This window comes from Stomoxys calcitrans, chromosome 3 (genome assembly GCF_963082655.1).
Source record: "Stomoxys calcitrans chromosome 3, idStoCalc2.1, whole genome shotgun sequence".
Classification (NCBI taxonomy): domain Eukaryota; kingdom Metazoa; phylum Arthropoda; class Insecta; order Diptera; family Muscidae; genus Stomoxys; species Stomoxys calcitrans.
In genome coordinates this window covers 91672054-91816232 of record NC_081554.1, presented here as the reverse complement: position 1 = coordinate 91816232, position 144179 = coordinate 91672054, and the positions used below count along the sequence as shown (strand labels likewise).

The 144179-nt window shown below is 37.6% G+C and overlaps 1 protein-coding gene across 1 annotated transcript; it reads left to right on the top strand.

Annotated features, from left to right (window-relative positions):
- Nucleotides 1–32302: 32302 nt before the first annotated feature.
- On the top strand, nucleotides 32303–139003 carry LOC106090852 (ATP-binding cassette sub-family G member 1). The gene is made up of 13 exons (XM_013257187.2): nucleotides 32303–33080; nucleotides 81314–81336; nucleotides 94082–94365; nucleotides 127348–127465; nucleotides 127532–127712; nucleotides 127784–127929; nucleotides 133000–133238; nucleotides 133308–133573; nucleotides 133644–133812; nucleotides 133878–133978; nucleotides 134042–134197; nucleotides 137647–137855; nucleotides 137916–139003. The coding sequence occupies exons 3-13, from the start codon at nucleotides 94257–94259 to the stop codon at nucleotides 138052–138054; spliced, it is 1833 nt and encodes a 610-aa protein (XP_013112641.1). The 5' UTR covers nucleotides 32303–33080; nucleotides 81314–81336; nucleotides 94082–94256; the 3' UTR covers nucleotides 138055–139003.
- The last annotated feature ends 5176 nt before the right edge of the window (nucleotides 139004–144179 follow it).

The window sequence follows — 144179 nt, the reverse complement described above, 5'->3', positions numbered from 1 at the left end:
TAAGTGCTATATATTAAAAGTTTTATGTAGACTCGGTGGTGTAGGATATTATATAGTCGGCTCCGCCCGACTTTTGCCTTTCCTTACTGGTTTAACATTGTAAATGAATTATTATAATAAAATCTAGACTAGTTTAGACCATACTTTTCAAAAATGTTGGAGTTCGTAAAAGAAATTATGCAACGTTTAGCCAAATCGGATGAGAATCACGCTCTCTAGAGGCCGAAGAAGTCGAGAAGTCGGGATATCGATTTATATAGGGGCTTTATTAAGATACAGTCCGATATAGATGGTGATAAAGAATATATATAATCGGAGCTGAATATTGCTTCATGTTGTAATCGTAAGGGCAAATATTATATATTACGATTACAAGCTGTTGAAAATAGGCAATTTAATTCTAAAGGAGCGGGAGCGGAGCGTAAAAATGTACTGCGGATCCCTGAACTTCCGAACTAGTGTTTGCCACGATTATCCATATTTTTTCATTTCAAAAGTAATTGGTGAAGAATCAGAGAAGATTATTAGTTTTCAGTCAATGGAATCCATAGTTATACGTCTTAAAAACTTCTACAATAGCATAAATAATTAAAAATTGCATCTATTAACGTAATGAATGTGTTGCAATCAACCTATCGTTGTCAAGATTTAGTGTACTCACAAAGTGTAATTGATGAGATACAGCATCTACAATTTGGTAATATGTACGAGTACAAATATTAAAAAAGTCGTTAAGGATTTTATAGTCCATTATTTTAGGTATTTATTGATGAATAATAATAAATGATGAATAATTTAAAATATTTCCAAAACGTGTAAAATAAAATTACTATGTATTTTAGTATTTCAAAAAAGTCCTCTATAGTATTGTTTGATTAACAAGGGTTTTATTGTGATGAACAATTAAAGTTTCACCGCTATGACGGTTTATGAAATAATTGTCCATTGATGTCGCAAATTAAATTGCAATTAAATAAAGTGATAATAATTTCGGTACAATTTAATGAAAAGTCCAACTCAGTCAAACCGTATTTTACATTTTAAAGTATTTGACTTTATTGAACTATTTTTTGTGGAGCCGTTAAGTATAATTGCTGAGTCAGCCAGGCGGAGTGGTATCAAGCCTGCATTAAAGAAATTAAAGTTGCCATTGCAGACATAGGGAATGATACAAACAACAAGTAAAAAGGTGTTAAGTTTGCCCGGCCGAACTTTGGATACCCACCACCTCGAGTATATATGTAAACCATATTTCATCAAAATCCGGTGTAAATTGCATACCTTATGACCCATAGCAGTTATATCGCAATATGTTCCGATTTGGACCAAATAGTAATCGGTGCAAGTCATTGTTCAATTGTGTATAACAAAATATTGGTCTTTTTAGTAGCTACGTCTAAAAATAAACCGATCTAAACCATATACGACACGGATGTCGAAAATCCTATTATAAGTCACTGTGTCAAATTTCAGTGAAATCGGATTATAAATGCGCCTTTTATGGGGCAAAGACTTTAAATCGAGATACCGGTCTACATGGCAGCCCTATCCAAATCTGGACCGATTTGGGCCAAATTGCAGAAAAATTTTGAAAAGCCTAACACAACGCACTGGCCCAAATCTCGGAGAAATCGGACAATAAATGCCCCTTTTATGGACCCAAAACCTTAAATCGAGAGATCGGTTTATAAAGCAGCTATATTCAAATCTGCACCAATCGGGGCCAAATTGAAGAAGGACGTCGAAGAGTCTAACACAACTCACTGTCTCAAATTTCGGCAAAATCGGATAATAAATGCGCCTTTTATGGCCCCAAAACCTAAAACCGAGAGATCGGTCTTTATGGCAGCTATTTCCAAATCTGGACCGATCTTGACCAAATTGACGAAGGATGTCGAAAGACCTAACCCAACTCACTGTCCCAAATTTCATCAAAATCGCATAATAAATGTAGCTTTTATGGGCCTAAGACCCTAAATCGGATGATCCGTCTATATAGCAGCTATAACCAAATCTGGACCGATCTGATCCATATTAACGAAGGATTTCGAGGGGCCTAACACAACTCACTCTCCCAAATTTCATCAAAATCACATAATAAATGTGGCTTTTATGGGCCTAAGACCCTAAATCGGAGGATCCGTCTATATGGCAGCTATAACCAAATCTGGACCGATCTGAGCCAAATTAACGAAGGAAGTCAAAAGGCCTAACACAAATCGCTGTCCCAAATTTCGGCAAATAATAAATGTGGCTTTTATGGGCCTAAGACCCTAAATCGGAGGATCGGTCTATATGGCAGCTATATCCAAATCTGAATCGATCTGAGCCAAATTGACGAAGGAAGTCGAAGGGCCTAAAAAAACTCAATGTCCATAATTTCAGCAAAATCGGATAATAAATGTGGCTTTTATGGGCCTAAGACCCTTAATCGGCCGATTGGACTATATGGGGGCTATATCAAGATATATATATAGACTGTAGACGTAGATTTCAATAGACAAACGGACGGACATGGCTAGATCGTCTTAGATTTTTACGCTGATCAAGAATATATATACTTTATGGGGTCAGAAATGGATATTTCGATGTGTTGCAAACGGAATGACAAAATGAATATACCCCCATCCTACGGTGGTGGGTATAAAAATGTGCTGACAAATCAGATCAGTGTAGTGTTCCATCAATTATCGAAATGGTGAGCTATACAAACAAATACAAATGTTGCCCATGAACATTCCACTAAGGAACAGGGGCAAACTTCTCACATATCACTGAGTGCAGTCGGATTCAAGTTTAAGCTCAATGATAAGGGGCCTCCTTTTTATAGCCGAGTTCGAACGGCATGCCGCAGTGCGACACCTCTTTGGAGAGAAGTTTTACATGGTATAGTACCTCACAAATGTTGCCAGCATTAGGAGGGGAAAACCACCGCTGAAAATTTTTTCTGATGGTCTCGCCAGGACTCGAACCCAGGCGTTCAGCGTCAAAGGCGGACATGCTAACCTCTGAGCTATGAATTGAAATAAATTCAAAATAATCTGGCAAACACTTTTCGAATGAAGGCAAAACGACTCGAATGAGAACATGGAATGTCTTGAAATCTAGAGCAACTCCGTCAAGGTGCCCTGTCGCTGAGTACTGATATTCCCAGCATCACCAAGGCACCATGGCCTTACTTTGGCGTATATCGGTTATTTTCTGGTCGTAATACAGAAACCGAACCCTATTGAGATGTAGGAAGAGTATGATTCTTCCGTAGCGAACATGCCTATAATGCCCTAGTCAATAGGAAGCCGCATTGCAAAATGTATAAAAGAATATTTTTGTAGCAAAAAAAAAAAAAAACAGATTTAAATATACGTTGGATATAAACTCATACGCCAACCTCAGTCTTAACATCGCCAGATATGGGGATATTTTGATATCAACGAAAAGGGTGAGGTGCTTAATGAATATATTATCAGCTGGAATCTACATAGCGATCTGTAACAGGCAAGATGTACTACACCCAGAGAAAAGTTGGATCCATTTCAGTACCATACGGTATTGATAGTAAAACAACACCGTATGGTAAAAAAACAATACCGGATGGTATAGATGAAACCTAAAAGGATTAGTAAAAGGATTAGTACTAGCCTTTTTATCGAACTGGTATTGGTTTTAATACCAATATGTTGTTGGCTTTAGCAATATACCGTTTTTGGTTTTAGTACCAAAACGTTATTGATCGGAGATTGCAAATGGAAAAGGAAAGCCAAAGATAACAACACACACCAATCACTATGGGACGCATTTCCTCTTTAATTAGAAGCCTTTTCAACCATATTAGGTGTGATGGCTTCAAGGGCCGTGCGTTGATATGTTGTATTTGAATCGTATTAATTCAGAAAACGCATCTATGATACAATTACTACATTAACCACGCTCGACAACCTAGTCTATTAGCTGTGATTTTTCTCAATGAATGTGTTTTTTGTAACTACACCCTTTTTTCTGTGGCAATTACAATACTTCGGTGGTAACATGATTCTGTGCATCTGTTGGAAGTTGTATTGATATCTTCGAACGCTAGACAACGGCAACGGCTCTCGCTGTTGCTCCGTGTGTCCAGGTTCGAATTCCGGCCAGGCTCATCCGAAATTTTTCATTTTTCAAGTTTTTTGCCTGTTAGGGCGAAGATCAGCGAGAGTCGTTTCCTTTTCCATTTGCTATCTTCAATCATTGAGCTTGTCTCGAAAGAGAAACAAACAAAAATAATTTTAATCTAATTTTTAATTTTAATCTAATTTTATTTGGACTATTTATATTAATAATAACAAAAAGTTATGTTACATCGTGACCACATTCAATTCTATGTATTTGCATTGATTTGAAGACACCAACACAGCATCGTTTTCCACACATGTGTTTGATGTAGAATTTTCTAAGAATTTGTACTATTTCCAATTTGACCGCTTTCCAGTATTTGAACGGACTTTTACGCACTCAATTTGTATTAAAACATTTTATTTATATGTTAAACAAATATTTTATAACGGCGTCAATATTTTGAGTACAAAGCTGTACAACACTTCTGGCACGATGACAGAAATGTGATTGATACCAACAGGCTTAAGGGTCAAGGGGATCATGAAAACCATGAATTACCCGATTATATTTGGATATAATAAAGTCAAACCAACACTGAAGAAAAGTTGCCCCAAAATTTAAGATTCTTACTATTTGTAGGATTTTAGCAAGAAAACGAGCCAAAGCTACAAAACTTTAAAAAAAATTTACTATCTTTAAATTTAATTTTTCGGCTTAATATGTACACGATCATTCGTTTCAAGTTTTAATTGCTGATTGATTCTTATTTTACTACACGGATGACTGTTCAATTATTATTATTATTTTTTTTAATGTCGTTGAGTTCGGCCGAGCCGAACTTTGGATACCCACCACCTCGGGTATATATGTAAACCTCCTTTCGTCATAATCCGGAAAAAATGCATAATTTATGCCATCATAGCAGCTTTATCGAAATATGGTTCGATTTGGATCGACACGGATATTGATAGGTCTAATAAGTAGAAGTCATTGTCAAATTTTGTAGAACAAAATATTGGTCTTTTTGGTAGCCATATCCAAATATAGACCGATCTGAACCATATACGATACGGATGTGGAAAAACCCTTACATAAGTAACTTTCCCAAATTTCGCCGAAATCGGACAATAAATGCGCCTTTTATGGGTCCAAACCTTCAATGGAGAGGTCGGTCTATATGGCAGCTATATCAAAATCTGGACCGATCTGAGCCAAATTGCAGAAAGTTGTTGAAGAGCCTAACGAAACTCACTGTCCCAAATTTCGGCGGAATCGGACAATAAATGCGCCTTTTAAGGGCCCAAAACCTTAAATCGCTATATCCAAATCTGGACCGATCTGGGCCAAATTGAAGAAGGATGTCGAAGGGATTAACACAACTCACTGTCCCAAATTTTGGCGACATCGAACAATAAATGCGCCTTTTATGGGCCCAAGACCTTTAATCGAGAAATCGGTCTATATGGCAGCTATATCCAAATCTTGACCGATCTGGGCCAAATTGAAGAAAGATTTCGACTGGCTAAAGACAACTCACTGTCCCAAATTTCAGCAAAATCCGGCTTTTATGGGCATAAGACCCTAAACCGGCGGATCGGTCTATATGGGGGTTATATCAAGTTATAGTCCGATATAGCCCATCTTCGAACTTAACCTGCTTATGGACAAAAAAAGAATCTGTGCAAAAGTTTCAGTTCAATATCTCTATTTTAAAAGATTGTAGCGTAATTAAAACATACAGACGGATCAGTAAACTCCAATGTTCTTGCGAAATTTCTTGGGTCTCCTCCACTTTGGGACGATGCAGGCTGGTATTGGGGACGATACAGACTAATTGCCTTCTGGGATCAACACTCAATTAAGATGTATCGTTGCGCCCTAAAAAAGATTGGTGAAACCTGGCCCGGAGCAGCAGTAATCCCAATCTTTCAACCACCGATTGGAAGATTGGTTGATGGGATGAGGCTGATGCTGACCGGAAACTCCGCCTGTCTCGCAGACCCCAACAAGTCTGGAGGAGTAGAATCCTATGGATTCAACAAGTTAAAACAGAGGGTCTATAAAAGCAGTGGGCTTGGGGAATCAGGAGACGACTTAGCAGTTGTTGGACGACTTAGCAGTTGGGATTGCAGGAGACTGGAAATCCTCCTTCCACTATCGAAACAGGAGGGGGTGGCACCGAAACGGGACACGACAAGCGCTGTGTGGGTGGGTAATCCGGTTGGACTGGACTCAAGGTGTGCGCCAGCTGGGAAGGGCGGATCACAAAAAGTACTTCGACAGCAGCAGCTAGTGAAGCATCTAGGGAGGAATCGCCCACACCGCAAGTATCCAGTGTTCTGAGGAAGAGTAGTTCCACTTCTTTCTCACCTGCCTTTGGATGCGTACGGAAGCTCATCATAAAAACATCTAATAAATCTTGTGAGGATGATTTGACGTGGTTCTTATTCAGGAACCATGGGTGTGTGGGGGAATGGTTCGTGGACAAAGAATTCCGGGATTTAGGCTGCTGTTTTCTTGCAAAAAGTAGTCTAAATGTTTTTCTTCTTCCGTCGCTGAGCAAGATTCAGTAGTAGCCAGTCTTAAAATAATTAAGTCTCATTACTGGATCGCTTCCCTATATATGGCTCACGATTCAGAGATATTCGGAGATGCCGCCTTTAAGACTTAAGTTGTTAATTGAAGCCGCTTCTGCGGGGAAAAAAGAACCTCATTGTAGGAAGTGGTGCCAATGCACACCACCAGATATGGGGAAGTTCGGATGTCAACGAAAAGGGTGAGCTGCTTATCGAATATATTGTAAGTTGCAATTTGGGGATTTATATTAAAGAGGATAAACCGACCTTTATTATCAGGAAGAGGCAGGAGGTACTACAATCAACCAAATTTGTTATTCAAATCAGCAAAAATGCTTGCTAAAACAGCAGTTTTTGTCTGGTCAAAAAGGGAAATCAGACATTACTGCTGTCTCAGCAAACATTTCGGTCAGCTAAATCGACATACAAAAAACTCAGGTTTTAGTTCAAAAATCTGCTGAAAAAATTTATGTTATTTTTTAAGTTTGTCTGTTAATTGTTTTGATTAGTTTAATACCTTTGTATCGGAAGATATAAGCGCAAGAATATGAAACTGGGAAATGTTGGGTGCATTTCCTCTGATCATCGTTATATTATTGTAGTTTCAGCCTTGGAGAAAATACTGCAGAAGTGGTCCCTCGACTAAACAGAAGAAAGGCGGATTGGAATAAATTTCGGCACAAATTTTGCACGTCTATCCCTTCTAGACCGGAAAAGGAAGTGGGAACTGCGGATCACGAAGGCCCTGAATGACTCGCTAGTGTCCTAGTGCCAAGCCAAGGGGCAAACAGCGACTGCCATGGTGGACCCCAGAGCTGGTTGGCTTAAGTAGGGACCTCAGAAAACTCTTCGACAGGGCGAAAGCCACAAGAGCACCACACGATTGGGACATCTATAAGGCTGAGCTAAGAAAATATAAGGGCTAGCTGAAAAAGGCTCAGAACTAATTCTGGGTGGAATTCTGAAGCTCCGTGGAGGATACATCTGAGGCATATAGGCTAAGGAAGATTCTGTCCTCGAGACCTATTACTGTGGGGTATATTCAAAAGCCAGAGAATGTATGGACAATGTCTGGTTAGGAAATACTTGAACTACTCGTTGATACACATTTCCCGGATAATTCTCCAACGGACAACGTGGCGCTAGAAGAGGTTGTCACTGGAATACACTCGTTGGAGGTTATTGGGGAATAGTGTCTGAACCGAAAATCTTCTGGGCGATAAGAAGTTTCGACTCCTTTTAGTCGTCATGCCATGGTGATGTATCACCGGCTGAATTACAAGCAGTGTCTGATAGATATACAGTGCTTGTATGAGCATGTCATTTATACCTGTGGGATGGAGGGACACAAATGTGTTTTTCATTCCAAAAGCGAAAGATTTTCGTCCTATAGTCTGCCACCCTTTATGCTGAAGACTATTGGGGGATTGAGAGAATAATATCTTAGGGCAAAGATCCCTGGAGATCTCCTGTCTCGGCAGTAGCATGCATATAGTAAAGACAAGTCAATTGAAACAGCTCCTCCCGACCAAGTCGGCCATATGACCGATATGCCGTTTAAGGGTCTGAGCCCATAAAAGCTTTAATTATTAACTGATTGCTCTGAAATGTGAATCATTGCGTTGTTTTAAGCCTCCCTTCATCTGTTCTAGATGTTGTAAAGATCGGACGATATTTAGATATAGCTTTATTTATTACCTGATTTCGTTGAAATTTGAAATAGTGAGTTGCTTTAAGCCACCCGACCAAATATGAGTTAGATCAGACTATACAGATATAGCTGTCATACAGACCGATCTTTTAATTTTGGCTCTTAATCCCATAAAAAACGGATTTCTTGACTCATTTCGCTGAAACTGTTACTTGTGTACGAGTTCTCGGGACCTGAATAAAATATGATCGAAACCAGCCCCTATTTAGGTATAACTATGGATGTAGTAGTGGAGTTATAATAAAAGAGGATGATTATTATATCCTTGGTGGTGGGTATCCAAAGTTCGGCACTGCCGAACTTAACACGTTTTTACTTGTTTTTTTTTATACCCTCCACCATAGGATTGGGGTATACTAATTTCGTCATTCTGCTTGTAACACCTCGAAATATGCGTTTGAGACCCCATAAAGTATATATATACTTGATCGCTTTGTCATTTTAAGTCGATCTAGCCATGTTCGTCCGTCCGTCTGTCTGTCGAAAGCACGCTAACTTTCGAAGGAGTAAAGCTATGTGCTTGAAATTTTGCACAAATACTTTTGATTAGTGTAGGTCGGTTTGGATTGTAAATGGGCCATATCAGTCCATATTTTGATATAGTTGCCATATAAACCGATTTTGGGTCTTGACTTCTTGACCCTCCAGAGGGCGCAATTCTTATCCGATTTGACTGAAATTTTGCACGTGGTATTTTGGTATCATTTTCAACAACCATATAAACCGATCTTGGGTCTTGACTTCTTAAGCCTCTAGAGGGCGCAATTCTTATCCGATTTGGCTGAAATTTAGCACGTGGTGGTTTGATATTAATTCCAACAACTGTGCTAAGTATGGTATCTAAGTATCGGTACATAACCTGATATAGCTGCCATATAAACTGATCTGGGATCTTGACTTCTTCAGCTTTTAGAGGGCGCAATTCTTATCCAATTTGACTGTAATTTTGCTCGTGGAGTTGTGGTATCACTTCCAACAACTGTGCTAAATATGATTCATATCGGTTCATAATCTGGTATAGCTGCCATATAAAACGATCTTGGCTGAAATTTTGCATGATGTGTTTTTTGTACAACGGCTTCTCTCATGACCTTCAACATACATGTCTAATATGGTCTGAATCGATCTATAGCTTGATACAGCTCCTATATAAACCGATCTCCCAATTTTCCTTTTTGAGCCCCTACAAAGTGCAATTATTATCCGAATGGACTGAAAAATTACTCAATGACTTCTACAATGTTCAGCATTCAATTCATTTATGGCCCGAACCTGATATAGCTCCAATAGCATAACAGTTCTAATTCAATATTCTTTGTTTACCTAAAAGAAGATACCGCGTGGAGGGTATATAAGATTCGGCCCGGTCGAACTTAGCACGCTCTTACTTGTTTGTTAATTAATACTGATTTTTTACTTTGGTTTTTGGGAGAATTCCGACTAATTCCAAATCATAGTATTGAGTTTTCCGACTTCCTTCTTTGAGAACCTGGCAAGCCTGGGACACCCAATCTGAATTTATTGTTGCGATGATACACCTAAACATAAGGTTGTATTCTTAGCCACTTAATTCAATGAAAATATTTTTAGTTGTTCATATGCGAAAATAGTACACCAATAACCCAAAATTTGTGGGTTATTGCAAAATTTGGTAGGCATGCTGATACATCTTAGGATAAGGTTATAAAAGTCAAATTCCTGAGCAACCCGATTTAGTTCGCGGTCAGTTTCTTTGCGAATCCAAAAATATCACATCAGTCAAATATTGTGCGTTCTATTGAGAATTAATATTTAAAGGCAAGTTTTAAAATGTAAAAACGCATCGAAGGATATTCAATAACAAGCTATACAACTGGGTTAATCCCTTGGACAATACATTCAGCAAACCAATAAACAAATTGCTTCCTATAATATTAAATCTAATTATGAGCAACGTAATGAGGACGATTGTGAAAATATTCTTTCTGATGTCCTTTAGTGTTGAAATTGAGCGTGTGGGTAAGTATTACATATGACTGGCCACATATTCCCATGCCTTGCGAAAGATGATGGCCTCAACACTTGGCAATAATGCATCAAATACGTCTTTATATGAAGACTCTTGTGGGGCGTAGCGAAGTAACATGGAGAGTATGACATCATCGCCGTCTAGTTCAATAAAAAATTTTCCACAATATTGCCAATATACAAATAAAGTACGATGAACACTCCCCGTTCCACACACCCACATTCAACGCACATACGCCAAGAAAGTGTGTAACGAATATCCCCAAAGCAGGAAGGACATTCGTATGCCATTTCAACATGTGGGTTAAGATGCAAAGGCGCTTATTTGCTGGATTTTTTTTTTTAATATTTTACAGCCTATGATGTTTGGGATGATCAGTGTGGGGCTCGTGGTTTTGATTTCGACCAGAGGTTTGGCCTGTCGCTAAATTGGACTCAAATAGTATAGGCCACAATAGATGGTCACTCTAACCTTGCATAACCTAGGACTAGGTGATCATAACCTTAATCATAAGTATATTCGAGATTGCCCAGCCGAATCCTTTATACACGTCCACCATAGATTGCATGTGTAAAAATACTACTACAACTACTTGACAAAACGGGCAATGATTTTTTTTTGAATTTTTTCCATTGTGAGCTAATGCGACCGCCTGCAACTTTAGTGGTGACTTGTCATAACGCTCAAATAACTGAAAATTGTTTAGCTTGCTGGTCGTCGCTTTTTAGTTGGTGTAATGTTATGAGTCGCTCCTGCCAAACTACAAATAAACAAGTAAAACCGTGCTAAGTTCGGGTCGAATCTTATATTCCCTCCACCATGGATCGTATCTATCTAGTTCTTTTCCCGCTATCTCTTTTTAGTCAAACATATGATAAAAGGAAAAAATTGCTATGATATTGGAGCAATTGGGTTGCCCAAAAAGTAATTGCGAATTTTTCATATAGTCGGCGTTGCCAAATTTTTTTACAGTTTGTGACTCTGTAATTGCATTCTTTCTTCTGTCAGTTATCAGCTGTTACTTTTGGCTTGCTTTAGAAAAAAAGTGTAAAAAAAGTATATTTGATTAAAGTTCATTCTAAGTTTTATTAAAAATGCATTTACTTTCTTTTAAAAAATCCAAAAAATTACTTTTTGGGCAACCCAATATATCAAGTAGAAGTCATTGTGTGAAATTCCAGCCAATTCGAAAAAGAATTGCGCCCTTTAGGGCTTAAGAAGTTAAATAGGGAGGTCGGTTTATATGGGAGCTGTATCAGGGTATAGACCGATTCAGACCATATTTGACACGTATATTGAAGGTCAAGGGAGAAGCCGTTGTATAAAATGTCAGCCAAATCAGATAATATTTACGGCCTCTAGACGCTCAAAAATCAAGATCCCAGATCGGTTTATATGACAGCTATATCAGGTTATGATCCGATTTGAACCATAGTTACCACAGTCTAGAGGCTCAAAAAGTCAAAATGCAAGATCGGTTCATATGACAGTTATATCAAAACATAGATCGATATGGCCCATTTACAATCCCAACCAACCTACACTAATAAGAGTTATTTGTGCAAAATTTCAAGCTTCCTTCTTCCAAAAGTTAGCGTGCTTTCGACAGACAGCCGGACGGACATGGCTAGTTCGATTTAAAATGTCATGACGATCAAGAATATATATATTTTATGGCGTCTTAGACGAATATTTGGAGGAGTTACAAACAAAATGATGAAATTGGTATACCTCCATCCTATGGTAGAGGGTATAAATATGTGTGTGTATATTAATCAGCCCCATGCCACTATGGACATACACCTAAGCCAGTAATCGGCTTGTAGTGCGCTCTAAATACTAACAAGTAAGAGGGAGCAAATTTCTACCGGGCCGAATCTTATATACCCTCCACCATGGAAAGCATTTGTCGAGTTCTTTGCGCGGTATCACTTTTTAGGCAAACAATGAATAATGAATAAGAACTGTTATGTTATTGAATCTATATCAAGTTATAGTCCGATTCGGATTGAATGCTGAACTTTGTAGAAGTCATTGTGTAATATTTCAGTCCATTTGGATAAGAATTGGGCCTCAAGAAGCAAAATCGGGAGATCGGTTTATATGGGAGCTGCATCAAACTATGTATCTATTCAGACCAAATTAGACACGTGTGTTGAAGGCCATGAGAGAAACCGTTGTACAAAATTTCTGCCAAATCGGATGAGAATTGCGCCCCCTAGATGCTCAAGAAATCAAGATCCCAGAGCGGTTTATAAGGCAGCTGTACCAGGTTATGTATCGATTTGCGCCATACTAAGCATAGTTGTTGGAAGTGATACCAAAACACAGCGTGTAAAATCTCCGTCAAATCGGTCGAGAATTGCGCCCTCTAAAGGCTCAAGAACTCAAGACCCAAGATCGATTTATATGGCAGCTATATCAAAACATGGATCGATTTGGCACATTTACAATCCCAACCGACCTACACCAATAAGAAGTATTTGTGCAAAATTTCAAGCGACTAGCTCTACTCCTTCAAAAGTTAGCGTGCTTTCGACAGACAAACGGACGGACATGGCTAGGTCGACCTAGAATGTCATGACGATCAAGAATATATATACTTTATGGGGTCTTAGACGCATATTTCGAGGTGTTACAAACAGAATGGCGAAATTTGTACACCCTCATCCTATGGTGGAGGGTATAAAAAAAGTAACCTCGAAAAAGATTATCTAAGTTAGGAATTCAGTGCTACCTAAAAAATCCTTAATTGTTTGGAATAGCAAGGAACTACATCTTTACCAAGGGTGTTTATTTAACGTACGATCGATTCGGGATCATATGATAGCAAGTTGTGCTTGTAGTAATGCATTCACCGAGTACATTCGATGTATGTTTACCGTAGGATAACATGTCCGCTTTTGACCTTAATATCCTTTTATTTTGCCCACTCCCTTTTAATTAGTTTTTGTTATTTGCTATGCTTTGAATTTTAACGGTGGGAATTTGTAAAAAAATATCCCTTGGAATGCGCGAAAACTGTGTTTCCATGGCCATACACAGTGCTATTAGGACTTCCCAAACAAGGCCATTGTGGTGGAACTTAAGGACCTTTTATAGTGTCATTACTTTGGCATTTGTATTTCAGTACTCATCTTGGTTAAATATCTCAATGAGAGTATCGTTGACCTCTTCAGTTCTGTTTAAGGAGCAAAGACAATAATTTTCTAAGGTTTCATTTGCCTGCGTGTTCGTTTGTCTATATGGAAATGGTCTCATTGTTTACACGACTGGATCATATAGTAACTGTTGAGTGTGCGAATGTGTCGTGCGGGTGTGAAGTAGCTTGCAAAGCCACAGATATCAATAAAAGAAAAAAATGCACTGATAAGATATACGCACATTTGTATCCGGCCGAATATTAGGTATACATGTTCGGCAAATGAATGATAGGAAATGGTAATTGGTTCTTCAATTGAACGGTATGGAATGGGAATTCAATCAATCGTAGCCCAAATATACAAATAAATAAGGAATTGTTTCCTTTTTTCAAGAACATAAGAAAAACAAGTAAAAGCGTGCTAAGTTCGGCCGGGCCGAATCTTATATACCCTCCACCATGGATCGCATTTGTCGAGTTCTTTTCCCGGCATCTCTTCTTAGGCAAAAAAGGATATAAGAAAAGAGTTGCTCTGCTATTAAAACGATATCAAGATATGGTCCGGTTCGGACCACAATTAAATTATATGTTGGAGACCTGTGTAAAATTTCAGCCAATTCGTATAAGAACTGCACCCTTTGGGGGCTCAAGAAAATAGAGAGATCGATTTATATGGGAGCTGTATTGGGCTATAGACCGATTCAGATCATAATAAACACGTATGTTGATGGTCATGAGAGGATCCGTCGTACACAATTTCAGGCATATCGGATAATAATTGCGACCTCTAGGGGTCAAGAAGTCAAGATCCCAGATCGGTTTATATGGCAGCTATATCAGGTTATGGACCGATTTAAACCATACTTGGCATAGTTGTTGGGTATCATAACAAAACACGTCGTGCGAAATTCCATTCCATTCGGATAAGAATTGCGCCCTCTAGAGGCTCAAGAAATTTAGACCCAAGATCGGTTTATATGGCAGCTATATCAGGTTATGGGCCGATTTGAACCATACTTGGCACAGTTGTTGGATATAATAACAAAACACGTCGTGCAAAATTTCATTTCAATCGGATAAGAATTGCGCACTCTAGAGGCTCAAGAAGTCAAGACCCAAGATCGGTTTATATGGCAGCTATATCAAAACATGGACCGATATGGCCCATTTACAATACCAACCGACCTACACTAACAAGAAGTATTTGTGCAAAATTTCAAGCGGCTAGCTTTACTCTTTCGGAAGTTAGCGTGCTTTTGACAGACAGACGGACGGACGGACGGACAGACGGACGGACATGGCTAGATCGACATAAAATGTCACGACGATCAAGAATATATATACTTTATGGGGTCTCAGACGAATATTTCGAGTAGTTACAAACAGAATGACGAAATTAGTATACCCCCATCTTATGGTGGAGGGTATAATAATTGAAAACGCATTAAGTTCGGTCGATCTGAATCATATATACCCACCACCATGAATGCAAAATTTCAGTCAAAACAAATACTAATACACATAGATCTTACTATGTAAGAACATAACAAAAAGTACCCATTTGTCCCTTTTAGGTATTGGAAATGATAATATCTATAGTTGGTATCATGACACTAATGTTCCGGAGGAAAGCTTTTATTTCCATTGTCAATTTCTCGCTATATATCAAAGTTGAAATACTGATATCTTTCTTCTTTCAGACATTAGAGAAAAGCTTGGAAAATGAGACCTTCATAATGTCATCGAAATGGTTCGAGAGGTGCATTGGGGGATCGCCGTAAATTTGAAGAAAATATACCTATGCGGCAGATCAAGTTAGGTTAGGTTTTAGAGGTCTCAAAACATGGAACCGTTCAAAATTTCATAGAAATCGGCTTATACACATTATGTCTACTCAAGTCTCTCAATCAGGAGATTACTTTGTATGGGAGCAATATAAAGATAAAATCTATCTATCCAAACTTACTGATATCTAATATCTATCCAAAAATCTATCCAAACTTACTGATATCTAATATCTAATAGGCCATTCGTCGACTTCTAACTCAAGTGATTGCTTGAGTGGCGCAAAAAAGGAAGTTATACATATAAAAAGATTGGTCAAAAGAGCATACAAGACATCGAAAATAAATACCAACATAGCCTATATAGACGAAACTGGATCAGTAAGACTTTCTTCCATTCGCTTGGAACTCTTTTTCGAGATCGATAAATAGGCTACATGTTAGTTTTAAACGGCTGTAGTGTGATTACACTTGACAGACATAAACACGGGCATTCTTAAATCATTTAAGCATTTCACGAAAATCAATATTTTATATAGAGTTAAACCTTGTTTATCCGGGTCTCTATTAACTGGTCAATAGTCAATACAGAGAGTTGTGTTCTGCTCTTTGACAACTTTCTGCATTTTGACCCAGATCGGTCCAGATTTGGATATAACTGCCATATAGACCGATCTCTCGATTTTATTTGGGAAATTAATTTAGGAAATTTGCGTAACATAAGTCACTGTGTCAAATTTCAGCGAAATAGAATTATAAATGTGCCTTTTATGGGGCCAAGACTTTAAATCTAGAGATCGGTCTATATGGCAGCTATATCCAAATCTGAACCGATCTGAGCCAAATTGAAGAGGGATATCGAATAGCCTAGCACAATGCATTGTCCCAAATTTCGGCGAAAGCGGACAAAATATGCGCCTTTTATGGGCCCAAAACCTTAAATCGTGAGATCGGTCTATATGGCAACTATATTTAAATCTGTACCGATCTGATCCAAATTGAGAAAGAATGTCGAAGGGCCCAACAGAACTCACTGTCCCAAATTTCGGCGACATCGGACGATAAATGCGCCTTTTGTGGGTCCAAGACCTCAAATCGAGAGATCGGTCTTTATGGCAGCTATATGCAAATCTTGATCGACTTAGGCCAAATTGCAAAAATATGTCGAGGGGCTAAACTTAACTCACAGTCCCGAAGTTCGGCGACATCGGACAATAAATGCCCCTTTTATGGGCCCAAAACACACAACTCACTGTCCCAAATTTCGGCGACATCGGACGATAAATGTGCCTTTTGTGGGTCCAAGACCTCAAATCGAGAGATCGGTCTATATGGCAGCTATATCCAAATCTGGACCAAATTGAAGAAGCATGTCGAAGGGCCTAACGTAACTCACTCTTCCAAATTTTGGCACAATCGGACAATAAATGCGCTTTTTATGGGTCCAAAACCTTAAATCGAGAGATTGGTCTGTATGGCAGCTATATCCAAATCTGAATCGATCTGGGCCAAATTGAAGACAGATGTCGAAGGGCCTAACACAACTGTTCCAAATCTCAGCAAAATTGGATAATAAATTTTGCTTTTATAGGTCTAAGACCCTAAATCGGCGGATCGGTCTATATGGGGGCTATATCAAAATATATATACCCGATGCTAATCGATCGGATACCCCAAAGCGATCGCACATAATTGCTAAGAGTGGTTTACTATATCGTGAAGTATACATTCTTCGCACGGTTGGTGTATGGATTTGCGAACCAGAAGGTTTTCCAATTCATGAACATCTGATGAGGTTGGTTGAAATATTGGATCAGATGATGTATTGAATGTAGAGATGGTAACACAGTGGATATATCTGTTTCGACTGGCAAATATTCAGGTATTGTAAGTCTGCGTTCTTTTTGCTGATCCAACATGAATTCACGGAGTCGGGCAGGAATTTTGCCACAATTACTTTAAATGCTTTGGCATTTACATTTTCCGAAGCCAAATATTTTTGTTGTGCTGTCAACAAATTCTCTGAATTTAGCATTTTTTTGATTGTCTCTTACAATCTTTCCGGTAATTGTTCAATCTGCCCGAGTTCTTAATAATATTTTTTTCCATAACCTCAATATTTAATTTGTTATAAATTTATATCAATTTGCCACAAAACGTGTGAGATGGATGTGCCGTATGAAAAAAATTTACTTTCGTTTTTGCAACGAGTGGCCAGTGTTTCAAAATGTTACTCGTACTTGGAAGCGAAATATCGTCTAATTCAGCCTCTAAACCGAATGCCAATACGTTTTGGGAAGACTTATGTTCTAGATTTGAAAAAAATGCTCTCCACCATGGATCGCATTTGTCAAGTTTTTGAATGGTTTTTTTTTCAAATATATATGAGCTATATCAAGTTATTGATCGATATTGACCGTACTTGTCATGCTGTACAAGTCATATAAAAATATCAAATCCAAAATTTCAGGCAAATGGAGGAATAACTGCGCCTTCAATAGGCTCAGAAAGTCAAATTGGGAGATCAGTTTATATGGCAGCTATGTCAGGTTTTAAACCGATTTAGACCATACTTTGCACAGTTGTTGGAAGTCAAACTTAAACGACTTGTGCAAAATTTCAGCCAAATTAGATAGCAATCACGCCCTCTAGGGGCTCTAGAAGTCTAATCGGGAGATCGGTTTATATGGCAACTATATCAGGATATGGACTGATTTAAACGATATGTGCAAAATTTTACCCATAAGAATTGCGCCCTGTAGAAGCTCAAGAAATTAAGACCCAAGATCGGTTTATATGGCAGCTATATCAGGTTATGGAGTGATTTAGACCATACTTGACACAGTTGTTGGATGTCATACCAAAACTATATGTGCAAAATTTCAGACAAATCGGATAAGAATTGCGCCCTCTAAAAGCTCAATTCCAAACGACTTACACTAATACGAAGTGTTTGTGTATACGCGCCTAGCTTTTCTCCTTCGAAAGTAAGCGTGCTTTCGACAGAGGGACGGACATGGCTAGATCGACTCAGAACATCGAGACGCTCAAGAATATATATACATTATGGGTTCTTCGACGAATATTTCAAGGTTTTACAAACTGAAAGACGAAAATAATGATTTTCACCATCCTACAGACCGTTTCGCTGTTCCACAATGTTGCATGCACATTCGTCGCCCACTCCCTTAACTCGATCTGCGTCGACCCGAAAGGCTTCGGGTTAACCAAGTTTATTGACGGCAGTTCTCTGGCCTTCATCGCCAAATCGTCTGCCCTTACATTTCCCCTTACCCCGTTATGGCCCGGCACCCAAACGATGCGGATTTTCCCATCCTCAGAGAAGGAGTTAATCTCCTTCGTACACTGCAAGACTATTCGTGACCTTACCGTCCTGGTTGTTATTGCCCTTATGGCAATTTTACTGCCGGTAAAGATGTTCACACTCGACGTAATCGCATTAGCACCACACCACTTCACGCATTTCGTGATCGCTCGGATCTCCCCCTGCAGGACCTTATTATGGCCAGGCAGTCTAAAACAGATCTCAGTCCCTGGGTTCTCAATGTAAACTCCCAAGCCCACTCTGTCCTCTAGCTTTGATCCATCCGTGTAACATGATCTTCCAGATGGCAATACTAGGGTTCCGTCAATCCAAGACTGTGCCGCTGGCAGCAGTGCCACGCACTCGACTTCAAGGTTTATCTCAGGTATCCGATCGGAAACCTCTTCCCTTCCTTCCAGGTTTCCCATCGTCGCCTCGATTAAACCGCGATGGTATGAGCTTCTCCCATCCTCAATCCATTCTACCATCGCCTTAAGTCTCATAGCCGCAGTGGCTGCCTTACATTTAATCTGTATGTCAATGGGTCGGATATCTAGAATAGTCTCCAGTGTTCTAATGGGCGTGGTCCTCATCGCTCCGCCTATGCCAAGACAACATGTTTTCTAAATCTGTTGTATGGTCCTTATGTTGCACTGTTTCTCCATAGCAGTCCACCAAACTACTGAGGTGTAAGTAGGTATTGGTCTAATCATGCTCCTGTAGAGCCAGTGGTCTATCCTCGGAATCAGGCCCCATTTCGAGCCTACGGCCCGTCTACATAGTGCCGAAATTCTGTGAGCCTTCTCAGTATGCTCCTGAATGTGACATTTCCAATTCAGTTTCCTGTCCAAGATCACACCTAACCTTATTAGATATCGATATCGTCTATTGAGGAAACGTGGTGCGTTAAATTGGCCCACCTTCGTCTTCCTCGTAATCAGGGATATATCAGTCTTCTCTGGGTTAACATTGAGACCTCTGGGTCTAGCCCACTCATATGCAAGACCCTGTCGGCCCTTCTGCATAGCTCGTTCGGGTCCAAATCCCTCCTCAATCAGCATCCGTAATAGGTCATTTATGGTGGTCACCCATAGGAGTGGCGATAAAATGCTCCCCTGTGGCGTACCCTGTGCCACTTTCTCCCTTACATTTATGGAAGGATTCCTCTATTTTATGCACAACCTCGTGCAGGGCACTCTCTACCAATCTTCCCTTGACCTAGGCATGCTGTTTGTATTTAAGCAGTTCGCTGGATATCCTACTCTTTATCATGGTGTCCACAATACGTTCAATAGTTTTGAGTAGAAAAGGCGCAAGGCTTATGGGTCTGTAGGCCTTTGGTGTCGCATAACTTGCCTTGCTGGGCTTGCCTCCTGCCAGGCTTTCGGAGTATATGCATGTCCTACTCACGCTTTGAAAATTTTGGCCACATGAGGCGCCAGATAGTCTGCCTCTTTCTGTAGTAACACCGGAAATATTCCATCAGGTCCGGGTGACTTAAATGGTTTGAAACTCCTCAAGGATTCCGTAATTATAAACCTTCGATCAGCGTCATTATTCCAAGATTCCGGTGTCTCCGTGAGTCCCTTCGTATACTGTGGAAAGTGGGTTTTCATCAAAAGCCTCAACATGTCCTCCGTTGTCTCTGCTCTCACTCTCATGTCGTCTACTAAAGTTCCAGTTTGGACATGGCTTTTTGAGAGAAACTTTTTTATCTTGGCGGCGTCATCATCCTATCGACCTGTTCGCAGAAAAGCTTCCAGGAGGCACGTTTTGCCGCTCTGGTAATCTTGTTGTATTCCTTGAGCCGTGTGTAATACACATCCCAATAAACTTTCGCTTTTTTACGACGTGCTCTGTTAAAAAGTCTGCGGAACTTTCCCAATATTGCGAATCTCCCCGGTCATTCAAGTTTCTTTTCCCGAAGAGGACAATTATCTTCGAAGAGAGAGAGAGTTTTTAACTATTGTCTTGGCTACAGTTTAATAAAAATCTCAATGGTTTTGCTGTTATAGGCCAAAATATCCAAAAAAACGTGTCAAAAGTCTGAGAAATAACTGCAAGTCAAAATATGGAAGCTCGATTTTCACAGTAGACGTATGGACTAGTGACCTTTTTTGCTCAGTAGAATCCCAAGAATCAGAAACGCGAATCGCCCAATAAAATTTTTTCCCTCCATAATAATCGCCCCACCTTAATGTACATACCTTTTTTTTTAACAACCAACTTTTAATAAAGCTGACGAACATATCAAATTATAACTACAAGGGCTGGAAGTTCAAGAATCCAATTGTGGAATTATTTTCTCATTTTCCCTACCGATGTCAAACAGCCACTGTAACTTAAACTTACACCAGATCATTAAAATCTAACCCGATTTTTGTTGTAAGGGTTGGTACTCTGTTCGTCTATTCACACATCAACTGTCAAACGCCATATAAAAAATAATAAGCAACGAAAAATTATTTGAAACAAGTAAAATCGGCATTCAGTTTGGGCTGCCCGAACTTTGGATATGCACCACCTCGAATATACGTATTGACCACTTTACGCATTGACCATTTATGAATCCATAGCAGCTATTTCTAAATATAGTCCGATATCCACCATATTCAACACGAATGTCGAAGAGTTTTATGCAGCCTACTATGTCAAATTTTAGAGCAATCGAGTAATAAACGTGCTTTAATGGTCCCAAAAACTTAAATGGAGAGAACGGTATATATGGCAGCTATATCTTATTTTAGCCGGATGTTAAATATACTATTTCGCACAATTGGGTTGTCGAGGCGCCTAACACAACCCAATTGTGCGAAATTGATTAATTCACTTTTTATGGGCTTAAAACCTTAAATTGGGAGATCGGTATATATAGCAGCTACATCCAAATCTAGAACGATCTCGGCCGTATTGAAATGGGATGTCGGGGGCCCAATACAGTTTACTGTCTCAAATTTCAGCGAAATCGAACAATAAATAAGACTATTAGGGGCTCAAGAACTTAAATCAAAAGATCGGTCTATATGGCAGCTATATCTAAATCTGGACCGATTCTGGCCGAATTGAACAAGGATGGCGAGGGACCTAGCACAACTCACTGTTCCAAACCTTAGCGAAATCGGATAATAATCCATAGACCTTTGATTCGGCAGCCATAGACCTTTGAATAGGCAGATCGGTCTGTATAGCGGTTATATCAAGATATAGTCCATTTTCGAACTTAAGCTGTCTGTGGACAAAAAAAAATCTCTGCAAAGTTTCAGTTGAATATCTCTATTTTTAAAGACTGTAGCGTGACTTCAACTGACGGACGGACGGACATGGCTAGATCGTCTTAGATTTTTACGATGTTCAAGAATATATATACTTTGTAGGGATGGAAATGGATACAATTTTCGATGTGTTGCAAACGAAATGACAAAATGAATATACACCCATTCCTCTGTGGTGGGTAAACGATTTTTCTACGCTTCAGAAAAAAATTTGCATTTGATAACAATTAATCCTAGTGTAATACAAAATTTGCTTAAATTTGATATGAAGAATTTCGATCAAAATCCGTACATATTGTATGAGCCATAGAGTACATCGTTGTGCAAATTTTTGAGAAGATCGATTGATAAATGGGTTAGCAAAGGCCTTAAAGGTGAAAATCGGAAATACATCAGTCATCAGAAGAGTTATAACAGAAACCTTTGTGCCAAATTTTGCAAAGATCGTTTAACGAATTACTAATTACGGACGAAAATACATAAATGGAGTTATGGGCGAAAATATATATGGAGCTTTATCAAATGTGAACCGGTTTCTATTAAATTTACTACCGGGAGTCATAAGTAAATCCTTTGTGCCAATTTTCGTTTGAATCGGTTAACAAATGACCAAATTATTGCAATTTTAGTTCAAATTTATGGGAGCTATATCTAAATCTGAACCGATTGCTATGGAATTCACCAATGATATCGACACTCATAAGATAAGCACTAGTCCAAAATTTCGTGAGAATCGGTTTACAAATGACGACATAATTGCAATTTTAGTCCATATCGGACAAACATATGTATGGTAGCTATATCGAAATTTAAACCGATTTTTATACCCTCCACCATAGAATGGGGGTATACCAATTTCGTTATTCTGTTTGTAACTACTCGAAAGTATATATATTCTTGATTGTCATGACATTTTATGTCCATCTAGCCATGTCCGTCCGTCCGTCTGTCCGTCGAAAGCACGCTAAATTTCGAAGGAATAAAGCTACTTGCTTTAAATTTTCCACAGATACTTCTTGTTAGTGTAGGTCGGTTGGGATTGTAAATGGGCCATATCGGTCCATGTTTTGATATAGCTGCCATATAAACCGATCTTGGATCTTGACTTCTTGGGCCACTAGAGGGAATGACGTGTTTTGTTATGATTTCCAACAACTGTGCCAAGTATGGTTCAAATCGGTCTATAACCTGATATAGCTGTCATATAAACGGATCTGGGGTCTTTACTTCTTAAGCTTCTAGAGGGCGCAATTTCTATCCGATTTGGCTGAAATTTTGGACGACATGTTTTGCTATGACTTCCAATAACTGTGTATGGGTGAAATCGGTCTATATCATGATATAGCTGCCATATAAACCGATCTTGAATCTTGACTTCTTGAGCCACTAGAGCGCGCAATTCTTATCCGATTTGGCTGAAATTTAGCATGACGTGCTTTGTCATGACTTTCAACAACTGTGCCAAGTATGGTTCAAATTAGTCTATAAACTGATATAGCTGCCATATAAACCGATCTGGGATCTTGACTTCTTGAGCCTCTAGAGGTCGCAATTAAAATACAATTTGTCTGAAATTTTGTACTATGGATCCTCTCATGACCATCAACATACATGTTTATTATGGACTAAATCGGTCTATAGCCTGATATAGCTCCCATATCAACCGATCTCTCTATTTTACTTCTTGAGCCCCTAAAGGACGCAATTCTTTTCGAATTGGCTGAAATTTTAAACAGGTCTCCAACATATAGCTTAATTATGGTCCGAATCGGACCATTACTTGATATCGCTCTAGTAGCAGATCAAATCGTTTCTTTTATCCTTTTTTGCCTAAGAAGAGATGCCCGAAAAAGAACTCGACAGATGCGATCCATGGTGGAGGGTATATAAGGCCGAACTTAGTACGCTTTTAGTTGTTTTCAATTTCAATAGGCTTCGTCTCTAGTCCCAAGAAAATGCTCGTGCGAAATCTGAAGACGATCGGATGAAAATTGCAACCTGTATTTTGTACACAGATTAACATGGACAGACAGACGACAAACGGACATAGCTAAATCGAATCAGAAATTGGTTCTGAGTCGATTGGTATGCTTATAAATGGGGCTATCTCTCTTTCTTCTGGGTATTACAAACAAATTCACTTGGTTATAATACCCTGTACTACAGTAGTGGTGTAGGGTATAAAAAATATTCGCTAAAGTTTTTTTACAACTATTCTGTAAACAGAACAGAGTACCCTGCTTAAGACCAATTATTTCCAAGTATTGTGGGATTTAAGACGATTGAAATTGTCCCTTGAGCTACCTTGATAAGTTTGTAATTTTAATGGCAATTTCGTATCATTAAACTGATCTATTATCCACATTTTGTTAGTTGATTTTTTTAATATGTATCACGTGGAATTTTTTTAATGTATTACATTAAGTTAGACGTACATACTAGTTAATTTGTAGCTCAAAGGTTATTTTTTATTAACACAATTTGCTTTTTTATCTGGCTTTTATATCTAAGGGTGTGGGCTTAGATTAGGGTGGGTCAATTTGCGTGGATCAAAGTCGTAGTCTAACATAAAATCTAAGAATTTGTATGCAAGGAAACTTGGTTTAGGTGTTTTAACGATACATTTTTCTTTTGATTTCATAGAAACTGATATTAGGATTTAACTTCTTGCGCAACTGAAGGTCACAAATCTTAACCGATTTTTCTGAGTACAGAGTTATATGTTTCGTTATGGCTTCCATTGCCACTGTCAACCATGGTCAAAATCGGTCGATAACATGATAAACTGATCTCCCGATCCGACTTCTTGAGCATCTGTATGATTTAAACGTTATCCGAATCGGCAAAGTCCGGATAAAATTTTTTTTATGACCTTAAACATCCACACCAATTATTGTCTGAATTTGTTCCGATTTTGCTCCTTGATTACCTGCAGTCGCCAAAACCAATCTCAAGATTTTAATTTTTGAGCATCTATAGGCCGCAACTCTTATCCGAAAAGGACAACATTTGCATGTTCGACATCATTCTGTTGAGGAAGAGTGGCACGTTTTGTTGGGCAACGTAGGCTCACCTTCGTCTTCCTCGTGATTTAGCAGAATTCAGACTTCTTTTACCCTTTAGAGGGTTCTCTCGCTGGGAAGGAACATACAATGGTAGCATTTCTGGACATTGAATATGCTTTTAATAATGTAAAGCCAACGTCAATCATGAAGGAATTGGAGTCTCTGGGCATCAACTCTACTGTAAGAATGTTTATTTGTAACATACTTACTAAACGATCTGTGGATCTAAAAAAATGGTATATATCCGTGCAAGACAGAAGTAGTTCTTTTCAGCAGGAGATACAAGTTGCCTACAGTGTACATTAAAGGTTTTATAATGCTCCACTTACAGACAGCGCAAAATACTTGGGTATTTTGCTGAACAGGAAATTGAACTTCAAATCCAACATTTTGGAAAGAGCAAGAAAGGCAACTCTTGCCCTATACACCTGTATGAGAACCGTTGGCAAAAGTTGAGGGTTAACACCGAGTGTCATGCATTGGGTATATACTGCAGTTGTCAGACCTATAATGCTATATGGTGTTGTGGTCTGGTGGACGGCACTTCAAAAGTCCACCTACTGTATAATAATTAACCGAATCTAAAGGCTGGCTTGTTTGTGCATCATAGCCGCACAGGACGACACCATCTGATGCACTGAATTTAATCCTACATTTTATGGCTCTGGACATTGTGGCTATACAAATTGCAATGAGGTTAAGGCAGCTTTCAGATTGGTTATGTGGCGGCTACGAACACTGTGTTATTCTTAATACAATATACGATGTTCCAGGCAGTGGGGGTTATACCCTACCTGGGCCGCTTTTGATAAAAAGGACAATGAATGATAGATGGTCACAAAGAGGGGGCTGTGACCATTCCAAAGCTATGTGGCCTAATCTAGATTTGAAGACGTCTACCGCTTTGCTGTCATTGGCTAGAACAGACGTCTCAGTCAATGTAACTGCCATGACAGGTCACTGTCTAATCGGAAAACATGCTGACAGACTGAAGGTTGCTAGCAACGACTTTTGCAGAAGCTGTGAGGACAACGCAAAAGAAGAGACTATAGAACACCTTCTGTGTGTGTCCCTCATTAGCAGTCAGAAGGAGTTCCAATAAGATTCTCATTTCTTTGAGAACCCGTCTGATTTAGCGGATGTGAACATTCGCAAGTTACTGGGCTTTTTAAAGCGATCTGGATAGTTCAACAAACTAGTAGGAATTAGAAGATATCTTCCTTCTTCTGTTCCTGTGGTATCACAATGGACGAAAACGTCTGAATGAGTCTGATCGCAGACTGCCGCTTAAATCTAACCTACCTTAAACCCTAAGAATAATTATAGGATCGCCCGCGTAGCAAACGGGCTTAAATCCCTCTTCAATCAGTATGTGTTTTGAGTAGAAAGGGCGTAAGGCTTATAGGTCTGTAGGCCTTTGGTGAATACAACTTTTACCTCCTGTCAGGCTTTCAGAGAATATACAAGTCTTAGACACGTTGTGAAAATAGTGGCCTAATGAGGTGCCAAGTAGTTCGCCTCGTTCAGTAATAACGCTGACAATAGTCCATCAGATCCGGGTAACTTAAATGATTTGGAACTATTGAAGGTTTTCTTTACCATTTAGTCTGTAATGAGAAGTCTTTAATCAACCTCATTGTTTCACGATTCCAGTATAACCGTGTGTTCGACGTATTAGAAGCCTCAATATGTGCCCCATTAGGTCTACTCTTACTCTCATATTGTCTACCAATATTTCAGTTTGGTCATTGGTATTTGGGAGAAATTGCACATCTAGGTGGCGTCGTTAACACTGTCGACCTGTTCGCAAAAAAGCTTTAGGACATTTTGCCGCTCTTATCATGTTAATGTATTCTCTGAGCCATGAATAATACACATTCTCATAAACTGCCGCTCTTTTACCACGTGCTCCGGTAGAAAATCAGCTTTTCTCTTTGCAATGATGCGAATCTCACCGGTCATCCAGAGTTTTTCTTGGGCTGATTTCCTTTGTCGAAGAGGACAACTATCTTCCAAAGAACCCATTGTAATTGTAGCCAATCTCTTCTATACTTGGGTTATCCAAAGTATCTTGCCCAATTAGTTTTCCGAATTTTGTAAAAAAGGCTTTCACCTTCGGCTTTTGAATTCGTCGCTCATCGTGCTATTGTAAACCAAATGTAGCGATGGTCCGAGAAGGAGTGCTCAATGGAGACTGTCCAATCCTGAACTTTATTGAATATACTGTCACACCTAAAACTTCTTCTCTAATCCTATTAGTCAAAGGTTTTACCTCTATTAAGTGTTAATAAGTCGCTGGTAATCAGTCGCTATTACCAGGGATATTGTAGTTCCAATGGGTTCTAAAGGGTGATTTAGCGCAAAAAAAGTTGAATATGATCTCACGGTAGCGCTAACCATTCACAGTTACGTTACGATTCGCATTATCTTTGAAGAAGTACGGTCTAATGATGCCACCAGCCCATAAACCGCACCAAACTGTTACTCAAGGATAGCACAGTGCCTGTTGCCCCCACATGATCAAAGAGAACTCCGAGTTCCTTGCTTTTGAAATAAAAATAACCAAAGGGTTTTCGACTCAGACACAGTTTCCCCAATAACCTCTGACAAATACATTTCAGTGCCAACCTCTTCTAGCGCCACATTATCAGTTGTAGAGTTTCCCGTGAAATATGCATCAACGCATAGTTCTAGTATTTTCTCACTAAACATTGTCATAAATTTTTCGACTTCTGAATGTATCGTACCGTATAAGGTTGCGAGGATAAGATCTTCCTTAGCCTAAAGGCCTCGTATGTATTCTCCACGGAACTGCAGAATTCTTCCCAGCATTTGTTCTGAGCCTTTTTTTAGCGCCCATTGTATTTTCTTAGCGCAGACGTGTGGTGCCCTTGTGGCTTTCGTCCTGTTGAAGAGTTTTCTGCAGCCCTTCCTTAGACCAACAAGTTCTGGGGTTCATCAGGGCGGTCGCTGTTTGGAGCTAGAACATGCTGACATAAGCGAGTCTTTCAGAGTCTTAATGATCCGCTTGACCATTATTCTCAGAAGTTTCCCCCTTTCTTTTTATACCCCCCGTTTGTAACACCTCAAAGCCACAATTTTCATCCGATTTGGCTGAAATTTGAACATAGGGTTCTGCTATGACTTTCAACAACTGTGCCAAATCGGTCTATAACCTGATATTGCTCCCATATAAACCGTTCCTCCGTTTGTCATTCCGTTTGTAACACCTCAAAGCCACAATTTTCATCCGATTTGGCTGAAATTTGTACATAGGGTTCTGCTATGACTTTCAACAACTGGTCCAAATCGGTCTATAACCTGATATTGCTCCCATATAAACCGTTCTTCCGATTTGACTTCTTGAGCCCCTTTTGTCCGATTAGGCTGAAATTTTGCGTGTAGTGTTCTGTTATGAATTTTAACAACTGTGCAAAGTACAGTTCTAATCGGTCAAGAACCTGATGTAGCTCCCATTTAAACCGATCTTCCGATTTGACTTTTTGAGTCCCTGGAAGCTGCAATTTTTGTCCGATTTGGATGAAATTTTGCACGTAATGTTCTGATATGACTTCTTATTTTGTATAAATATTTAACAGAATCCATGGTGGGTTCCCAAGATTCGGCCGGGCCGAACTTAGCACGCTTTTACTTGTTTGGTCTACAGGGTATGGTGGTACAGAATATGTGCCAAAATTTATTTCAATCCTGGGTTTCAACCATACTTAGCATAGTTCTTGGAAGTGATACCAAAACACCACGTGCAAAATGCAATTCGGACGAGAATTGCGCCCTCTAGAGGTTCAAGAAGTCAAGACCCAAGATAGGTTCATATGGCAGCTATATCAAAACAAGGACCGATTTAGCCCATTTACGATCCTAACAGATCTACACTAATAAAAAGTATTTGGGCAAAATTGCAAGGGGCTAGCTTTACTCTTTCGAAAGTTAGCGTGCTTTCGACAGACAGACGGGCGGACATGGCTAGATCGACTTAAAATGTCATGACGATCAAGATTATATATACTTTATGGGGTCTTAGACACATATTTCGAGGTGTTACAAACAGAATGACGAAATTAGTATACCCCCATCCCATTGCGGAGGGTATAAAAAGCAATTGGCAAAAATATCGCGAAAAGCGAATATTAAGGGTGATTTTTTTGAGGTTAGGATTTTCATGCATTAGTATTTGACAGATCACGTGGGATTTCAGACATGGTGTCAAAGAGAAAGATGCTCAGTATGCTTTGACATTTCATCATGAATAGACTTACTAACGAGCAACGCTTGCAAATCATTGAATTTTATTACCAAAATCAGTGTTCGGTTCGAAATGTGTTCATTCACCGTAACGTTGCGTCCAACAGCATCTTTGAAAAAATACGGTCCAATGATTCCACCAGCGTACAAACCACACCAAACAGTGCATTTTTCGGGATGCATGGGCAGTTCTTGAACGGCTTCTGGTTGCTCTTCACTCCAAATGCGGCAATTTTGCTTATTTACGTAGCCATTCAACCAGAAATGAGCCTCATCGCTGAACAAAATTTGTCAAAATTTGAACACATTTCGAACCGAACACTGATTTTGGTAATAAAATTCAATGATTTGCAAGCGTTGCTCGTTAGTAAGTCTATTCATGATGAAATGTCGAAGCATACTGAGCATCTTTCTCTTTGACACCATGTCTGAAATCCCACGTGATCTGTCAAATACTAATGCATGAAAATCCTAACCTCAAAAAAATCACCCTTTAGTACCAGCTTTAAGCCGGAAAAGTCTTTCAAGATTTTAAGATCTAAAAAAATGAGCGCGTTGAGGCGCTTCGCGTTGAAAAATGCAACTGCAAATGCAAAAGTTGAACTATTTTTAACTTTGACGAGTAAAAACACTACTTACTTGTGGCAGCACACAATGACGCTCGCTTTCAATCTTCAAATTTTTAACTTGTCAGCGTCGCCTTTGTAGGATTCGTGTGCAGAGTTGGATTTTAGCAACGTGACGCTCCAAAACAAAGCTCAACACTCAACGCTCATTCATCTGTTTCGGCCTTTAGAATCGGGCAAGAAGGGTATAGACGAATAACAAATGAGTATTTTGGACGATTTATAAAATACTCGCCTATAAGAGTTGCGCCTTTCTTACCTGGATGAGTAACAAATAAGTTGCTTGTAACATTTATTAAATATTATTCTTTCAGGGTTGCGCGTTTTTCACTTCGAAAAAGTAACAACTACGAAAAAACTTAACTACGAAAAAACTTAACTACGAAAAAACTTAAAAATTGATACTTCTCGTCATAATCGTGTCATACTATGTAAGTCAATCGCCATATAAACCAAAGAAGAATTCTGTTTGGTGTTGTGAAAGTTGTCCACATGCGCTAGGTATTAAAATAAAATTGATCGCGAAAAGTCAACTGAGGCTATTGATCATAGTACAATTTAGAGGTAGTATCATTAGCACAACAACAAAAACTACCCCCAACGAAACTACCTAGATTGGCTAATACTGTCAAAGCAAATGTCAAAGTGGGTTTAGAAATAAAAATTGTTTTACAATTTAACTTCTGCAAATATGTTTTATATTTGTATTTGTATCGATATAACATTGTTCTGTTGCTTATGTGTGAAACAATGGATCAAATAAAACATCGTATTAAGATCAAAAAAAAATCACATCTGTGTTAACAAGCATTTGACGTTTAGATTTATTGCAAAATCGAAACAAAAACAAGTAAAAGTGTGCTAAGTACGGCCGGGCCGAATCTCATATACCCTCCACCATGGAAAGCATTTGTCGGGTTCTTTTTCCTGAATCTCTTTTTAGGCCAATAAAAGAAAACAATTGCTATGTTATTGGTGCTATATCAGGTTATGGTCCGATTCGGACCATAAACCAATTGAATGTTAATGACCATATTAGAAGTCATTGTGTAAAATATATGGCAATTCGAATAAGAATTGCTTGCTTTAGGGTCTCCAGAAGTAAAATAGGGAGATCGGTTTATATGGGAGTGGTATAAGGCTATAAACCGATTCAGATCCTATTGAATACGTATGTTTTAGGTCATGGGAGAAGCCGTTGTACAAAATTTCAGCCAAATCGGATAAGAATTGCGCCGTTTAGAGGCTCAAGAAGTCAAGATTCAAGAACGGTTTGTATGGCATCTTTATCAGATTATAATCCGATTTGAACCATACTCAGCACAGTGGAAGTCATAACAAAACACCTTATGCAAAATTTCAGCCAAATTGGATAAGAATTGCGACCTCTATTGCCTCAAGAAGTCAAGATCCCAGATCGGTTTATATGGCAGGTATTGCAAAATATGGACCGATGTGGCCCATTTACAATCCCAACCAACCTACACTAATAATAAGTATTTGTGCAAAATTTCAAGCGGCTAGCTTTACTCCTTTGAAGGTTAGCGTGCTTTCGACAGACAGACGGACGGACTAGATTTAAGTATATATATATATATATATATATATATATATATATATATATATATATATATATATATATATATATATATATATATATATATATATATATATATACATTATGGCGTCTTAGGAGTTACAAACAGAATGACGAAATTAGTATACCCCCTTCCCATGACATATGTATTTACCAGGTAGTGTACCGTAAACAGCTGAGTACAATTTTTTCCCGCGAAGTGAAAAAATTGTTGTGTTTTGGTTGTGTGTGTTTTATAGTTAGGTCCACATCACTTAGCTCACCTTATAAGTGCATCCTGGCCATTGATAAACAAATATTCTGGGCGATTACAACGCAATAAGTTGGGTAATCGCGAAAAGTTGCTGAAACTTCCGCACGCGTTATGGATTCCCCAATGATATCTTGGAAGAGTGTTTCGCAACTCATACGAAAGAAAATTGGGTATAAATCTTGCAGAAGATTGTTTTATGCATCGCATTGTTTGCAGGGAAAATAGGTTCGCTAAAATCTAATAAGTATTAGTTATCAGGTGTGCGGTTTATTCGGCTTCGGTTGTTGCTATATGCTATACTTCGGTCGGTCAGTTGTTTCATTGCTCCTCAACAAGTGTGCTGTGTGTGTGAGTGTAAGGGTGTTCGCGAACTATGCTGATGGGTTTGAGTAACGGCTATTGCTTATATACTCATCATTGGCAACCCTTGGCGGGTTGTTGATTGGCGTCTGGGTATCATCATCGTCGACTGTTACGTTGCTCCACTGCTCTGCGCTGCTTGTTGTTAGTTTATCACTCACTCGGTCACTGTCTCGTTTGGCAGCTTGGCTCTGTTGCTTCTGTGGGTTGCGGGCTGTGTTGCAAAAACCAGAGTGAATTCGCGCCAGTTTAAAAACGGCTCTCTAATGAATAGCACGTCGGCGGTCGGCAAACGATAAAGAAAAGAAAAACCCATACTAATTTCCCTAAATCGTAAAATTAGCTTTATTGCCGTACATAGCTTTGTTCGTGGTTGTCATAGTCAGATCTGACTGTCTAACCTTCAGTGTGCGCGTCCTTTTGTATTTTTTGGTGATCAAGTCACCTCCTTCTACCCTACCACACATCGCTCCAGTGTTACGCAGTCTACCTATCGGAGATCCCTTTCCGCGTTTCATTATTGCATCTTTGCCATGATAGAGGCCTATCGTCAAACGAGTTGCGGTGCACACATTCAAACATAGGAAGGACGTGTTACAAACATGCGATTATCAGAAGTGCGAAGTGCATAGAAATAGGAATATTACTACGCATTGTTATCGCCAATACCATCGCCGTATCTGTCTACTTGTATCGTAGTCAATAGTGTTATAGTGTTTGTCATCGGTCGCAGTCGTCCGTTAATGTCGTCTCACACAAAGTAAAATAATTTCCAATCAGAAGAAGTGCACAATAGAATTTTTCGTGTCTGTGAGTTGCAAAAATTAGCATTTCAACGAAAAGTCGAAACGTGTCTCTGTAAATTACCTCCATTCAGCCATCCATACACCAAGCACACCATAGTGTTACTAATAAGACAAGGAATTAGGATTCCAAACGAAATTAAAGTTTTTGAACAAAGTTACCCCATATCCGTTGCCTTGAGTGGAGTAGAACAGAACAACAGGTGAGTAGAACCAAAACAAAAGACACTTTCAAAAGGTGCGATGTAACTTAAGATTTCTTTGTTTGGCGAGTAACGTGTTTATTGACAGTCCGTTGCCATAGCATCTGCGGGATTTCGCTGCATTTTGGCGAAGCTATGTGTTTTGCTAAAAATATTTCTTTTTGTATATTAATACCCTTTTGTCGGTTGGTTTGTTTTGCTTATTTCATTTTGTGCTTGGGTAAACAAATTCAGTGTTTAACAGAAAAAATGCAGTGCCATGAACTGTCATGGCCAAATATGCATTTGCGGCAAATAGACAGAAAGAAGAAAGACTGAAAGAAAAATAATGAATATAAGAAATTTACCTGTGAAATTTGATTTTATCGAAATTTGTTTGCTTGGGCATAAGGACTAAATGCTACATCACTACTGCGAGCCCAAGCATTTGCATGGCTTTATTTCCTACAGTCCTGGCCCGATCTTTAGAAAATTTAGCATAAAATGTTTAGGTGACATCTCTACATGTGTGGCAAATTTTAGACAGAGATATAGGTTCCAGGAACGGGAACCGAGCTCTCCCAAAATTATTTTGTTTAAACAAATTTAATAAAAATTACTCTAAGCCCAAAATTTTCTTTAATGACGAAATTTCATATTAATAACATTTTATAGAAACAAAATTTAGCTCAAGGCAGCCTCAAAATTATTTTTCTCGGGAACAAAATTGTAATGAAATTCGTTTTAAAAACAAAATTTTAATGAAATTTTTTTTAAATAAAATTGTTATAAAATTTTTCTAAATATGAAATTTTAGCGTAACATTCTCTAACGACAAAAATTCAGCCAGGGCTGGACTCCTCCCAAAATTATTATTTTTTAAAGACAAAATTTTATTCAAATTTTTTCTTAACACCGAATTACATTACAATCTATTTTAAAGACAAAAGTTTGTTAAAACTTTTTCTTAAGAGAAAGTTCTAATTGCTTTTTTTTCTGAATCAAAATTTTTGTAAATTTTTCTTAAGATAAAATTTTAAAAAATTTTTTTAAATAAAATAAAGACTAAATTTCGCGGAAAATTCACTAGAGACAAACTCTAGCCCAGTTTTGGACATACTTCGTTATTTTTAAAAGTCAAATTTTATTTTAAACACTGTATTTTAATAAAATTTTCTGCAGACTAAATTTTTATAATTTTTTTTCAAAATGTCAAAAACCTCTTTTCGAATAACAAAATTTCAGCATTATATTCTCTAACGACAAATCTCCAGCCAGGGCTGGACCCACCTCAAAATTAATTTTTAAAAACAAAATTTTGTTACAATTTTTTTCTAAAGACAAAACTTCATTACAATTTTCCTAAAGAGAAAATTCTAATTAATTTTTTTCTGTAGCAACATTTTTGTAATTTTTTTTCTATAGAGAAAGTTCTAATAGATTTTTTTCTAAAACAAAATTTTTATGAATTTTTTTCTAAAGAAAAAATTTAAATAAAATTTATTTTAAAGACTAAATTTTAATGATTTTTTTTTTCTAAAGACTTAAATTTAGTTAAAAATTCACTAGAGAGAAACTTAGCCTAGTTTTGGGCCTACCTCGTTATTTGTTTAAAGCTAAAATTTGTATACCCTTTACTTATTTAGTCATTCTGTTTGTAATTCCTAGAAATATTCGTCTAAGGCCCCATAAAGTATATATAGATTATTGATCGTCATGACATTTTAAGTCGATCTAGTCATGTCCGTCCGTCTGTCGAAAGCACCCCAACTTTCGAACGAGTTAAGCTAGCCGCTTGAAATTTTGAACAAATACTTCTTGTTAGCCACTAGAGGGCGCAATTTTTATCCGATTTGCCCGAAATTTTGCATGAGGTGTATTGTTATGATTTCCAATAACTGTGCTAAGTATGTCTGAAATCGGTCCATATCCTGATATAGCTGTCATATAAACCGGTCTGGGGTCTTGACTTCTTGAGCATCTAGAGGGCGCAATTCCTATGCCATTTGGCTGAAATTGACTTCTTTAGCCGATTTAGCTGAAATTTTTCATCACGTGTTTTGACTTACAACAACTGTGCCAAAAATGGTTTAAATCGATCCATAACCTGATATAGCTGCCATATATACCAATCTGGGATATTGACTTCTTGAGCCTCTAAAGGGCGCAATTATTATCTGATTTAGCAGAAAGTTTTTACAATGGCTTTTCCCATGACCTTCAATATACGTGTCAAATATGGTCTGAATCGGTATATAGCCTGATACAGCTCCCATGTAAACCGATCTTCCTATTTTACTTCTTGAGACCCTAAAGGGCGAAATTCTTACTTCAATTGGCTGAAATTTTACACAATGACTTCTGCTATGGTCTCCAACATTCGATTAAATTACGTTCCGAATTGGACCATAACTTCATATAGCTCTAATAGCGTGGCAGTTCTTTTAGTTATACCGCGAAAAGAACTCGCATTGGTCGAGTTCCATGGTGAAGGGTATATCGGATTCGGCCCGGCCGAACTTAGCACGCTTTTACTTGTTTTTTTCTAAAGACTAAGTTTTAATGAAGTTTTTTGCTGACAGAATTTTAATTAATTTTTTCAATAACAATTTTTCTAAAGACAAAACTTCAATGAAATATTGCCCAAAGACCTGGGCTTCTCGAAATTAAGTTTTCTAAAAGAAAGATTTCAATAAATTTCAATAACATCTTTTCAAACGACAACATTCTCTTAAAATGTTTTCTAACGACAAATTTTAATAAATATTTTTAAAGAATAAAGTTAAATGAAATGTTCTTTAAATACTGAATTGGAATGTAATACTTTCAAAAATAAAATTGTTATAAACAAAAAATTATTAAAATTTTTTTTAGCCAAATTATTAATGGAGTTTTGTTCCGGAAAACAAACAGTAAAAAAATTCTCTAAGACATTCACACAATCCACATGGTTCGGTTGCCGGGCTTTTACGGAGTAAGGGGGAACGAAAAGGCAGGCGATTTTGCAGTGAAGGCCGAAGCCTTTCGGGTCGACGCAGTTCGAGTTAAGGACGTGGGCGACTAACGCGCATGTAACACTGTGGAACTTCGAAACAGTCGTTAGGACGCCGAAAATCCTATGGGGTGATCCGGATCGTGAGAGAATGAAGCTTTTACTCAAAGGAAGTAAGAAGGAGGTCAGTGTAGCTTTTGATATCAAAACGGGACACTTATGCAAAATCGGTGCGGCAAGTGAGAGCATGTGTAGGACATGTGGGGAAGATGAGGGGACGTTGGAGCATTTCCTACGTCATTGCCCGGCTTTCGGGTCTAAAAGACCCCGGCTCTTACGTGGGGACACAATACCAGACATGAACCTACTTAGGGGCGTGGTATGAAAAACAATTAAGGATTTTGTAAGTAGCACGGAATGCCTAACTTTGATTTTCTTTTTCGATGTTAATTTTTTAGTATTTAGAGCACACAACAAGCCGATTACTGGCTTAGGTGTATATCCCAATTGGTATGGATTTTCAACCTATAGCGTGGGACGATTTAGCATACATAGATCGATTTCTAACAGTAAACAGGTCAATTCGGTTTATGTTTGGATTAGCTCCCATATACGTCGGGTATAGCTCCCATATAAACCCATCTTTACATTTGACTTCGGAAGGGTCAGTTTTTATCCGATTTACCTTAAATTAAAATAAATAAAACTAAGTTATGATCTAAAACGGTTAAATCAATATCCCGATTTCAATTTTCGAGAAACTAAAGCATAAAATTCTTATACCATTGGTTGGTCAAAGTGTTGTTTATATCATATAGCTGCCATAAAAGGGATCCTCCGTTTTGCCATATTGTGAATTTGGAAGGCCCAATTCTAAAATTTGTTTAAAAAGAGAAATCGTTCAAAGAACAAAGAACTTGAAAGGTATCTAAGATATGCCCCAGTCCAATTTAAAGCATCGTTTACTCTCTACCTTAAGTTGATAGGAATATTAATTTCGTCATTAAAACATTAGCCAGCCGCATGTCTCTTTGCTGAAATCAAAATCATTTCCATACGAATATACTCAAAATTTTGTACAAATCCTAGTAATTGGTATAATTATTGATTTGGATTTTTTAATCATCCAAACATTTCTTAAGGTGATGTAAACTTTGCCAGTTGCTGCAGTTTTATGTTGAAAACAAAGTATTTCTTCGTAGATTGTACACTCCAAAAAATAAAACGTTTGGAACACTTTTACGACAAACAAAATATTTTTATTATGAAGTTTTTCTTTTATTGTAACCTTGTAATGTTTATTGAAAGTACCAAACTTTGTTTTTGTTTTGAACCAAATTTTATTGGTTGTAAACTCTTTAGGAGCGGTAAAATAACCTTTCTTTAGTTGTGAAACCAAAACTCTTTAATAGCGAAAGTTTTTCGATAGCCTCAAATGATTATTCGTTTCCTGAACCCATAATTATTCTCTTGTATATCTCCTACTAGAGAAAAAGGGTGAATATAAGAGCGTGTAGAGCAGTGATAAGCAAACCTATTTACACTATTGCACATTACTGTGTACATAAGAAAATAATCGCAAACAAGCCCATGGGCTTGCAGTTAATTGCAATTGTGAGCTCTCCATTGGTATAGACACATTCTCACTCACATTTTTTTGACTGACCAAAGAGCATAAACTCGTAGAATGAATATTTTTAAAGTAAAGCCTTAGGAACAAAATTGCTGGTAAGTCTGTCCAATGACAAAAATCATTACAAAAACGAACAAATGACTGCTGGGTACAAGAAAACATATCAAGGATTTCTAAGGCACATACATTGTTCGGTAAATTTTACGCAATAATAAAATATCCATATCCAAAGTTGATATTTAAATGTGTTTATAGCATAGGGAATACAGCAGATCATAATACAAAACTATAATACAGTTGTGTCAAATTCGAAGACTTAATATAATTGTGTTTCCTAACATCGAAATAAATTACCAACTGGGATCTGTTTATAATTTGTAAAACATTCATTATACTTGTCACAAATTCTTGCAAGAATTTATCGCCAAAAAACACGTACTTTTATTGCAAACAAAGTTAAATGTTTTTCACAAAAGTATTTTACTTGACGAAAATTTCTTTTATGTGAAACGAATTATTTTTTGCGTGTACACATACAAAGATTGCTTTGCTAATCTTTAATTAAGAGATTATTCTATTATTTTCCTTTTGTTGATTCGTATATAGAGTTTGATGGATGAATATGTAAATTTAAAGCTCAATTATTCATATTATTGAAATCTTAATTAATATGTTATTTCCACTGCAAAACATCTGCATACGTTTTTAGTTTCTAAGGTAAATCGTTAATGTGCATTGAACTTTGCGGAACTTCTCTGATAACTGACAGCGCATTGGTTAGTTTATGGCACAACAAAAGGCATGGCGAAAGTGAATGTAGATTTAATAAAAACAGTATTGTAAATTTAGGTTAGATAAGGTAACAAATGTTTGATAAATTGCAATTCTTCTCCTTCCACTACCATTGCAATTGTGTTCATTTTGATAACAGTCGAGAGAATTTCATGTTTGTTTATCGAACGAAATGTGAATGTATTTTTAATTGAAACATGGCAGTAGGATACATTAATATTTTAACATCACATACAGTGCTGTGTTTGAATATTCGCTAACGAATCCACAATCCAAACGGTTAATATGAATGGCGTTGTTTTGATTTTAGAAATGCAAATTATTTGGTTTTTATACCCTTCACCATAGGATGGGGGTTAATTAACCCAGTCATTCCGTTTGTAAAACCTCGAAATATCGACCCCATAATCGTCGACCCCATTCTTGATCGTCTGGTCATTTTAAGTCGGTCTAGTCCAAATCACGAAAGCGATCGAACGAATAAAGATGTAGGTCGTTGGGGATTGCAAATGGGCCATATCGGGTAAGGTTTAGATATAGCTATCATATACACCGATCTTCCGATTTGAAATTTTAAGCCCTTACAAGCCGCAATTTTTGTCCGATTTGGCTGAAATGTTGCACCAGCAATGGTGCCAAGTATGGTCCAAATAGGAGAACATCCCGATTTTGCTCCCATACAAACCGATCTCCCGATTTGACTTCTTAAGCCCTTACAAGCCGCAATTTTTGTCCGATTTGACTGAAATTTTGCACGTAATGTTCTTTTATGACTTCCCACAACTGTGGCAAGTACGATCTAAATCGATCAAGAACTTGGTAAAGCTCCCCTATAAACCGAGCTCCCGACTTGACTTCTTTAGCGCTTGGAAGCCGCACTGTTATCCGATTAGTATGAAATTTCGCACGATATTATTATACTGTTATTATTTCAATTAACTATACTAAGAACGGCCTAAATTGGTCAATAACTAGATACAGTTCCCATATAAACCGATCCCTTAAAGCCCTTAAAGTTAAAATCCGGAGACATATATATGGAAGCTATATCTAAACTTGAACAGATTTTGATTAAATTCACTAGTGATCAAAAGAGTCATAAGAGGAACCCTTGTGCCAAATTTTGTGAGGTTCTGTTAAGAAATTACCAAATTAATGCAGTATTACTAAATGTCGAATGAAAATATATTTGGGAGTTATGTATGAATTTGAACCGATTTCTTTGAAACTGCAATAGAGGGAGTCATAAGGGAATCTTTTAGGCCAAATCGGGCGAAAAAATATATGGGAGCTATATCCAAATTTGAACCGATTTTGAGCGAAATCCACACGTTTTGCAGTTGTCGCAGAAAAGCGCGTAGTGTAAAGTTTTCAGATGATCAGGTGATAAATGTGCTACATTTACGAACCATATATGACAGCTATATCCAAATCTGGACCGATCTGGTCCAAATTGAAGAGGGATGTCGAAGGCCGCCAGCAACACATCGAAATATCAATTTCGGACCCTACAAAGTATATATACAATATTTCGGATCGTCGTAAAATTCTAAGACGACTTAACGATGTCCGTATGTCTGTCTGTCTGTATATCCGTCTGTTGTAATCACTGCACAGCCTTCAAAAATTAAAATTTTAAGCTGAAATTTGACACAGAGACGTCTTTTTGATGCACGTTGGTTAAGATTTTGAACGGGCCAAATCGGACCATATTTGGATATAGCTGCTATATAGACCGATCTGAGGATAAAGGGTCTGAAGGCATTAAAAGCTTTATTTTTTATCCAATATCGCTGAAATTTGAAACAGTGAGTAGGTTTAGGCCTCCCAACATTCGACCCAAATATGGTTCAGATCTGACTATATTAAGATATAACTGTCATATAGACCAATCTGTCAATAAAGTTTCTGAAGCCCATAAAAGCTTTATTGTTTATCCGATTTCGCTGAAATTTGAAAAAAGTGAGTTGTTTTAAGCCTCCCGACATCCGCCCCAAATATAGTCAAATCCTCCTTCTCTCCTTCTCTTTTTCTAATTTTCATCAACGATCTATTGGATCAGACATCGAATCCGACCTACTCATTTGCGGATGACAGTAATCTCTGTCATTCGTACTCATTCGACCATAGGCCAAGTCTCCGAGAGATTGAGGACAAGAGGCGGGTTATGGACAATACACTCTGCCAGGATTTGCTGGCCATTTCTGAGTGGGGTCGAATGAATCGAGTAGATTTTAATGCACGTAAGACTCAGTGCTGCTTGTTGTCACACAAACGATTCGCTGACCCATTACGATCATCTTTGTCTATCAACGGTGTAGATGTTGAGCAATCAGAAGCTCTTGATGTTCTGGACATGAAAATACAAAGTGATGTCCGTTGGGCTAAACATGCATTTGAAGTGTCGAAAGAAGCATTCAAATGTTTAGGCTTCCTTAAACGGTGTAAGAATTACTTCACTCCGTCTGATCTTCTTAACATCTACACAACTTTCATAAGGCCGAAAATAGAGTACAACTCACATGTATGAACTGGAGCTTCAAAATCATCCCTGGAGCTACTGGACCATGTACAGAGGAGAGCGATGGCGTTGATTGGGGACAGTGGGGTTTCCAACTCTATTGCCTCCCTTAATCATTGTCGCAATGTAAGTTATTTGGCGCTGTTCTATCGGTACTTTCATGGTGTGTGTTCGTCTGATATTCGTCTTCTTATTCGTGATGTAAGGATGTATGTCAGGGATAGTAGACATTCCAGGAACTCACACCCGTTTGTAATTGATTGGCCAGCGGACCGCACAATGCATTATAGAGAGAATTCTTATTTCGCCCGAACCCTTCGTATGTGGAATCGACTTCCGGCTAATGTTTTTCCCACCCACTTTGACATCCAAAGATTTAAGACAAATGTCAAAAAGCACTAGATCCTTTCCCCCCATTCAATTCCTAATTTCCTCTCGCCAACGCAAAGCACTGCATTCATAGGGGACATCCCCTGCGTGTTGGCTGACAGAAAAAAAAAACAGGTTATATAGATATAGCTATCATATTGACCGATCTTGCAATTTAGGGTCTTAATCCCATAAAAAGCTGACCTGAATAAAATATGATCGCGACCAGCCCCCATTAAGATATAACTATGTATATAGTATTGGAGTCATAATAAAATAGGTTAATTATTATATCCTTGTTTAATTTGGTCCACATAGGTCCAGATTTGGTTATAGGTGCCATATAGAAAGAACTCTTGAGAGCATTTATTATCCGATTTCGTTGAAATTTGACGCAGTAACTTATGTTAGGCTTTTCGACATCCGTGTTATTTATGGTTCAGATCGGTTTATATTTGGATATTGCTGCAAAAAGGACCAAAATTTTGCTCTACAAAATTGAACAGTGACTTATATTTATTAGACCACTCAATGTCTGTGCCGAATTTGGGTGCATAAGTTATCCAATATTCACCGGATTGTGACGAAAGGGGGTTTACATATATACCCGAGGTGGTGAGTATCCAAAGTTCGGCCCGGCCGAACTTACTGCCTCTTTACTTGTTTATTCTGCTAGCCTCACAACAACAAAAATTTATTGAAATATTAATTTTCACAGGGCCTAAAAATAGTTTTACCACACACAGACTGCTAATTAAAAACGTCTATTCTACTTTACTACACATATATTTGAACACGTTTACTAAGCAAATATTTTTAGTGAAGTTAAGACAAAAAACAAAATGTTTTTTAAACCATAACAACAAATTTATTATTGACATATATTTTATTTTTTTGTAGATATTGAAACCTAAAATTGAAATTGACCATACATATCTAATACCAAACCGAGTACTGACCGCTAAAAAGATGCAATCGATAGTTTTTGGCCATATCTACACTCTCTCCAAATTCTATAGCAACAAACCAAACCGTTATGATTTAATATTGCGTATATTTTGTGTTGTGTAAGGTCAGGTGCATTCAATAAAAGCCTTCTGAAGATCAGTAATTTCAAGTAATAAGAATTATCCGGTGTCGTATTGTGTCGTATTCAGAGTTGAGAAAACTTGCCTTGATTCCGTGCCGGACTTCGGTGTAAACATTACATACAACCAATTGTTGGAGGGTATATAAAAATGGGTTACGACCAAATCGGATGACAATTACGATTAATAAGGGCTCAAGAAGTCAAGCCGAAGGACCACTTTATGTAAGAGCTTTATCTAAATATGATATGATGTGGTCCATATCTAACCCCCAACGATATTAAAGAGAATCGTATCTGTGCAAAATTTTAAGTGGATATCCTTAGTTTTTTGACCGGTATCATGATTTTCGCAGATGGGTATACAGACCCATCCGTACGACAGTACGGAAGATGAACAAGAAATTATCTGGGGTGTTCTACGACTCACTTTGCCTTTCACCCCTTCATACAACTTTTTATTATCATGTGAATAAAGTGCTAAAATTTCATACATTTTCATCATAAGATAAATAAATAAATAAAACCAAAGAATTTTTAGTTTTGGCTTCCTGTTCACATGATATTTACATATGTTGTTTTTAAGGGAAAGGTGAAAATGAATTCCGGAATACATTCGTATGTACTTTATTGGGTCACATACTTGTATCAATATTTCGAAGTTGTAGATTAGTATAACCTTCGTGGTCGGCATAAAAATGTTAATGAAGACAGATTTTTTTAGGTTTAAATTTATGGTTTGTTATTAATTGATTTTAATGAAATTTAAAGCATTCTTTTATCGTTTGATAGTAGATGCTGAATTGTATATACAATTTACGCATTGGAATGGATAAATAGTTTAGGAGTCTACACAGTACAGCTTACCATATTTATTATAATATGTCAGCTTAGCCTGAAAAGTTTGTTCACATCCACAAGGCATTTCTTTGTTTGTTGACAAAAATCAATTGAATAATGTATGAAAAAACAAGTAAAAGTTTGCTAATTTCGGCTGGGCCGAATCTTATATACCCTCCACCATGGATCGCATTTGTCAAGTTCCTTGCCCGATATCCCTTTTCTAAGCAAACAAAGGATAATGGATTGTTGGCACTTATGTTGGAGGTCATAGGAGAAGTCATTGTGCAAAATTTCAGCTAAACCGGATAAGAAAAGCGGTCAATAGGGGTTCAAGAAGTACAATCGGGAAATCGGTTAATATGGGAGCTATATTAAAATATGCATCGATATGGACCATTTACAATCCCAACCGATCTACATTATTAAGAAGTAATTATGCATTTCAAGCGCCTATCTCTACTCCTTCGAAAGTTAGTGTGCTTTCGATAGACGGACGGACATAGCTAGGTCGACTTAAAATGTCATGACGATCAAGAATATATATATTTTATGGGGTCTTAGACAATTATTTCGAGGTGTTACAAACGAAATGACGAATTGGTATACCCCCATCCTGTGCTGGAGGGTATAATAATGTGAAATTAATATTAATATATTCTGTTTTTCTGAAAGCAAAACCTTTTTAAATTTTCTATAATAAGTTGTACTATTCGCATTTGCTTAGCGACAAAGCGTATATGTTTATACCCTCCACCATAGGATGGGGGTGTACTAATATCGTCATTCTGTTTGTAAGACCTTGAAATATGCCTCTAAGACCCCATAGAGTATATATATTCTTGATCGTCATAGCATTTTAAGTCGATCTAGCCATGTCCGTCCGTCCGTCTGTCTGTCGAAAGCACGCTAACTTTTGAAGCAGTAAAGCTAAGCGCTTGAAATTTTGCGCCAATACTTCTTATTAATGTAGGTCGGTTGGGATTGCAAATGGGCCAAATCGGTCCATAGCCTGATAAAGCTGCCATATAAACCGATCTCCCGACTTTGCTTCTTAAGCCCCGAATCGGACTATAACTTGATTTAACTCCTCCTCTGTCCTTATACATTATTCTTTGCGTAAAGAACTCGACAGATGCGATCCATAGTGGAGGGTATATAAGATTTGGCCCGTCCGAACTAAGCACGCTCTTACTTGTTTTCAATATAATTTTTTTTTTTTTGGTGTATTGCCAGCGGCAATAGTTCTTCTAAAATCTTTCTACAATAACGATATTTAGTTTTTTAACATAATAGGCAGTTGTCATATGTTTATTTTAATTAATTAAAGTTTCACAATGTATTGAAGAGTATTTAGTTAGCTGGTTTAAAATAAAAATTTCCAAGTCAACAAAAGACCGGCATTATATTATGTTGGGTCCAAATTTGAATGCGGTGTGCTGTCCATGAATATTTCATTGAGGAACAGCGGGAATATTTCTTTCATTTCAATGTGCGTTGTTAAAAACAGTTTAAGATCAATGATAAGCTTTTCTTTTTATTGCGGAGTTCAAATAGCGTGGCGCAGCGCGACTCCATTTAGTAGTGAAGTTTGGAAGATTAAATACCTTTCGGCAGGATTTGAGATCAGAACTTTAGCCTGATTAGGCGAACATGCTAACATCGCTATGGTGGCCAATTTACTGATGAATCGTTGAAATGTTTGCAAAAATTTAATAAAAAACTAAGGAGTTTTTGCAGAAAAAATTCCAATATCAGAGGTAAAGCTCTAGAACTCTCCTAAGGAATCAAAATCCAAAAATAAGGTGATTTAAAGACTGATTATCAAGACGTTTGAATGTTCGATGTCATGGTGATTTCTTCTTCTTTTCCTTTCACTCTACCAACTGATTTTTGTAGAAACTGAAAAGATGGCAAGAAGAACGAATCTATCAAACCTATGAAAAAATTTGAGAGCGTAGAAAGCGTTTTCATACCCCACACCACTTCTGTTGTATAGGGTTTATAACTGCACTTGTTAATACCCAAAAGAAAGAGAGATAGGTATGATAATAGACTTAAAATCACTTTCTGATTTTATTTAGATATGTCCGTCTTTCTGTCCATGTTAATTTGTTTCTTTAGGTTATGTTAGGTTGAAATGAGGATGCAGATATTAATTAATAATCGACTTGTTTTGTGCTCTAAATACTTAGAAGTAACATCGAAAGAGAAAGTCTAATTCGGGAATTCTTTGCTACTTGCAAGGTCCGCAATTGTTTCTTGTATTGTGTTCCCAACTTAGTGTCGTTGTTTGTTAGCCGCAATAGCCGGGCAATGAAGTAGGAAATCATTTTCCCCACATTTCCTATACATCCGACGTTGACAACTCTGGGAAAAATATATATCTTAAATTTTTATGACAAGTAACGAGTACCATAGAACAATTGGTAGTCGATATGGTTCATTCCAGAAACCTTGTTCCAGGTCGTCCATAACTCCTCAAGTAAGGCAATATGAATCTTGCCCTTGCTGATTTTCTTCACCAGAGCGTGAGTTAATCTGGGTGACCTCATTCATTGGTCCTCCTTTTCGTTAGGCTGCACTGAATTTCCTGTCACAGCACTGCATGATGTTTCAATTTTAAGATCTTCGCCTATCCTAGTCTTCCGAATCATGAGAAAGTCATTGATGTTTCCATCGTCGGCCCCGTGTTCGTTAGGCGGTATTGAGTTTTCTGTTATTTCACGGCCTGATGTCTCAACATGAGGATATTTGCCTATGCTAGTCTTCCCAATCTTGAAAAAGACAATCTTGGTCCCGTAGAACGCCAAGCCTATTGAAACTGGAAAAAAATCAGTTCAGATTTGGATATAGCTCTCGTATACATGTTCGTTCGCATTGGACTAATAGTGCAATAATGTTGCCATTTGTTATTGAGGTCTCATACAATTTGGTACAAAGCATCCTCTTAAGCCTCTCTACATTACTGGTGAAATTTATAGAAATCGGTTAAGATTTAGATGTAGCTCTCAAACATATGTATTGCCCGATGTTAACTTCTGGTGGTTTGCAAGCGCATTTATCAACCTAATCATTCTTTAATCATTCCATTTGTAACACCTCGAAATATTGATCTAGGACCCCATAAAGTATAAATATTCTTGATCGTCTCGAAATTTTGATTCGAACTAGCCATGTCCGTCTGTCGAAATTACGATAGCGGTCGAACGAGTAGAGCTAACCGCCTGAAATTTTGCACAGTTGGGGATTGCAAATGTGCCATATTGGTTCAGATTTGGATATAGCTCCCATATAAACCGATCTTCCGATTTGACTTCTTGAGCCCCTGGAAGTCTCGATTTTCAACCGATTTGGCTGAAATTTTGCACATAGCATTCTGTTATATCACCCAACAACGGAGTCAAATCAGTCTATAAACTGATTTACCTGCCATATAAACCGATGTCTCGACTTGACTTCCTGAGCGCTTAGAAGCCGCAATTTTTGTCGGCTGAAATTTTGCACATAGTGTTCTACTTTGACTTTCCACAACTGTGCCAATTACGGTTTAAATCTGGAAGCCGCAATTTACATCCCATTTGGCTGAAATTTTGTACATGGTGTTCTGTTATGACTCTCAACTACTGTGCCGAGTACGGTTCAAATCGGTCAAGAACATGATATAACCGATCTCCGAAACCGAAACCGATCTCCTTATTTCACTTCTTGAGCCCTTACAGCCGCTATTTTTATTTTATTTGGCTGAAATTTGCGTATAGTGTCTTGTTATGACGGGCGCCCCGGTAGCCGAGTTGGTAGCGTTCTTGGATTACCAGTGCAGGGGTCGTGGGTTCGATTCCCGCCAGAAGCCTTGGTCTGTCGATACTGTGGTATCACAATGGACTTAGAATTGTTTATAACTAGATATAGCTCCGGTATTTTAGCAGAATTCATGGTGGTGGGTTCCCAAGATTCGACCTGGCCGAACTTAGCTCGCTTTTTTTTCTGGATTTTAGTCAAATTGATTCAGATTTAGACATAACCCGATTTAAAAAAAATTGTGGCGTGTTTCCAACAGGCAGGCGGAATTATAATGTCCCTAATAAAAAGTTTAAAAATTCGGGACTAATTTGAGATCAAATTTTATCTTATGGCATCTAATTAGATATAATATGATCGAATTACATCTGATGGCAGATAGAAATGGATCTGCCAATAAAAATATTTTTAATCGGGATGTTTTAAATGACCTTTATAGTTAAAATACATCTCATTTTTAACTTATCTGTAACATACACTTGGTTTGTTCTGTTTGCCAATTTAACGGATTTGCTGGCTAATGGACAAATAAAACGCTCTTCCCGCTAAATGTATTTTAACGTTTATCAATACTAACACTCATCCAAAGAAATCCAATATCAACAAAACAACAAGAAAATAAGTATGCAATTTTATTTATAAATAAATGTTTCTCGGAATACATAATTATAATTTTTTTAAAAATTTTTTGCACTCCAGATCGTTTAATCATTCAAAAAATGTGTTGCGTTCTTCCTCTTTCAGTATTGTTATTCTGTTTGAATGATGACTCCATATGTTTTCTATTTTAAACGCTTTCCAACAATGTCATTAATAAACGGCCGCTTTGTAAGCATTTTTCTCCATACAATGTAAGCGAGAAAATCCGCTTAATTGCTAAATAAAACAAACCTACTGTTTGCTGATTTTCCTGAGCTTAGATTTACTATAGCCATTTCCTACAGTGCGTTGTCAAACTAGAACTTACCATTTCGTTTTGTAATCAACATTTCCAAACATGAACAGACAACGATGAATCTTCCCGTAGTATTTAAACACACAATCTCAGGCAACTTGTATTCACGTTTATTATAAAAATTTAACAACATAAATAAATACACTTACTATGTGGCATTGAAGTTGCTGTGATAAAATAAAAGCATTTTAAATTCAAGTTCATTCAGTTTTGGATTTTGGTCTTACAGTTTTCAGAGGCGGCAATGTCAAGCTCAATCAGTGAACCTTTTCTTGCGGCTTCTCGGAAGGAACGTGTCTAGAGAGTAACTACAAGATTCTGATGTTGCGGTTTGTTTTGGTTTATCATTTTTGTTGCTTTGGCTAGGCCGCACAACAGACCCCGCACTCTACAAACCCTCCTGTCAGACATGTACATCGTCGCCATCGGAACGCTGTGCACATTTCAGACAGTGATTTTTATTTTGTTTTTTTTTGCTTTGGTTTTTGTCTTGATTGCCTTTTTGGCGCAACAAGTTCAAGGAAATTACAATGCCTCAGCACTCAGCGATCACTCGAGGGGTGCCAAAGGTGCTCGAGCGGGGGTCAAGCAAAAACAAAACCTTAAATCTAGATTTTTTTCTTTTTTTGTTGGGGAAGAAAATGTATGGCCTGTAATGTGATCGTTGGAATGAATGTATCGTCCGCCATGTGCCTATACTTGTATATACTTTCATACATATGTAGATGCGATCGAAACATACGTAAATTTGAATAATATTGTATAATAGGCCGTATGGACCTAGTAAAAACCATGTTGTTGAAAGCAGCAAAGGTGTTTGCCACAACAACAGAAATTTACCGGAAAAAACATATGTATATGGGAGCTATATCTAATTTTGAACCGATTTCGACCAAACTTCTCAGATAATGTGGTAGTCGTCGAGGAAAGCGTTATTAGCAAGATTGGTCAAACAATGCGCTTGCAGTGGCTCAGCGGTAAAAATACGGCAATATGACAGCTATATCTAAATCTGGGACGATTGCTATGAAATTCACCAGTAATATCGAGAGTCATAAAAAAATCCTTCCTGCAAAATTTCGAAAGAATTGGTTAAAAAATTAGCACTTTCTTGGGATATTTCTCAAGACGAACATATATATGGGAGCTATATATATATATATATATATATATATATATATATATACAAATCTGAACCGATTACGTCCAATAAATGCGATTGCTGGGACTCTAAAAGTTAAAATCGGGCGATAGAGCTATATCTAAATCTGAACCGATTTCCTTGAAATTCATCGGTAATTTCGAGAGAAATGGGTTGCAAAAGACTATTTTATTGCAATATTACTGCAAATCGGACGGATATGGGAGCTATATCTAAATTTGAACCGATTTCGAGCAAACTTTATAGACATTGTGGAAGTCGTCGAGGAAATGGTTGTACAAAGTTTTGGGAAGATTGGTCAATAAATGCGATTGCCGTGGCTCTAGGTGTGAAAATCGGGCGATATATATATTCGGTTAACAAATGACCATTTTATTGCATTACTACTAAAAATCGGACGAACATGTATATATGGGACCTATATCCAAATCTGAACCGATCTTTTCCAATTCCAACAAGAAACCATTTTATTGTATTATTACTAAAAATCGGACGAACATGTATATATGGGAGCTATATCCACATCTGAACCGATTTTATCGCATTTCTATAAGCTTCGTATCTAGGCCGAAAAACATGCCTGTACCAAATTTGAAGACGATCGGATGAAAACTGCGAACTGTAGTTTGTACACAAATTAACATGGCAGAAAGTGATTCTGAGTCGATCGGTATACCTATCAATGGGTCTATCACTCTTCCTTCTGGGTGTTACAAACAAATAAGCTATAATACCATGTACCACAGTAGTGGTGTAGGGTATAAAGAGCTCTCACTTTCTGCTAACACACAGAGAGCTCAAAATGTCATCAATTAGCTATGCTATCTTTGAATTTAGCTGGACAAAACCTTGTTGACATATCAACAACTATTTGAAATAAAAATTGGCTCGCTTCCCTACAGGTTAGTTTGCTACTTTGATATCACAATGTACTGCAAACTGTCTAAGTATGCTACCCAACCTAACCTAATTGCAATACTCTCCAAAGTTTATCGTAATTTAAAAACAAATTTAGCAATCTGCTCTTATGTCCATGCATAGTCAAATATACACTCAGAGAAATTTGGTAGTAAATGCTAATTTTGCCCATGCACTAAGGAACAGGGGAAATTTGTTAGTAAAAACAGCAAAAATGTTTGCTGTAACAGCAGAAAGTCTGTTGAAGATGGGAAGGCAGGAATTTGATGCTAAAACAGCAAACATATTCGGCTGTTTTAAATGGCAGAAAGTTAAAAAAAAAACTCCAAAATCTCAAAAAAATTTTATATTCCATCTTTAAATTTTACAAGCATATAACGTAAATTTTTTTCCAATTTTCCACAATTTGTTAATTTTTTAACAAATTTTAATAACAGCAAACAAAATTAAAGAATTGACATTTTCTTATTTATACATAGCAAATGCCTCTATTATTGTTTAGAAGTTTGCCAATTTTTCAAGAATTCATTCAAAAGAGGCCACCGTAGCGCAGAGGTTAGCATGTCCGCCTATGACGCTGAACGCCTGGGTTCCAATCCTGGCGGGACCATGAGAAAAAATTTTCAGCGTTGGTTGTCCGCTCCTAATGCTGGCAACATGTGAGGTACTATGCCATGTAAAATTCCTCTCCAAAGAGGTGTCGCACTGCGGCACGCCGTTCGGATTCGGCTATAAAAAGGAGGCCCTTTATCATTGAGCCTAAAAACTTAAATCGGACTGCACTCATTGATATGAGAGCAGTTTTTCCCTGTTCCTTAGTGGAATGTTCATGGGCAAAATTTGAATTTTGCATTCAAAAGATTAAAATATTTAATCTACCAACAGTAGTCGGTGCTTGCGGATATCAGCAGACTAATTTCTCTGCGTGTAGTTCTTATCAACAAATGAGAATTTGAGGACTTGCTATTCTTCTCTAGACATTCTGTAAAATAAACATCACAATACAAATCTTGTATGTCACTCCATAAAGTGTAATAATTACGGTTTCAGCACGTTGTAAAATGTCCGCTTTACATAAAGGACAATGGATCAAAGTCACGATAGAATCATACATTTGTTTATTACACCAACTTCCTGACTACATATATATACACTTTATTACATGGATCAGGTTGTAATATTTTTTGATACTTACTATATAGGGTTATTGGACAATCGTAATACATTGCTCAGGTCAACTTGTAATTTTCTTAATTGATTATAGAAATAAGTTTTAAGTAATCCTGAAGAATGTTTACAAATAATTTATAATCCTACTCCAAAATAAAATGCAGACTACCTGGCATTTGAAAAAATTAAAGTAATTTTTACCTTAATGGATAATGTCATTGGAACCGGAAAATTTGAACAATCGGATTCTTAACTAACCCACTATAGGGCAAAGACATCATTAGATTGACTTTCGTTTCTGAGCTGGTGAGAAATTGGCATCAGTGGCATTGTCTGTCTGAGCGGCCTACAGTTCATAGTTAGGAGATTGTTATTGGAATCTTTCGTATAAATCGCCAACCTTCAGCTTGTCAGCATGTTTTCCGATTAGGCAGTGACCTGTCATGACGGACACAATGATTGAGACGCCTGTTCTAGCCAATGACAGCAAAGCAGTAGACCTCTTCAAGTCTAGATGAGGCCACATAGTTTTGGAATGCTCACACCCTCTCTTTGTGACCATCTATCATTCGTTTCCCTTCGGGCCTGGTCCTGAAAATTTAGCTTACTTGTCGCTAGAGGCATACCTACAGATTCCAGTGTTCCTGGAATGAGTAAGGAAGTTCCTAGTCTCGCAAGCTCGTCTGCTTTAGATTTCCCTGGGATATCTCTGCGACCCGGCACCCAGAACAGGTGAATTTTGAACTGTTCAGCCATATCGTTGAGAGATCTGCGACAGTCGAGGGCGGGTTTTGTGTTCAGAAATACGTTCTCCAAGGATTAAATGGCTGCTTGGCTGTCTGAGATGATATTTCTGCCAATCGTAGTAATTACATTATATCTTAGCCATTCCACCACTTCCTTAATTGCAAGGATCTCTGCTTAATACACACTGCAGTGGTCGGGTAACCTCTTCGATATGACCAGTTCTAGATCTTTAGAGTACACCCCAAAGCCCACATGGTCGATTAGTTTGGAACCATCCGTATAGAAGTCTATATAACGTCTGTTACCAGGGACATCGTAGCCACCAATCGATTCTAACAGGAATAGTGGTACAGTCATTTTTTATCAAAAAGCGGCTCAGAGCACACAACAAACCGATTACTGGCTTAGGTGTACGATCTCCCGATTTTAATTCTTGAGCCCCGCAATTCTACAATTCTTGAGCCGCGCAATTCTACACAATGACATCTACTAAGGCCTCCAACAATCAGTCCAATTATGGACCACAATATCATATACTATAGCTTCAATAGCATTGCAATTCTTATCCATTTCCGTTTGCTTGCTTAAAAAGAGATAGCGGGTAATGAATGACCTCAATGCGATCTATGGTGGAGGGTATATAAGATTCGGCCCGGCCGAACTTAGCATGGTTTTACTTGTTTTTGTTTTTTAAGTTTTATTCCCAAAATGTTGACGAATAATTCGAAAACTTCCGGTTTCGGTTACACCAATTGGTCAAAAGGCTAGTCCCAGCTAAATTTAGGACTTACAAAGACATGATGCTAAATATGAGCATATTGAGCAATAGGTAAGGTTGAAAAGAGGATGTGGACATTAATCCGACCCATGTCGCCATGGACACACACCTAAACCAGTAATCGGCTTGTTGTGCGCTCTAAATACTAAAAACTAACTTCGAAAAAATCTAAGTAAGGCAATTTTGTACTACTTACAGAATTCCTAATTGTTTTCCGTTCCACGACTCTAAGTCGATTTAAGCCGGGCATTGTGTCCACACCTAAGTGCCGATGACTACTAGCCACCAAAGCCGGGCAATGACATAGGAAATGCTTTTGCCAACCTTTTCACCGTTCTACTGTGCTATATATGCGCGTCTATCGCTCACTCTCTTAACTCAGACTACGTCGAACCCGAAAGGCTTCGGATTCACCAAGTTTACAGGTGGCAATCCTCTGGACTTCAAGGCCAAACCGGTATTTTATTCCCACTTACTCCGGTATGACCCGGCACTTAAACAATGCCGATCGTGCCATCCTCGGAGAAGGAATTAATCTTCTTACACTCCAAGACTATTTGCGACGTTATGTCTGTAAAGATGTTCACATTCGACGTTCTAACTCTAACACAATATTACTTCCAGCATTCCGAGATCGCCCGAATCTCCGCCTGCAGAACCGATCTCCAGGCCCACTCTGCCTTCTAGCTTTGATCCATCTATGCAGTTTGAAGTTCCACATGGCTGTTCCAGAGTTCCCATCAATCCAAGACCGCAGGGATCAGTTTTCCGCATTCGACCTCAATTGTCGTCTCAAGCATTCTAGCCGAAATCCATCCATTTGTTCCATATTTCCTATCGGTGCTTAGATTATACCACTATAGGGTGGTCTGCTATTAACCTCTATCCACTTTCCCATCGTCTTAATTCTCATAACCGCTGTGGCTGCCTCACACTTAATCTGGGTCTGATGTCTTAAATAGTCTCCAGTGCCTCAATGGGCGTGGTCCTCATCGCCCCGCCTATGCCTGTTGTATTATACTTACGATGCATTTTTCTCCATCGAAATCCACCAAAATACTGAGGAGTAAGTAAGTATTGGTCTAAACACGCTTCTGTCAATCCAATAGACTATTTCGAGCCTACGGCCCTTCTACATAGAGCTCAGCATCTAGGAGCCTTCTCGGTAGGCTCTCGAATGTGACACTCCCAGTTAAGTTACCTGTCCAAGGTCACTCCTAAGTAATTCTCAGATATCGAAACGTGGTGCGCCAAATTGGCCCACATTACCTTCCTCGTTAACAGGCAAATTTCAGTCTTCTGTGAGTTAACATTCAGAACCTAGTCTAGCCAAGTCGTATGACATTTCCAATACCCTTTCGTCTTTCTGCAAAGCTGATTTGGATCTTTGCCCCTTAGAAGTATTATAACATTGTCACCATTGTCTGTTCAAATCCCTCTTAAGTCAGCATCCGTAAAAGATTATTTTGGAGTGTCGATAAAATGTCCCTGTGGCATGCCCTGTGCCACTTTCTCCCCTATCTTTACAGTCGAAAGTTTCGACAAATTTGTTAAATGTGAAATTGCATATTTTCAAAGAAAATGCAAAAAAACTCTCAAATTCGGCCGAGCTGAGCTTTGAACTTCCACTATATTCCTGGTTCTCAACAGTTCTCGACCTATCGAGTCTTTTTTATACCCTCCACCATAGGATGGGGGTATACTAATTTCGTTATTCTGATTGTAACACCTCGAAATATGCGTCTAAGACCCCATAAAGTATATATATTCTTGATCGTCATGTCATTATAAGTCGATCTGGCTTTGTCCGTCCGTCTGGCTGTCGAAGGCACGCTAACTTTCGAAGGAGTAAAGCTAGCCGCTTGAAATTTTGCACAAATACTTTTCATTAGTGTAGGTCAGTTGGGATTGTAAATGAGCTATATCGGTTCATGTTTTGGTATAGCTGCCATATGAACCGATCTTGGGTCTTGATTTCTTGAGCCTCTAGAGGGCGCAATTCTCATCCGATTTGGCTGAAATTTTGCATGAGGTGTTTTGGTACCACTTCCAACAACTGTGATAAGTATGGTTAAAATCTATTCATAACCTGTTATAGCTGCCATATAAACCGATCTTGGATCTTGAGCTCTTGAGCCGCTAGAGGGCGCAGTTCTCATTCGATTTGGCTGAAATTTTGCATTAGGTGTTTTGTTATGACATCCAACTACTGTGTTAAGTATGCCGTAAATCTGTACATAACCTAATATAGCTGCCATATAAACCGATCTGGGATATTGACTTCTTGAGCCTATAGAGGGCGAAATTATAATCCGATTTGGCAGAAATTTTGTACAATGGCTTCTCCCATGCGTGTTCAATATGGTCTGAATCGATTTTTAGCTTGATACAGCTCCCACATAAACCGATCTCCTGATTTTGCTTCTTGAGCCCCTACAAAGCTCATTCTTATCCGAATGTACCGAAATATTACACATTGACAATTACAATGTTCAGCATTCAATTCATTTATGGAATAGCATAACAGTTTTTATTCATTATTCTTTGTTTGCCTAAAAAGAGATACCGCGCAAAGAAATCGATAAACGCATCCATGGTGGAGGGTACATAAGATTCGGCCCGTCCGACCTGAGCACGCTCTTACTACTATTTGGGTTATGAATTATGGAATTAGTGGTTAGCCCAATAATTTTTATCAAAAAAGGATACATTTCAACAAAAAAAAAAAAAAAAAATAAAAATTTTACCGATGGTATCGATAGTTTAAAAAATGATCGATATTGACGCAACAATTAAATGATCGATATTGTCGATAGTGCCATCCATTGATTGACGACTCTAGCAAGCCTATGTGAGTCAGTTGGGAACGATGTGAAAAAAGACTATATATTAGCATAAAGTCACCTGAAACGATGCTGACACGATAAAGTTCGAAATCCATTGATCGCATCTGCCAATCAGTTTCTTGGTACTTTTATCATAGATCTAGGTTGGAGGTTAACAGAATGCAATGGCATTGAAAATTAGTGGGTTTGATTTTTTCCGTCCAACTTAGAGCCTTCTCAATTTTAATTTTGTGGTTTTAAAACTTAATATACATCCCTCCTATCAGCTCCAATGCATGACACACATGATACGTACACTTTGATGTCTACACTCTCCATATTGTATCTTTCTGCTTGTACATATCATGCATTGAGTTTCTAATATTACATCAAATGTAGACTTGCTCTATTTATATCGCCCATCTCTTTGTTGGCTATTCAATCATTGAGAATATCGTTAAATTCAATTATGCGATTTTCTGCCTTCTGCGTTTTTTCTTCGTTATTCCCAAGTATTCACTAAGCAATTGGCTGGGAGTGGGGTTGTGGGTAGGAAGTTCGACTATGGCGGGAACTTATGCCGTCTCCTCTTCAGAGCTACGTGGACAATTGTTAATTACCTGGGGCAAAGGTGACATTTACTCAATGAAGACAATTATCAAGAAGTAAAAAAAAAAAAAACAAATATTCAAATTCGTAAATAATAAGAGAATTGGTATACCCTCCACCATAGGTTTGGGGTATACTAATTTCGTCATGCCGTTTGTAACACATTGAAATATTGATCTAAGGCCCAACAAAATGTATCTATCCTTGATCGTCTCGACATTCTGAGTCGATTAAGCCATGCTTGTACGTATGTCCGCCTGTCTGTTGATTGAAAGCACGCTAACGTTGGAAGGAGTAAAACTAGGCGCTTCACATTTTTCACAAATACACCCTAGTATAAGTTTTGGTCGTTTGGGATTACAAATGGGTCATATAGGCCAATGTTTTGATAATGCAGCTCCCATATAAACTAATTTCGGATCTTGAGTCTCCAGAGAGCACAATTCTCATCTGTGTTGACTTTCAACAGCCGTGCCAAATATGGTCAATGTCGGTCTATAGCCCGATATGGCTCCCATATAAACCGATCGCCCAATTCGACTTCTTGAGCCTCTAGAGGGCGCAATTCTTGCACCATAGGATGGGGATATACAAATTTCGTCATTCCGTTTGTAACACATCCTAATATTGATCTGAAACGCAACATAGTATACACATTCTCAATCGTCTTGGCATTCTAAGTCGATTTAGTCATGCCCGCCCGTCTGTCTGTCAAAAGCACGCTAACTTTCGAAGGAGTAATGGTAGGAGCTTGAAATTTTGCACAATTACTTCTTATTGGTGCAGATGGTTTGGGATTGCAACAATGGGCTAAATTGGTCCATGTTTTGATATAGCTGCCATATATATATATAAGCAGGCAATGCATGTCGCTTGGAATTGTAAAAATGGGCTAAATTGGTCCATGTTTTGATATAGCTGCCATATATATATATATATATATATATATATATATATATATATATATATATATATATATATATATATATATATATATATATATATATATATATATAACCGATCTTGGGTCTTGATTTCTTGAGCCTATAGAGAGTGCAATTCTTATCCAATTTGACAGAAAATTTGCACGTGGCGTTTTACTATTACTGCTATATATGGTTCAAATCGGTTCATAACCTGATATAGCTACCATACAAACCGATCTCCCGATAAGACTTCTTGAGCTTCTAGAGCGCGCTATTTTTATCCGTATACATAAATCGAGAGCGGAATTCTTATCCAATTTTACTGAAAATTTGCACATATCGTATGACTTCCAACAATTGTGCTAAGTATGGTTCAAATCGGTTCATAATCTGATATAGCTGCCATAGAAACCAATCTCCCGATTAGACTTCTTGAGGTTCTAGAGGGACCAATTCTTATCCGATTTGGCTGAACTTTTGCACATATCTTTTTGGCATGACTTCCAACAATTGTGCTAAGTATAGTTCAAATCGGTTCTTAACCTGATATAGCTGTCATATAAACCGATCTCTCGATTAGACTTCTTGAGCTTCTAGAGGGCGCAATTCTTATCCGATTTGGCTGAAATTTTGCACACATCATTTTGGTATGACTTCCAACAACTGTGCCAAGTATGGTCTAAATCGGTTGTTAACCTGGTATAGGTGCTACATAAACCGATCTCCCAATTTGACTTTCTGAGCGTCTGGGGGCGCAATTATTACTCGATGTATCTGATATTTTGGAGGTGGTGTTATTTGTTTGACTTCTAACAGCCATGACAAGTACAGTCCATATGGGGCAATAACTTGATATAACTTGATATAACTCATATATATTTGAAAAGTCATTCAAATAACTTGACAATTGCGATCCATGGTGGAGGGTATATAATATTCCACCCGGCCGAACTTATCGCGGTATTACTTGTTTTTAAACACTTGAACAAATATTTGCCCTCAATGCCAATGCTACCACGAGCAAAATATTTTCGTCTAAATAATTAAAAGAATTGGTCACCATGACCAATTGACTGAACGTTTTTTTTTGTTCTATTTTAATTTGAATGTATGTTCTATTGTCAGTAACGTTCTATTTGTCAGTAACGTTCAGCTAATAACTTGATGTAGCTCTCGTATAAACCGATCTCTCGATAAGTCTTCAGCAGCTCCTGACTTGGCAGAAATTTGGTGCGTAAAGTAAACATATGCCCTTCAACTAAGTCCATTTGTGGAAAGTTTTAGCGAAATCCAAGATGATGGTTTCTGAAGATTTGGCCGGGGCCATCTTAGCAGCTTTTTACTTGCCAGAAATTTCGTATACACTACACAGTTGTGAATTTTTTAGTATTCGGCGTACACCCAGAAAAATAAGTATTCTGATACAAGCAAAACACTGTCTGCTGATTTTAAATCAAAACTTTTCACTTTTGCCGTCATTCCGTTTGCAACACATCGAAACATCCATTTCCGACCCTATAAAGTATATATATTCTTGATCAGCGTAAAAATCTAAGACGATCTATACATGTCCGTCCGTCTGTCCGTCTGTTGAAATCACGCTACAGTCTTTAAAAATAGAGATATTGAGCTGAAATTTTACACAGATTCTTTTTTTGTCCATAAGCAGGTTAAGTTCGAAGATGGGCTATATCGAACTATATCTTGATATAGCCCCCATATTGACCGATCCACCGATTTAGGGTCTTAGGCCCATAAAATCCAAATTTATTATCCGATTTTGCTGAAATTTGGGACAGTGAGTTGTGTTAGGCCCTTCGATATTCCTCGTCAATTTGGCCCAGATCGGTCCAGATTTGGATATAGCTGCCATATAGACCGATCCTCAGATTTAGGGTCTTAGGCCCATTAAAGCTGAATTTATTATCCGATTTTGCTGAAATTTGGGACAGTGAGTTGCCTTAGACCCTTCGACATCTTTCTTCAATTTGGCCCTGATCGGTTCAGATTTGGATATAGCTGCCATATAGACCGAACCTTCGATTTAGGGTCTTAGGCCCATAAAAGCCACATATATTATCAGATTTTGCTGAAATTTGGGACAGTGGTCCAAATTCGGATATAACTGCCATATAGACCGATCCTTCGATTTAGGGCCTTAGGCCCAAAAAAGCCACATTTATTATCCGATTTTGCTGAAATTTGAGACAGTGAATTGCGTTGGGCCCTTCGACATCCTTCGTCAATTTGGCCCAGATCGGTCCAAATTTGGATATAGCTGCCATTTAGACCGATCCTCCGATTTAGGGTCTTAGGCCCATAAAAGCCACATTTATTGTCCGATTTTGCTGAAATTTGGGACAGTGAGTTGACTTAGACCCTCCGACATCTTTCTTCAATTTGGCCCTGATCGCTTCAGATTTGGATATAGCTGCCATATAGACCGATCTCTCGATTTAAGGTTTTGGGCCTATAAAAAGCGCATTTATTGTCCGATGTCGCCGAAATTTGGGACAGTGAGTTGTGTTGGGCCCTTCGATGTTTGTCTTCAATTTGACTCAGATCGGTCCAGATTTGGATATAGCTGCCATATAGACCGATCTCTCGATTGAACAATGACTTGTACTTTTAAGCATTTGGTCCAAATCGGATGATATGTCTATATAGCTGCTATGGGGCATAAGGTATGCATTTTTCACTGGATTTTGACGAAAGGTGGTTCACATATATACTTGAGGTGGTGGGTATCCAAAGTTCGGCCCGGCCGAACTTAACGGCTTTTTACTTGTTTTGTTTGATATCGTACATATGATTTTAGTAGAAATTTTATATGCTGTTACTTGATATCGATAAACAATTACGAAATTTTAGAAAATTAGAAAAAACTTTACACTATATGCTTACTTTTGAATGAATTTGTGGCTTGTAGGTTAGCCTGTCCAAAATCAGACACAATATTTGGCGGGTGAGAATTCTGAACGATGTCTGTACCTCGTTTCGTAGGAGTCTTTTTGAACTATTAAGAATTTGTCTTCTGTCATTTCGGAAAGAACTCTGCACGATGTCTGAACTCCGATCCTGTTGTTTTTTTCCTCGAGTTTGTTTTTATTGCAATGCGCAATATTTGTTGGACGGTTAGGGATTGTTGTTCCGATAGTTCGGAACGAATTCTGATCAATTTTTGGGCAGCATGTCAAAGTGCTTTTGTTTTCTTTTGTGTTTACTTTTTGTGCAGTCTGTAATATTTGTTGTACCGCTAATACAATAGTTTACGCGAAGGAAGAAAATTTTTATTGTGTTTTCTATATTTTGTGTTTGGCTTATGGCTTATTAATTTTAGCTTTAACTTTAAATGCCAATTATCTCAAATACTGTGGACTTTTTGGAAATTTTGCTTTTTGATTTAGATCTTAGGCATCAAGAGCTTCCCTCACTATTCGTGGGTACCCAGCACCCCTCTTAGTTTTTCCACTTTTCGCTTTGGAATTTTTGGTGTTGTAGATTTGTCCTTTATGCATTTTTTACTTTGTTAGATAATTTTTTACAAAATTGGTAATGTTTGAGGTCCTTTTAGTCCTCTTGTTGTCGTTTCTTCCGAATTTTTCATTATTTTACTTGATTTTATTTTTAGATTTTTTCTGTTGAATTGTTAGCATAGCTCGTAATAGGGTGCTGCTAATTGAAAGGGTTTGTGTCTCTGCTAGTTAAAGTTAACTTTATCTTCAAAACATGTGTTCTTAAAAAGGTAATTTCTATCATTTATTTTAATGTTAGAGCTCTGAAGATGCAGAAATATGTCTTTTTACAGCAATAGACACAGGTTTTAAACTCTTTTCCATGAAAAGTATTACAATGTGAGGGGTAAAAAATTCGGATAGAATTCGATACGACACTTCGGAAAATATATCCGAATTCATTTCAGAATTAGGTTAGAGTTCTGTATGACATCTCTTATTTCCCTTTAGATTTTGCTATGATTTAAGGAATTTAGGAAAATTCTGCCCTCGAGACATATTACGGTGGGGTATATTCAAAAGTCAGAGAATGTATGGACAATGTCTGGTGAGGAAACATTAGAACTACTCGTTGATACAAATTTCCCGTGAAATTCTCAAACGGATAACGGGCGCCAGAAGAGGTTGTCACTGTTATGCATTCTTCGGAGGCCATTAGGAAAACTGTGTCTGAGCCGAAAATCCTTTGAGCGATAAAAAGTTTCGACTACTTTAAGTCGCTAGTCCCTGATGATGTATCACCGGTTGAATTACAAGCTGCCTGATAGACTGGTTGCCTGGCTTAGGGAGATTTACTCTGCTTGTATCAGAATATCATATATACCTGTGGGATTGAGGTACACGAAGGTCATTTTCATTCCGAAAGGATGAAAACCCTACCACACGAAGGCGAAATATTTTCGTTCTATTAGTCTGTCATCCTGTATGCTGAATACTTTTGAGAGGTTGATAGAAACATATCTTAGGGCAAAGATCCTTTGAGATCGCCTGTCGCAGCAGCAGCATGCATATAGTAAAGGCAAATACACTGAAACCGCCCTTCACGACCTAGTCAGCTACATAGAGGGTTCTCTCGCTGTCAAGGAATATGCAATGGTAGCATTTCTTGACATTGAATGTGCTTTCAATAATGTAAAACCGACGTCGATCATGAATGAGTTGGAGTTTCTAGGCATCAACTCTACCGTAAAAAAGTGTATTTATAACTTACTTAATAAAAGATGCATTACGGCAGGCGTGGAAACTGTGGATCTAAAAAGATGGCTCAGCAGAGGAACACCTCAAGGAATATAGCCATTAACAATATATTAGTGTCTCCGGCAGAGAAAGGTGTAAAAGTGGTTGCGTATGCTGATGACGTGGCAATTGCGGTTAGGGGAAAGTTTGCCAGATATATTCTTCAGGAGCTATTCGTGCAACAGCAAAGTGGTCTAGGTATAAATCCGTGCAAGACAGAAGTAGTTCTTTTCAGTAGGAGATACTAGTGGCCTACAGTGGTACCTGTCTCCTTGGGAGGAGATAATGTTCCATTTATCTCCTAGCAAAACACCTGGGTGTTTTGCTAGACAAGAAATTGAACTTCAAATTCAACATTTTGGAATGGGCAACTCTTGCCCTACACACCTGCAAGAAAGCCATTGGCAAAAGTTGGGGGCTTAGAGCGTGTCATGCATTGTGTATATACTGCAGTTGTCAGACCTATAATGCTAAATGGTGTTGTGGACGGCGCTTCAAAAGTGCACCTACTGCTCAATACTTATCCGTATCCGAAGGATGGCTTGTTTGTGCATCACAGCCAAACTAAGGACGACACCATCTGATGCGATGAATTTAATACAACATCTTATGCCTCTGGACATTTTATGCCTCTGCCATAAGGTTAAGGGAGCTTTCTCATTGGTCATTTGGCAGCTACGGACACTGTGTTATACTTGATACAATATCCGATGTTCCAGGCAGTGTGGATTACATCCTACCTGAGCCGCTTTATGATAAAAATTACTGTACCACTATTCCTGATAGAACCGATTGGAACTACGATATCCCTGGTAACAGAAGTTAAATAGACTTCTATTCTATACTAAACAATCAGGTGGGCTTTGTGGTGTACTCTAAAGATCTAGAACTGGTTATATCGAAGAGGTTACCCGACCACTGCAGTGTGTATCAAGCAGAGATCCTTGCAATTAAGGAAGTAGTGGAATGGCTATGATAAAATGTCATTACGACGATTGGCATAAATATCTTCTCAGACAGCCAGGCAGCCATTAAATCCCTGGAGAATGTATTTCTGAACACAAAAACCGCCCTCGACTGTTGCAGATCTCCCAATGAGATGGCTGAACAGTTCAAAATTTAACTGTTCTGGCTGCCGGGCCGCAAAGATATGCCAGGGAATTCTAAAGCAGACGAGCTTGCGAGACTATGAACTACCTTTCACATTCCAGGGACACTGGAATCTGTGGGTATGCCTCTAGCGACATGTAAGTTAAGTTTTCAGGACCAGGCCCGAAGGGCAACGAATGATAGATGGTCACAAAGAGGGGGCTGTGAGCATTCCAAAACTATGTGGCCTAATCTAGACTTGAAGAGGTCTATTGCTTTGCTGTCATTGGCTAGAACAGACGTCTCAGTCTTTGTGTCCGTCATGACAGGTCACTGTCTAATCGGAAAACATGCTGACAGACTGAAGGTTGCCAGCAACGACTTTTGCAGAAGCTGTAGGGACATCGAGGAAGAAGAGACTATAGAACACCTTCTGTGTGTGTCCGGCACTAGCAGTTAGAAGGAGTTCCGCTTTAGTTTCTCATTTCATTGAGAACCTGTCTGATTTAGCGGATGTGAACATTCGCAAGTTATAGGGCTTTTTAAATTGGCGATCTGGATGGTTCAACGGTAGGAACTAGAAGGCATCTTCCTTCTTCTATTCCTGTGGTATCACAATGGACGAAAATGTCTAAGTGAGTCTGATGGCAGACTGCCACTTAAACCTAACCTAACCTAATCATGCAGCGTTTTCAGACTAATAAGTCTAATGAGTCATGCACTCAAGATATTTTTAAAAATTATTCACAAAGGGATATAAATCATATAGGAAGCCGCAATGGGAAAACCCAAGTTTGGGTTCAGGAAAATTTTATAGGCACAAGGCAGATATTATTTAATTCCGATTTATAGAGATACTCGAAAAGATGTTTTTTTTGCTTCATATTGTAATTTATGAGAAGTCCTTTAATACGGCCAAGCATGACAAACTAATGGAAGTTTGATACTGGGATACGATGAAAAGAACTACGAGCGGAGAGGAAATCGATGAAATCGGAATCCCAAGAGGAGTCTGGCGACGGTACATACTTTCCCCACTGCTATTCTATTGGGTTGCCCAAAAAGTAATTGCGGATTTTTTAAAAGAAAGTAAATGCATTTTTAATAAAACTTAGAATGAACTTTAATCAAATATACTCTTTTTACACATTTTTTCTAAAGCAAGCTAAAAGTAACAGCTGACAACCGACAGAAGAAAGAATGCAATTACAGATTCGCAAGCTGTGAAAAAATTTGTCAACGCCGACTATATGAAAAATCCGCAATTACTTTTTGGGCAACCCAATATATACGTATATTCGGAAAGAATTTTTCAAGAAACACACAGTCGAAAGTATTGGCATTGAAGAAAACGGCAAATTTATAAATATTGAAAGGTATGTAGACGATGCCGCACTACCAGTCTACAAAAGTTTGTAAGAAAACATGCACTCATAATTGAAACATATGGACTAAATATAAATTTGAAAAAAAAGCTTCAAATATTTGAAGAGGGGTCCTTCGAAGGAAATGAAATGCTGCATAGAAATGGCGATAAAACTATTTTTTATACCCTCCACCATAAGATGGGGGGTATACTAATTTCGTCATTCTGTTTGTAACTACCCGAAATATTCGTCTGAGACCCCATAAAGTATATATATTCTTGATCGTCGTGACATTTTATGTCGATCTAGCCATGTCCGTCCGTCTGTCCGTCCGTCCGTCCGTCCGTCCGTCCGTCCGTCCGTCCGTCTGTCTGTCGAAAGCACGCTAACTTCCGAAGGAGTAAAGCTAGCCGCTTGAAATTTTGCACAAATACTTCTTATTAGTGTAGGTCGGTTGGTATTGTAAATGGGCCATATCGGTCCATGTTTTGATATAGCTGCCATATAAACCGATCTTGGGTCTTGACTTCTTGAGCCTCTAGAGTGCGCAATTCTTATCCGATTGGAATGAAATTTTGCACGACGTGTTTTGTTATGATATCCAACAACTGTGCCAAGTATGGTTCAAATCGGTTCATAACCTGATATAGCTGCCATATAAACCGATCTTGGGTCTTGACTTCTTGAGCCTCTAGAGGGCGCAATTCTTATCCGATTGGAATGAAATTTTGCACGACGTGTTTTGTTATGATATCCAACAACTGTGCCAAGTATGGTTCAAATCGGTCCATAACCTGATATAGCTGCCATATAAACCGATCTTGGGTCTTGACTTCTTGAGCCTCTAGAGGGCACAATTCTTATCCGATTTGAATGAATTTTTGCACGAAGTATTTCGTTATGATATCCAACAACTGTGCCGAGTATGGTTGAAATCGGTCCATAACCTGATATAGCTGTCATATAAACAGATCTGGGGATTTGACTTCTTGAGCTTCTAGAGGGCGCAATTCCTATCCGATTTGGCTGAAATTTTGCATGACGTATTTTATTTTTACATTTTTACAACTGTGTCAAATAAGGTTCAAATCGGTTCATAACCTGATATAGCTGCCATATAAACCGATCTGGGATCTTGACTTCTTGACCCCTAGAGGTCGCAATTATTATCCGATATGCCTGAAATTTTGTACGATGAATCCTCTTATGACCATCAACAAACGTGTTTATTATGGTCTGAATCGGTCTATAGCCCGATACAGATCCCATATAAATCGTTCTCTCTATTTTACTTCGTGAGCCCCAATGGGCGCAATTCTTATACGAATTGGCTGAAATTTTACACAGGTCTCCAACATATAATTTAATTGTGGTCCGAACCGGACCATATATTGATATCGTTTTAATAGCAGAGCAACTCTTTTCTTATATCCTTTTTTGCCTAAGAAGAGATGCCGGGAAAAGAACTCGACAAATGCGATCCATGGTGGAGGGTATATAAGATTCGGCCCGGCCGAACTTAGCACGCTTTTACTTGTTAAATACAAAAAGTGTTAAAAAGCCACGACATAAATATAACATTAAAAGTAAAGTTGCTATGAATGGTCTGTACTATTATATGAATGGACAATGGACACTCAAAAACTGTATTATCAAGAAGTTCGAGGCCTTCGAAATGTGGATATACCGCCAAGTATTAACAAGTAAAAGAGTGGTAAGTTCGGCCGGGCCAAATCTTATATACCCTCCACCATAGATCGCGTTTGTCTAGTTCTTTTCCCGATATCTCTTTTTAGGCAAACAAATAATAAAAGAAAAGAATTGCAATGGTATTGGAGATATATCATGTCATGGTCTGATTCGGACTATAATTGAATTGAATATTGGATACTATAATAGAAGTCATTGTGTAAAATTTCAGCCAATTCGTGAAAGAATTGCGCCCTTTAGGGGCTTAAGAAGTAAGATAGAGAGATAGTCTTATAGGGGAGTTGCACCAGGCTATATAGGGGAGTTGCACCATATTTGACACGTATATCGAAGGTCATTGGAGAAGCTGTTGTGCAAAATTATGCCCTTTGGAGACTCAAGAAGTCAAGATCCCAGATCGGTTTAAATGGCAGCAATATCAGGTTATGGGTCGATTTGAACTATATTTGGCACAATTGCTGGAAGTCATAACAAAACACCTGATCAAAATTTCAGCCAAATCGGATAAGAATTGCACCCCCTAGTGGCTTAAGAAGTCAACATTCAAGATCGGTTTATATGGCAGCTATATCAGGTTATGAACCGATTTAAAACACACTAAGCACAGTTGTTGGAAGTCATAACATAACACGTCACACGTTTCAGCCAAATCGGATAGGAATTGCGCCCTCTGGACGCTCCAGAAGTCAAGACCCGAGATAGGTTTATATAACAGCTATACCAGGTTATGGACCGATTGCATTCAAACTCAGCACAGTTGTTGGAAGTCATAATAAAACACAAACAAGAATTGTGCCCTCTAGTGACTCAAGAAGTCAAGATCCAAGATCGGTTTATATGACAGCTATATCAAAACATGGTTCCATATAGCCCATTTACAATCCCAACCAACCTACACTTTACTCCCTCGAAAGTTAGCGTGCTTTCGACAGACAGACGGACGGACATGTCTAGATCAACTTAAAATGTCATGACGATCAAGACTATATATACTTTATGTGGTCTTAGACGAATATTTCGAGAAGTTGCACCATCCTATGGTGGAGGGGGTACAAATATCGTGAACTGCAAAAATTTCAAATGACGAAGTATTAAAGGTCTAGGCAGAATGAACGCGTTGAAATATGAAACTCTGCAAACAAATGTCAAAAAATCAACTCCCAAAAGTTAAAACATTTCTAACTTTGATGAGTAAAAATACTACTTCACATATGGCAGCGCAGAATGACGCTAGCTTTTTTTTTTACTTGAAGTTGTTCAACCTTTCCGCGTTCCTTTGGGATTTTTGTCCAGAGTTGCATTTTTGCATAGCGACGTTCCAAGACAATGTTCAACGCGCTCATTCTGTTTGAGCCTTAAGACTAGTATTGACTTCATTCGCAGCGAATATGCCTAAAAAATTATTGCGAAATCCGACGTACTCTATTTTTGGCCAGAACACAAACAAAAGTCAAACAACTACACACAACAAAGACAACATCGTTGAGACAGAGTGGATTGGTGCCCACTTCGTGGGTATTTAATTACATTAGCAATTAATTGAAGCAAAATTTGTAGTGGGGCAGCGACATGTCGCAACTATTTTGCTCTTAGAACTCAGTACCACTTCTGCGGAAAGGGTTCGCATTTTCTTCATCATCATTTTTATACCCTACACCACTACTGTGGTACAGGGTATTATAACTTAGTGCATTGATAAGTAAACCGATCGACTCAGAATCACTTTCTGATTCGATTTAGCTATGTTTGTCTGTCCATGTTAATTTGTGTACAAACTACTGGTCGCAGTTTTTATCTGATCGTCTTCAAATTTGGTACGATCACATTTTTTCGGCCTAGAGACGAAGCCTATTGAAATTGGAAAAAAATCGGTTCAGGTTTGGATATAGCTTCCATATATATGTTCGTCCGATTTGCAGTAATAATGCAATAAAATGGTCATTTGTTAACCGACTCTCTCCAAATTTGGCAGGAAGGATTTTATTATGACTCCCGACATTACAGCCGAATTTCATAGAAATCGGTCAGAGTTTGATACAGTTTCCATACATATGTTCGTCCGATTTGCAGTAATAATGCAATAAAATGGTCATTTGTTAACCGATTCTATTGAAATTTGTTAGGAATGATTTTCTCTTGACTCTCGACATTACTGGTGAATTTCTTAGAAATCGGTCCAGACCTAGATTTAGCCCTCATATTTATATATATCGCCCTATTTTCACTCCTAGAGCTACTGCAAGCGCATTTATTGACCAATCTTCCCAAAATTTTGTACAACGCTTTCCTCGACGACTTCCACAATGTCTATAAAATTTGTTCGAAATCGGTTCAGATTTAGACATAGCTCCCATATATATGTTCGTCTGATTTGCAGTAATATTGCAATCAAATGGTCATTTTTTAATCGATTCTCTCGAAATATTGCAGGAAGGATTTTCTCTTGACTCATAGAAATCGGTTCAGATTTAGATATAGCCGCAGATTTAGATATATATCGCCCGATTTTAACTTCTAGAGTTACATCAAGCATTTATTGACCCATCTTGCCAACATTTTGCACAACGCTTTCCTGGACGACTGCCACAGTACCTGAGAAGTTTGCCCGAAATCGGTTCATATTTAAATATAGCTTCCATATATATGTTCGTCCGATTTAGAGAAATACTGCAATAACGCGCTCATTTGTTACCCGATTCTCTCAAAATTTGGCAGGAAGAATTTTCTTATGACTCTCGACATTACTGGTGAATTTAATGGAAATGGGTCCATTCATGCCGCCGAGAATAGAGAGCTTACCATCACTGCCTTACCATCTAACAAGAGTTCATAAATTCTATTTTTTTCACCTGTATCCAAATAACGTATTAGTAAATTAAGAAAAAGAAGAAGGATCCATGCATTAAGACAACCATGGTGTACAGGTTGGCATATCTCATACTACCTCTACTACTTTTCTTTTTGAGAGAGGAAAAATTCTAGGCGAATGGAGGAATTTTGGGGAGTGACACACCTTGACACATATTGCCAAATTCTGATATCCTATTGTCATTATTTTCTTAAGTGCATCTGTAATAAAGATATGGACAATTTTCCTGAAAGCCCTCTTAACAAATGTCTAGAACATTTTGCACTAGTCAAATCAAGAATTCAAAAGTTGTGGACACATATTCACGTTTGTGACATCTGGACCACTGTGCGTTTTGTTTATTGTTAAATGCGATATATGATCTTAGCATAAAAACATTAAAATATATAAAAAATAATTAAAAATTTTTTTATTTATAAAGCCATTAAACATTTATGAACACTTTTCAATGTTTGAAAAGACCTTTAGCTTTAATAGCACAAAGGTCGATGTCAAGTTGAAGTCATAAAAGAGTTTCGGTTCTAACAACACAGCCCTCATAACCATCTGCACATAAAAACAAATATTTTTCTATTTGTAGTGTTTCAAAAAAGTAATCGTGAAAAACATAGATTTTCCACTATAATTCACGAACATAGTACCGGCCTTATATTTGTTATATTTTCGTGCTTGTGTATTGACTACAGAATTAAAACATGTCTAATATTTACTCGGAATTATAGAAAAACTACACATGTCGACTTGTCGAAGTGGACGGTAAGTCATGTTGAAGAACAATAATTGCTTATTTAAGGTCGTTTTGTAGAAACTGTTTAAAATATGAGCAAAAATATAAGAATGAAGCAAATAAACGATTGGGCGTTGCAAATCCATTGCTCACAGACATCATTTTACATTTGTGTAAGTAAATGTTTAGCCATAATAACAGTTGAATAGCTTTTGAGAATATAGTTACCCGGAATTACCAAGAACTACTTATTATAGCCTTCTTTTCAAAATCCTCCCACAATTTATAATGACGTAGACCCACCACAAGGTTAATGGCTGGAAAACAACAAAAAAAAAAAGCACAACAATATAAACAAAAACCAAATGAACGACTTTTTTTAATGCACATGTCCATGAATGCCATGCGTCTCTGGAGGAGATGGTTTTTTATTCAACGTCAAAGCTCGAATAGATTCCTGGATGCAAGAAAATCACTGCTAACTACAGGATTAGTAAGAGTTGCTGGTTACTGCAGTAAATCGTTATCTTTTTCCTTAAGACAAATTCAGGAAGGCTAAACGAAAATCGGCAAATTCATCCGAATTCGGTTCCGAAGTCTATCCGATTTCTTAACGAAAAATATATGGAATGGTTGGGTTAGGTTAGGTTTAAGTGGCAGTCTGCCATCAGACTTACTTAGAAGTTTTCGTCCATTGTGATACCACCGGAACAGAAGAAGGAAGATGCCTTCTAGTTCCTACCGTTGAACCATCCAGATCGCCGCTTTAAAAAGCCCAATAACTTGCGAATGTTCACATCCGCTAAATCAGACAGGTTCTCAAATAGTATCTTCTTTTTCGATGTCCTCACAGCTTCTGCAAACGTCGTTGCTGGCAACCTTCTGTCTGTCAGAATGTTTTCCGATTAGACAGTGACCTGTCATGACGGACACAGTGACTGAGACATCTGTTCTAGCTAATGACAACAAAGCGGTAGACCTCTTCGAGTTTAGATTAGGCCACATAGTTTTGGAATGCTCACAACCCCTTTTTGTGACCGTCTATCATTCGTTGTCCTTCGGGCCTGGTCCTGAAAACATAGCTTACGTGTCGCAAGAGTCATACCCGCAGATTCCTAGTTCCTATTCTCGCAAGCTCGTCCGATCTATCTGCGACAGTCGAGAGCGGTTTTTGTGTTCAGAAATACGTTCGCCAGGGATTTAATGGCTGCCTGGCTGTCTGAGAAGATATTTATGCCAATCGTCGTAATGACATTATATCATAGCCATTACACTACTTCCTTAATTGCAAGGATCTCTGCTTGATACACACTGCAGTGGTCTGGTAACCTCTTCGATATGACCAGTTCTAGATCTTTAGAGTACACCCCAAAGGCCACATGTTTGTTTAATTTGGAACCGTCCGTATAGAAGTCTATGTAACTTCTGTTACCAGATATCGTAGTTCCAATCGGTTCTATCAGGAATATTGGTACAGTAGTTTTTATCATAAAGCGGCTCAGGTAGGATGTAATCCACACTGCCTGAAACATCGGATATTGTATCAAGTATAACACAGTGTCCGTAGTCGCCACATGACCAATGAGAAAGCCTCCTTAACCTCACGGCAGTGGTCGCTGCAATTTGGGTAGCCACAATGTCCAGAGGCATAAGATGTTGCATTAAATTCATTGCTTCAGATGGTGTCGTCCTCAGTGTGGCTGTGATGCACAAACAAGCCATCGTTTGGATCCGGTTAATTAATGAGCAGTAGGTGGATTTTTAAAGCGCCGTCCACCATACTACTACACCATATAGCATAATAGGTCTGACAACTGCAGTATATACCCAAAACGCTGCATAGTTTTGTATTAATTTTTATCGGAATGGTGATCAAAGTGGATTTAAAGGAAATCGTCTGGATATTGGCCTGTTTCGTATATGTGATTGAAAAGTTTGATTAGGAGCTATTTTATAGTTTTTTCCATTTCATTCTTTGTAATTGATTTTTCTGTTCCAGATTACTTTCAAGTATCGACCGGGCATTATCTCTAAAAAGCTTTATAATATATTGTTTCCAAACCCATTTTCTGTCTGCCAAGTTCAACCCTGCTACATTTTATCATCTAATTAAGATACAATTTGATGTGTTTTAATAAATTTCCCCGGATTTCTTTAGTTTTTATCTTCCTTATTTCTAACATTCATGCAGATTTCTTGTCAGAATTATACAAGCCTATCTCCTCTATTGTTTCGTTGACCCAGTCCACATTTTCCAATTATATTCTTCACTTCATCGTTTCCGACTTTGGCAATAAAATCTTTTTATATTATTGTTATTACATGTTTGCTCGTCATATTCAAGAATTTTTCTATTTGGTTATAAAATTCTTCGATTTCGTTCGCGTTTGTATCGCACGTTTGGCCATATACTTGAATAATGTAACATTATTTTTATTAGCCTAGTCCTATCTGACATTAGAACAAATGCCGTGACACATGGAGCTATAAATTTTTAACAATGATAGATAGCCACAACTTTGCTGTGAATTCGGATCCATTTGAAGTCGCTTCATTTCACTGATAAAGTTGGTTAGTTTTCCAGTTTTGTAAAGAATCCGATCTTTACTCGTTCCCATGTAGGCATGTTTCGCCAATGCCTAAAATATTCATTTGAAGTCGCTTCAGTTCACTGATAACGTTAGTTAACTTTCCAGTTTCGTTAAAACTCTGTACATTCCTTGTTCCCATTGTACAAATGCAAATTTTGCCCATGAACATTCCACTAAGGAACAGGGGCAAACTTCTCACATATCAATGAGTGCAGTCCGATCCGATCTGAGGTTCTCGCCAGGATTCGAACCCAGCTGGTAGCGTCATGGGCGGACATGCTAACCTCTGCGCTACGGTGGCCTCCTCGTAGCACAGAGGAGACTGAGGGCCTATGTACTGTATTGTATTACTCATATTGTATGATTTCAAGGAATGTCTCTTCAGTGGTTTCCCGTTGAAGGGTTTCGAGTTTTTCTTCTTGATTTCGGCCGCTCCTCTGGAGCACAGATGCTGTTTGCAGTTGCTCAATCTGGGAACAGACACATCGGTTTCGTGGCCATTGGTTATTTGATGGCGGCGCCAATCTTTCGCCATGTCAACGAGAACTTCAAACGGTGCTCAGCATTTTTATGTAACACTATGCCTGTAGTGTTCCTCTGAGACCCTAGACTCTTATTCGCTGAGTTGCCCGCCTCTGTTTATTTCATTTACAGCTGCCATGTATACCACAGGGATTTCCGCTATACGCAACTCGTGGAGGCGCCTCGTATCACCCAGATGCGCTTCCGCACAGAATCTTACACTCCATCTCTCAATTGGATCTTTTGAAAGGTGGAATATAAGACCCCTGGACGGGGATGCATGGATTGCAAGCCTTAATTAATATAAAAAGGCATCCTGTTCCGGCTGTCGCTTATGATATACATAAATTTTATAAATGACGCGTGATACACTTTTGAAAAGACAATCGTGCTATATTTGCCAGAACTTGGGTTGAAGGTCGAGTATTTTCTTTATTTTAAACACCTATAATTACTTTTAATTGCTAACTTGAAGAAAAACTCAGTCGCATACCTCTCATCGATACATTCGATTGACTTGCATGAAATTAGTCGATAATTTCACTGTAATGAGTCGGAACCACAATCAAATATAATAAATTCCAGGGCAATTTTACATCGTGATTTATAAAAAAAAACTGGCAAACATATTAATTATATGAATTTTTCAGGAACACATGCCAATGTAGACGTCATGTTTATGTCCGACGCCAATGACGAGGGCTCAAATAAAGTTTTTTTAATCTATTTAAAATTTAAAATAGCCGTAGCTGTATACAAAAAATGTAAGAGAACAGAATTATTCCCTTTTGTTCTCAATCATTAACATTGTTAGCATTTTTTCAAACTACTGATAACCATAAAAATTTTTTTATATATCTATGAAAAAGAAGTATTTGATTTACCGTGTAGTACCACACACGAATGATTTTCACTTGACAATAATAGTATCGTTTTTCCCCATTTATATATATTAGTAGAATTACTTAGAATTATTTCATAATATTTAATATTGTTATAATATTTAATTTATCACATAAATTAAATATATATCCACAAGCAAGTAGAAATAGTGAACAGTTTAAAATATTGCGGGGTAGCTAGAACAGTTGAATTATAGAGCAGCCAAGTTTGTAAAAACTACAAACTGCCTTCAAAATTTCCAAGGAACTGGAATATGTGAGTATGCTCCTTCTCAAAACTTTGCACAGTGTCTTTTTTGCGACCTTTGCTTAACTAAGTACGGATTCTTTTCAAAATCGTTTTACAATTAGATATAGCTCCTTTGTTTATGTTCGTCCGATTCTGAGTTATACAATGCACTCGCGAAAGTAGGAACACCCCAAAATATGACCGTATTTTTCCTCCATTTACTACTTCAAAGTATGAACTCTATGCACAAAACCTTTAAAATATGAACAACTTATTTTTGTCATTAAAAAAACAAATTTTTCGCATAATAATCTTTTTTCAATAATTAATGAATTGTGTCTGAATTGAAATTCCTTTGGGGGATAAAAAATTTTGACTACTTTATATCGCCAGGCCTTGATTATGCATCCTGCTTGTATCAGCATGTCGTACATACCTGTGGGATGGAGAGGTCATTTTCATTTCAAAAGCAGGAAAACCGTACCACACGAAGGCGACAGATTTTCGTTCAGTTAGTCCGTTATCTTCAATTATATAAAAATTAAATTGTTGCGCTTTGTTTGTTTGTCTGTTCCGTATTGACTCAAAAACGACTGAACCGTTTTTCATGAAATTTTCACAGATGGTAGGAGTTTGATCCCCCGCTGAAAATCGGGTGCTGCATTGTTTGATATCCGAAGGCGGGCGGACCCTCACCCTTACCCGATTTAAGCGAATTTTTTTATGCCACCTTATGGTATCCCAAAAACACAAAATTGGTATAAAATTTTGAGATCAAAAACCAGGGGGAAAGCCCCATCCTAAAACCCAACCGAACTGACATATTTTCAGATTAGGACATATGGGTATCAAATGAAAGGTATTTAAGAGTAGAATACGTATATGGTATACAAATTTCACCCTAAGTGCTTGGGAGTCCCCCACCCCCATAAAAAACCCTCAGCAGGACACTTTCACCGCTTTGGGCAATATGGGTATCAAATGGAAGGTATTTAAAAATAGAGCGCCAATCTGACACAAAAATGTATGTCCCCCAGCAAGACATTTTTACCGATTGGGACAATATTCAACTCAAATGAAAGGTATTTGGAAGTTCAATATGAATATGGTATTAAAAATTGGGAGGCCGTCCAGGCTCAAAACCGCCAAGAGAAAATTTTAAAAAATGTCAATCATTTTTATTATTTTGTTAATTAAAAAATTAATTGAAAATTTAAAAAAATTTAAGCTATTTTTTTAGTTGTTTCTTAGTTGAATATGCAGTTTTTTAAAATGAAACTTGGTTCAATCACCTTTTTCAAAAACTATGATTGATATAATTATTTTTGTGATTGAAGAAGTTTTAATTAAACGATTAATTGGAATAATTAATTGGGTAATTGAAACTGATTTTTGTTGGTTGTTGTTCTGTTGAATGTCATAGACAACGTTATAGTACAATGTGTCAGCCAAATCATATAATAATTGCGCCCTCTAGAAGCTCGAGAAGTAAAATCAGGAGATTGGTTTAAATGGCAGCTACATCAAAACATGTACCGATGTGGCCCATCGGAACGACCTGCACTAATAAGTATTTTTGCAAAATTAAAGCACCTAGTGTTACTTTTTCGAAAGTTAGCGTGCTTTCGACAGACAGAAGTACTGATGGACATGGCTAAATAGACTTAAAATAGTCTTTTATGTTTGGAAAAAACAACTACCAAAATTTGAGGTCAGCCTAGTTTTCTACCTGCCAAACTTGATAGAACACTATGTTAAACATTCATATGGTTTTCCAGCAGCTCTAAACCAAATTTTTGTTATACTATAGACTGCCCTGTTTACCAGCACCCCCAAACAGATATTTAGTTATACTTTGGACTAGGTTATTAACTCAACAATTTCCGATATGTTGTTCAGGCCATTCACACTTAGTCAAAAGTCATTAACCATGCGTTGGAATACATTATGACCTCCATGCAATAGCTCGTATCAAGTGAAACGTGACAATAATCACTAAGCGCGAAGAGGGCCCGTTGTCTGAATGTGAACAGAACTTAGTTCATATCTTTAGCGGGCGCCAATCTAAGTTTGACGGTGAGGCATTGTTTTGTCAAAAATATTTCCAACGAATTTATTCTTATTAACGTTATGAGGCACAATTACGTTATGAGTTCCTAAAATGCCTTAGCTTACCAGCGCTCGCTCATTCATTGTTTTGGGCGTAAAATATGATCGTGTGTATATCTGCTGGCATTTATCTGTAATGAACCCTCCAATACCTTGTCTTCTGGCGACCTTAGAACCACCAAATCTATAACCACCCATCATAACCCATTCACATAAAGTGAGTCATTTGTTTCAAACTCCAGCTGTTTTTGTTAGGCTTACTGACTGGCCAACTTGCTTGCACGAGTGATTCTATGTATTCGAATTGAAAATAAAACGTCAATGTTCCTGCATGTCAACCATAACACAGCCGCAGCTGCTGCGTAAACTTGAAATTCTGCTTGTCTGTTGTTATTTTCAGTCTTTTTGTTGTTGTAGTTTCTTTTTCTATTAAATATATGAAGCTGGTGGCGGCAGGTCCAATTGCATGCCAGCTTTAGGTATTGTGTCTTTAAGTCATTCTTTTGTTTGGTATAGGTGCACGAGTGAATATTTTTGTTGATCATCATGGCCCATTCACACACTTGTAGTTGTGTCTTAACACGTTTTATATCGTCTAGCAGTATCACCCTACACCGGTCTACGACGGCATATTAAGATTGTGGGGAAGAATGCCATCTGGATTATAATATCAAAGTGTGGGAATGGTTTCAAACTTTGCACGCAAACCAAAAATTAGGTGCTAATAGTCGATTTCTGGTGAAAATAATATACATATATACGATTGTTTGAATTTTGGAGTGAACACCACATTTGTTGCACCTCAATTTTAGGATCTGTGATCATATGGGTGTATACATTAGTAGTCGTCTTAACAGGTTGATCTAACCATGTCTGTCCATGCGACCGTCAGTTAATATCACCATCCATTTGGAATTTTGCTGTAATAGCAAAACTACTGTTACAATAACAACAAAAGTATCTACTACCAAATTTGTTATTCAAAACAGTTAAAATGTTTGCTAAACAGCAGTTTTTGTCTGCTGAAAATGGAAAAGCAGACATTACTGCTGATTCAGCAAACATAGGGCTGCTGTTTTAGAAAACATTTATTACTGATATTTCAACTAACAAAATCTGCTGTTTTGAGTACAAAAACCTGATATAGCTGCCATATAAACCGATCTGGGGTCTTGAGTTCTTGAGCTACTAGAGGGCACAATTATTATCCGATTTAGCTGACATTTTGCATGATGTGTTTTGTTATGACTTTCAACTGATGTGCTAAATCGGTTCATATACTGGTATAGCTGCCATATAAACCAATCTGGGGTCTTGACTTCTTGAGCCTCTGCAGGGAGCAATTCCTATCCGATTTGGCTGAAATTTTGCATTACAGTTTTTGTTATGACTTTCAATAACTGTGCTAAGAATAATTGAAATCGGTCCATAACCCTATATAGCTGCCATATAAACCGATTATTATCCGATTTAGCTGAAATTTTGCATGAGTGGTTTTGTTATGACTTTCAACAGCTGTGTTAAGAATAGTTCAAATCGGTCCATAACCTGACATTATAGCTGCCATATAAACCTATATGGGATTTTGACTTCTTGAGCCTCTAAAGGGTGCAAGTATTATCCGATCTGGCTGAAATTGTGTACAAAGGCTTCTCTTATGACCTTTAACATACGTGTCGAATATGGTATAATTCGGTTTACACCCTAATACAGCTCCCCTATAAACCGATCTCCCTATTTTAATTCGTCAGCCCCTAAAGTGCGCAATTCTTACTAAATTTGGCTGAAGTTTTACACAATGACTTCTACGATGATATAGCTGCCATATAAACCGATCTTGAATCTTGGCTTCTTGAGCCACTAGAGGACGCAATTCTTATCCGATTTGGTTGAAATTTTGCACGAAGTGTTTTATTATGCTGTACCAATTATGGGTGAAATCGGTGCATAACCTCATATAGCTGTCATATAAACCGATCTGGGGTCTTGACTTCTTGAATCAATAGGGGGTGCAATACTTATCCAACTTGGCTGAAATTTTGTACAACGACTTCTCTCATGATTTTCAAAATTCGTGTCAATTATGGTCTGAATCGGTATATTGCCTGATACAGCTCCCATATAAAGCGATCTCTCTATATTACTTCTTGAGCCCCTAAAGCGTGCAATTTTTATTCGAATTAGGTGAAATTTTACACAACGACGTCTACTATGATCTTCAACATTCAGTTCAATTATGGTCCGGACCATAGGGCCATAAGTTGATATAGATCCAATATCATAGCAATTTTTTCTTTTATCATATGTTTGAATAAAAAGAGATACCAGAAAAAGAACTCGACAAATACGATCCATGTTGGAGGGTATATAAGATTCGGCCCGGCCGAACTTAGCACGCTTTTACTTGTTTTAGAATTTTTTTTAGAAATTTTGTTGGAAGAGATTATTTTAATTTGTGGCATATTACTGTAAAGAAGCTATCTGATCCATCCATCCATTGGCATACATTTCAAAATGTGCCAGAGCTAGCGCGCATTTTCTATTATTGCTCTACTAATGTGCACATGACTGGGATGGCATCTAAAAAAAAGGAGTATACATTCAGTAGTAATTATAAAAATCCACTTTCAGCAGTAAGCCTGCTACTCTGAAATTGCATTACTACTGCTGTAATAGCAGAACTACTGCTACAATAACAGCAAAATTAACTACTAATATTCAGCAGACAGTGTTTGCTATTTTCAGCAAACTTTTTGCTATGAGTGAAAATTTAAAAAGAATTCCTAAAATAACTACTTATCCTTTCAATCCCCACACGTTTTCACAGTTACTGACCCACAATTTGTATACCCTCCACCATAATTGATCTGAGACCCAACATAGTGTACATATTCTTAATCGTCTTGACATTCTTAGTCGATTTAGACATCTCCATACGTCTGTCTGTCGAAAGCACGTTAATTTTCGAAGGCTAGGTGGTTGAAATTTTGCACAAATGCATCGTGTTAGTGTAGGCCGGTTGGAATTGTAAATGGGCCATATCGACCCATGTTTTGATATAGCTACCCCATAAACCGATTTGGGATTTAGACTTCTTGAGCCTTTAGAGGGCGCAGTTCTTATCCCATTTGGCTGAATTTTGTACAATGACTTATCCCATGACCTCCAAATGTGTCCTGAATCGGTCTTTAATCTGATATAGTTCTTATACAACTCAATCTCCCGATGTTACTTCTTGAGCCCCTATAGGCCTAATTTTTATCCAATTTAGCTAAAATTTTGCACAATCACTTCTGCTACTTGCAACATTCAATCAACGTATGGAATCGTAGCTCCAATAGCAATATAGCTCCAATAGCCTAGCAATTCATACCCATTTTCTTTTGGTTTCCCATAAAAAAATACCAGGCAAAGAACGTGACAAATGCGATCCATGATGGAGGGTATATATGATTAGCACGCTTTTAATTGTTTTTTTATATAAAATAATATAATACACCATATGTTTGTTGTTGGTTGGTTGTATAACCAATGAGGTTTTAATCGCTTGCGAAAAATAACAACTGTTGCAACCCTTTCATCAATTATTGATGGGTGTTATCAGTAAAACAAATATTACAAACGTAAATTAATAATAATAATAATAATACTGGTCATCAGCCACAGCACATACAAAAAAAAAAACTGAACTTTAATTATATTTATTTATAAATGCGAAGGTAATTAAAGATCTAGGCTTTCCCCGTAATAGCTCAAAGATCTAGAACTCATTATTGTTGATTAAGGTTTGCGATGAGATGAAACCATTGCGTCTTCAAAAAAATAAGAAAAATTAAAATGTGGTTCGATGTTGACGCTTTTAAGGGTCCAAGACCTTAAATTGGGAGATCGGTCCATATGGGACTATATTCAAATATGTATCGATCTTGACCATACTCAGTACGAACTTCGAAGGGCCTAACACAAATCACAGTACCAAATTTCCGCGAAATCGGACAATAAATACGACTTTTATCGGCCCAAGACCTTAAAACGAGAGATCGGTATATACGGCAGCTATATGCAAATCTGGACGGATCGGAGCACAACGCGTTGTCCCAAATTTCAGCGAAATCGAATAATAAATGTGTCTTTAATGGACCTAAGACCCGAAATCGGCAGATCGGTCCATATGGGGGCTATATCTAGATATAGTCCAATATAGCCCATCTTCGAACTTAACCTGTATATCGAAACAGAATCTGCGCAAGGTTTCTGCTCAATGTCTCTTTTTTTAAGACTGAACCGTGATTTCAACATAAAGACGGCAAGGCTAGATCGTCTTCGATTTTTACGGCCACCCAGAATATACATATTTTAAAGGATCGGAAATGGATATTTCGATATGCTCAACACGGAATGATAAAATGAATACACCCCATTCCTTCAGTGGTGGGTATAAAAATGTTGGGAATGCGTTTCAAAAAAAATTAGTTTTTGTTTTTTGGACTATTTAATATACATTAGAGAGTTTTGAAAAAAATTCGACCCATTACAAACGTAATAACGAGGAAAATATACACCCCTTCCTATGGTGGAGGGTCTACAAAAAGTGTAAATCTTTCGACTTTACTGAAGTTAAATTTCAATCAAAACAAGTCTATGACTTGAATTGCTATTTTCGTCAATGTGTCACATAATAGTTCGCATACATATATGGCTGTTGTTTGTATTGTGAGCTTTATAGGCACATAAATTGGCAGAGGCAGAGAAGAAAATGTGGTGAATATTCGTTTTTATTTTTTTTTTTTTGAAAACATAATTGCTATTTTTGGGGAGGTATACCCCTTGGGCAATTATAAAACAGTAATGCATCTTTCCAAATTCGTTGATGGAATGCAAGCAATAAAACATTTTCAAACATATAGTATCGCTTTTATTGATAAACTTGTAAAGCCTCCACAATTGAATGGGGGTAATAATAATGTTTTCCCTATGACCCTACACGAAACACGACATTCTAAGTCGACCTAGCGATATCCGTCAGTTCATACTTCCGTCTCTTTAATACAAGCTAACTTTTAAACGAGTCAAGATAAATGCTTCTTATAAGTGTTAGTTAGTTGGGTTTGTAAAAAAGCCAAATCGCTAAATGTTTTGATAAAATTCCCATATAATACCAGTTTGCATTTAACATACTTGTTTTACTTATTGTTTTTGTATTTAGAATATACTTTTATTTTTGTACAATATTTTAAAGAGTATTTTTTGTTTTCATTTTCAGGATTACCACCAGGGATTTAAACAGTAAGTTAAGAAAGTATTACCAATATTTAATACGCTATTTTATCATACCCCTATCATGATTTCATACCCTACACCACTATTTTGGTACAGTGTATTTTAATCTGTTGAATTTATTTGTAACACCCAAAAGGAGAAACGATACGCGTCTTGATAACCTATAAACCGATCCACTCGGAATCACTCAATGATTCAATTTATCCATGTCCGTCTGTCTGTCTGTCCTTGTTAAATTGTGCAAAACACTGCAGCAAAAAAGTAGCAATTTTCATCCGACGATCTTAAATTTTGGCACAGACTTGTTTTTGGCCTTGATACGAAGGCTCTTAAGGTTGGAGCAAATCGGTTAAGATTTCGATATAGCTCACATCTATGTATACGTTATATGCATATTCGTCCGATTTGGACTAATATTGCTATATGTTGTCATTTGCCAACTAAACGAAATTTGGCACGAAGGATACTCTCATGACTCTTGAGATTACATATTAATTATACAGAAACCAGTTCATATTTGGATATTGCTCCCGTATACAAATAGTTTTTCGACCTTGAGCTTTGTTTAAAAATCTGTTCAGATTTTGTCAAAACTCCATAATTTTTATATCAAACTAGCAAACTGTTTATCTACCACCAAATATCTTTTATTGAACCCCATATAGGCATGATTGACAAATATTCTCATTTTGGGAGGTGTTTTGAGGGGTAGGCTATCTCTTATCACGTGAATCTCATTTTTACTACCATATTCGTAATCTACGCCCGAAAACCTTTCATTGGAGTCCCATATTGTCACGATCGTCAAATATGCCCACTGGGTACGGTTTGGTTTTGGGTCGGTCCTCTTGGTAATTATTCCAATTTTTAATATTTGATAATCATATTCGTATTCTACTCTGGAATACCTTTCATTGGAGTCCCATATTGTCCCTAACGGTCCACTTTTAATTTTGGATGGTACTTTTGGTGCGGTTTCAGGCTTGGAGTGGTGCCCTAGGTACTTGGAGTAAATTTTTGACATCATATTCGTATTCTACTCCCGAATACCTTTCATTGGAGTTCCATATTGTCCCGATCGGTTAGTATGTCCTGCTGGGAAACATACATTTTTGTGTTAGATTGGCACTCTACTTTTACAAATCGTTTATTTGCTACCCATATTGTCCAAAGCGGTAAAAGTGTCCTGTTGGGTGGTGTTTTTGGGGGTGGAAGACCCACCCCCCGACACTTAGGATGCCATTTTTATGCCAAATTTTCACTCTTAAATACCTTTCATCTGATACCCATTTTGTCCCAATTGGTAAACATGTCCGTTCGTGCGGGTTTTGGGATGGGCCCCTAGCTATTGACAACTAAATTTTATACTAATTTTGTGTTTTTGGGCTGCCATAAGATGGCATACAACATTTCGCTTAAGCCGGTGCCCCTATCTCCGAGATCTGGGGTTTTGAAAAACTCGCCCTTTGGATATCAACAAACGTTGTATCCTATTTTGACTCAAACTCTACCATCTATGAATATTTCATGAAAATCGGTTCAGCCCTTTTTGAGTCTATACGGAACAGACAAACAAACAAACAAAGCGCAATAATTTCGTTTTTATATAATAGATGATTTTCACTCATAGTATGGGAGTCCCAAAAATTGTGCATGGATTCGCCCGATAATTGCTACGAGATGTTTCTTACATATATGGTAGGTATAGTACAGTAGATCAAGTCGGCATCGCCCAACTTTTCCCTTTTCTTATATGTTATTACATTGTCTAAAAATAATAGGCAAAATCGGACAAAACTAGCGGCTTATAAGGACTTCAGAAGTTAAATCGGGAGATCGGTTTATATGGGAGCTATATCAGGTTATAGACCTATTCGGACCGTACTTGCCATAGTTGTTGAAAGTCATAACGGAACATCGCGTGCAAAATTTCAGCCAAATCGTAAAAAAATTATGGCTTCCAGGGGCTCAAAACGTCAAATCGGGAGATCGGTTTATATGGAAGCTATATCAGGTTATAGACCGATTCGGACCGTACTTGGCATATTTGTTGAAAGTCATAACGGAACATCGCGTGCAAAATTTCAGCCAAATCACACAAAAATTGCGACTTTAAGGGACTCAAAAAGTCCAATCGGGAGATCGCTTTATATGGGAGCTATATCAGGTTATAGACTGATTCAGTCCGTACTTGGCGCAGTTGTTGAAAGCCATCCCAGAACACTACATGTTCAATTTCAGCCAAATCACACAAAAATTGCGGCTTCTAGGGACTCAAGAAGTCAAATCGGGAGATCGGTTAATATGGGAGCTATATCAGGTTATAGACCGATTTGGGCCGTACTTGGCACATCTATTGGAAGAACACTATTTGCAAAACTTGAGCCAAATCACACAAAAATTGCGGCTTCCAGGGGCTCAAGAAGTCAAATCGGGAGATCGGTTTATATGGGAGCTATATCTAAATCCGAACCGATATGGCCCATTTGCAATTCCCAACTACATACATCGATATTAAGTATCTATGCAAAATTTTAAACGGCTAGCTTTATGCGTTCGACCTCTATCGGACGGACATGGATAGTTCGACTCAGAATTTTGAGACGATCAAGAATATAAATACTTTATGGGTCTTAGATTATTATTTCGAGATGTGACAAACGGAATGACTAGGTTAGTATATCCCCATCCTATGGTGGTGGGTATAAAAAAAAAAGAATTTGACCAAAAAAGCATTTCTGTCAACAGGCATGCCTTCCTATTGAGCTTGGCCATAATGGTCATATCATGTCTGCTTTGGGTCTAGGCCGGTTTCGGAGTAGAGTATCACTTTAGTGCTTCCGTAGTATTTAACGTAACACATTACGAAGCAACTGAGCTGGATGACAACTGCATTTGGTTTTGTAAATCTCGTAGATATTTGTTTACAAACAATTGGAAATGTTGAAGCTAGTACGATACACACTGATTAAATGTTGTAAATATTTGTAGATATAATTTAAGCGGCTCCCCACCAAAGACTTTTTTATGTTTCCACAGAACATCTATCAATGTGGCATCACAAAGGACTGTAAATTATCTGAGTGGATTACTGGCTGCCTAGCTAATAACCTTGACATTATTTTCATTCAAATTTATTGATAACTATCGATCTATAAAATATTTGCGGTTTATACAAATACAAATTGAAAACATGTTTCATTTAGAAAAAAACGAAGAGACCTACTTTATTATTAAAAAAAAAAAACATTCTTATTTCAAGATAAGACTAACTTTAGCAAATTTAAAGCAAATTTTATTTTATAATCGTTTGTTGGCAAAATATTCTAGCTTATATGTGTGACAAAAAGCAAGAGAGTATAATTACTCACTTGGAAATCCAAGTCGTTATACCAAATTTCAGTGAAATCGGACAATAAATATATCTGTTACCAAAAAAAAAGCTAAAAATACACCTTTTTTGATTTTCAAATTGTATACATTTTAACTGACTTATCAGATGTGGACACTTTTTGCGGCAAAGTCGTTGTAAAATCAAGCAGAAAGTGAAAATCGAACCACAAAAGTGTTCATAAATAGCAAAATACGAAGCAGGTCTCGGTCAAAAACAAAGATTTGGCAGCCCCAACAAATTTCCGAAATACCGAGGAGACCAACTATAGTGGTCTGGCAAAAGGCGTCCGGAGAACCTAGAACCTTGAAATAGTTAACACCAAAGCTCCAACCATTCCAATATGCAAAATAACAAGCAGGTGTCGGCCAAAAACAAAGATTTGGCAGCCCGAACAAATTTCCGAAATAACGAGGAGACCAAAATACGAAGGAGTTCTCGGTCAAAAACAAAGATTTGGCAGCCCCAACAAATTTCCGAAATACCGAGGAGACCAACTATAGTGGTCTGGCAAAAGGCGCCCGGAAAACCTAGAACCTTGAAATAGTTAACACCAAAGCTCCAACAATTCCAAATATCAAAGAGAAATTTCTACCAGTTCTCACACGCCATATTTTATACTATTGTAGTTTTTTCGACTTTCTGTGCGATTGTGGAATTGGGGGATGTAAATTGGTCTAGGCGTTACTCCGTCTAACACGGTTGTTGTTGTTCTTTTTGGCAGGAGATATAAGGTACCCACGGTGGCATATGTCTCCTTGCGAGATGAGAATGTTCCAATTAACGACAGCAGGAATGTTCTAATTAATGAAAGCAGGTTGAACAGGAATTTGAAATCAAAATTGGAATGAGCGATAATGGCAATATACATCAGGCCACCGGGAGTCATTTTATATGTGTGAACACCATAAAGAATCAACTGCGGATCCTGACTGAGGAGGGTTTAGAACCTGTCTACTATGCACTATGTTTAAGAGAACTTGGCCCAAGCGATCCATGGAATACCGATGAAACGGATGGAAAGTCGATAAAGGACTCCATCAGGTCAATCCGGTACGTACAACTGGCTGCCATGGGATTGCATTTACACTTTCTTATATTATAAAACATGTTAGGACGGGCTAAAGTCGGGCGAAGCCAAACTTTTAATATCCCACGCCACATTGGGTATGTAGGCTAAGACGTCAAAACTACAATTTGCTTAATTTGATATCTAGGATTTCGACCAAAATCCGTATATATTGTTGGAGCCAAAAAATAAAATCATATAAAAAGGCATTGTAGAAAAGTTTAAGAAAATCTAGTAAAAAATTCGGAGACAAAGGATCTAAAAGTGAAAATCGGGTGTTAAATATATATGGGAGCTATATCTTAATCTGAACCGATTTCTGTGAAATTAAACAGCAATACCGGAAGTCATAAGGGAATTCTTTGTGCCCATGTTCTAGTGATTCGTTTAACAAATGACCAAATTATTTCAATACTAGTCCAAATCGGGCAAACAACCAAAATCCGCATGTTTTGTGGAATTCGCAGAAGAAAACGTAATGCATAGATCGGGTGATAAATGCGCTTGCAAAGGCTCTAGAAATAACAAGTAAAAAGGCGTTAAGTTCGGCTCGGGTATATATTTAAACCACCTTTCGTCATAATCCGGTGAAAAATGTATAATTTATGCCCCCATAGCAGCTTAATAGAAATATGGTACGATTTGGACTAAATTCGACAAGGATATTGAGAGGTCTAACAAGTACAAGTCACTGTTCAATTTTGTAGAACAAAATATTGGTCTTTTTGGTAGCTATATCCAAATATAGACCGATCTGAACCATATACGACACGGATGTCGAAAAGCCTAACATAAGTCACTGTGTAAAATTTCAGCGAAATCGAATTAAAAATGTGCTTTTTATGGAGCCAAGACTTTAAATCAAGAGATTGGGCAATTTGGCAGCTATATCCCAATCTGAACCGATCTGGGCCAAAATGTAGAAAGTTGTTGAAGAGCCTATCGCAACTCACTGTCTCAAATTTCGACGAAATTGGACAATAAATGTGCCTTTTATTGGCCCAAAACATTATCTCGATAGATCGGTCTATATGACAGCTATATTCCCATTTAGACCGATCTGGGCCAAATTGAAGAAAGATGTCGAAGGGCCTAACACAACTCATTGTCCCAAATTTCGGCGAAATCGGACAATAAATTCGCTCTTTTATCTGCCCTTGACCTTAAATCGAGAGATCGGTCTATATGGCAGCTATATCCAAATCTGGACCGATCTGGGCCAAAATACAGAAAGTTGTTGAAGAGACTAACGCAACTCATTGCCCCAAATTTTGGCAAAATCGAGCAATAAATGCTCCTTTTATGGCCCAAAACATTAAATCGAGAGATCGGTCTATATGGCAGCTATATCCAAATCTGGACTGATCTGGGCCAAATTGAAGAATGATGTCAAAAGTCTTAACACAACTCACTGTCCCAAATTTTGGCAAAATCGAGCGATAAATGCGCCTTTTATGGGCCCAAACCATTAAATCGAGAGATCGGTCTATATGGCAGCTATATCCAAATGTGGACCGATCTGGGCCAAATTGAAGAAGGATGTCGAAGAGCCTAACACAACTCATTGTCGCAAATTTCGGCGAAATCGGACAATAAATTCACCTTTTATCAGCCCAAAACCTTAAATTGAGAGATTGGTCTATATGGCAGCTATATCCAAATCTGGACCGATCTGGGCCAAATTGCAAAAAGATGTCAAATTTTAACGCATGGAAATTACGATCTGTACTTTGTACACAAATTAACATGAACAGACGGACAGACTGACCCAGCTAAATCGAATCAGCAAATGATTTTGAACCGATCGGTACACTTATCTCTTCCTTCTGGGTGTTACAAACAAATTCACTATGTTATAATAACCTGTATCACAGTAGTGGTGTAGGGTATACAAATATACATATTAGTCAAACAAAGGTAATAGTGCTAATAGTAATATGAGAAAGCATTTATACTTATTTTTTTATATTACTGTTAGCACTATTGCTTTTGTTTGACTAAAACATTTTTTTTTTTTGAAAAGACTTGAGGTGGATTTAAACAAGACAGAAAATTATATTGTATTAACCCTTGTATAAACTTATTACCGATATTATTATAGTGTCATTGTGCCTTCCTGGAAAATATGAATATTTCTTTCGGGATTTGCTTCATCAGAAAGGTGGGCATTTCTGAAATTTCCATATAGAAGATTCCTCTTTCCCAAACTCTTCTCATATAATGAACCTTCATGCTATGGTAGAATTAAATGATTATCGATTCATAAAAAGGCAAGACAAAACGTAAGGCAGAAGAACTTTAAAACCTTTGACAAACATAAGACTTTGTAGAATTTCTCTATACAATTAAATTTCTCCTGGCATTTTGGAAAATTACGACATATGATATGTTGCGCAAGTATCATGTAACTAAATATGATTCATAATTTATGAAATTCAGCTGGGTAAATGAGTGGCCTCCACTTCCGTCATGGGGACAGCCATACATGTACACATACATATGTTAATATTCAACATTGTTGAACAATCATATGACGCCACTATGACCCGACCTTAAAGACGATTAAGTAGAGCGCAACTTTGCAGTACCACATGAATAAGTAATAATTGCATAACACACTATGCCTTAAAGATAGGCACACCTCTAGGTTCGGACCCTTTCGAGACAGTTATGGAAAATATTTCCATAAATGTGCTAATAATTCTTTTTGAGTTTGTTGATTCTACTTTGAAATTTGGAAAGTTATTTTCGATTATGGCGCTCTTGAATCAAATGATTTTTATACCTGTGAACAATTTTCTTCTATGCTACAAGATACGTACTGTTGTTTACTTGGAGAAAATCGTAAATGGCATAAAATTTCAGAGTGCAAAGTTCAGAGTTATTTCACAAGCCGCATTTCGATGTACTCATGTACACTGGCAAGCATAAATGAGTTGCTCGTCCACAGAATATCGAGGGCTTCATTTGGATAAGTACCCAAAGGTAGGCGGACGAATGAGGGATTGCGGATAGGGAACGGTCTATAGATACGAGTATGGAAATTAGCTAAGCAAAAGTATGTTGTTTAACCAACAAGCTGAGCAGTGTTTATAATGAGAATCAAAAGCGAAGGGCAAAGTCAGCTGTCACTGTTAAAAGGACTCGTTTGAAATTTGTTCCAGTTTGCCTTTTGCATGTTTATATAGAAACTAGCTATCTCGATACGCTTCGCTGTACTCAACAAGTAAAAAGGCATTAAGTTCGGCCGGGCCGAACTTTGGATACCCACCACCTCGGGTATATATGTAAATCCCCTTTTGTCACAATCCGGTGAAAATTGGATAAATTAAGAACCCAAATTCGGCACGGACATTGGTCAGTGGTCACTGTTTCAAATTATAGCGAAATCGGGTAATAAATAAAGCTTTTATGGACTTCAGACCTTTTATCGGCAGATCGGTCTATATGACAGCTATATCTAAATATAGTCCGATCTGTACCATATTTTGGTTAAGATGTTGGGAGGCTTAAAACTACTCACTGTTTCAATTTTCAGTGAAATCAGATGGAAAATAAAGCTTTTATGTTCTTCAGACCCTTTTCGGAAGATCGGTCTATATAGCAGCTATATCGGGAGGCCTAAAACTACTCACTGTTTCAAATTTCAATGAAATCGGATTAAAAATAAAGCATTTATGGTCATTATACCCTATATCGGCAGATCGGTCTATATAGCAGCTCTATCCAAATATGGTCCGATTTAGCCCGTTCAAGAACTTAACCAGCGTGCATCCAAAAGACGTATCCGTGCGTTTTTATCTAAATATCTCAATTTTTGAAGGCTATAGAGTGATTACAACAGACGGAAAGACACACGGACGTCGTTAAATCGAGAATTAGAATTTTAGAATTTTACGACGATCCGAAATGTATATACATTGAAGAGTCGGAAATTAATATTTCGATGTGTTGCAAACGGATTGACTAAATGAATATACAGACGAAAGATAGAACACAACAAACTGCTACAACAACAGCAACCAATAATTTATGTGGCCATTATAGGACAATTGTTCCTCTAGTCGAACTTAGAAGAAATATCCAAGCGCCTGGATCTTCTGTGCTCCTTTTTCATTTCTGACACCCAGTTTTGAGATGTCTTTCTCCACTTGGTCACTCCATCGGAGTTTTGGCTCTCCTCTTTTGAGTGTCTTTTATGGTCGCTTTCCAAAGACTTATTTGCTGAAGCTTCTTCATCGATTCTGACAACATGACCAAGACAACGCAACCGTTGGGGTTTGATGCTTTTAACTAAGCTATCATCTTTATACAGCTCGTGGTTCATATGACACTTAAATTCTCCATTAACACCCACTGGTTCATATATTTTACGAAGGATTTTTCTCTCAAACACTCCAAGTATCACCTCATATGCTTTCGCAAGTACTGATCCGAATTTATGTTCGTCTCTTGAATCGATAATACATCTAACACGTTGGTTGAATGCCTTTAATCTATCACCACATGATCTATTTGGTTTTTCGTGCTTTGATCGGGTGACAGGCATGTGGCCGTGTGAATCCTTCGATGTTGGAATCTGGTGCTGCTAACTACCATGTTCTTTGCCGCGGCGAATTCTATAAGCCCTAATACACTATCGGAGATTTTTCGTATAGCTAAATTTTTTTGGGTCAAATATATTTTCCTTCCCTATTCCCGCATTAAAATCTACCAGAGATTTAAATATCGTATGCGGAATAGCGGTCATATTCTCTTTCTATGCTTGGTCTGTTCGTCCTTGTCTTCCATATGGGCATGGACGTAAATAACGTTGATGTTGAAGAATTTGTCCTTTATGCGGATTATGGCTAGCCTCTTCGGTGTAAGCATGGAGACCGGATGTTTCGCTCTTTGACTTACCACAAATCCACAGCCAAATTCATGCCTCGTCTTATGACAGCTATAATATAGAGCTCTCGGTATTGTTGTGGAGCCTTTCCTAAGACATCGTACTTCCAGCATGGCTGTTCCCAATGTCTTCCCAATACTTCTTCAATACATTCTCAAGTGCGTATACTACACCCTCTCTATAAGGAGTTTGGACATTGCAGGTGCAGTTACGCAAATCAAGGGCGGTTAAACGTTTGAGGGGGTCGACAACATATGGGGATACGTTTTTAATCTTCAATTTTTTTTTAAATATTTTCTTAAAGTTTTCTTGGTGATGGGCTAGTAACCCGACGCCGCAACCCATTTTTATCGTTCTACAGGTGAACTCGTGACACCTTTTAGCTCTTGATCTTAAAAGGAGGAGGTCACCGTAGCGCTGAGGTTAGCATGTCCGCCTATGACGCTGAACACCTGGGATCGAAACCTGGTGAGAACATCAGAAAAAAAATTTTAGTAGTGGTTATCAATTTCTAATGATGGCAACATTTGTGAGGTATTATGCCTTGTAAAAACTTCTCTCCAAAGAGGTGTCGCACTGCGGCACCCCGTTAGGACTCGGCTAAAAAAAGGAGGCCCCTTATCGGACAGCACTCATTGATACGTGAGAAGTTTGTCCCTGTTCCTTAATGGAATGTTGATGGGCTAGCTTGCAATTGCATTTTAAACGGATGTTAAAGATTCTGACTATATAAGCCATACAGGTCAAACAAAAGAGTTTTTGTTTGAGGTAAATATTGAACTGATCGGCCTACACCGGATGTTTGAGTTATATCAAATTCGTTTTGTTGTCCCAGGTTACTAGACTCACTTATACGTTTTCGTCCATTGTGATACCACAGGAACAGAAAAACGAAGATGCCTTGTAGTTCTTACCGATGATCCATACAGATCGCTTTAAAAAGCCCAATAACTTGCGAAGGTTTTTATTCGCTAAATTAGACAGGTTCTCAAAAAAATTAAAGCCTAAAGTGGAACTCCTTCTGACTGCTTGTGCTAGTCTGATCTGTTGTCCCAACAATCACATTTACCCAATAGACCTACAAGCCAGTTTTTGGGTTTTCGGGGATGGGCGGCCCCCCAACACTTGGTTCCACATATTGTTATCTCAAATTCATGCTCTACTCCCAAAGTCCTTTTATTTGAGTTCCATTTGAGACAATTTTAATACCCTCCTCCATAGGATGGGGGTGTTCTAATTTCGTCATTCCGTTTGTAACACCTCGAAACGTTCGTCTAAGAAGTTATTTTCGAAGGAGTAAAGCTATGCGCTTGAAATTTTATACAATTACCTCTCATTAGTGTAGGTCGGCTGGGACTGTAAATGGGTCATATCGGTGCATGTTTTAATATAGCTGCCATATAAACCGATCTTGGATCTCGTCTTTTTGAGCCTCTAGAGGGCGCAATTCTTATCCGATATGGCTGAAATTTTGCATGAAGTGTTTTGTTATGACTTCCAATAATTGTGCTGAGTATGGTTCAAATTGGTCCATAACTTGATACAGGTGTTGTATAAATCAATCTTGGATCTTGCCTTCTTGAGCCACTAGAGGGCGCAATTCTCATCCGATTTGTCTGAAATTTTATATGAGTTTTTTTATGTCTTCCACCAACTTTGCTAAGTATGGTTATACAACCTAATATAGCTGCCATATAAACCTATCTGGGATATTGATTGCTTAAACCTCTAGAGGGCACAATTCTTATCCGATTAAAACCGATCTTGGACCTTGATTTCTTGGGCCTCTAGAGGGCGCAATTCTTATCCGATATGGTTGAAATTTTGCATGAAGAGTTTTGTTGTGACTTCCAATATCTGTGCTGAGTATGGTTTAAATTGATCTATAACTTGGTATAGCTGTTATATAAACCAATCTTGGATCTTGACTTCTTGAGTCATTAGAAGGAAGCCATATAAACCAATCTTGGATCTTGGCTTCTTGAGCCACTAGAGGGCGTAATTATCATCCGATTTGGCTAAAATTTTACGTTAGGTGTTTTAATGTCTTCCAACAACTGTGTTTAGTATGGTTTAAATTGGTATATAACCTAATATAGCTGCCATATAAACCGATCTGGGATCTTGACTTCTTAAACCTCTGGAGAGCACAATCCTTATCCGATTTGGCTGAAATTTTGTACAATGGCTTCTCCCATGACCTTCAACATACGTGTTCAATATGGTCTGAATCGATCTATAGCCTGATACAGCTTCCATATAAACCGATCTACCGATTTTGCTTCTTGAGCCCCTACAAGGGGCAATTCTTATCCGAATGGACTGAAGTATTACACAATGACTTCTGCTATGGTCTTCAACTTTCAATTCATTTATGGTCCGAATAGGATTCTAACTTGATATAGATTCAATAGCATGACAATTCTCATACATTATTCTTTGTTTGCCTAAAAAGAGATACCGTGCAAAGAACTCGATAAATGCGATCCATGGTAAAGGGTACATAAGATTCGTCCCGGACGAACTTCGCACTCTCTTACTTGCTGTTCACTGCTTAAACACCATAGCGATAATAGCCTCTAGTTAGAATCAACCCCACGACTCCTGTGCAGGTAATCTCAACTCGCTACTATTTATCTACTGGAACGCTTACCCATTGTTATATGCTAAGTAGTGACAAAATTTGCCACATTTGATTTACTTCATGTAACAACGATAAAAAAATATCGCTACTTAAGGCTGGTATTTATGAGAAAATAGCCAAAGTTGAATTCCTATTCTGGGAAGAGAGCCTAAATAGTGTCGTATGTCGTAAATGTCCACCCTTGTTTGGATTCAGCTACCTCAACACTTAATTTATTAAACATTTCTAAAAATTAAAAATGCACAACCATTGTTTTTGTTTGGTTTTTTCTTTTCTTTTTTTTTTTTTTGTTGATATCAATGAACCCATCCAGTTTTAGTCACTTGGAACAAAGTAAACGGCCAACCGTGAGACATGTTGTCAGCTGGCCAAGTCTTGTACGTCACAGCTTTAAAATACGTGGTGTGTACAAACGCAAAAAAAGAATTGTTCAGCGCATTGTTCGTAGCTGCGCCTAGAGCCTCGGGCAATTTAGTAACGCTCAACTGCGATTCCAATGTTAAGGTCAAGTTAAAAAATACTTCAGTTGGGCAAACAGACGTAGTGTTGTCTTAAACACCGGTACTTTAGATTGAATTTAAGTAAAAACTGGTTTTTAATGTGTTTTGGTTTTTTTTTGACTTGGATTTGCTTTAGCCTGGCTTTCTTCAATCATTTATTTATGATTAGTTTTTAGTGTTATCATAAGCTAGTATGCAAATTAAATTTATTTTAATGAATACAAAAATTCTGTTCTTTGTGTTGTTTTTCTTTTAGATTTCTAAACATTCTGGTGATATGCTCCCAATACAACGGATACAATTCGGAAGTCAATTGGGAAACTGTGATAAAGTATTTGTTGTTTGTGAAGAAAACAATTTGTAAGCGTTAATTTTTTTTTGAGAACTCTTAAACTCTGCAACCGGTAATTTAAAGAATTTCGTGATTCAAAATGGAGCTAGAAATGGAAACAACCAAAATGTTAAAAGCCAATGCGGTGCGCTGCATTGATATTGAATTTGAAGATCTCACCTACCAGGTTACTGTGCCAAAACAAAAAGGTGAGTTTAAATTAAAATTAAAAAAATAAGCGAAAAAAAAGCAAAATCAAATACTTGTGAGAGGTGTGAACTTGTTTTCTTACACTTTCACTCAGCGAAAAAAATTTTATTTACGATTGTTTTTTAACAAATTATTCCTGTGGTTTTTCCAAAAAAAAAAATCAACTTATTTGCATACCAAATAAAATATTGTCCTAACTTTAAAGATGTGAGCCAAAGATAACGAACTGAATTTTGGCATGACCAACTTTTAAACGTTTAAGGAGCATTTTCTTGGGTGCAAGATTTTTAACTTGAAATTAATGGGGAGGCCACCGTAGCGCAGAGGTTAGCTTGTCCTGCCGAGTCCAACAGAAAAAATTTCAGCGGTGGTTTCCCCCTCCTAATGCTGGCAACATTTGTGAGGTACTATGCCAAAAAAAAACTTCTAAACCAAAGAGGTGTCGCACTGCGGCACGCCGTTCAGACTCGGTTATGAAAAGGAGGCACCTTATCATTGATCTTAAACTTGAATCGGACTGCACTCATTGATATGTGAGAATTTAGCCCCAGTTCCTTAGTGGAATGTTTATGCGCAAAATTTGCATTTTAATGGGGTTTTATACCAAAACAAGCCGAACACTGGCTTAGGAGTATGCCCATGTGGCATGGGGAGAATTAATATCCGCACCCTCTTTTCAACCTAACCTAACCTAGGAAATTTATTGAGGGACAAGGGCAACGTTGTCCCTTATTTAAATAGGATTGTATTAAAATTTGTATATATTGAGAGAAATGAACATGTAAAAAGGCATTAAGTTCGTCCCGGTCGAATATTGAGGATTTTTTTAAAGCCGGAAATAGCAATGAGGTTTCCAATTACAGGGGCATTTCAATTTTGAATGCTATTCCGAAGCTATTAAAGAAAATTTTACCAACATGGGTTCCGGAAAACGAAATCGACGATAGCAAATATTGTAGAATTTACTTGTTTGATCAACGATGGTGGTGGCCACCGTAGCGCAGAGATTAGCATGTCCGCCTATGACGCTGAACGTCTGGCTTCAAACCCCGACGTGAACATCAGACAAATTTGCAGCGGTGGTTATCCCCTCACTAATGCTGGCTACATTTGTGAGGTACTTTGCCATGTATAAACTTCTCCCCATAGAGGTGTCGCACTGCAGTGCGCCGTTCGGACTCGGCTTTAAAAAGGAGGTCCCATCATTGAGTTTAAAATTAAATCGGACAGCACTCATTGATATGTGAGAAGTTCGGCCCTGTTCCTTAGTGGAATGTACATGGGCAAATTTGCATTTGCATGGTCAACAATGGTTTTAGGGAACGCTACCAAACGGATGCTATCTATATCGATTTAGGTAAAGCATTTGATAAAGTCAACCCCAACCTTCTGTTAAGAAAAATATACCATATTGGTGTTCGCTCTTTACTAAAGTGTATCAGATCATATCTGACGGGACGTACTCAAAGAGTTAAATTTGGTACTGCAGTTTCCAAATCAATTGTTGTCCCTTCAGGTGTTCCAAAGGGTAGTCATCTTGGACCTGTACTGTTTTGTTTGTTCATAAACAATCTCCCTCCCTTTTACTTAAAGCACTCGAATATTTTGATGTATGCAGATGATGTAAAGATCTTCAGATCGACGAGAGACTCTGATGAACAGTGTTATCTTCAGTATGATCTTGATACTCTTTACAAATGATTCAACTTGGAACTTAATATTTCCAAATGCAAACACATATCATTTTCAAGAATAAACTCTCTTAAAACTTGCTACTTTTTGGGTTCCAATCAACTTGAAGTAGTCTATAGCTTAAAAGCCCTTCAATGGTTGCAAATCAAGCACGTGGTACTCTTGACCTCATGAAACTGGAGTAAAAAAACTTAATGATTTCTCTGTGACGAAAAACTTATACACATCGCTAGTCAGAAGTAATCTCGAGTACGGTTCAGTGATATGGGATCCGTACTACTATATTCATTCTGATTTGATGGAATAGGTTCAAAAACAATTTCTATTATTTGTCTCCAACGAAATGGGTGGGACGGAAGTTTATTACCTTCATATGAGTACCGATTAAATCTTATAAAGCTTCCTACATTAAGAAGTCGTAGAACCACGCCAAATATTACCTTTTTGACTAAATTAATTCATGGTGAAATAGATTCTTGCTTTCTTTTGTGTCAAATTTTCTTTTAACGTTCCTATCAGACCTACCAGATATTTTGATCTTTTGAAAATTTCTATGTTATCAATTTAATCAACTGCAAGATATAATAGATCTATCTGAGAATTGAGAAAAATTTGAACCCCATATTGCCATTGGCCTCAAAATTGTATATCAAATTCGTTTTCTAATCTCAAATACCATTCACTTAAACCCCTTATTGAAGAATCCAGCAAATATGTCCGATTTGGGGTATGGACCCTAAAAACTATTAATATCAAGCTCCACTGTCTTGAAGACCCAAATTGTCTTGGTGATCAAATACGTTCTACATGGAGGATGTTATGGTGGTGGGACGTCCCCTAAACAGTTGGTCTCGGAAAATGGAGCTCTCATTTGAGCTCCATTTTTCCATAGTCGGGCAACATGACCGGTTTGGGAAATGGAGCGGCCACTCAGTGACTTGGCTTTGAAAATATCATCACATCAGATTCGTGTTCTACTCCAAAATACCTCTTATTTGGGCCTCATATTGCAAAGGTCAGCAAATACTTCCTATTTGGGTGGTGTTATGGGGGTGCGGTGGTCCTATAGACACTTTTCCGGAACATTGATATCAGATTCGTACTTTACTTCTAAAGACCTTTCATTTGAGCCCCATATTGCTATGGTCGTAAATTTGTCTTCTTTAGGGGATGATCTCGGCGATGGGCGGCCCCCCAAACACTTGATCCCACAACTGGATATCAGATCCGTATTCTACAATAAAATATCTTTTATTTAAGCCCCATATTGCCATGCTTAGTAAATAAGTCCTGTTTGAGGAGTATTTTGAGGAAGGGGTGGGTCCCCAGAAACTTTGTCCCAAATTTGGATATCATATTTGTATTTTACCCGCGAATACATTTAATTTGAGTCCCATATTGCCATAGTCGGTAAATATGTTCGATTTAGGGGAGTTTTGGGGGTTGGGGTGGTCCCTCAAACACTTTGTCCGACAATTAAATACCAAATACGTTTTCTAATCTTAAATACCTTTCATTTGAGTCCCATATTGTATATATATATTTGGTAGGTTTTGGGATGGGGAAAGCCCCGAGAGAGGCGCTGAATGCCATTCTCGATCTTAGACTTTTGCATCTGTATGTTGGGCGTTTAGCAACGAAGATCGCCCTACAACTGAGGAAGTCAAGTTCATGGCGCTCCTCCAACTTTGGGCATTCCTCCCTTCTGATGGAGGATAGAGATGCGGCGTGGTTATATGTCCTTCGATCCTTCGATTAAAATCGAACAATAAATGCATTTGTAATTTGCAAAATACGGAGCCAATCTTGGCCAAAATTTCAACAAACAAAAATTAAAACTTGTATATCCCCGAAATCAGTGGAGATGTTGTAGACCTCAAGCATACTTTGTAGGTATTTTTGGGCACCATCCAACAGAAAAATAATTTTTAAAATCGGACCACAAATGAAGATTTGGCAGCCCGAACCATTTTTCGAAATACCGAGGTGACCAAATTTAGGGGCTTGCCAAAAGGCGTCGGACAACATAAGGCCTTGAAATTGTGCACACGATTGGCTTGTAGAACGTTTGGTAGGTTTTGGTCAAGTTTGGTAGGATTTTTCTTAAATTTTGGTAGGAAATAATTTTCTTGCGTGGGCGCCACCTTTTGGAAGATATGCGATGACGAGGAAAAATTGGAGATGTTCAAGCACAATTAGTGTAACTGTCAGCAATTGCAAGGGAGAAGAGAGTGGATAATGGGTCCGTACCTCTTTCCGTGACTAGATTCCCTCCAGGATTTTATTTCTCTTGTCATTTTGGAGTTCTGTAGAGGTCTGAATTAGATAATTGGACCATATTATGATCGGTATGGTCGTATCATCTAATTCAGTGGTATCTATTGTTTGTAGTTCTTGTACCCTCCACCATAAGATAGGGACATACTAGTCTAGCAATCGAAAATATTGGCTTGAAACCCCATATATATATATATATATATATATATAGATATATATATGTACTTTATATTCTTGATCGACTCGATATTTTAAGGCGATCACGTCATTTCCTTCTGTGGAAATCACGATAGCGGCCTATCGAGTAAAGCTAGCCGCTAAAAATTTAGCGCGCATACTTCTTATTGATGTAGGTCGTTGGGGATTGCAAATGGGTCATGTCGGTTCAGATTTGAATATAGCTCCCATATAAAGTGATCATTCGACTTGAATTCTGGAGTCCCTAGAAGCTGCAATTATTACCCGATTGGGCTGAAATTTTGAAAGTAGTGTACCGTTAAGACTTCCAACGTTCATGCCAAATAGGGTACAAATCAGTGTATAACCCGATATAGCTCCCATAAATACCGATCCCCATATTTGACATCTTGAGTCCAAGAAGCCGCAATTGTTATCAGATTGGGCTGAAATTTTGAATGTTATAATTTTTTACGACATCCAACATCCTTGGTAAGTATTGTCCAAATCGATCTAAAACCATATAGGCCGATCCTCAGATTACCCTTCTACGGCCCATTGAAGCTTTAATTTTTCCCTGGTTTGGCAGAAAATTGGTAACTACATATAATGCCCTTTAACGAAGTTCATCGTGTGTAAACTTTTAGCAGAATCAATGTTGGTGGGTTCCCAAGATTCGGCCCCGGCCGAAGTTAGCACGCTTTACTATTTCCATATTTCTCTGTTTTGCAATGCATGAACTGCATTTGTACTCATACACCCAATAAGCAGATATTCAAAGTGCGACTCTTAAAAACCATTGCGGAAATTGTAAACCATTTCAGTGGTTATCTTATTCATTTTTAGGCTTTTCATTTAATGTGCAAAATAAAAACCAATTCCCTAACCAGTTATCAAAATCCTATCTACAATACCCCAGTCAGCTTATGACAACCGCTAAGAATTTTCTCATATCCACCCCTTCTATTGCATTCTTTTCTTATATGAATTACTTGTGGTTGCTCACAGCCACAACGTAGTCGTAGGCTATAATGCGTCATACGTCACTTACCTGTATGTCAGATTACATGTAAATGCATCGCCTAACATAAATCAGTGCCATCAAAGTCTATCTAAGCTGACGTATGGCAGATGATTAACAGCTGCTTACGATGAATTCATTCATTCATTCGCATCAGCTCGCCGCTGTATGTACAAGTAGTCGTACTTTTGTATGCATTCAACATAATCTGGAGCAAACTCACAACGCATATAAAGAGATATTGAAAGACCTTTTAACTGTTTCATTTGCATAGTTACCTAAAATCTATCTCGAATCTACAATGAAAAAAGTGTTTTTGCTTATATGTGCAGAAAATTTCCTTGTGGCTAGTGGGGAATTATAAAAATGTCATAGCTTTATTGAGTACTTTGGATATTCCCTTGTTATAGCCTCCACCATAGGATGGGAGTATACTAATTACGACATTCTGTTTGTTACTCCTCGAAATATTTGTCTAAGACCCCATTAAGTATATATATTCTTGATCGTCATGACATTTTAAGTCGATCCAGCCATTTTGTTCCAACAAAAGTGCTTAGTATGGTTGAAACCGGTCCATAACCTGATAGAGCTGCCCTATAAACTGATCTGTGGTCTTGACTTCTTGAGCCACCAGAGAGCGCATTTCTTATCGTATTTGGCTGAAATTTGGTATGACGTGTTTCGTTATGACTTCCAACAACTGTGGCAAATATGATTCAAATCGGTCCATTACCTGATATAGCTGTCATATAAACCGATCTGGGATCTTGACTTCTTCAGTTTCTAGAGGGCGCAATTTTTCCGATTTGGCTGAAATTTTGTACAACGGCTTCTCCCATGACCTCCAACATACATATCAAATATGGTCTGAATCGGACTCCAATAGCATAGCAATTTTTTCTTTTATCCTTTGTTTGCCTAAAAAGAGATACCGGGAAAAGAACTAAATAGACTAGACTAGATAGGTACATTGTCATTCGATAAAAAAGATAGTTAACATTCTTACAACTAATCAAATTATTGACCCTATCTCTTGAACCAATTAATATAACATTTAATATAAATAATGTTTCCGCTGTTAAGTGTCCAATTGAAAACTGTTTCGTTTTTTTCCTAAACTCTTTCCCTATTATATTTTGCTTAGTCATGCTTGATATAGAAAATAAAAGTGAATTCGCAATAAGAGGTGTCAATATTGTCTTCATTAAGCTGGTTTTTCATGATATTTTTTTCGGCATTGCATATCCACAATATGTACGATCATGTACACTGTTGAGAATTAATGAATTAACAAAATTGATCTCATCGATATCTCACAATGATGGCGATAACACGCTACAAGTAAATAGTGATGACTAGCAGGTTTCATTTGGAGAAGTATGAAGTATGTTTGGGGGAATACAGGATGACTTGGTGAAATTTCGATATCAGTTAAAGTTCTTCTAGTTATGTAGACTGAGAGCGTTTTGGAACGGTAAATTTATCTTTATTAATATACAATATACATTCCATTAAGGAACAGGGGCAAACTTCATTGATATGTAATGAGTGCTGTCCGATTTAAGTTTAAGGCCATTTCAAGTTTTAACATGCCATAGTCCTCAAAAATGTCGCCAGCTTTAGGAGAGAATAACTAGTGCTGAAAATATTTCTGATGGTTTAGCCGGTGTTCAAACCCAGACATTCAGCGTCATTGGTGGATATGCCAACCCCTACGTCATGGTATAGCTCTTTCTTAGTTTTTGTGCATCTTAAGCTCATAAAATACGATTCCTTATTTTGAAAATTTAATTATGGTATTCTGTATGCTCTTTTCGCACATCAATCGCGATGAATGCTTAACTTGCTTATCATACGTGTTTTTTTTATCGAGATCTAAAAAATCGACATCAATTGCACAATTTCCCTCCACATGGTAAATGTTTAGACGCAATTGATGTCTGGAATACTATAGGCTTACATATCGCGATTATATAAGGTATACTTTGAACACAATTCTATTTTAAATACATAATAATATATTAATTATTATTGCTTAATAATTCCCTTATTTCAAGTCGCAAAACCCTCTAATGACTTTTTTCCTGTACTCCCGTACTTTGTTAATTAATTAAAATCAATCTGGGCCCTTATTTTTAAGTGATCGCCACAATATTTAATATTTTCCCTGTTGGGATCAACACAACAGAATATTATTATATAGTGTTTATGTACTATATTCATGCCCCCACGACCTATCTCACATCTATTCTTTCTGAGTTCACTCAGCATCAACAATCGAATGACAAATAAGCTAAAGTGAACATCATGGACATCATATGGATGTGATTGTTTTGATACGAAATATAGAGAAACCTTTATACCAAAATCAATATAAACACTTTAATTAGTTGCCCACTTTTCCAAGCAAAAAGGTTGAGGTGTGTTAGTTACAGAAATAGCAGAGTGTTATCAGCTGGCGTTATCGCTTTTCAAATTGCAATATGTGAATAACCTACAGCATTAGCTAATCGATTTAACGTGTCAACAATTTAAGGCAAATCTCTGAAATTAGCAAACAATGCATCACCTCCAATTTTAAATAACACGAAAAGCAATATGTAATAAATTAATTTCCAGATTATAATCAAATATGAAATTCCAATGATTATTTCCTTCCATTTGAATCGTGATCATTATTTTTCTGTAATAAAGAAAATCTTTGAACAAACCCAACTTTTTTCATCGTGAGAAAAACAATGAATGTGTAGCTCATCGATATTTCTCAATGATTGGGAAAACAGGCATTTGGGGAAAACACGCTACAAGTAAATAGTGATGACTAGCAGGTTTCATTTGGGGAAGTATGTTTGGGGGACTTGGTGAAATTTCGATGCCAGTTAAAGTTCTTCGACCCTTCAGCTTATATAGAATGCGAGTATTTTGGAACGGTAAATTTATCTTTATTAAAATACAACTGCGAATTTCACATTTTTAACGAACATTTCATTAAGGAAGACGGGAAACTTCTTACATATCAATGAGTGCTGTCCGATTTAAGTTTAGGCACAATGATAAGGAACCTCCTTTTATAGCCCATTCCAAGTTTTTACATGCCATACCCTTACAAATGTTGCCAGCTTTATGAGAGAATAACTACCGCTGAAAATTTTCCTGATGGTTTCGCCGGTGTTCAAACACAGGCATTTAGCATCATTGATGAACATGCCAATCCCTACGTCATGGTATGAAAATAAGTAAAATTTTAACTATAGCTCTTTCTTAGTTTTTTGCGCATCTTAAGCTTACAAAATACGGTTCCTTATTTTGAAAATATAGTTATTATATTCTGTATCATCTTTTCGTACATCAATGGCGATCAAATTCTTTATATATATTTTTTTACCCAGATCTAAAAAATTCGACATCAATTGCACAGTTTTCCACCACACGGTTACTTTTGAGACGCAATTGACGTCTGGAATGCTATAGGCACATATATCCCCATTATATAAGATATACTTTGAACACAAATTTATTTTAAATAATAATATATTAATAATTATTGCTTAATCATTCCCTTATTTCAAGTCGTAAAACCTTCTAATGACTTTTTACCAATATACCCGTACTTTGTTAAACAATCAAAATCAATCTGGGCACTTGTTATTATACTTAATATTTTTCCTGTTGGGATCAACACGGGAACAACAGTAGATTAATGTGTAGGGTTAATGTACTATATATTCTCTCTGAGTGCACTCAGCATCAACAATCGAATGACAAATAAGCTAAAGTGAAGAATTAGGACATCATATGGATGTGATTGTTTTGATTTGAAATACCTTCTTTTGAGAAACCTTCATACTCAAATCAATATAAACACTTAAATTAGTTACACACTTTTCCTTGCAAAAACGGTGAAGTGTGTTACAGAAATATCAATATCAGAAATATCAGCTGACGTTATCGCTGCTCAAATCGAAAAATGTAACCAACCTACAGCATTAGCTAATCGATTAAACGTGTAAGCAATTTAATTCAAATCTTTGAAATTTGCAAACAAAGCATCACCTCCCATTTTAAATAACACGAAAAGCAATATGTAATTAATAAATTAGCAGATTATAAACAAATATAAATTACCAAAGATTATTTCCTTTCATTAGAATTGTGCTCATTATTTGTCCGTAATAAAGAAAATCTGTGGACTCACCTAATTTTTTTCATTGTGAGAAAAACAATGAATGTATAGTCCAGTAAATAATTAGAGAGGAGCAGTTAGTTAACTCATAAAAAATGTTTTTTTGTGACAGGAGGTCATTGCATATCCACAATATGTACGAGAATGTACACTGTTGAGAATTAATGAATTAATAAAATTAATCTCATGGATATCTCCCAATGATGGGGATAATATGCTACAAGTAAATAGTGATGACTAGCAGGTTTCATTTGGGGAAGTATGAAGTATGTTTGGGGGAATACAGGATGACTTGGTAAGATTTCGATGCCAGTTAAAATTCTTTGACCCTTCAGCTTATGAGGAAATGAGAGCGTTTTGAAACGGTAAATTTATCTTTATTAAAATACAACTGCAAATTTCACATTCCATTAAGGAACAGGGGGAAACATCTTACATATCAATGAGTGCTGTCCGATTTATGTTTAGGCAATGATAAGGAACCTCCTTTTTATAGCCGATTCGAAGTTTTAATATGCCATAGTCCTCACAAGTGTCTCCAGCTTTATGAGAGAATAACTACCGCTGAAATTTTTTCTGATGGTTTCGCCGGTGTTTGAACCCAGGCATTCAGTGTGATTGGTGGAAATGACAACGTTATGGTATTAAAATAAGTAAAATTTTAACTATAGCTTTTCTTAGTTTTTTTTGCGCCCCCTTAGCTCACAAAATACGGTTCCTTATCTTCAAAATTTAGTTATTATTTTCAGTATCCTCTTTTCGTACATCAATTGCGATCCAATTCTATGCATGCTAAACTTGCTCATCATACATTTTTTTACCCAGATCTAAAAAATTCGACATCAATTGCACAGTTTTCCTCCACATGGTAACTGTTTTGAAGCAATTGATGTCTGGAATATTATAGGCTTACATATCGCATACTTTGAACACAAATCTATTTTAAATAATAATATATAATATAATAGTGATCGCCACAATACTTAATATTTTCCTTGTTGGGATCAACACGGGAAATTTTAATGTGTAGGGTTAATGTACTATATATTTACGCCCCCACTACCCATCTCACATCTATTCTCTTTGAATACACTCAGCATCAACTATCGACTATTGTATTCATTAAGCTGGTTTTTCATATTTTTTTCGGCATTGCATATCCAGAATATGTACAAGAATAAACACTGTTAAGAATTAATGAGTTAATAAAATTGATCTCATTGATGTCTCTAAATGATTGATGACTACAAGTAAATAGTGATGACTAGCAAATTTCAGTTGGAGAAGAATGAAGTATGTTTTGGGGGAATACAGGATGACTTAATGAAATTTCAATGCCAGTTAAAGTTCTTCGACCCTTAAGCTTATGTAGAATGAGGAACGGTAATTTCATCTTTATTAAACATTCCATTAAGGAACAGGGGCAAACTTCTTAAATATCAATGAGTGCTGTCCGATGTAAGTTTAAACACAATGAAAATTAACCTCCTTTTTATAGCTGATTCCAAGTTTTAACATGCCATAGTCCTCACAAATGTCTCCAGCTTTATGAGAGAAAAACTGCCGCTGAAAATTTTTCTAATGGTTTCGCCGGTATTCAAACCCAGGCATTCAGCGTCATTGGTGGACATGCCAACCCCTACATCATGATATGAAAATAAGTACAATTTTAATTATAGCTCTTTCTTAGTTGTTTGCGCAACTTAAGCTTATAAAATACGGTTCTTTATTTTGCAGCTTTAGTTATTGTATTCTGTATCCTCTTTTCGTACATCAATCACGATCGAATTCTTTGAGTGCTTGACTTTCTTAGCATATATTTGTTTACCCAGATCTTAACAATTCGACATCATTTGAACTTTTTCCCTCCACATGGTAACTGTTTAGACGCAATTGATGCCTGGAATACTACAAGCATATATATCGCCATTATATAGGGCCTATTTTCAACACAACCTATTTTAAATAATCATATATTAATGATTAATAGTTAAATGTTCCCTTATTTCAAGTCGCAAAACGCTCTAATGACTTTTTCCTGTACACACGTACTTTATTAAACAATCAAAATCAATCTGGGCACTTGTTATTATTCTGTGATCGCCACAATACTTAATATTTTTCCTGTTGGGATCAACACGGGAACAACAGAAGATTAATGTGTACTATATTATGACTATATTGATGACCCCACAACCCATCAACGATCGAATGACAAATAAGCTAAAGTGAAGAATTAGGACATCATATAGATGTGATTGTTTTGATTTGAAATAAAGAGAAACCTTTATACCTAATTCAATATAAACACTTTAATTAGTTGCACACTTTTCCTAGCAAAAATGTTGAGGTGTGTTACAGCTACAGAAATAGCAGAGTGTTATCAGCTGACGTTATCGCTGCTTAAATCGCAAAATGTGAACAACCTACAGCATTAGATGATCGATTTAACGTGTCAACAATTTAGGTCAAATCCCTAAAATTAGCAAATAATGTATCACCTCCAATTTGAACTAACACGAAAAGCAATATGTAATAAATTAATTAGCAGATTATATACAAATATGAAATATCTGAGATTGTTTCCTTTCATTAGAATCGTGCTCATTATTTGTCTGTAATAAAGAAAACCTGTGAACTTATCTAACTTTTTTCATCGTGAGAAAAACAATGAATGTGTAGCCCAGTAAATAACTAGAGAGGAGAAGGTAACTCCAAAAAAAATTTATTTGTGACAAGAGGTGTCGTTTTTGCATACATATCCACAATATATACGAGAATGTACACTGTTGAGAACTAATGAATTAATAAAATTGATCTCATCGATATTTCTCAATGATTGGGAAAAATAGCATTTGGGGATAACACGCAACGAGTAAATTAGTAATGACTAGCAGGTTTCATTTGGGGAAGTATGAAGTATGTTTGGGGGAATACAGGATAACTTAACGAAATTTTAATGCCAGTTAATGCTCTTCGACCCTTAAGCTTATGTAGAAAGAGGAGTATTTTGGAACGGTAATTTCATCTTTATTAAAATACAACTGCGAATTTCACATTTTCGACGAACATTCCATTAAGGAAGAGGGGGAAAATTCTTACATATCAATGAGTGCTGTCCGCTTAAAGTTTAGGCACAATGAAAAGGAACCTCCTTTTCATTGCCGATTTCAAGTTTTAACACGCCATAGTCCTCACAAATGTCGCCAGCTTTATGAGAAAATAACTACCGCTAAAAATTTTTCTGATGGTTTCGCCGGTGTTTGAACCCAGGAATTCAGTGTCATTGGTGGGCATGCCAACTCCTACATCACACAGTGGGCCAAATGGCAAAAAAATTGGAAATAAGTCTACAACTTTTTATCTGTTGATTTTAGCCATACAAAATGTTCTAGACATTTGTAGAGGAGGACATAGGCTTTCAGAAAAGTGCTGTTGTTGGTCCATATCTTTAATACAGGGTGAGCTACAGGGTGTGAAAGTTGACCACTTTTGACTTCTCCAAGCTTCTGGGGGCCATAACTTTTGATCTACTCAACCGATTTACATGATTTAGGACTCTAGAGAAAGAGCTTGACAAGATCTAAAAAACTTATGCATAAAGTACCATGCCATCGTGTACTGTTAAGGAGTTATGAATTGTTTAATTTTAAAATATGAAAATTTGGCCTTGGTTTTTTTCAGTGTTTTTTAAATAACTCCGTCAATTTTAAAGCTATAAACTTCATACTTCACACAAATTATGCCAGCATATGTGTGCATAAAATACAAAAGGAATCACGTGAATATCTTTGGCGGTTTAAAAATGGCATCGTTTTCAATATGAAAAATATTTTTTTTGTCAAAAAATTGCAAAATTTTTCAAAAAAGATACTCCCATTTCCTTTAAGTTTTCGCAAACTTTGGCCATCAAAGCATTATCATTTCTTTCCATTTTCACAAAGTCGAGGTATTAAGAAAAGTTTTAAGTGCTAATTTGGCTAATTTCGATATCAAACAACACCGTTATCTTAAGACCAAAATGGCCAATTTTTTTACTAAACTTCAAAAGTTTCTCACTGGAAAAAAAGTTCCACGGGGATTTTTTCGCTTTTTTTGAACTTAAATGAAAGCTTAAAATGTTCCCAACATTTTAAGGTATGTCTCGCCATATCCTAGCCATAAATGAGATCGTAGCGATCAAAATACTGAAAAAAGTCAATTTTCAAGTAGTGCTATATTCATTGCTAAAAAACAAGTATTACGTCACATTTTATTGCAAAGATGTTAAATAAACTTTTATTTGGTAACACTTCTTCTACAAAACACAAAAAGAATCATGGAAATATCTCTATTCTATTCCATTTTATGGAACCGGCAATAAAAAAGTCAATTTTTCAAAAAAGTCGAATTTCCCAAATTTTGTTTTTGTTGTCCTAATTGCACATGACACACTATAGCCATATTTACGCAACATACCTTATCGTAAAGGAAATTTTCATACCTTTCCAACAATGTATAAAACATTTCTCAACTCGGATTCTATCTACTCTAAAATTCATTTACACTTCATTAAACTCTATATAAAAATGTCTATTTGTGAAATGGAACCTTATATGGGGCCTACACTAAAACATTGATAGATTTGCCCAGGGTTTACAATACAAATGTGTTAGAATAAAAAAAGGTCTCCTGCCAAAGTTTAAAAAAATTGGAATAAAAATATGTGTTTTAGAGCGAAAACACTTCGCATCGGCGTGCGTTTATATGTATATTAGCTACTCCCAAAATAAAAAAGCATTTTAGTTTTGTATTATTTGATTTTATTCTCTACCAAATAATCTAAGGTATCAAAATTTAAAAGCTCTTTAATTTGAATGGCATCGGGATCGTCCTTATCTATATCGTCACATATTTTTGGTAGCCATTTAGTTCTGATGCTGTATAGTACCGGATCAGACGATAACAATAAATATTGAAGTAAATCATAATTTTGGTTAAATTTGGTGCTCTTTCGGGTATTGAAAAGCCGGAACTGTTTAACATCTCTATTACGGGATTCCTGAGCTTCTTCTGTAAGTTCTCCTAACGGAAGTATGTTGTATTCCACAATTTCCTTGCCATGATGTAAGACTTTATGTACTGTCGGTGTTAAAGCTTTCCACGAATATAAATCAGATAAAATGTTTTTTGTGTCATTACTATAAGCTTCAAATTTGGTTGAATTTATCATCTTTTTGCTATTGATTACAGCCAAAATCACTTTGAATCGTCTTAGCAAGTGTTCATCAAGACCGGTTATTTTAGATGTCGATACGGGGTCCTCAAAAAACCGCCTTGCCGAGTTGCCATCATTTGTGCTTCCGTATCCGTAAAGAGGTTTATCTATTATAAGTCCCTTTTGTTTAAACTCCAACTGGATTCGATTCTTCTCTTCCTGCCTCATTTTGTGAAGATCTTGGTTGTTTCTAGCAGAGACATCGCGGTTTCCAGGGCTAGTCCGATATTTAAGGTCATACGATAAATGCAAACAATACTCCATGAATCGAATTCTACAGTGCAGGGGCGAAATACCGAAATTGAGCGCATTTTCGTTTACTAAATTTTCATCAGACTTGTCCTCGAATTGCCCATTCTTCTTGCCACAAATATTGCATCTCCAATTGGACATAACGCCAGTTAATGCGTTTGCCACCTTTCCATCGATCATAGTGAGTTGTAGTTGAAACGAAACTTTTATATTTCTTCCCAATTGGTTTATAACAATCATGGGTAATGCAGCAATTTCTTCCTTTATTTCGTTCACCAAAGATCGTGTTGTGTTCCGGTCTTCCTTTGTATACTCAAACCGAATTGGGCGACATAAATATTTTGACCCAGGTGTTCTATTTATCCATATATCTTGAAATGCATTTTCTTTCGATGATGAAGATTGGTCCTTGTACAATCTCATTCTCAATGGTACTAATGATGCCATGAAAATTGATGCGAAGTTGGCATCTATTTCTGTTTGTTGCTTATATTCGGAAAATCCAGATGATCCATCACAACCCCATTTGCTGATCAAAACCACTTCGGAATTATTACATGTGTTCAACTGTTCTTCAGTAAAATTAGAAATAATTCTAACAGCTGTATTTTCAACAAGATCAGCAAGTTTCACTCTTGCTTTTAATTCGTCCACGTATATATTTGATGGCACCATTTTCGTCCTGGTGTTGTACAATTTATGTTTTGAGGGTAAACAACCCCATCCTTTTTCACGAAGAGCCTTCCTCATTGTTGAGTATTTGTTTCTTGAGAGGCCTAGGTTCAAAATCAGGGCCAGTGCATCTTCCTCCGTGAATTCTGTAGTCGATTTTGGAGTTGGAATACTTTCTACCATTCTCTTTACCCTTTTCGGAGATGCTAATGGTAAAACATCGACAATTCGTCCAACATTTTTTGGTTGTGTTTTTAACAATGCTGTTTTGAACGTATCTTTTATTAAATTTGGCGGATGTGCCGCCAATAGTTCCTCTTGTTTTTTCTTTTTGGTTTTCTCCGTAACTTCGTCGTATGCTTTGCTAGGCCGGCCGGGAATCAGCGGTTTAATTTCAATAAGTAGATCCGATTTCAGCCACTTCTCATACATTTTGAAAAACTTGATTTTTGCGAATGAACATTCTGGCAACCTTCTCTCAAATGATTTGTAGAATTTTTCAAGTTTGTCTAAAGCGTCTTTATTTAGCCTTATTCCATATATGTGGTCCAAAGTGTAAACAAGTTCCTTAAATGACTCCGTGTATGATTTGGAATCATTTTTGATGTCCCATACAATTTTCGAAAGAGTGGAATACTTCAGTATGACTTCCATAACTTATAAATGTCCTTTACGCCTCTACAAAATATAATGAAGAAAATTTGGATTTTGTTCAAATATTTATGCAATATATTCACAATTAATGACCCATTTCAGGTATCAGACGCAATCGTAAAAAGGGGTCCAAAGTGCCTCTTTTTACTTACTCTTCTATAATTATTTACCTGGACTCGAATTTGGTTAAAAAAAATGACAATGAATTTTTTATGGGTAGGTTTTTTCACATTCATTGATACGGTGGATTTCCTGGGAATTCGACATAGCGAAACAGGTAACATTTGTCTGCATCAAATCTTAACACAAATATATATATATATGCAGGTATATTTCTAGGTTACTTTTTATTCAAAAATCATCAGCTTACATTAAAAATAGATGTAGGTACTATACAAACGCACGCCGATGCGAAGTGTTTTCGCTCTAAAACACATATTTTTATTCCAATTTTTTTAAACTTTGGCAGGAGACCTTTTTTTATTCTAACACATTTGTATTGTAAACCCTGGGCAAATCTATCAATGTTTTAGTGTAGGCCCCATATAAGGTTCCATTTCACAAATAGACATTTTTATATAGAGTTTAATGAAGTGTAAATGAATTTTAGAGTAGATAGAATCCGAGTTGAGAAATGTTTTATACATCGTTGGAAAGGTATGAAAATTTCCTTTACGATAAGGTATGTTGCGTAAATATGGCTATAGTGTGTCATGTGCAATTAGGACAACAAAAACAAAATTTGGGAAATTCGACTTTTTTGAAAAATTGACTTTTTTATTGCCGGTTCCATAAAATGGAATAGAATAGAGATATTTCCATGATTCTTTTTGTGTTTTGTAGAAGAAGTGTTACCAAATAAAAGTTTATTTAACATCTTTGCAATAAAATGTGACGTAATACTTGTTTTTTAGCAATGAATATAGCACTACTTGAAAATTGACTTTTTTCAGTATTTTGATAGCTACGATCTCATTTATGGCTAGGATATGGCGAGACATACCTTAAAATGTTGGGAACATTTTAAGCTTTCATTTAAGTTCAAAAAAAGCGAAAAAATCCCCGTGGAACTTTTTTTCCAGTGAGAAACTTTTGAAGTTTAGTAAAAAAATTGGCCATTTTGGTCTTAAGATAACGGTGTTGTTTGATATCGAAATTAGCCAAATTAGCACTTAAAACTTTTCTTAATACCTCGACTTTGTGAAAATGGAAAGAAATGATAATGCTTTGATGGCCAAAGTTTGCGAAAACTTAAAGGAAATGGGAGTATCTTTTTTGAAAAATTTTGCAATTTTTTGACAAAAAAAATATTTTTCATATTGAAAACGATGCCATTTTTAAACCGCCAAAGATATTCACGTGATTCCTTTTGTATTTTATGCACACATATGCTGGCATAATTTGTGTGAAGTATGAAGTTTATAGCTTTAAAATTGACGGAGTTATTTAAAAAACACTGAAAAAAACCAAGGCCAAATTTTCATATTTTAAAATTAAACAATTCATAACTCCTTAACAGTACACGATGGCATGGTACTTTATGCATAAGTTTTTTAGATCTTGTCAAGCTCTTTCTCTAGAGTCCTAAATCATGTAAATCGGTTGAGTAGATCAAAAGTTATGGCCCCCAGAAGCTTGGAGAAGTCAAAAGTGGTCAACTTTCACACCCTGTAGCTCACCCTGTATTAAAGATATGGACCAACAACAGCACTTTTCTGAAAGCCTATGTCCTCCTCTACAAATGTCTAGAACATTTTGTATGGCTAAAATCAACAGATAAAAAGTTGTAGACTTATTTCCAATTTTTTTGCCATTTGGCCCACTGTGCATCATGATATGAAATTTCATATCGCAACTTAAGCTTATAAAATACGGTTCTTTATTTTGCAGCTTTAGTTATTGTATTCTGTATCCTCATTTCTTACATCAATCGCAATGGAATTCTTTGAATGCTTGACTTGCTTATCATACATTTATTTTACTCAGATATAAAAAATTCGATCAGTTGCACAGTTTCCCTCCACGTGGTAACTGTTGAAACGCAATTGATGCCTGGAATACTATAGGCTTACATATCGCGATTTATATAAGGCGTACTTTGAACACAAATCTATTTATTAATGATTATTGCTAAACAATTCCCTTATTTCAAGTCGCAAAACCCTCTAATGACTTTTTCCAATACACCCGTACTTTGTTAAACAATCAAAATCAATCTGGACCCTTGTTATTATTCTGGGATCGCCACAATACTTAATATTTTTCCTGTTGGGATCAACACGGGAAAAACAAAAGATTAATGTGTAGGGTTAATGTACTATATATTTATGCCCCCACTAACCATTTCACATCTATTCTCTCTGAGTGCACTCAGCATCAACAATCGAATGACAAATAAGCTAAACTGAAGAATTAGGACATCATATGGATGTGATTGTTTTGATTTGAAATATAGAGAAACCTTTATACCCAAATCAATATAAACACTTGAATTAGTTGCATACTTTTCCTTGCAAAAACGTTGGAGTGTGTTACAGAAATAGCAGAGTGTTATCAGCTGACGTTATCGCTGCTTAAATCGCAAAATGTGAACAACCTACAGCATTAGCTTATCGATTAAACGTGTCAGCAATTTAAGTCAAATCTCTGAAATTTGCAAACAAAGCATCACCTCCCATTTTAAATAACACGAAAAGCAATATGTAATTAATAAATTAGCAGATTATAAACAAATATAAATTACCAAAGATTATTACCTTCATTAGAATAGTGCTCATTATTTGTCCGTAATAAAGAAAATCTGTGGACTTAGCTAACTTTTTTCATCGTGAGAAAAACAACGAATGTGTAGCTCAGTAAATAATAGAGAGGGTCGATTAGTTAATTCATAAAAAATGTTATTTGTGACAAAAGATGTCATTTTGACGTGTTTTATCTACATATAGAGCTGCAATAATAATAACAATTTACACTCATTTTTTTATTTGAGATGGATTATGTAAATTTTATGACACGGCATAAAACAATAATACATTGAACAACAAGGAAAGGATGTTTATTATTCTACGCATTCACTGTGCGGCATACTAATTCTCTATACAAGCAACGTCAATTATTCTTGTTTTGCAATAAGACTAACTGGAATTGAAGGATTAGACTTAAGCATTTAATGCTAACTACCAATATTGCAATTAATTAAATGAGGTGATCAAAAGGTGTTTTCCGCGCCATAACTATTCCTGTTGAGCCAGTATAACAGACGCCATTTGCTTTAATATGTATCTAAGCTCATTTAATAAGGAATTTAAAAGTCGAACTTGGCAAAGAATTTACCCAAATGGAAAAAGAGCGGCCATGTGAAGGAAATTTTCCAATTCACTCTTTGCTATTTTGGGAGTCTTTTACTTTTATTCTATACCGCCATACACTATACCATATTGGAGCAGCAATCTTTGAGCGGCGAGGAGCAGCAATATACCAACCAATTGCATTTCTGAAACTGCCTTTTCTTTTCATTGTATTAAATTATTACATTTCTGGGAAAAACATTCAACCCTATACAGTCCACTAATTGCAGAAAGTCTTCTGGCTATAGTACAACTCCTAACAATTGGAGCGGCAGATCTACACCTCGGGAGTAAGCTTAGAATAGACTCCAAAAACCCAACAGATGCGGTGGTAGTATAAGGCATGAATCCATGGTGGTGGGTTTCAAAGATTCGGCCCTGCCGAACTTAGCATGTTTTTACTTGTTTTGATTAATCCAAATAAAAACCAGTAAGGAAAGGCAAAAGTCGGGCGGTGTCGACTACCCTATAAGTACAAAGTGGGAACTATATCTAATTTTGAGCTTATTTGTTGGAAAATTGGTTAACAAATGAGCACTTTAATGCAATATAAACGAACGAACTACGAACATATATATGGGAGCTATATCCAAATTTGAACTGATTTTTTCGAATTTCAATGGACTTGGTCTCTACGCCAAATAAAATGTATATGCCAAATTTGAAGACGATCGGATGAAAAATGCGAAATGTATTTAGTTTGTACACAAATGAACATGTGCAAAAAGACAGACATAGCAAAATCGAATCAGATAGTGATTCTGAGTCGATCGGTATACTTATAAATGGATCTATCTCTCTTCCTTCTGGGAGTTACAAACAAATGGACTAAGTTATAATACCCAGTACCACAGTGGTGGCTTCTCTTTGGTCATGTGGCGGCTACGGACACTTTGTTATCCTTGATACAATGTCCGATGTTCCAGGCAGTGGAACTAGGTTGTTGGATTACACCCTGACTGAGCCGCTTTTTGATAAAAATTACTATACCACTATTCCTGATAGAAACGGTTGGAACTACGATATCCCCAGCAATAGAAGCTACATAGACTTCTACACGGATGGTTCCAAACTAAACGACCAGGTGGGCTTTGGTGTGTACTATAAAGATCTAGAACTAGTCATATCGAAGAGGTTACCCGACCACTGCAGTGTGTATCAAGTAGAGATCCTTGCAATTAAGGAAGTGGTAAAATGGCTAAGGTTTAATGTCATTACGACGATTGGCATAAATATCTTCTCAGAAAGCCATTAAATCCCTGGAGAACGTATTTCTGAACGCAAAAACCGCCCTCGACTGTCTCAAATCTCTCAATGAGATGGCTGAACAGTTCAAAATTCATCTGTTCTGGGTGCCGGGCTGCAGAGATATCCTAGGGAATTGTAAAGCAGACCAACTTGCGAGACCAGGAACTAACTTACACATTCCAGGGACATGTAGAGACATGTAAGCTAAGTTTTAAGGACCAGACCCGAAGGACAACGAATAATAGATGGTCATAAAGACAGGGCTGTGAGCATTCCAAAAACTATGTAGCTTTATCTAAACTTGAAGAGGTCGACTGCTTTGCTGTTTTTAGCTAGAACAGACGTCTCAGTCATTGTGTCCGTTATGACAGGTCACTGTCTAATCGGAAAACATGCTGACAGACTGAAGGTTGCCAGCAACGACTTTTGCAGAAGCTGAAGCAGAAGGGACTTCGAGGAAGAAGAGACTATAGAGCACACCTTCTGTGTGTGTGTGTCCCGCACTATCAGTTAGAAGGAGTTCCAGTTTAGGTTCTCATTTCTTTAAGAACCTGTCTGATTTAGCGGATGTGAACATTCGCAACGGTAGGAACTAGAAGGCATCTTCCTTCTTCTGTTCCTGTGGTCTGATGGTAGACTACCACTTAAACCTAACCCAACCTACGTTAGAGCCATTTTAGAACCCCTCAAAGGGGTATGGTCGTTGTTGTGAATTTTCACAATTGGTGCAAAGCTAAATTTGTATGCCCGAGGTTCAGATTGGTTTCAGGTGTTGGTTGAAGATTGGAAGCTACAGCTCCAGACATGTCTTCTTAACATATTCCTTCCATCTCAATTTTGCATCCCAGATATTTGGCGGCGTTTAAGTAAGAAATTTCATAGTTGTCTTGTACAGCTGCAATTTGCCAATTTACTGTGATTAAGTTATTTCCGTTTTTATGTTAAGGCTGGAACTATTTATATTCGTTTTTCACAGATGAAAACACATATTTTTGCTCTTTTGAAACACTACAAAAATCTCAATGAAAACATAATACTTTTAAGAAAATTTATACATAAATTATGAGGGAATGTCTTGCTGAAGGAATTCAGCAAGTTTTTTTGCTTCAAAATCTTTTATCTAAAAAAAGTAATCACAAAAAAATTTTGCTAACAACGAACATAGTACCAGCCACTTGCTGTAAGTTATGAATTGCAACATTCTCCTAAACTGCAACTGCCCAATGTTGGCCACAATTGTATTTTGTCGTTCTGCTGCATTGTAGGCATACAATAAATATAAAATTGGCTCAAGTACGCTCCCTTGTGGTACTCCTGTGACAATATTCTCCATGGCTGAATATAAATCTTCCAGTTTTCTCCATACAATACCTGCATCCTGGGCATGCCTTTGCCAACGCAGTTATATCCTGGCCATGCAATAAGACAGAGCACATACTTGTACGTATCTCGTTTATCGATAACTTGCAGCTATTTAGAAGCTTTATTAAATTTATGCGTTTAACTTAAAAAGTCGTCTGGTAAGAACATTTCCATATCTATGATTTATTTATTCCTGCACGTCCAAGTATCGATGATTAAATCGTTCTACCGAAAACGTCAGTGTTGGCGTGTGTGCTCACTTCCAAATGGCGTGTAAAGTAACCGGCTTTTTGTTCCGTGTAATTGCCGGTTACGGCACGAGTATTTAATTACATTCTGTAGAACTTGCATTGACGTTTTATCATTTTCTTTACACAGTGGAACAGTTTTTGCAATTACAAAACGTGGGAATTTATAAGCGGAAATCAGATGCATCCTAATTTCAAATATTATAGAAAAGTATACGCTACATGTGATATATGCAAATCGAAAATCGACTGTCGTAAGTTCATAGTTTCTCAGTATTATTGATATTGTAAAATTGAAAATGGCAGGTGCAATATGTCCCAAGGGTCATGTGTGGTATACTGCCCTACTGTAGGCTACGAATTGCTAAACGATACAACTAGCAATTGTTCAAATAATTTTAAACAATTAAGGGGAATGATCTGTAAGGAGCATCGTTTTCATATATCAATTTTCTAAGGATCAGTTTTGAATTATGCCGAATTTTTATCAGCTGGTTTGCATCCAAAGCGCAAAATTGACGACACCAAAAAATGTTTGATATGAAAATGGCAACTGACATCATAACTTTATATGTACAGGTCAATGTTTAAGGTTTTCCCCACAAACAACTATCAAGGGAAGAAACCTTTCTTGATACCATTTAAAGTTTCAACAAAAGTATGCTGATATACCTACAAATTAGTGGGGCATTACTACTACAGGTCTGCTAAAGCCAACCTGCAAGACAAATTTTCAACTTTTCAATATAGCTCCCAAGTTGGCTCTTACTCCCAATTAGAATCTTTAGGGCACAGATGATATATTGCACATTATCTTCAACCGGGTTCAAACTGTTGCATAAAGAAGGCTGAACATGGTATTGCAAATCGCTATAAAGGTAGTAACATTGCGCTCTCATCATGACTCATTTTAAAGGAAATTCCATGCTGTTCATTATACACTACACCACTACTGTTTTACAGGCTGTTATTGCTTAGTGTATTTGTTTTTAACACCCAGAAGTAAGAGAGAAAGATCCATAAATAAGTATACGGATCTACTCAGAATCACTTTTTGATTCGAACGTCCGTCCGTCCGTCTGTTTGCTCATATTAATTTGTGTACAAAGTAGAGGTCGCAATTTTCGTCCGATCGTCTTTAAATTTGCCACTGGCATCTTTTTTGGCCTAATGAAGGGTATTTAGAAGTAGACCATGAATTTGACATCAACATTCGAGACAAACTGTCTAGAGGACATCCAGCCACCATAACAACCCCCAAGCAGGACGTATTTGCTCACCAAGACAATTTGGGTCTTCAGGACAGTGGAGCTCGATATTCACAGTTTTTAGGTGCCATACCCCAAACCGGACATATTTGCTGGCTTTTTCAATAAGGAGTTTAAGTGAATGGTATTTGAGATTAGAAAACGAATTTGATATCCAATTTTGAGGCCAATGGCAATATGGGGTTCAAATATATGGGGCTGAAATAAAGTATTTTAAGAATGGAGTACACCTTACATCCAAACTCAAATTCGTAGACCAATAATAATAATAATAATTCGTAGCATGGTATTTCACTACAAGCTCTTTAATAGTCGAAAATAAATATTCCAAGGAAAATTTTGTTCCATATAAAGTAAAAGAAGGCGCAGCGGAGGAGGCCCGGTCCAGCTAGTATATATATATATTTTTGTATATTCGTCCGATTTAGACTCATATTGCAAGAATGTGCTCATTTGTTAACCGATTCTCTCGAAATTTGGCACAAAAGATTCCCTTATGACTCCGGATATTGGTGTTCAATTTCTAGAGCCTTTACCAACGCATATATAAACCGATATTCTCAAAAATTTTCACAAGGCTTTCCAACCCCCATAACAGTGTCTGACTGCCCATAGTTTTCTTAACATACCATGAACTTTTCCAACTGCGGCATTGGCTGCGGTTAGTTCATGGGAGTGTTGAATTAAACTGAACGCCAAGATTAGTTTCTGATATAATCCCATCTATTTGCAAATCGTATATAAAGTGTATATTTGTAATACAGGTTAGGTTAGGTTTAAGTGGTAGTCTGCCATCAGACTCACTTAGACATTTTCGTTCATTGTGATACCACAGGAACAGAATAAGGAAGATTCCTTCTAGTTCCTACTGTTGAACCATCCAGATCGCTTTGAAAAGCCCAACAACTTACAAATGTACACATCCGCTAAATCAGACAGGTTCTCGGAGAAATAAGAGCCTAAAGTGTGCTCTATAGTCTCTTCTTCTCTTCAAGTCTAGATTAGGCCACATAGTTTTGGAATGCTCGCAGTCCCCTCTTTGTGACCATCTATCATTCGTTGTCCTTCTGGCCTTGTCCTGAAAACTAGAGGCATACCCACAGATTCCAGTTTCCCTGGAATGTGTAAGGTAGTTCCTAGTGTTGTAAGCTCGATATGACCAGTTCTACACTGATAGGAAAAATATGTTGCAAAATCATTCATTAATGGTATCATTATCATACACGGACGTTGTAGGAAGCGTGGATGATTTTGTGAACACGAGTTGTTCTTTCATGCACCGGCTGTTGTGAACATCATCCCTACGAATTGTGTATGTATACCAACTTTAAGTTTTAAAATATTGTGTGTGTATAGGCGGTTGTGGTGCAATGTGGTAAAGCGTTTGTTAACACAAAGTAGGATTGATGGAACACAGGTTCGATACTCAACGGCACACAAAAACTTTTTGCAATCTTTTAAAAAATGGTGCACTAAAGGTTGTCAGAATGTGAACAACTGTGGACTTTTTGTTCAACATAATTGTGATTGGCTTATAAACATCTGTGGTTGATCTTATAACATCTGCGTGTTGATTCACTTTTATGAACGAATGTGGTCGCTCTGCGGGTGTACATCTTTAAAGTACACCCCAAAGCCCACCTGGTCGTCTAGTTTGGAAACATTCGTATAGAAATCTATGTAACTTCTATTGCTAGGGATATCGTACTTCAAATCGGTTCTATCAGGAATAGTGGTACAGTACTTTTTATCAAAAAGCGGCTCAGGTAGGGTGTAATCCACACTGCCTGGAACATCGGATATTGTATCAAGGATAACCCAGTGTCCGTAGCCGACACATGACCAAAGAGAAAGTTCCCCTAGCCTCACGGCAGTGGTCGCAGCGATTTGTCTAGCCACAATGTCCAGAGGCATTAGATGTAGCTTTAAATTCAGTGCATCAGAGGGTGTCGTCCTCAGTGCGGCTATGATGCACAAACAAGCCATCCTTTAGATTCGGTTGAGTATTGAGCAGTAGGTGGACTTTTGAAGCGCTATCCACCAAACCACAACACCATATAGCATTATAGGTGTGACAACTGCAGTATATACCCAATACATGACACGCAGTCTAAACTCCCAACTTTTGCCAATGGCTCTCTTGTATAGGACAAGAGTTGCCTTTCTTGCCCTTCCCAAAATGTTGGATTTGAAGTTCAATTTCCTGTCCAGCAAAACACCCAAGTATTCTTGCCCTTTCCAAAATGTTGAATTTGAAGTTTAATTTCCTGTCTAGCAAAACACCCAAGTATTTTGCGCTTTGCTGGACAGGAAATTGAACTTCAAATCCAACAATTTGGAAAGGGCAAGAAAGGCAACTCTTGTCCTATATACCTGCAAGAGAGCCATTGGCAAAAGTTGGGGACCGCGTGTCGTGCATTGGGTATAAACTGCAGCTGTCAGACCTTTAATGCTATATGGTGTTGTGGTCTGGTGGACGACGCTTCAAAAGTCCCCCTTCTGCTCAATACTCAACCGGATTCAAAGGATGGCTTGTCTGTGCATCGCAGCCGTACTGAGGACGACATCATCTGATGCACTGTAAATAGAACATTCTCTCCTCCCAAGGTAGACTTGTATCTCCTGCTGAATAGAATTACTTCTGTCTTGCATGGATTTATACCTAGATCACTTTCGGTTGCACACTTCGCTGTTGCACGTAGAGCTTCCTGAAGAATATCTCATAGAATGCTGGGAAACTTTCCCCTAACCACAATTGCCTCGTCAGGCCTAAATAATATATTGTTAATGACTATATTCTAAAGTAGAGGATACAGTACACCTCCTTGAGTTCTTGAGGTGTTCCTCTGCTGACCCATCTTTTTAGATCCACTGATCCCAAGCCTGCCGCAATGCATCTTTTAGTAAGTAAGTTATTAATGAACTTTCTTACGGTAGAGCTAATGTCTAGAAACTTCAACTTCTTCATTATTGTCGTCAGTTTTAGATTATTGAAAGCACCTTCAATGTCAAGAAATGCTACCATTTTGTATTCCTTGACAGCGAGAGAACCCTCTATGTAGCCGACTAGGTCGTGAAGGGCGGGTTCAACGGATTTGCCTTTATCATGTGCATGCTGAATTGAATAAGGTTTATTTCAAAAAACTTAAACACGATTTTAAATATTTCTAACATTCTCTAAATGGTTATTAATTTCCACATACAGGGTGGCTGATGAAAGCCGCTACCAAAAAAAAATGTAATAACTTTTTTTCTATTTAATAATAATAATTTAATAATTAATTTAATTAATTAATTAATTAATTTAATTAATAATAATTTAATAATTAATTTAATAATTTAATTTAACATGAATAAAAGAAAAATGTATTCCATACACCGAAAAAAAAATGTAGCAATATTCATCATTGTAGCAATATTCATCAGCCACCCTGTATGACCAAGATGACTTTGCAGTTCAATTGTATAAATTTATTCTCATGTTTAGCTTCGTAGTATGTGGAATATATTTACTTTAGTGTTGTGCAATATCCAGTTACGGACTCGTTTCATAATCCAGTACAAATTCTGCCTTAATCTAACAGATTAAACGTAAACTGCATAGTAATGGAGAGTAGTGGAGAATCATTATTAAATAATGCATCATTATTGCGTGACATGCAATATGGAACACAATAGAAAAAAGTAAAACTATTCACAATGAAACAATATCGCCGATCGTTGTGGTTGACTCAGTTGATATGGGTACGGTGTTATAGAACTTTCACTCTTTAATGTGCCAATATGAGTGGAACTGATTTGAATTCATAAATAATTCATCTTGTATATTTTGCGATGCGATATTTTGCAATTCATGCGTTGTTTAGATATGTTTGAAGGGTTTATGGGTGGGCAGGAAAGTTTTAACATTCTCTTTTAACACTAGAAAGACAAACCGGTCATTTTGACGCATTCGAAATATTTTTCCAAGAACAATTTTTTGTGTTTCAAAATGTATGTAGCTTTTTATTAAATTGTTGTAAACTTTACATTTAACGCACTCTTTTATTAAAAATTTCTTTTTTATGGAGTTAAATATATCGTATACCTAGATTCACTTACCAGTCATTTTGACCCCTCGTATAAAATTGTACCACTATTCGCCAAATTTTTAAAAAATACTACTTAACCCCAAATTGTAGAAGAATATATGAACCCTTTGATCAAATGGAAGTACATTTTAGCGGTATTTCTTCGAAAAAATAACTCTAAACTTTTCTTGGGATGTATTTAATGTTTTTATAATAAATGTGATACTTTAGTAAGAATACATCTTTTATATGAATATTTGCTGAATCAATTCGCGCCGTCAGATATTTGGACATACCTTTCATTTGAACCCCATATAGCCGTGATTAGATAATTTTCTCATTTGTGTGGTTTTGGCGTGGGTTTGGGGGTGTGACAGCCCCCATTATTAGGACCTCATTTTAATGTTATATTTGTAATCTACGGATACTTTTGAGCTCCATAGTGAGCTCAAATGAAAAGTATTTGGGGTCGGGGTGACCTTCTAGGTACTTGAACCCAATTTTCAATATCATTTTCGTACTCTACTCGCATATATCTTTCATTTGAGTCCCATAATGTCCCGATCTGTCCACTTTTGATTTTGGGTGACATTTTGATGGTGATGGTCCGCCCCCTTCCAATATCACCGAGCGCTTATCACCGAGCTTAAACATTAATCGGACTGCACTCATTGATATGAGAGAAGTATCCCCTTTTCCTAAATGGAATGATCATGGGCCGCTAATTATTGCAGCAATCAATGCTGGCACCGACATCAGAAAATTTGTTCAGCGATTGTTATTTCCTTCTAATGCTGGCGACATTTGTGAGGTACCATGCCATATAAAAGCTTCTCCCTAAAGAGTTGTTGCTATGCGGCACGCCGTTCGGACTCGTCTATTAAAAGGAGGTCCCTTATCATTGAGCTAAGCTCACTAATTGATATGTGAGAAGTTTGCTCCTGTTGCTTAATGCAATGTTAATAGACAAATTTGCATTTGCAATGATTGCAACCCGAATGTTCAAACTCTACACAGGAAGGTGAATTATACGCATCGACGTATGTTCCAGAAATTTCCACCTTGGAGGAAAGGTTTGGGAGAGGCTTCACAACAACACCGAAAGGTGACGCTTTGTATTGTAGCTGCCATAAGGCAAAACGTGAATTTGGCTGTGGATTTGTGTTTAGTCGGAGACTAGAACATTGTCCCTCTCCGTTGGGTGGGAGGAAAGACACAATCAGCTTAATAGTCAAATGCTTTTAACGCGCGCTTATGGAGATCAATGTAGCCTCCACAGGGGAACGTCCGATAATGGATTAAGGCTTTCATATTTCGCCGATGGAAAAATACAAGATTTCAACGATTTGTTATTCAAAAAGCACAATGTTGTCCTCTATAAATAGAATTTAGATCAAAAGCCTTCTTTTAAGTTTGGATGAATGTATTAGCCTATGGAAATAAGATTGCTGATATCAATAAAAACCGTTGGCTGATTCTTAATTAAATTTTTTAACTTTTAAAAGAGCACCTATCAAATTGTTAATTATACCATACTAATGATAATTATAGAGGCGAATTGTGATAAATTACAATAGATATTTATTGGCTTACCGCATTTCAAAATAATGGCTAAAACTAATCATTATCATTAAATTATAGATATCATTATATTAATATAATTTTCACGTCCTCAGACGTCATGAACAAATGTGCAAGTTAATATCACTTTCTTGAAACAATAAGTTTACATCATAATAAGCATTATTAAATATGTAATTTATTTGTAACGAATTTAAAAATTTTCCTCGAATGAGATCTATAACAAGTATAATCTTATAAATCGTACTACATTTAAACAGTAATTGTAAGAAGAAAAAAAAAACCAAATGATGTATCAGTCAATCATTAAAAATATAAATTAAATAAACAATGAAATGAAATTAAAATCTAATGAGACACACACATGCAAGTTCTGCACAAATTTCCCAGAACTTTCCTATTGACCATAATTCTCTCTTAAAGTAGTGGAATATTGAAAAACCCCGCTGAATAGGTGGGCAATTAGTTTTAGAATCAATCATCAGTTAAACTGAGGCTAAAATCGACTCTCGCTTCGTTAAAATAATTCGTCATATCGTATTTGGTAATTCTAAATCGATAGAATTTCTGTGTTGTAGGAAAGGCTAAAGAAAGGCTATCACTTAAACACTGAAAGGTTTGTGGTCTGCGTTTGACCTCTGGTAGAGTGCAGACTTCAAGTCCGGCAGTGGACTTTAAACGGACTCCATAGAACCAATAAATATGGTAACAACATAGGATGTCTTGCTTTTAGTAAAACTGCGACATGCATAACTTGCCGACACGTAACTGATTCACAGAAGCTTTCTACAAGACTTTTCGACTATAAGCTCAATACGACTTTATCTTTAGCTGTATATTACATGTCTCGATTATCTTGCTTTCCTGGCAAATACCATTCCCGCTAACAAAAAGAATGTATAATAGAGGGTGGCTCGCCCTTTAGTCAAAGGCTTATGTGGCTTGAGAGACTTCCTAAGATGAGTTCGGTGTATAGCCGCGGCACAGCAATCGTCCAAAAGGCTGTGATTGCATGGTGATCATTCTACCTTCAAGAGAACAAAGGCAAACCACATCAGTGAAGCTCATTCCAAGTTTCAAACTTTCCACTTATACAACGAATATGTTGGGGTTTTAATTCTTCCCTTCTCTGTTGACCACCTCCGAGTTAGAGGGATTTTCCATTTCCAGCAATTCGCAGGACTCAAGCGATGCGGATGTTAATTTTTTGTACAAGTCTTCGGTACCATTTCTGAAACGTCTTCTGAGTCTTCAAATGAAAAACCTTTTAGACTTGCGTTGGCCTTCGAGACAACACCTTTAGTCTCACCATGGTAAACCTTTAAGAAACAACTCATTAGAATACCTTCAATCTCATCCAATCTTTCGATCAGTGGTTCAAAGATTGGAAGTGTACCTTAGTCTGCATTTGAAGGATTCTTTAGGATCCATGCATATGCTATTGGCAGCCAAAAAGGTTTCTTCTTGACCAATGGCACATGTTGGCTGATCATTGATTCCCAAAAGATATTAGTTTGAACCGGTCCCCATATCATCCTGCATCGCCACAATTTGAAAGAAGGCCTGGCAATACTGCAAGGATATCGGAGTGTTTTGATGTTAGTCCATCGACTATTATATTCCTCATGTTTCCTATTCTTCATCCTTGTTTTTAAATACCATCACCAAGCTATCATAAGCGACATTAGCAAAGATTATTGGACCGATAATACTTTGATCGTCTTAATTCTCATAGGGGGAGCGTTGCCAATTAGGACATGAATTATTCAGGGGGCTATGTTTTTACCTGACAAGGCCGATTGCATAGGTAAATGGCAGGCATGCGATCGTGAGATTGGATCAGTTTTGTCCTAAACATCGGATCCAGGTATCCAACTCAGAAGCGTCTGCCGATCAGTTGCTTGTTGGCTAGTGCAGCCTAGCAAAATCACTTCACCGGTGGCAGGCAACATTCTATCGCCTAATACTACCACCGCAGCTGTTGGGTCATTGGAGTCCATTCTAAGTATGCAGTCACCTGCGTGTGTTTGCCTCCATACCGTCATCTATCGCTTAAGGAAAATAATTCAGGGTAGCTGACACGAGGTGTTTCTAAGTTCACACCGGTATATCTGTCACAATATAAATGAGAGCTACATTATATTTGTTTAATTGCCATTACATTGCTTACATGCCATCAAGCCCGGCATCTCTTTATAGGCAAAACAAATTCTTTGCCCAGTTATATCAGGTTATGTACCATCATGGTTTGGGTGATAGAGAACATAATAGAAGTCATTGTGCAAAATTTTAGGGTATCCCTATTAAGACTCAAGAAAAAAAAAATCGAAAGATCAGTTTATATGTGAGCTTTAGCAGATTATGAACCGATTCAGACTATATTTAGCGCGTTGAAGGTCATAGGAGAAGTCGTTATGCCAAATTCCAACCGAATCAGATAAGATCTGCACACTCTAGGGCCTCAAGAAGTGCATTCGGAAGATGGGTTTATATGGGAGCTATATCAGGTTTTGAACCCATTCAAACCATACTCAGGACATATATTGGAGGTTGCAAAAGAAGTCATTGTGCAAAGCTTTAGCCAAATCAGATAAGAATTGCGTCCTCCAGACGATCAAGTAGTATAATCGGGGCATCGGTTTATATGGGAGCTGTATAATTTTGGACCGATGCGGACCATACCATTGGCACAGTTGTTTGGAAATTATAACGAAATGCCACGTGCAAAATTTCAGTCAAATCGAATAAGAATTACGCCCTCTTGAGGCTCAAGAAATTAAGATCCGAGATCGGTTTTTATGCTAGCTATACTAAAATATGGACCGATTTACCCCATTTACAATCCCAACCGACCTGGACTAATAAGAAGTTTTTGTGCAAAATTTCAAACACCCAGGTTCACTCCTTCGAAAGTAAACGTAGGTGTTTAGACGGGTGGGCGGACAAATGGACGTATGGACTGATGGACTGACGGACGGATGGTCGGACAGTCAAGAATATATATATATGTTGGGTCTCAGGTCAATATTTCGATGAGTTGCAAGCGGGATGACGAAATTAGTATACCCCCATCCTATGATGGAGGTTATAAAAAAGGAAGATATTCGTAATCGAGTTGTTGCGTAATAGCGTAATTGCGTTATATTTGGCTGGAAAATCACAACCGGCTGTTGTTGGCGAACTCAAACACCTCAAAGTGAGCCTAAACAAAAATTTTGCAAATTCAGTTCAGTTTAAGTTCAATGATTATAGCCGAGTCCGAACGGAGTATCACAGTGCGACACCTCTTTGGGGAGAAGTTTTTACATGGCATAGCACCTCACAAATGTTACCAGCATTAGGAGGAAAAACCACCACTGAAATTTTTTTTCTGATGGTCTTGCCAGGATTCGAACCCAGGCGTTCAGCGTCATTGGCGGACATGCTAACTGCCATGGCTAAATTAGAAATTTTTTCTGAGTCTTTCCTTAAACTTAACAACGGATCTGTCTCATTTCCTTTGGGTATTACAAACAAATTCACAAGTTATTGTACCCTCACCACAGTAGTAGTGTGGTCATTATAATTTTATTCAAATTTAGTAAAAATTTCCTCTATTTGTAAATATGTCTTTCTTTTTTGTGTACTCAGCGTTTAAAACCCTTCCTTTTTATCAAATTTCGATTTCAGAAAAGAAAACCGTACTTAAGGGAATATCGGGAACATTTCGGTCAGGAGAACTTACAGCCATTATGGGCCCATCGGGAGCAGGCAAATCAAGTCTTATGAACATCTTAACTGGATTTACGTAAGTTTCTCTATTAACGTTTTATATTCCTACGCTAATCTTACGTAATTATATTTGAATTTTTAGAAAAAATGGCGTTACCGGAAACATCAAATTTGGCAGTGCTGCCAAAGCACGCAAATTATGCTGTTACATAATGCAGGATGATCATTTCTATTCCTGGTTCACTGTGGAGGAGACCATGATGTTGGCTGCCAGCTTAAAGATATCAAATAATTCCATGCCCATAAGGGATCGAAAATTATTGGTATGCTTAAAAAGGCCAATGAGCTTCAGGTTCACTATATATAATTGTTTTATTTTCTTTTTCATCCACAGATTGATCAAATTTTGGATACTCTTAAGCTGACAAAGACAAAGCATACGCGATGCAGTCGATTATCCGGTGGCCAGAAAAAACGTTTATCTATTGCCCTGGAGTTGATCGATAATCCTGCCGTATTGTTTTTAGATGAACCCACCACGTAAGTGTTTACTGCAAAGTTAAATTAGTTCTAAACAAGATTCGGCAGCGCCGAGACTTAGGTACCCACCACCATGGATTCCCCAAAAATTTTAACCTGTTAAACTTGAATAGTTTTCATTTGAATTATTTTATAACAATGGCATGGGAAGTTGATTGCGGCTTCTATGGTCTCAAGATCGGGGGTGTCGGTATTTAAGGGAGTCTTACTTTACTTCAATTGCCTTTGACAAAACATTTGTCCCGTTAATCGAAAATAGAATAACTTTTCAAGCGTCTCGATTTTCTGCGATCGTTCTCCAATCTGGAGATGTCTTTCGGCACTTGATCTTTCCATCAAAGTTATGGTTGTCCCGGCTGGCGTGTACAACAGTTAATTTGAATTATCGTTTTCAACAAATTAAATTTTTTTGACCAAATCCCAAAAATACACTTCTTTCACATATTTTGGCTATATAACATTAATTCAATTATCAGATGTTAACCCATGCTGCAGCAAAGTCATTGTAAATTTTGTCACCAACCCAAATCATGCATCACAAGTAAAAGCGTGCTAAGTTCGGCCGGGCCGAATCTTATATACCCCTTGGATCGCATTTGTCAAATTCCTTGAATTACTTCTTTCAATATATATTTATATATAAGCTACATCAAGTTATTGATCGATATGAACCGTACTTGTCATGGCTGTTAGAAGTCATAGAAAATACCACCCCCAAAATTTCAGGCAAATCGACTAAAACTTGCAGCATCCAGTGGCTCAGAGTGTCGAGTTGGGAGATCGGTTTATATGGCAGCTCTATCAGGTTATTAACCCATTTATATCATACTTGGCACAATTGTTGGGATCGATACCAACGACGTATCTAAAATTTCAGCCAAATCGGATAAGAATGACGCCCTCTAGAAGCTCAAGAAGTCTAATCGGGAGATTGGTTTATATGGCGGCTATATAAGGTTATGGACCGATTACAGTTATTGAAAGTGATACCAAAACATCTCTTGCAAAATTTCAGTCAAATCGGATAGGAATTGCGCCATCTGGAGGCTCAAGAAGTCGAGACCCAAGATCGGTTTATACGGCAGCTATATTAAAACATGGACCCATTTGGCCCATTTACAATCCCAACCTACACTAATAAGAAGTAAAAATGCAAATTTTGCCCATGAACATTCCACTAACGAACAGGGGCAATCTTTTCACATATCAATGAGTAAAGTTCGATTCAAGTTTAAGCTCAATGATAAGGGGCCTCCTTTTTATAGCCGAGTCCGAACGGCGTGCCACAGCGCGACACCTCTTTGGAGAGAAGTTTTATATGGCAAAGTCCTCACAATTGTTGCCAGCATTAGGAGGGGAAAACCACCGCTGAAAAGTTTTCTGATGGTCTCGCCAGGATTCGAACCCAGGCGCTCAGCGTCATAGGCGAACATGCTAACCTCTGCGCTACGGTGGACTCCATAAGAAGTAATTGTGTAAAATTTCAAGCGCCTAGCTTTACTCCTTCGATAGTTGGCGGGCTTTCGACAGATAGACGGACGAACATGACATTTTAAATTTCTAAGAGTTATGGCCATCCGTTCATATGGTATATTTTTTACTAGTTTTTCGATTTTATCTATTGTGCGTCGTCATACAGCTTATACCGTTAATGATACGGCGCCGATACTCTCCATCTATCCAAACTGGTCCATAAATTTTATGAAGAATCCTTCTCTTTATCTGCTCGGGTGTACAAAACGTTGTGGGAGTTGATACTATCCATTTTGTCTTATCTACATTTACTGCCAGACCCACTTTCAATGATTCTCTTTCGATTCTTTCAAAGGCTGCACTTACTCGTATAATCTTCTCCAGCAGGATTTTAAAGAAATCAAACGATAAGCTGTCTGCCTGTCTGAAACCTCGTTTGGTATTGAATGATTCGGAGAGAACCATCATCCTGCAGAGTCTTATTAATTTTACCTTTGAACGCCCTGCCGAAATCGACTTTGTGGTCAACGAAGAAATGGCAAGAGTTGACCAGTCCTTCTCGGATCTTTTGCAGGATTTGGAGAAGTGTGAATACCTGGTCTCTGGTGGATTTACCAGGTCTAAAGCCGCATTGATAGGGCCCAATCATCTAATTGGCTTAAGGATTTAATCTTTCACACAGTACGCTCGAAAGTATCTTGTATCTATAAGCGTGTCGTCCTCGATCATAAATAGTTCAGGGGACAACCCATCGGCTCCTGTTGCTTTGCAGTTCTTCGGTCGGTTCACTGCTACTTGGACCTCATTCTGACTAGGAGGTAAACATTCTATACCATAATCAGCAGGAGTATGTGCCTGCACCAGGTTAGGTTAGGTTGAAAAGATGGTGCGGATATTAATCCACCCCATACCGCTATGGTCATACACCTAAGCCTGTAATCGGCTTGTAGTGCGCTCTAAATACTAAAAATGTAACCTAGAAAAAGAAAATCTAAGTTAGGAATTCTGTGCAAATTACAATAATTACAAAAGCCTTAATGGTTTTTAATGCCACGCCCTTAAGTTGGTTCATGTCTGGTATTGTGTCCCCACCTAAGTGTCGGTATCTGTTAACCGCGAAGGCCAGCCAATGGCATGGGAAAGTCTCATCATCTTCCCCGCATACCCTACACATGCTGCTATCACTTGCCACACCGATTTTGCATAAGTGAGCTCGACAGTCCTATGTGTTCCGTCATAATACCAAAAGCTATACTGACCTCCTTCTTACTTCCTTTCAGTAATAGCCTCGTCTTCTCACGACTTGGATCTGCCCATAGGATTTTCACCGTCCTCCCTGCATAAAAACCATCGGTTTAATGTTTGATTCTTTGGTAAAATTTCTGGATTGCATTCTGATTCCTGTACATCTCAATTCGCTCACGCACTCACGTCTTTCAATTTCCTTTTCTTTCTGCGGAATAGATGTTTCTCCTCTCTCCTTCTCTTTTACCGGACATATTTTCCATCATAATATTTTAGTATGAGATTTTAGCGCATAAATGAGAATGAGATTTTAGCGCAAAGGCAGAAGGTAGATGGACTTTCTTAAAAATTTATTTTTTTGAAAAATTTAACAATTATAGTTACAATTATAGTAAATGTTACCCAACAATGTATGTGCCTTAGAAATTCTTGTTGTGTTTTCTTTTGCCTGGCAGCCATTTGTGTGTTGCTCTAATGATTATCATAGGACATACCAGCATTTTTGAACCGAAACTTTAAAAATTGCCACTTTCCGACTACTCTTTGCTCAGTCAAAACAAAAAAGTAAAAAATGATGTGTGTGATAATGTGTCCACACCAGTGACGAGCACACAATTGCAATTTTTTGCTAGCATATGGATCTGCTTGGGATTATTTTCTTGTGTACGTGCAAAGTAATGTGAAATAGAGTGAGTATTTTTGCCAACCACTGGTCTATGCGCTCAAAAACTCCCTCTATCTCTCTCGTAGGAGAGACACACGAGAAAATTATTGGTCCAGTGCATGAATAATCGTTTGCGGCTATAGAAGCTTTTTTGCAATTAAAGAGATTTTGGTTTTACAACAAAAGGAAGGTCCTTTTACCAAGACGAAGCTGCCAAAGGGCTAACAATAAACTGGGTTATTTACTTTAAATAGTACTACGGTTATGGCTATCGTTTGATATGTTGAAGCAAAACGTTACTCGGTTACAATAAAAGCAAAACTTCGTGATAAAACTATTTTGTTTGTCGTAAAAATTTCCAAAACTTTATTTTTTTTACGTGCAGTAGTGACCACAATTTTCAATACAAAATGTTAGGCATCTTTACCAATTTCGCAGTAACAGAAGAATTTTGGCAGTTTTTGATTTTGAATTATGGGCAAGTCCCAACGACCTACATTGATATGAAGTATCGGTGCAAAATTTCATGCGAATATATACACTTTTTAGGGTCTCAGAACAAAATTTCGAGTTGTTACAAACAGAATGGCAAGATTGGTATACCCCTCATCCTATGGTGGTGGGAATAAAAATAACTTTGTATGTCATTAATCTCAATTTATTATACCTTTCACCATAGGATGGGGGGTATACTAATTTCGTCATTCCGTTTGTTACACCTCAAAATATGCGTCCAAGACCCCATAAAGTATATATTCCTGATCGTCATGACATTTTAAGTCGATCTAGCCGTATCCGTCCGTCTGTCGAAAGCACGCTAACTTTCGAAGGAGTAAAGCTAGGTACTTGAAATTTTGACTTCTTATTAGTGTCGGTTGGGATTGTAAATGGGCCAAATCGGTCCATGTTTTGATATAGCTGCCATATAAACCCATCTTGGATCTTGACTTCATGAGCTTCTAGAGGGCGCAATTCTTATACGATTTGGCTGAAATTTGTGTTCTGGTATGACTTCCAACATTTCTGCCAAGTATAGTCTATATCAATCCATAACCTGATATAGCCGCCATATAAACCGATCTCTCGAATACACTTCTTGAGCCTCTAGAGAGCGCAATTCTTATTCGATTTGGCCGAAATTTTGCATTAAGTGTTTTATTTTGACTTCCAACAACTGTGTCTAGTATGGTTTAAATCAGTCTATATCCTGATATAGCCGCCATATAAACCGATCTTCCTTTTAGACTCCTTGGGCTTCTAGAGGGCGAAATTTTTATCCAGTATGGTTGACATTTTGCACATGTCATTTTGGTAGGACTTCCTACAACTGATCTTTCTATTAGACTTCTTAGGCTTCTAGAGGGCGAAATTTTTATCCAGTATGGTTGAAATTTTGCACATGTCGTTTTGGTATGACTTCCAACAACCGTTCTAAGTATGGCCCAAATCGGTATATAGCCTGATATAGCTGCCATATAAACCCATCTCCCAATTTGACCTTTTGAGCCTCTGGAGAGAGCAATTATTACTCGATTTATCTGAAACTTTGGAGGTGGTGTTATTCTATAACTGGTGTTTTTCTATTCTAAAAAGTCATTTAAAGAACTTGCTTTTTCATCAATTGATCTTGGAATTGTAACTTCATTATATTTATACCATATTTGTTTTATGCTTTTTTTACTTCACAGAGGCCTTGACAGTTCCACCTCGTTTGATACCATCAAGCTTCTACAAACACTGGCCAGTCAAGGTCGTACCATTGTCTGCACCATTCACCAGCCGTCCTCGAATATTTACAGTCTCTTCAATCAGATCTATGTCATGAGCAAGGGCTATTGTTCGTATCAGGGCACCCCGGATCGGACGGTAGACTATTTTAAATCGGTGGGCTTAGAATGTCCACCTTACCACAATCCTGCTGATTTTTGTAAGTAGTTGAGGTTGAAACGACCGAAAAAAACGTAAAGTAACTCCACGAATTTTGTACGATTTTCAGTGCTCGAGTGTGTTAATGGTGATTTTGGCGATTATACCAGTGCTTTGACAGAAGCTGCAAAAAAACCGGAATGGCGCCATGATTATGATCGCAGCAGGTCTGCTATAACCGCCAGTGAGAAAATTTCGGAAGCTTTAAGTGCAACAAACGGCAAACATTGCCCTTCTCAGCAAACACCAACCAGCAGTCATATCTATCCCCCGCCAGAATGGATGCGTCTGTGGCTTTTAATTGGACGTTGTCATGTACAAATATTCCGCGATTGGGTAAGATCTCTCGATATTGAACTCTGTACTGTAATTGAAAATGCTCACTCTTTACTCTCATTCAATGCAGTCCCTGACTCACATAAAGTTACTAATGCACATTTTATGCGCGATTCTCATTGGTCTACTGTTCGGTGATTCCGGTTCAAATGCCGATAAACAATTGTCAAACTTTGGTTCTTTTCTCGTCCATTCCCTGTATCTGTGGTATACCACCATAATGCCCGGAGTTTTGAGATGTAAGTTGGAATTGATACTCTCCCCCAAGAAAATGCTGCAACTTTTGTGTCTACTTGTTTTTCAGTTCCTCAAGAAATAGCCATCATCAAAAAGGAATCATTTAACAACTGGTACAAGCTGCGTACATATTATTTGGCCACACTGATTACCTCAACGCCCGTTCATGTAAGTAGTACACCAATTGGTTGTCAAGAGCTTGATTAAATCATACTTTTTCGCTTCTTTTAGATTATTCTATCCTCGGTGTACATGACAATCGCCTACGTTATGACAGATCAACCACTTGAATTGGATCGATTTGTTAAGATGATCCTAACGAGCATGATACTCACTGTATGTGCGGATGGCTTGGGTATCTTTCTAGGAACGATATTGAATCCTGTGGTAAGTTTCCATCTTGCACACAATTTGTATACCCTCCACCATAGGATGGGGGTATACTAATTTCGTCATTCTGTTTGTAACTACTCGAAATATTCGCCTGAGACCCCATAAAGTATATATATTCTTGATCGTCGTGACATTTTATGTCGATCTAGCCATGTCCGTCCGTCTGTCTGTCGAAAGCACGCTTACTTTCGAAGGAGTAAAGCTAGCCGCTTGAAATTTTACACAAATACTTCTTTTTAATGTAGGTCGATTGGGATTGTAAATGGGCCATATCGGTCCATTTTTTGATGTAGCTGCCATATGACCCGATCTTGGGTCTCGACTTCTTGAGCCTCTTGAGGGCGTAATTTTTATCCGATTGGAATGAAATTTTGCACATAGTGTTTCGCTGTGACTTTCAACCACTGTGCCAAGTATGGTTCAAATCGCTCTATAACCTAACATAGCTGCCATATAAACCAATCTTGGGTCTTGACTTCTTGAGCCTCTAGAGAACGCAATTCTTATCCGATTAGAATGAAATTTTGCACATAGTGTTTCGCTATAACTGTGCCAAGTATGGTTCAAATCGGTCTATAACCTGATATAGCTGCCATATAAACCGATCTTGGGTCTTGACTTCTTGAGCTTTTAGAAGGAGCAATTCCTATCCGATTTGGCTATATTTTTGCACGTGGTGTTTTGGTATCACTTCCAACATTTATGCGAAGTATGGTCCAAATCGCTCCATACCCAGATATAGCTGCCATATAAACCGTTCTGTGATCTTGAGTTCTTGACCCTCTAGAGAGCGCAATTCTCATCCGATTTGGCACAGATTTTGTACAACGGCTTCTCCCATGGCCTTCAACATACGTGTGCAATATGGTCTGAATCGATCTATAGCTTGACACAGCTCCCATATAAACCGATCTCCCGTTTTTGCTTCTTGAGCCCCGAATCGGACTATAACTTAATATAGCTCCTCCACCTCCTTCTCCGTCCATATTCATTATTCTTCGTTTACCTAAAAAGAGATACTGCGCAAAGAACTCGACAGATGCGATCCATGGTGGAGGGTATATAAGATTCGGCCCGGCCGAACTTAGCACGCTCTTACTTGTTTTGTTTCAAATGTGTGCCTTAAGGAAATTGCTAACCCGTCCCCGCCGAACGAGGGTGCGTCTCCGCATGCACTGAAAAAGTGTTTGTCCCAATTTTAAGGATTCGAGCCAAAGATTAGCAAACTTTATTTATAGAATATCAATTTTCCATTCTCGTCAAGCTCCTATAGATGAGTCAGCTCGTTCCGGTCCAAAGTTCTGATCGCCGCGGGAACAGGGCGGCCATTGGTTATTCAAAGAGGCGATTAACTCGCCTTGTCATATCGAGCATCATAGGCACTCAATAGTTGTGCAAAAGCCGGTGCCGCCTGACCTCTCACTGAGACTCTCCGCTCGATACCCCTTATTGTCCGCGACTGCCTTTGCAGCTACTTCGTATGGAGCATTCCACTATCCGCAACCTGTGGACTCGCCCGGTCGCTCGCAGTTATGCTTCTCGTGAAAGTAATGAACACCAAACAGTTCGGACCTCAATGTTCGGGCCTGTGTGGTGCTCACAGATATGCCATGTCGGAATGGTCATATCTGTGAAACGGATGGTCATGTCCGTTAGTAAATAGGAAATTAAAGATAGCATCTAGCTGAGCCGAGCCCGCTCCGCTGCGCCTTCGTTTACAATATATGGAACAAAATTATCTTTTGAATATTTATTTTCGACAATTAAAGAGCTTTAGTGCGATATCATGCTACGAAAATGGTATATGTACATTAGGGTGGTTTTATCTCAAAGGATAAAATCGATGTTAATTTTTTTTGGGCGTCTCCCCCTAAAATATTTCATTTTGTCCGATTTCCAAAAGTTAAGTACAATTGTAAGATATAAACACGTGCTGCTGGGGCCTCAAGGCTATTTGGCGACTTTGGGAACTTCGGGGACCCATATCTCTGAAACGGCTAAAGCTATTTACCCGTATCATACATCAAGTTAGAGACCATTCTCTTTTTAATATCGAAGGACGTACGTAGTACTGAATTCGAGATAATGAAGCCAATGTCCCAAAAAACGTGCTTGTGCTGATAGTCAGTTTGTCGTTTTTGTACTCATCACCATAGCATAGGGGGTATATTCATTTAGTCATTCCGTTTGCAACACATCGAAATATCAATTTCCGACCCTACAAAGTATATATATTTCGGATCGTCGTTAAATTCTAAGACGATTTAACGATGTCCGTGTGTCTGTCCGTCTGTTCGTCTGACGGTCTGCCCGTCCGCCCGGTGTAATCACTCTACAGCCTTCTAAAATTGAGATATTGAGCTGAAATTTGGCACAGATACGTCTTTTTCATGCCAGCGTGCATCAAAGTGCATTAAGTTCTTGAACGGGCCAAAAAGGGCCATATTTGAATATAGCTGCCATATAGACCGATCTCCCAATAAAGGATCTGAAGCCCATAAAAGCTTTATTTATCAACCGATTTCGCTGAAATTTGAAACAGTGAGTAGTTATAGGCCTCCCAACATCGGACCTAAATGGGGTTCTGATCGGACTGTATTTAGATATAGCTACCATATAGACCGATCTGCCGATGAGAGGTCTAAAGCCCATAAAAGCTTTATTTATTACCCGATTTCACTAAAATTTGAAGCAGTGAGTTGTTTTGAGCCTCCCCATATCCGACCTTAATATGGTTCAGATTGGACTATATGTAAATATAGCTACCGATCTGCCAGTAAAGGGTCTGGAACCCATAAAAGCTCCAAGGTTAGTAAGCTCATTCCGGTTCATGGGACCAGGCGAGTATCATACGCACTCAGTATGTAGGAAAGAGCCGGTGCCGGTAAAGATCGGACTAAATTGTGGCTTCTACAGTAGAGCTGTACCTTGATCACAGACTGACATAGCTAAACCGAATCAGGAAGTGATTATAAGTCGATCGGTATACTTATCAATGGGTCTAGCTCATCAATGGGTCTTAGTGTTGCAAACCAATGCACAAATTAGTAGGGTATAAAAATAACAAACAAAACAGTAAACGTTTTCTAAGACAATCCAGCCATATCCGCCCGTCTCTCTCTTGAAATCACACTAAAGTCACAGAAAATATTTGTAACCATATGCAGGCTATATTCGATGATAAAGCCGTATTGAAACTTCTGTCCCGATTAGATATCTTGATCCCATAAAAGGCGTACTATTGATCCGATTTTGCTGAAAGGTGAGTTGTATTAGGCCCCTTGAATACGACATATAGCTGATGTGATGGTTCGGTCCGATCGAACTTTATGCGTTTTTACTTGTATTCTTTCCCATAGAGCAATTGTTGTCACTATATATGGGTGTTATAAGAGTTATTGAAGTAATTTCGAATTAACACTTTTCTACTTTTTTACTTGCAGAATGGTACATTTGTTGGAGCCGTGGCCACCTGTTTTATGCTGATCTTTTCCGGTTTCTTAATATTCCTCAACCACATGTCCGACTTTATGCGAATGATTTCGTACGTCTCACCCATTCGTTATGGCCTGGAGAATATGGTGTTGGCCATGTATTCAAATAATCGCCAGGACACAATTTGTCCCGATGATGTGCTATATTGTCATTTCAAGTAAGTTGCATATACATAAACTAGCTAAAAATTTCCCCTGATTAATGTTCTTCGTTTTAGGAACGCCGCCACGGTTTTGAAAAGTTTCGGCATGGAAAATGGCAACTATGGCATGAATCTCACAATATTGGTAGTGCAAATTTTATTCTACAAAAGCTGTGCATATTTCACATTGAGGCGTCAAGTAAAGCGCCAATAAGGATAAGGAATGGAAACTTTGCCAACTGCACAATTTCGATGCCACAAATTAGTATTACAAAAAGTAGACAAATATGCATGTTTTTTTTATTAGATTATGACGATGTTAAGTGAATTAGCCTATGAGAAAATTTTCAACCTGACATGGGAGGACAATTAATTTATTAACTCATAAGGGGACTTTTTGATAAGTACAATCGACTAGCACATACAGTAGCGGACAAAAATGTAGCAACACACTTAAAGCTTCTAACTTGGAAATCATCATAACAATGGATTGTTTTGCATGTCTTGTTGCTGACTGCTGTGATGTTTTCATGGGAATTGACTATTCAATCATATTAGAAATTAGTGCCTTATTGTCAACACGTGGAGTAATACTTGGCCAATGACTCGATTACTCCATTTTACAGAAAGTTTAATGAAAATGTTTGCATCGATTATAGAAAATAGATATAGAATATGGGGTGCAGTTATGAACCAACCGCCTTATTCACATTAAATGTGGCTTTAATATTAATCGAATGGTTTTGTTAATGGTGTTTTTATTTTTTAACTATTTTATTCAAACTAATTGGAATCTTGCTTTCTACTATATGACAGATGAGACGACAAAAAATATACAAACAATACCTTAGTTCTAGCTCAGGTCACTCATTGTATTGATGGCTTTTTCTAATTATTTTTACAACAACTCTACTTTTAAGTATCTATGGTTAGTTATGGATTGTGATAACACTTTGTTACATAGTAGCTTTTATCTACGTTCGTTATATCTTTATAAATAATTTTTATTTTTGCGCTTTTACCAATAACTAAAATTGTCATGTACTTATAATGAATTTCGCATACACCCGGTGTATTCGTACTCTGCATAAATGGTGCACAATATACCCATTAACATAAATAATAAATTCAACGAATTTGGTAATAAATTTAAATGAAAACAAGTGTACTTGAATTATTTTCTGCTTCCCTGCCTTAGCGGATCTGTTTGAAATGGCAATGCTATTAGCTTAAGAAACAACAACATGATGAACACATGACAGACAGCATCTCTTCAACAAACTCAACAGCATGTTTCAATTATTTTTGGTCAAATGTTTATCCGAGACAACCACCGATAACATATAGCATAGCATATTAAACTCAACAAGTAAGCAGGGAACTCTGTTCTGCTTTCAGAATAGTTGCACAGATAAATTATCGATAAAGAATTTGTACTTCGCACATAAACTGGTTGGTGGCGCTAGTGAATATAGATAATCTAAGAACATGTCGCAAGCAGAATTCTGCTCTCGATGGCATGCAGTTGGCGTCGTTTGCATTTTCTAAATATGCACTATTTCCTTTGCAGTGATGGAAACTATGGAGTAATGTACGTATATAGTGTTTCGGTAGTCGTAGCTTCCAATGTGTGTATCTTTTTATACCCTCCACCATAGGATGGGGTGTATACTAATTTCGTCATTCTGTTTGTAACTACTCGAAATATTCGCCTGAGACCCCATAAAGTATATATATGTCGATCTAGCCATGTCCGTCCGTCCGTCTGTCGAAAGCACGCTAACTTCCGAAGGAGTAAAGCTAGCCGCTTGAAATTTTGCACAAATACTTCTAATTAGTGTAGGTCGGTTGGTATTGTAAATGGGCCATATCGGTCCATGTTTTGATACAGCTGCCATATAAACCGATCTTGGGTCTTGACTTCTTGAGCCTCTAGAGTGCGCAATTGTTATCCGATTGGAATGAAATGTTGCACGACGTGTTTTTTTTGTGGTATCCAACAACTGTGTCAAGTATGGTTCAAATCGGTCCATAACCTGATATTGCTGTCATATAAACCGATCTTGGGTCTTGACTTCTTGAGCCTCTAGAGGGCGCAATTCTTATCCGATTTGAATGAATTTTGGCACGACGTGTTTTGTTATGATATCCAGCAATTGTGCCAAGAGTGGTTTAAATCGGTCCATAACCTGATATAGCTGCCATATAAACCGATCTTGGGTCTTGACTTCTTGAGCCTCTAGAGTGCGCAATTCTTATCCGATCGGAATGAATTGGCACGACGTGTTTTGTTATGATATCTAATAACTATGCCAAGTATGGTTCAAATCGGTCCATAACCTGATATAGCTGTCATATAAAGGGATCTGGGATCTTGACTTCTTGAGCCTGTAGAGGTCGCAATTGTTATCCGATTTGCCTGAAATTTTGTACGACGGATTCTCTCATGACCATTAATATACTTATATATTATGGTCTGAATCGGTCTATAGCCCGATACAGCTCCCATATAAATCGATATCTCTATTTTACTTCTTGAGCCCCCAAAGGGCGCAATTCTTATTCGTATTGGCTGACATTTTACACAGGTCTCCAACATATAATTTAATTGTGGTCCAAACCGGACCATATCTTGATATCGCTCTAATAGCAGAGAAAATCTTTTCTTATATCCTGTTGTGCCTAAGAAGAGATGCCGGGAAAAGAACTCGACAAATGCGATCCATGGTGGAGGGTATATAAGATTCGGCCCGGCCGAACTTAGCACGCTTTTACTTGTTTTATTTTATTTTGCACGTAGTGTTTTGGTATCACTTCCAACAACTGTGTTAAGAATGATTCAAATCGGTTTATAATCTGGTATAGCTGTCATATAAACCGATCTTGGATCTTGACTTCCTGAGCCAATAGAGCGAGAAATTCTCATCCGATGAAAATTTGCATGCTGTGTTTTGTTATGACTTCCAATAACTGTGCGAAGTATGGTGCAAATCGGTACATAACCTGATATACATAGCTGCCATATAAACCGATCTGGGATCTTGACTTCTTGAGCCTCTAGAGGGCGCAAACCTCATCCGATTTGGCACAAATTTTGTACAACGGTTTCTCTCATGACCTTCACCATACGTGTCGAATATGGTCTGAATCGATGAATAGCTTGATATAGCTCCCATATAAACTTATCCCCCGATTTTGCTCCCTGAGCCCCTACAAGAGGAACTGAAATATTTCAGGTTAAGTTCGAAGATGGGTTATATCGGACTTTATCTTGATATAGGCCCCATATAGACCGATCCACCGATTTAGGGTATATAAAAGCCGCATTTATTATCCGATTTTGCTGACTTGAGTTAGGCCCTTTGACAACCTCTTTCAATTTGGCCCAGATCGGTTCAGATTTGGATATAGCTGCCATCTAGACAGATCTCTCTATTAAAGGTCTTAGCCCCATAAAAGTCACATTTATTATCCGATTTTGCTGAAATTTTGGCCAGTGGCCAGTTGTGTTAGGCCCTTCGAGTATCTCCTTCAATTTGGGCCCATAAAAGGCGCATTTATTGTCCGATGTCGCCGAAATTTGGGACAGTGAGTTAAGTTAAGCCCCTCGACACACTTTTGCAATTTGGCCCAAATCGGTTCAGGTTTGGATATAACTGTGATATTGACCGATATCTCGATTTAAAGTCTTGGCCTCATAAAAGGCGTATTTATTGTCCGATGTCGCCAAAATTTGGTACAGTGATTTGTGTTAGGACCTTCGACTTCCTCCTTCAATTTCGCCCAGATCGGTTTATATTTGAATAAAGCTGCTATATTGACCGATCTTTTGATTTAAGGTTTTGGGCCCATAAAAGGCGCATTTATTATCCGATGTCACCGAAATTTGGGACAGTGAGTTGTGTTAAGCCCCTCTACATACTTCTGTAATATGACACAAATCGGTCCAGATTTGGATATAGCTGCCATATAGACCGATCTCTCAAATTAAAGTCTTAGTCCCATAAAAGGCGCATTTATAATGCGATTTTACTGAAATTTGACACATATATGGTTCAGATCGGTTTATTTTTAGATATAGCTACTAAAAAGACTATTATTTTCTTATACACAATTGAACAATGACGTGTACTTATTAGTATTTGGTTCAAATAGGAAATTTATTTCGGTATAGCAACTAAATGTAAATGTAGAACAAATGTATCGTAAATGTAAAGAGGCAATTATGCTTATTTAAAAACGTAGCATTTGACATATCAAACAAATCAAGTTTTTTAACAAAAAATATTTGAAGGTGAGAGAGGGTCTGACGTAGAAGAACTCTAGGCATAACTTAAGGGCAGGTCGGAGAAGACGGCCCTCCACGTAATGGTGCGAGAAGTAGAGACGTCTCTCCAACTGAAGGAGTACGCTCTGGCGGCTTTCTCGAATATTGAGAGGGTTTTTAACAACGAGGAAATGGGTCGACAGTCACCGCCCTGAGTCCCACGGGGAGACAGAATAAGCCCAAGTTTCCCGTTTAGACAATATCGATGCGGTGGGCAGACTGAGGTGGGTTTCAGGAGACAGGGACTGGATTGAGGCTATACTACGACACACACAACACTTCGGAGAGAGCTCAGTGACATAACAATAGACGCAAAAGAAATGCTGCGAAGGGATTTACAGTTATCGAAATTAGTTGTTTTTGCTGATGTTGTAGCTACATTTGTATGCGGAGGTAGAGATCTTGTCAAGCTCGTTTCGGTCACCGATCGCCGCGGGATGGCAATTGGTTATTTAAAGACGCCAATAGATCGCCTTATCACATCGCGTATTTCGCGCACTCAGTATTTAAGCAAGAGCCGCCTGACTTCTCACGGAGGCTCTCCCTTCGATACCGCTGATTGTCTGCGACTACAATCGCAACAAACAAATTGGAGTTCAGAGTTTCAACTGATGTGGTGCTTACTATCATCACGGGTCGGGTCGAAATCAGTATGTGTATATGGCGGCCCTCAAGGCCATGGACTCTAGTACAGTAAGGTCGAAGTGCGTGAAGGAATGTGTGAAATCCCTGAATAGACCCCAGTTTCACGACATAGTGCTAACTTGGATTAGCGGATACGACAGCGCCGTATGGGCGCTTAAACCTACTCTCTTCTTGTAATTTCTTGTTATCACATATGTCTCACTTTTTTCACAACATTTACTTTTCAGAACAGGTCAGACTGTCCACCTTTTCATGGTGGGCTAACCATTCAACCTTTATTATTATAAATAAATTATAATAAATTCCACAGAAAAATAGAATAGGAGAATAGTAGTTTTCTAAACATACATTTTTGGTTTTGAATTTTCTTCAAACTTCAAACAAATTTTTTCAGCTGACACGAAAACGGAACATAAATTTTTTTTACTGAATTCTACTTTCCGGTTACGGTCGACAGACATTCGGTAATCGTTTACATGTGTTTTCATAAAGCAAAACAAACAGCTGACACATTTTCCTACATTTGCGGCAAGGCGGATTTAAAAAGGTGGTCTCACGAGAACAGCCGTTAACAGCTGACCAGGTTTGACGGTATTAAGATGACAGATTTTTGTTTGCGTTCTCTTTGTTGTTATCTTCTTTCTTGCATATTCTTTATCTCCAAAACATGCATTCTGAACGCATAAACCGCTTCTTCACGTACGGGAGTAAAAAGAATTTGATGCCAAGTCAGGACTATATGGCAGATGACTCATCAAATCGATGTTTTGAGTGCTCAAAAATGCATTGTTTGAGCCGATGTGTGAGAGCTCGCATTGTCGTGATGAAGAGTGATCCGTCTTCGGTTGGTTTTCCTGATTTCTTGGAAGACAACTGGCAAACAAATGGTTGTGTACCACTCAGACTATTGACTATTCTGCAAGATATATTCATTTACAGGTAGAAGCAGTTGCCCAAAAACAAATTATTGAGTGCACTATCTGTCAAAATCAGTGATTATAGCAACTCTGATTTTGAGTATGTTACTAGTTTGCGCCATTTTTCGTTGTTTGCGTGTGTGTGTTATAGTTCTTAACTATAATACACACACACACACAATCAAAACTTTTTGACAGATAGTGCACTTCGAGAGAAAAAATTGTACTCAGCTGTTTGCTGTACACTACCTGGGTCAATATGTCGTGACTGTTCTGCGTTGTTCCAGTGGTACCATTGCGACATGACCAGTTTTCGCGCGCGAGCAACTTTGGTTGGATTTGGCTCATCTTGAAACACCCATACAGTCGACTGCTGTTTACTTTCTGGCTCATACGCGTAAATCCACGATTCATCACGATGTCATAGACGTGTCTCGAAGCATGGCGATC

Bases quoted from the DNA above. Each gene is read 5' to 3' on its own strand.
- LOC106090852 (XM_013257187.2), top strand. From the start codon at position 94,257: ATGGAGCTAGAAATGGAAACAACCAAAATGTTAAAAGCCAATGCGGTG. The intron at 133,979-134,041 runs GTAAGTAGTACA...CGCTTCTTTTAG, and splicing joins TTACCTCAACGCCCGTTCAT to ATTATTCTATCCTCGGTGTA. The intron at 134,198-137,646 runs GTAAGTTTCCAT...TTTTACTTGCAG, and splicing joins GAACGATATTGAATCCTGTG to AATGGTACATTTGTTGGAGC.